The sequence below is a fragment of the Cupressus sempervirens genome, chromosome 8 (genome assembly GCF_028749045.1).
Source record: "Cupressus sempervirens isolate cs-2001-9-10 chromosome 8, ASM2874904v1, whole genome shotgun sequence".
Taxonomy (NCBI): Eukaryota; Viridiplantae; Streptophyta; class Pinopsida; order Cupressales; family Cupressaceae; genus Cupressus; species Cupressus sempervirens.
In genome coordinates this window covers 382,251,682-382,395,860 of record NC_143125.1, presented here as the reverse complement: position 1 = coordinate 382,395,860, position 144,179 = coordinate 382,251,682, and the positions used below count along the sequence as shown (strand labels likewise).

General features: G+C 35.1%; 1 protein-coding gene across 2 annotated transcripts; it reads right to left on the bottom strand.

The window, feature by feature from the left end:
* Positions 1-53,479: 53,479 nt before the first annotated feature.
* Positions 53,480-124,938, bottom strand: LOC149542898 (SH3 domain-containing protein 2-like). Of its 2 annotated transcripts, none has more exons than XM_089797817.1 (10): positions 124,800-124,938; positions 120,406-120,528; positions 120,242-120,311; positions 119,991-120,142; positions 78,212-78,313; positions 77,797-77,994; positions 77,652-77,714; positions 77,348-77,509; positions 77,176-77,250; positions 53,480-53,847 (listed from the first exon to the last, which is right to left on the bottom strand). In XM_089797817.1, the coding sequence occupies exons 1-10, from the start codon at positions 124,857-124,859 to the stop codon at positions 53,815-53,817; spliced, it is 1,038 nt and encodes a 345-aa protein (XP_089653943.1). In that variant the 5' UTR covers positions 124,860-124,938; the 3' UTR covers positions 53,480-53,814. The 2 variants fall into 2 exon arrangements, with proteins under 2 accessions (XP_089653943.1, XP_089653942.1); XM_089797816.1 differs by having other exon boundaries at positions 53,480-53,843.
* Between the last annotated feature and the right edge of the window lie 19,241 nt (positions 124,939-144,179).

The following is a 144,179-nucleotide window of genomic DNA, read 5'->3' as shown; positions in this document are numbered from 1 at the left end:
GATGGTATAATGTTCTTTGGGCTGAAGGATGGTTGAGTGCTCAAGAAGAGCGATGCTATTTGATCCAAATGATAGGGTTCCATTGTTTCTTTCCTCTTCTTGGCTAAGCGAGTGATGGGTGGCATGAAAATGTTCCTAGTGATGAGATGCAACAATGTTGATGGATGCCAAGGGGGAAGGCTTTTCTATGCAAATGATTTCCTAAGTTGAGGCAAAGCTATATGAAAAATTTAAGGAGGATTGGGTTGGGGATTCTAACTTCAAAGATATGTCGCCAAATCATGAAAGGTATGCTTTCCTATATGCAAGCTTGGTGGTGATTGTGTCAACTTAACGATAGACTGATGATCCTTTAGGAAAAATACGAGATTGACCACTTGTGGATCCCAACCTTTAGCTCAAGGTGATGAGGGATAACCTTGGTGAGATTGGTGGATTTGCAAGATGGTAGGAATGGCAGACTTTGGCAAGGTGACAACAATTTTGAAGGCTTGGATGTGAAGTTTAGGCTTTTGGGATGCTAGCTAGGTTTGAGGGGATTGGTTTGGTTCTAAGGCAAAGATTTAAATGAGATGAGTGAGCTAAAACCTTAAGGGGATGACTAAGGGTGGCTAGCTTACCTACAAGGATGACTCTAAAGTGGAGTTTATGCAAGAAGATGTAGAGAAACAAGGGGGCCTAATCATAGAAATCATGCCTAGTTGGTAAGGCATAAGCAGGGTTAACTCCTGGATGCTTGCTAAATTTGATAGTGCGATCTAACTAGGCATCTTGAAGGGCTTCGTCAGCAGCTTTGTCTTCTGCTTTGTGGAGTTTGGCAATTCGAGGGCTTGGTGTTACTTCTTTTTTCTTAGCTGCAATTTCTTGGTATGCCTGAGATGGCTTGAGTTTGGGTTGTTCTGACATAAATTCCTTAATCTACTTGGCTTAGAAAGATTTTGGTTGTTTTGCTTCAACATGTTCAACTTCTGAAATAGGCAGTGACTACGCTAATTATGCCCTAAGCTAGGATTGACCAAGTTTGGCAAACATTCATTCAACAAGTAAAAAATCAAGCAATAGATAGCAACAACCAGATAAAAAAATTTGATTCTCAGAATGTGATACTTGCGCCAAGGAGTGTATATGTTTTACAAATGTTTCAATCAGTCACTTCAAACACATTAACACCCTAGATGGTTGTCTGCAAGGCTGATAGTTGGTTTAGCTAGGGAGTCCTCGATATACCCAAGGTACATGAGGCCCAAATCCATAGATGAAAACAAAAAGATGTCACACAGTCGAGAGGAGCGGTAACCCACTTCTCCTCTTTCACTTCTCAAGGGTATAAAGTTCCTTGAGGCTTAGCCCAAGTGACAAAATCTTGATCCTAAAAGAGGTGTCTTTGGATTCACCTCCCGATCTTTATACTCCACCGAAACGTTGGAGTTGAGATCATCCCAAGGGGTGATGAAATCCCCAAGCAGGCCTCCTAAAATTTAAACAAAATTTTGGATCCTAATCTTATGCACCCAAGATGGCCTCGAAAGATGACAATGGGAGAGAAGACTTGGATGATCTTGGGCTAAAAGACAGAATTCTTTTCCAACTGACACTTAAGTTTTTCGGATCTAGACCTTGCAAACACACATGTTCAATTCCAACTTGAAGCGTTAACAAAAGTAAAATCGATCGAAGAATGAATACACCAAGAAGATTTAGGGTCAACAAAAGTAAACTCGCGCACCCGGAGGCCCTCCACGTCAAGTATCGATTGATTTTTCTTTAAGGCATTCAAGATTGAGCGTGAGTTTGTTTTAAGCCCTAAATAAATATGTGTAAAACTCGGTTTCAAGCGCGTGTGCGGAGGCCCTCCACGTCAAAATTTGTTCAATTTTTATGCCCAAATGAAGTGTTAGCGAGACTAATGTGCATTCAAAAAAAATTTTATCTTAAAAAAACCAATAAAAACTCAAGTGAGTGGAATTTGATTTTTGTGGAGCACTTAACACCTTCTTAGATAGACCCATCCCCATATATGGCGTTCATATTGCAACCAATGGTTAGAATGATGGGTGATTAAAGAGGGTGAGTCCAACAACAAATTCACTCAAAGTGTCTTTATTCGTTTTTATAACTTAGAAAGTTTCTAAAATGTAGAATTTTTTTTATGCCTCAAAAGATGAAGTGTGAGATATTGTAATGATTAATTGACCTTTTGCATTCAAGATTGGATTTTTTGTCTTAATCATGCATTCATAAAATAAAAATAAAAAAATCTTGATTTTAATCCATGGCACTCAAGAGTGATTTTAGCAACATGCATTCAAAGACAAGTGATTAAACATTCAAGTTTTTTCCTTTCAGCAGTCAAGATTGAGATTTTGTGTGTTGTTTTAAGAACTTTGAAGTGCTTTGTTTTAATCTCAGATCATTCAAGATTGTTTTGGACTCGAAAGTGAAAATGACTCTTTGGACTTTGGTTTTCATTCAAGATTTTGTGTTCTAGTTTGCATGTTTTAAGTCCAAAAATGATATTCCTAGATTATTTTGATGCATGAAAAACTTAAGAAACATTCAAAATTTTACAACAAGACATTTGTTTGGAACAAATAACAAAATTTTTAGGACAATTTTGACAACCATTTAGAACTTTTAGTTTTCATGAGATTTTTAAAAAAACTTTAAAATATTTGTAAATGAGGTTCATTTTATCTTTGATTGATGCTTTGAGTTTGATTTAGATTTTAGTGTGCACTTAGTGTTGATTTTGAAGCTTTTGAAATGGAAACTTGAAGTTCTTTTTACATTCCCAAAAATGAAGTGTTCCTAACTTTGCATGAATGCATCTAAAACCTTGATGTTGCAAGGATGCAAATGATTGGATTAATTTAGTTTCACTTGTTAAAAAAATAATTTTTTTTTTGCAAATTTTTAATTTTTAATGGATTTAAGTATGATTTGGGGGTTCATTTTAAGCACTAAAAAGAAGTGTGTATGATTTTGCTTCCTGAAAAAAAATGGCCAAGATCTCCCACAAGAAGAAGTAGTAGATGGAATAAGAAGAATATAGACAAGAAGAGGAATAAGAATTCTAAATGCTTTGTCCACCTATAAGCTTGAAAAATCTGCAAACACTATGAGATAGACTATGAGTTCATTCTTCTTCTTCATGCTCATGTGGACTTACAAAACCAATTTATACAATCCTACCAATCACAAAAATAAGCAAAATTAGCCAAAATTAGCAAATGACATACAAAACTTGACTAAAAAAGCTAATGAAGATGACCCATGCGGGGTCCCACCGGGCGTGCCAAAATGTATATGAGCAATATTAGTATGCTAATAGAAACCAAATTTAAATAAATCTTCTACAAACTAAACAAAATTCATAAACTTCAAGATAGACTAAGATGAGCTCTCAATTGAGAATATGAGTCATTAATGGGCTCTCTCAATGAGAAGCTCTCTTGTTAAGTAGCTTTGTCTAAATAGATAGGATGTATGTTCAAGCTTATGCTTCAAAAAGAGTTTCAAATGGAGTTGGAATTTGGGTGTGAGTGTATGGTTTTGATGTAAAATGGCTTCTTAAAATGACATTATGACTTTACTTCATGGATTGTTTTCTTTTGCAAAGGGTAAAGATCCAATTTATAGGCAAGAGGCTTGAGGGATTGAGGGCTAAGATGCAAGGATGGGCAAAAGCTCATGGAGGGCTCAGATTGCATGAGAGGAGAGCACATGGATTGTGCTTCCTTATAGCCAATCAGAGAGTGACACATGTCACAAGGTGAGAGGATGGAGGAAAGAGGAAGGATGAGTCAACAAAGGAGGCTCAAGGAATAAAATCTTCATAAAGACATCTCATAATGGCTTGTAAGAGCAATGAAAGAGCTTGGAAGAGTCATTTATGGCCTAGTGGGCTTCATAAAGTTTTATGGTTGGAATATTTTGAAGTAGATGAGAGGAATTTCGACTTGGGCTTGATTAGGAAGGTTTTAAGCTTGCTTAGGATTGAGCAAATGATTAGAGGATGGATTATGATGGTTTAGGATTAGCTTAGGGATAGGCAAGTGGATGGCATTTAATGAGGGTGGGTGAAGGAGGAGATATTTGTTAACTTTGGCTTAGGTTAGTAAGTCTTAACGCATGTTTAGGGAATGTGAGAAGGTTAGGAGGGGATTAGGATTAGGTTTAAAGACATCTTCTAAAAGAGTCTAGACTTTGGATGAGGATAAAGACTTTCTAAAATAGTCTAGAACTTCCTAGGATGAGGATGAAGACTTTTTAGAAGACTCTAGAACTTCTTAGGATGAGGATAAATTAGATTTTTAGGAAATAAATAAAGTTTTATTTATTTCAAGGGTTTGAGTTGAGGAGATATTTATTAAAACTTTTTTAATAAACATGAGGATTAATATTTAATCTTAATTAAATATTTTGAGTTGGGATTAGGGGTAGGAAATGATGGGATTAGCCTTTAACCAAAATTAAAAAAAGATTAGAATATTTTGGAAGAGGTTAGTGGTCTTAAGGAAATTGGCCAAGTTTTGGGTAAAAAATAAATTTTTAATTTATTTTGAATTTTTTGGTCAATTTATTAATTAAAATAATTAACAAGGAAATAATGTTTAAATAAGATTTAAACATTTTTTAGAGAGATTCCTTAATTAAATATTTTTAATTAAGATAAAAAGATTTAATGGCATAAAAATAAATTACTTAATTAAATAATTAATTAATTAATTAATGATGATGTCATCAGAATTTTTTTCAGAAAATAAAAATGTTTTATTTTCCAAAGGATTTAGGTGTCTACAGTCATAAGTATCTTTTTAAATATATTTGTTGAACATATCTGAAAAGATACTTATCATGATATCTTGTCATAAGTATCATTCTAGATATATCCAAGTCGATCCTACCAAGATTGAATTCATTAGTACCTTTCTTATGCTAGAGAAGCAAAAGGATGTATGAAGTTTCCTAGAACATATTAGATATTATATAAGATTCATTAAGAATACCAGTCAACTTGTAACACCCCTTTATAACTTATTAAAAAAGGATTCTAAATTTTCTTGGGACTTTGCATATGCTACACCTTTCCTCCAACTTAAAGGACACTACAACACAAGTTTTAAGAGGACCTAATTAGGGACTACCTTTCCACATCCATACATATGCCTTAGACTATGTTATAGGTGCAATGTTAGGCCAAAATGTAGAATCAGTTGAACATGCCATTTATTTCATTGATAAAAATTTGCAAGGTGCATAATTTAACTACATAGTTACTAAAAAAGAGTTACTTGCAATTATTTATGCATTAAATAAATTCAGACACTACATTACTGGATATGAAATATTTGTTCACAACGATCACTCTTCTATACAGTATCTGATGAATAAGCCTACAATATTAGGAAGATTAGCTCGCTAGTTGTTAATTATGTAGGAATTTGATATCACCATAATAGATAAACCTGGCAAGGCCAATGTGGTAGGTAAATTTATCTCTTAGTTGCATGTCCCTGATGATGTTGCAACCATTTCTAGATGAACACCTTTTCTTGTTATCAACACAAAATCCGTGGTATGTAGATATTGCAAATTACCTCACCACAAGCAAGATGCCTACTCACTTTTCTACCAAAGAAAGGAAGTTACTCTCTAAAAAGAGTTTTAATTATTCTTGGATTACTAGATTTATGTTTTATATTGGCCCTAGTCAAGTAATGTGTCAGCACATTAGAGAAGATAAAGCACATGATATCTTGAAAGCATGTCATGATGAACCTTGTAGAAGTCACTTTGCAGCCAAAAGGACAACCTTTAAAATATTGACAATTGAATACTATTGGCCAAGTTTATATAAGGATGCAGCTAGATACACCAAGAAATGTGATAAGTGTCAACATATGGGAAGACTCACTAAATCTAATGAAATGCCCCTACAACTGCAAGTAGTTGTTACACCCTTTGATAAATGGAGGATTGACTTTGTAGGCCCTATTGAACCCTCTTCACAAGGTAAATCCTATAGCTTAGTTTGCATTGATTATGTAACTAAGTGGATAGAGGCAAAACCCATGAAACACCCATGAAAAACCCATAAAAATGTTGCAAAATTCTTGTATGAATCCATCTTTACACGTTTGGAGTTTCCAAGGAGTTGACATCCAACCAAGGAGCTCAATATACATCCAATTTGATAGCTTCTCTCATGGAAGAATATACTATTTGGCATGGTAAATCATCACCTTACCACCCACAAGTTAATGGCCAAGTAGAAGTTACCAACCGAGAGTTGGAAGTTATTCTCACCAAAATAGTAGCACTTCATAGGAAGGAGTGGGCTACATACCTTCCTAAAGATATTTTGGCTTATAGAACCACCTAGAAATCTACCATAGGTTTTACTCCTTTTGAGCTCATCTATGCATAGTAGGTCAGCTATATTGCTTGTTATTTTTGAATTTTTTGGTCAGCTATAATGCTTGTTACTTTGGAACTTGATATGTAACTCATTATTGCATAACAAGACTGAATCTTGAGTTTAAATGGTCTTGATGAATGACACAAATCTGCATTAAACAACACCAAACTCATCCAACATTAAAGGAAACAATGGCATAATAAGTTTATCAAAGATAAAATGTTTTCTATAGGAGATTGGGCACTTCTTTATGATTCCCAGTATGAGCACAATCCAAGAATGTTTCAAACTTGCTGGTTAGGACCATATGAAATTGTTGTTGTATTTCTAAATGGAGCAGTCCAGTTGTCCACTATTGATCCTATTTGATTCAAGTTACTTGTCAATGGGCATTGCCTCAAGTTCTAAAACAAACTAGTAAGTCGTAAGGAGTTCTTGTAACAATTTTAGCATACCAGAGATATCCTTGTTCCTACAACTGAACAGTTTGGGTCTTCTACCCTAACTGCTGCCCAATCTTGAATTCTTTTAAGATTTTTATAATAAACACTTTCTTCATCTTGAATTTCATCTCACCTTCTCTTTTTTTCATCCCTTCAGCCCATTCTATCACTCCATCATTCCTGATGATCTTTTTTAGAAATCTTTCCTATAACACCTACTAGGTACATGTCACATACTCTTGCATATATTTTATTTTACTTACTTTTTATTTATAAATTCATGTTGTCTAAATTTAAACCTCTTACATTTTTGGGCCTAGTAGGACCCATGCCTAAACTTAGTTGAGGGGGGGAGTATTTATTTTTTTCAAAATTTCAAATCGCATGTAAACTTTAAAAGCAATAGTCTTATGTAATGTTTGTTGTCACACATTGATAATCTATCCTTCTGAAATTGTGTCATTAAGGAAGTTAAGAACATTTAAGATGAGCTTAACCTTTAATGATAATTGGCAATGTGTTCAGGATGATAGACCTGTACATGAGTGAAAATCATGAGACTAGATGTAAGGAAGGATATCATGAGATTGTGTGCATTAAAAACCTTTATGAAGCACAAAGTGAGAGTACGCCATTTTCTCTATTTGGTGCCATAATATTGCAAATTCTATTAACTTGCCATTGTTGAACTCTGGAAAATGCCATGATCTTGTCAAAATTCTTCTATGAGTAACAATGGCTGGAGGTCTCTAGAGGTATGAACCAATTGATCATAGATTTTTGTTGGGTGACATGGCCAGTTGCAAAATGCTCTGGAGAAGGGGATGGTTAGATTATTGCCTTAGTCTTAAAGGATTTGATGAGGAGGTTGCCCTTCAATTTTTTAGCACCTTACAAGATGATTTTGTAAGGTTATGGTCCTTAGAATTGAATTTATAGAAGAAGTGGTAGCTGAAGTCACTAGGTTACCCCAAGAAGGAGAAAATTGGGCAAAAGATTTTGATCTATGAATGGCTAGGGCATAGTTCAATATGTATTTTGACCCTCTATTGAATATTGACATAACGTAGGGTACCTCCAGACTATCATTTCCATGAGATTATCCAGCCAGTGACATTCATCATTGAATACTTCACTTGTGAAGGTCGTTACAAATACTTGCATGCCTTACATTTCAAGATTCTAGCTCATCTGTGACACGATTATCAATAGGTAAATCTTCCCAATTCCCCATTTAACATTGTAAAGAAGCAAGCTTCTTTAGTAAAATTAGGTTAGGATTAATCTATTTCCCATCATTGCTAGATAAAATTAGTTGTGGAAAGAGAATTGAACAAGAAATTAATTGGGACATGCGAAGAGTTTTTGCAGTTAAAAGAGGTAGAGCCTAGGTTGGTCAGCCCTAGAGACCAAGGGGTTGGGTGAAGGGAACAGACATATACTAGTTTTTATAAATTCATTCCCATGACTACAAATGTTCCTTAAGCCTCCCCCTCTAGTTCTACACCAGCTAAGAAGAGAATTTATAAAGTTGATGCCTCTATCTCTAGCAAAAAGTAAAGCAAAAATAAGGAAACTACCAGTGCCCCCAAGACACCATCATTTGTTAAGACTAGGTCTATTGTTAAGGAAGGTAAAGGTAAATCTATGGAACATGAGCAAGAAAAATTAGAACAACCTGATGATAAAAGTAATGATAATAAAATCATACACTCACAAGAAGAGGAAGTTTCAGAAAAACTTCCTGAAGCACCTCTGATTGAAATATTTGCAGGCAAGAGAAAATGAAAAATCCTCCATGCTTGTCTACACAACCTATGAGGAGAATTGCAAGGCTTTTGAGGGAAATAAGGTTACTAAAGCCTCTATTCTACTGGTTAACTTAGAATCTTTTGAGGTTGAGAAGAAGTCATCTTTAGACAAAAAATTGCAGCAAAACATAGCTACTAATAATAAACAAAGTCCACGACCTAAAATTGACCTTAGTGTTAACTATGTGATTGTTGATAGTTATAAGGAGTCTTATGAAACTGAAGCATTTGAGGAATTTGTAGAAAACCTTGTTATGTTGGATATTGGTGATAATCTAGAAGACCTTCCTTTTGAGGACTATTTAGAATTTAGGCAAGAAATTGTTGATGAAGTAATGGAAAAGCTCAATCAAGATGGGTTAGATATACTGGCCATAATAGCAGTTGAATCTAGTAAGAAAGAGAATGTGGTGACAACAATTGTCATAAGAGAAGGAGAATTCTCCACACCATAAGTGTCAGCAAAACTTGTCATTTGACATTTGAATGGATAGACATTTTAACCAAGAACCATTCCCACCACCCAGTTTGTCCACACCTTTGTCTGTAGGAATCAATTTGTTTCAACAATTATTATGGGAAAGAGCTCAGTGGAAGTTGGAAAAAGAAAAATTGAAACATGTTATTAATGAACAGAGCTATCAATTGAAACAAAGCTCACACCAGAATGAAGTTTTAAAAAGGAGAATTGAACAAGTTACATGATTGATTCTTGAACTGATGGAATGCATTGTAATTTTAAGTTGACTAGAATTGCGGAAGGGCTTAAACCCTTTATTGCAACTCCACATGAGTTTTATGATGTATTCCAATCTATTCCAATGCCTTTAAAGAATCTATTGTGTGAATTATATCTCCAAAATTTAGTAGTACCTAATGACATAGAGTGGAACTCACTCTTATATATAGGGGATGTGTAGTTGAGAGCAATGATGTTTTAGATGTAGAATGAGATAAGTAGGGAAAATCAAGTTATGCCTTACAGGAATAGTGAAATGATAGTACCCCTGCTCATGAGACTAGAAGTTCAACACTCTAGATGAACATTTTTGGATTAGAATTCTATTCTAGGCAACCCTATTGGAGCAAGTAAAGTATGCTCAGTCAAAGAACAAGCCTTTGTAGATTGGGAACAACACTCTTGTTGAGATGTTGAGACAACTATTGTTGCTTGAAGACAAAGGTGGCGACAAATACCACATGACCTAAAGATAACAGAACCCAACTCTCCTCAAAATTTAACTCTTGCTACTATTAGGATTGCATGATATTTGATTTGGGAAGGAATCAGAGCAAATATTGGCTTTCATTATTATCAGCCCCCTATCCTCCTACAACTACTACTAGTAGTAAATGACAATGTAGAGGATCATGATTGTAAAATAGAAGTCTACTGGCCTTATCTTGATTGTCTTTTCTGTTCACTCATCCAAGGGGGCCCACTTGGTGAGTGAACTATTCTGTTAGAATAGATTTCATTTCCTTGTTCATTTCCTTGCAAGATATAATTGTGTTGCTCCTCCAATCATTGATAATAGAATCAATGAATTATTCCTACAACATAGGTGAATAGATAGGTTTACTATTGCAACATCACTTTCAAGCTTTAAGTTAAGTTGTTGTAGTTTCTAGCATAGATTTCCTTAAGCATTTCCTTCATATTAGTTGTAATGGCTTGAAGGAGAATTAGAGCATAGACTTTTCAATCATCCTCTCAAGTTCACACCCCTGCTGGGTTGACAAATTAAATAAAGTGTACTATTTTAAGTAAACACATGATGTTGTTTGACCATGAAATCACTATGAAAGGATGTCCAATCCTTTGTTATTAAAGTAATAAGCTGACGAGACAAACACAAAAACCAAAAACCCTAAAAAACAACTCAAATCCCCCTTAAAAGATTTGGAAAGCAATTTAGCACACCTTGCACACCTTGATTGATGTGTTAGGTGCTTTTAATGGCCTTTTATTGGTCATTTTGTATGTAGTTGCACATCTACATAGGTGCACACCCTAATGGAGTGCACACATGCACATGCACACTACTGTGCACATTGTTGAAGGCATGTGCAATTGGGGAATTTTAAGTTAGTTTTCAAAATGCTAAGGGTGCACACATGAGAGTTTTGAAAATGCTAAGGGTGCACACATGAGCACCTTGATGGGTGCACATGTGCACACCCTTCGTCTTTGGTGCTAAGGGTAGAAAATGGTTCTTATTTGTAGATTCAACCACACCATTTCCTTGTGGATAGTAATTTGAAGAGAACTTAATTATAACCTAGTTATCTAGTTCCTACTGAATAAGGAATATTGACGCAAAGGTTGATCCATTATCACAAACTAGGAAGAACAACATCCTAAGTCTAGTAACAATGTGTTCTTCCAAGAAATGTGTAGCCATCTTCGCCATACAATTTCTAAAAGTTTTAGCTTCTGTCTAGCGTGTACAATAGTCTATAGCTATGAGAACTAAAGTAGGTCCTGTCGATGATGGTGGGATTACTAGACCAATAAAATCCAGCCCCTACTTTGCAAAAAGGTGTACCTCAAACACTGGTTGTAATGGCATTGTCAGATGTCTCTCTTTGTTAGCACTAGTCTAACAAATGTGGCAAGTACACATGCTCAAAAGTATCCATAAAGATTGTATGCCAAAAATAACCTGATCTTAAAATCATATGGGCCATAGCCTCTACTGATCCATGCCCCATGCCATATTTATCATGAAATTTTTCCAAAACCTCTTTTACTTCTTCTCGCCCCAAACACTTTAGGTAGATTCCTTCATAGTTCCTTTTCTACAGTTTCCTATTTTGTAGCATGTAATATTCACACTTCATCTTGAAACCTCTGTGCTAGGAAGTATTCATCCAATTGGGGTATTGATTTTTTAAAAGATAGTAAACAATATTCTAATACCAAACATCCATTATCATACCTTGATCAATATAAATTTGAGATACTATAATCTTCTTTTGTTGATCTTTTGTGTTGATTTTTTCATCGAATATGAATTTATTCTCATTTTTTATCTCATTGTCGACTATCATCTTTGTTAATCCTTGTCCTCTCACCAACTTCATTGGTTGAATCTCTAAATCAAATTCTTACAATATCGCCATCCATTTTCCTCATCTTTTGCTCAATTCATTTTGTATCAGTAATGAATTAACTACAAGATTATGCACAATTGCATACACCTTGCTCCTTAGTCTATAATGGAAGAATTTTCTAACCACCTTTATCAAAGAAAAAGACTATTTGTAGATATTAGAATAATTCAACTCAACATTATTTAGAGGACAACTCATGAAAGCAATGGGTCTTTCATCCTCTTTGTCTTTCTTCAGCGTAAGAATCCCAACACATGAATGTTCTAAAGAAAAAGTGTATATTTTAAATGGCAGCTCATAATCCAGACTGACAAGTATTGGAGCTATAGAAATAGCCATCTTGATGTCCTCGAATGATTTCTTGATTTTTGAAACCCATTCTGTTTTTGCTCCTTTCTTGAGAAAAACATTAAGGGGGTGAACTATCTTTGCAAATCCACTTATGATTTTTTGCAAAAATTTATCTTCCTGAAGAAATACTTGAGTTATTTATGACTGTGGAGGTGACAACTTTAGAATGACTTCAATTCTATCATGATCAATGGAGATTATGGCCTCAGAAATAATGTGATCTAGGAGCTTTCCTTTAGTGACCCCAAATGAACACTTCTTGGGATTAAGTTGCATGCTATATTTTTGACATCTATTGAACACCTATGTTAAATTAGTAATATGAGTTCTTAAATCCTTTGAAAATATAGTTAGGTCATCTATGTAGATGACTATACATTTGTTTATTAGCCTTTTAAAAGCTTCATCCATGGCTCATTGGAATGTATCCCTTGCATTGATTAACCCAAAGGGAATTCTTCTATAGGAAAAAGTCCTTCATTTTGTCATGAAAGTAGTCTTCATCCTATCTTCTTCATCAACCATCACTTGGTTGTATCCAAAATATCCATATAAGAAAGACATCATCTTGGATCGGTTGATAATTTGTAATACTTCATCAAGTGAAGGAAAAGGGTAGTTATCATTTTGAGATGCTATGCTCAAATTGTGAATATCCACACAAACACAAATCTATCTAGTATTTTTCCTCATTGGGACCAAGTTAGCCACCTATGTAGAATAGTGAATGGGGAAGATGATCTTAGCATTGAGCAACTTCTTGACTTCCTTCATTATCAATGGTTTAATAATTGGATTAATAGGTCTTTGAATTTGTTGAAAAGATTTGGCATCTAGTTTCAACGGAATGTCATGTGTGATGATATTAGGATCATACATTTTGAGTTCTTCATAACTCCAAGCAATGATATCTTTATACTCCCTAAGCAATTGGAGCATATCTTCCCTTTCCTAAGTGTTGCACACCTTTCCAACCCTACAATTTAAGGATATTCATTCATACCCAGATTATATGAATTGCATTCCTCGATCCATTTTTCTTTGACTGTTCTCTTGCTAAGTGTTGATTCATCACGATCAAAGATTGACTCCACCTTGACCATTGCCTTAGGGATAGTGTTGGTTTTCAAATTGAGAATCTCATCTTCATATTCAAGTTCTTCATCCTTAGGTTTTTCATCAAGAGTGTCATCAATCTCTTGTCCCTTAAAATGATTGTTGCAAATGATAAACTCAAGTATGTGTTGGTCATCTTGGAAAAATTGTAAGTTCATAATGTTATCTAGGATAGACGGGGTGACAACCAATTCTAATGAAAATCTCTTCAATTTAGTTCTATTGAAGGGTTGTAATGCACTATCTAAAATTGCTAGGGCATCTAATGCCACGTTTCTCCTTCTTGGAATAGACTTTATGTTCAAAACTTTGAAGTCATCCATTAGATCCAATACTTTGATAAGTGAGTAATCTCCTATCATTGAAAGAGTAAATTGACTTCACTTGTCTAATCACTAATTAGGAGTCTCCTTTGATTATGAGAGCTTTGATTCCCTTCTCTAATATGAAGAGAAGTTCACAAATCAAGGCTTCATACTTTATAACATTGTTAGTACATCTAAATTATAATTGATATTCTGCATAAAAAGACCTACCTTTTGGGTTGATTAATTCAATACCCACACTAGCTCCTAATTTGCATTTAGAGCCATCGAACCTAAGTGTCCAGATTGGATCTTCTTTGGGCTTCATGGACATATGCTTGTTTTTCTGTAGCTTTTCTTTTAATTGAACCTTAAAGGATTATATCTTTGGAATCCATTGTAATCTCTTACGTGGTGGACTTGATTATTTTTCATTGTTTATCTTTGATATGGGAAGTGTATGTTTATCTAGTTGGTCTTAAATTTCCCCAATCAATTATGTAATTTTGTCAACTTTAGGATTAGGATGAATGACTACTAAACCCCAACCTTGGCCTTTTATGAAACGTCCATTCTTTGGATCTTAATTATTCCTGGTGGAGGAGAAGACAAACCCCTACCATCTAAAGAGGTATCACTATATGATGCATTAAGATCTTCCACCGCTTCTTCATATTTCCCCATGGCTTTAGATATGTATGTGGAACTTGTATTTTTTGTGGGTACTTCTTTTGGAACATGGTCTCCCTTTATTTCCATTATTTAAGTTAGAACCCGAGAAACTGCTTCTTGGAAATGTGAACATTCAAACTTTCAATGACTAACTTTGTGCAATCTACAAAATTTGGGAAGGAGCAAAACACTTGGGTCTGCTTCTTCACCTAGGCATTGTAAGTTTGCCACCATACTATCTATGAACTATGTTACAATCTCTTCTTTTGGGATTGGAATGATGAATCATTAAATTATATCATTTGATGCTTTGGTTGAAGTTGTATCAAAAGCCATCACTTTGTAAGAGCCTAAATTTAACTGTAAGAATGCTACCTCATTTGGTGTATTCTATTCTATAATGATCATTTTCAATTTTGGCTCAGCATCAATCTTGATTTGATTATTCAACCCTTTCCAAGGCAACCATAGTTGGGTAAAATCAGTTGAAAACCATCCTCTTAAGCATTTTTTTCACTCTCTACTTCATAGCAATCCATATGTTTTAGGAATTTCAAACACATGTATAATATCTACGATGTCTTGAATTTGGAGGTCAACTATTAGTTATATCCAAACATCTTTCAACACACCAATAACTTTTACTTTCATTTTGTCAAGTTGTATCACTATTTGATTAGAGGGCTGAGGAGTGAGTCCCAACCTTTGTGCTATCAAAAGTGGCATGACATTACAAGAAGCTCCTGAATCGATCAGGCAATTGTGAAGATTATTACCATAGATTCTGATGTTAAGCAAAAAAGGAGGCACCTCAATCTTGTCTTTAAACATAGTTGGCATGGCCTCCAAAGCATTGACCTATTGCGATACTATGTTTGAAAAACAATATTCACATTAGGGGTCACCTTTGTATGGTCAAGAGTTTTCATTAGTGCTTCTCGTTGATTAGGATAGTTTTGTAGCATGTTGAACATGGATATGTTGGCCTTCGTTTGCTTCAAATCTTCCACTGCATTATACTTTTTAGTAGACCATGCATGATTCTTCATGATTGTAGGTACATTTCCTTGATTCTAATTGTGTTGTCCTCCATACAAGGGTCTGATATGTACTAGAATGATACCTACTCTTGAATCTAGAGAAGTTGGTTGTAATGTACGAGGAATACCATCAGTCATGGGTTCCTTCTCACTTCACAAACTATAAGTATTTTGATTATCATTCGAGAAAGAAAACAATTCTCTTGGTTGATTATCTAGTTCTTAACTAAATAGAAAAGAAAATTCTTCGTTGACTTGTTGTTCTATTCCTATATTCTATGAAGAACCATAGGATTCTAGTAGCATACCATTAAATTGCATGAGGGGCTCATTACTATTGCCTTTTGAATTATGATTAACTTCTTGATTTCCATAGTAATATGAGCCATCATCTTTAGGCACATGCTACTTATTGTTATATTGATTGATGTCCACATACTGGGCATTGTTGTTGTTATTATCTGCAAGAATGCTTCCATTGTTTAGATGAGTTTTCCATTGTCAATTGTCTTTAGATGCCATTTTTTTTATCATGAGAATTGGAGTTGCTTCCTCCATTGTTGTTTCCCGCATTGTTATTTCCATTAAATTCCTATTGTAGTTTTGACAATAATTGTTGTTGTTGTTGTAAGGACCAACATTTTTTCTCTGAAAGTTGTTATTTTTCCCTTGTGACAACCTCAAATAGGTTAGCTCATTGGTAATTTGAGAAATGTTCTTCTTCATTTGATCAAGCTTAGGTGCAACATTATTCTCTATTTCCACAGATGTTGTTGCCTTTTGCTCAAAGAAAGCAACATTTGGAGGTTCAATATCTTGGGTATGTTAAAGATAGAGCTTGTGGAGTTAGTGTCTATTGTAGTCGAGTTGGATTTATTGCTATGAATTGGCTAGGAATCACTAGTGCTCCAACAGGATATGTTGGTATTGTGGTAATAGCTTGAGTTGGCTTGTTTGACAAAGGTGATTGCTTTTGAGAAGATTTTTTCCAATGTGTCAATATTTGCAATAGGAAGTCTTCTTAGGAAAATAGCTTTAAGATGTTCCATAGAATTCAAATAAATTTGAATCTCGACTTCAACTGGTATAGTATATGGCATTTTCAACTTGTGGTATACCAGATGAAAGCAATGCTTAAAGCATGAAACTATTTCAGCTAGGCCCCTTTTGATTGATATAAACTAAATATGTATCACAACTGGTTTATGAAAGTTTTGAATTGTTCCAAGAACAATTTTTTGAAAGTGTCTCATTCTCTAATGCATCCTTGTAGTAAATTGGCATACCAAGTAAAGGCGACTTCTCCCAATGAGTATGGGAATAAGAGAAGAACCACATTCTCATTAGCAATTTTCTTTCAGTTGTAAATTTCTTTGAAAACCTTGATGTGATCCTCAGTTGTTCTTGTCTCTCCATTGATGAACTTTAGGAAAAAATTCTCAAGATTGTTAGGAAGGTCGTTAAGTACACCTGTCAAGTTGATTGGTGAGGTTTACAACATTTGCAAAGAAGGCTATCAGTGGAGGATTTGGTGGAATGACGGGTGGTTGGTTTGGAGGCAAAATTGAGGAAGATGAAATGGTGAATGGAAGTGAGAGAATTATAGGAAATCCTTTGTCACCGTGAGGCTTACAAAAATAACTGAGCTCTAAGACCTTGGATAACTAACTCAACCCCCTCTTAGTTATTCTAAAGAATTTCAACAATTGGTATCAAAGCCATCTGCTAAAGAGGACTAGTTTGAAGGTATTAGAAACAAAAAGACCAAGATGTCAAAAAGAGAGGTACCTAGACTTAATAGAGATAACATTCTTGAATGGAAAAGTTTGATAAAGCTACATCTAGGAGGTCCTTGAGATCATGCACAATCTACCATTGTTGTTGAGCATGTTGATCCTACTAGAGTCTTAACTATTGAAGATTTGAAAAAGAAGAAGAGCACAACCAGGAAATGTTGGAGATTGCCTTTGCCCTAAGCTATGCCAAATTTGATGATATCAAGGGTTGTGACAATACAAAAAAAATATGGGATGCTCTACACACTATCTATGGAGGTGACAAGAATGTTCTAAGAGCCAAAGTTAAAAGTCTTAGGGGTAAGTTCTATGATATGAGAATGCAAGAAGGTGAGAATATTGTTCAAGGATAAAAGATGTTGTTAATGCAATAAGAGGAGCTACTAGTAAAATAGATGATGATACTATACTAAGAATTTTTCTGAAAACATTACTACCTATTTATGCTATTAAAGTTTCTACAATACAAGAACTGAGATGTATGCTTGGGAATGATCTAACTTTTGAAGGTTTGGTAGGTAGGCTCACTACTTTTGAGCTATCTAATTTTGATAATTACAAACCTGAAAATGTTGAATCTACTTTCAAAGCTAAGCTATCATTGAAAGAACCTAATGAGAAGAAGAAGAAAAAGGAAAAATATGTGTCTAGTGATAGTGATACAGATGAGAAAGATGTAGATCAACTTAAATTACTACTAGCAAGGAGATTTCACAGAGGCAAAAGAAAGTTACCTATCATGTGTTTCAATTGCAATGAGGTTGGTCATATTGTTACTAGATGTCAAAATAAGAAGAATTATAGAGGTGGTGACAAGTACAAAAGAGAAGAGATGAAGACAACAAAGATCACAAAGACAAAGGTAAGAAGTCTTGCTACATTGCTAAAGCAGAAACAAAAGATGGATTTGATGATCAAGATGATGAAGTGGTGTATGTTGCAATGAAGGTTGAATATGATGAGAATGAGGCAACTACACTTGTGTCTTGTGTGAACAAGAATGATAGATGGTCTGATGGATCATTGACAGTGGGTGTTAACATCACATGATTGAAGACAAAAGTAAGTTCATTACCTTGAATTATTATGATGGAAATAGTGTAAGGTTTGATAATGATGCACCCTGTCTAATAAAAGGAAAAGCTTCTATCAAACTCACTAGAAATATTATATCTTATAATTCTTACTATGTTGAAGGACTTAACTAGATTTCGTTGAGTCTGTCACAATTGAATAATTCAAGTTGTGAGGTTGTATTTGAAAATAAGACTGCTAAGATATATGATACTAGTGGAAAACTAATTAGAAAATGTGATCAAACTAGAGGTAATATATTCTACCTTGACATAGAGGATACTACTTGTTTAATTATAGAATTTGATGATGTGTGGCTATGGCACAAGAGGTTATGTCATGTTAATTTTGATAACTTGGTTAGTATCAATAACATGAGAAGAGTCAGAGGTTTTCCTAAGTTGAAGAAACCTAACAAAATAATTTGCAAACAATGTCAATTAGACAAGATGACAAAGTCAAGTCTTAAGAATAAAACTCATACCTCTAAAGAAATACTACAGATTGTTCATACTAACTTGTGTGGACCAATTGAAGTGAAAAGCTACAAAGGAGATACGTACATTATGCTACTTCTTGATGATTATTCTAAAATGATGACACTTATGTTTCTTAAACATAAATCTGATGCTTTCCAAATGTTCAAATGGTATTTAGTAAGAGTTGAGAAAGAAATAGGTAAAAGTCTAAAATGTTTAAGATTTGATAGAGGAGGAGAATTTACATCAAATGAGTTTGAGGTGTTTTGTAATGACAAAGGAATCAAAAGATAGATATCTGCTCCTAGGACCCCTCCACAAAATGGAACATGTCCCCTTTTAATTAAATAAAAGATCTCATTCTTCTAACCCACTTAAAGTGCACACATAAAGTCCTTTTTCTATTTTGCATTTAAAAGAAAAGACTTTGTGACTTTTGTCTTATATGACAAGTCAACTTATATTCTATTGATTGACTTGTGTGTGCACATGGATCACTCATCTTTTTAAATTCCACCGTTGATCATCCACCATCTTCATCTTGATCTATACCGTCAATACATCTTTAAAAGGGAGAGAGTTTTCCCCCTCAATCAATCCTCATTTTGAATATTGTTATGTTGCAGGTTTTCTAACATGTTTCTTTGGAGCTTTGTGGAGAACTTCTATTTCTTGTCTACATTCTCTCATCCATGGCATCATGGCATTCTAGCTTAGCTTAGTTTTCATTTTTACATGTAGCTTAATCTCACATAGCTTAAAATTTGGATTGTAACACTCTCATCTATGCTTAGAATAGCTGCACTTTTCATATTTATTCTAGTTTAATCTTTAGTTGCATTGCATTCTTTAGGAACTCCTTGAAGATATTTGCACTCTTTCTCTTGTCTCAAAGAACCTCTCGTTGCATGGTTTACTAGCAAGAAGAGTATCTCTAAGGCTCATCTAAGAGTCTTCTTATTCTTGAAATATACTCTTTTGCACTCCATGGATAGGGAGCTCTAAGCCGGCATTCAAACATTCCAAACTCATGGAATCGTTTGGATAGAATGGTTTAGAGTGTGACACTTTCGAGTGTACAGTTCCTAGACCAAAAAACAAGAATGTGGTTGGTACCAAGTGGATGTATATATAGAAACAAGTTAGATGAAAATGGTGAAGTCACAAGGAACAAGGCAAGATTAGTTTGTAAAGGATATGCACAAGAAGAAGGGATATACTATGGAGAAACATTTGCCCCTATTGCAAGACTAGGAGAAAGAACTCTGCTTTCTTACTCTACATACAAAGGTTTCAAATTTTATCAAATGGATATTAATTCTACATTTTTGAAAGGTATATTAGAGAAAAAGGTTTATATATAACAACTAAAAGGATTTGTTGATGCTAACAATAAAAACATGGTATATAGACTACACAAAGTTTTATATAGTTTGAAGCAAGCACCAAGAGCATGGTATGAAAGGCTTCATACTTATCTTGTGAAGAAAGAATTTGAGATGTCTATGTTTGGAGAGATCAAGTTCTTTGTGGGTTTGCAAGCACATCAAATGAAATATGCTATATACATCACTCAATCAAAGTATGTTAAGGAATATTAGAAACTTTTAGATTAGAGAATTCCAAGCCTATACGCACACCTATAGTGATAGGACATAAATTGTCAAAGAATGATGATTCAACTGAGGTGAATCAAACATTATAAAGGTCTATGATTAAAAAATTACAAATGTAATACACAACAGACTTGATATTGCATTATCTATAGGGATAGTAGCAAGATTCTTTGCTAATCCTAGGGAGAATCTTTTGATGGCAGTTAAAAAAATAATGAGATATTTGAAAAGAATACAAGACTATAGTCTATACTATAAGAAAATGAGAAATGTGAATTGAGAGCCTACACTAATGCTAATTGGGTTGGAAATATTGATGTCAGAAGGTGCACTAGTGGAGGGGCATTTTTCTTAGGCAAAAGGCTAGTTACATGAAATAGCAAGAGACAAAACTGCATTTCTAAATCTACTGTTGAAGTTGAATATGTTGTTGTTGCAATAAGTTGTACAAATATTGCATGGATCAAATAACTACTCAAAGGTATAAAGGAAGAAATCACTAAACCTATGATACTTTATTGTGATAATATAAGTACCATAAATATATCAAAGAATCATGTGATGCATACAAAGACTAAACACATTACAATCAAATATCATTACTTGAGGTAATTATTTCAAGATAAAGAGGTCAAGATGGAATATGTTAACACAAAAGAGAAAATAGATGATATCTTCATAGAAACAATACCTAAGGATGCTCATAAGTATCTAAGAGGTAAAGGCTATCTAAGAAGCATATAAAGTGTCTTGCATCAAACAAGTTGATTGACATATGTTACATATTGATGCAGTGGATCGTACTTTAGGAGCTACCTAAAGTTATCAAAGAACTAGAGTTGCAAATCAGTCAGAAGCTAGGTGACCAAGGGAGAAACTAAAAAATTTCATACTTGCATATGAAGATGACAAGTCTTTATAATTGTTTTCAAAGAGGGAGAAAGACAAGCTAAATGACAGAATCCTGCAGAGGGAGAAAGAAAAAGAAAGAGGGAGAAAGACAAAGAAATTTGGAGAAATCCAAGGGAGAGAGAGAAATCCTAACTATTGAGGGGGATGAAAGAAGAAATAGAAAAAAAACATGAATGCCTAGTAAGAGGGAGTTAATGTCACAGGAGAAATAAAAAGTGATCAAGAGGGAGTCATAATGATGAATTGATTGATTGTCTATTGATTAGAACAAAATTTTGTAACCTATTCAGAAGATAAAAGTTGTTGATAGAGGGAGAGATCAATACAAGGAATTATTTTCTTTTTGGTATTTTTTTATTATACTAATTTAGTTTAGTCAATTTAGTTTGCCATCAATTTCAAAGAGGGCGATTGTTGAAAATAGATTGATACAAGTATGATAAATGTGTTTCATTCATTATTTTATCACTAATGTCAAACCTGATACTTGTTGGTAAGATAATTGCTTATATGATTTGAGTACTATCATTTTTTTGATTGATGAAGAGGATTTGATAAAATGAGGTAAAAATAGCACCTAAAGGAAAGATTGAGTTACGCTATGGAAAATAAGTATCAATTAAGATAGTGATATTATAGTGCATTGATAATCTACTTAGGGTTGCAAAGGATGGATATATTGATTAAGTTTGAAAGAATTGAGTTAAACATAGTTTTTCTACCAAGCTTAACATTTTTCACAGTAGGTACTAAGCAAAGTTAGTATAAGCTGATCAAAAAATTAGTTGGAGTTGAGCAAAGTTAATTTCAGTGTAAGCCGAGTGATACAATATAAGCCAAGTAAATTTTAGTTGATACCGAGCACTAGAGAACTTTAGTTCATGTCGAGTGATTTGATAGAGGATACCAAGAAATGTAGTATGTGTCGAGCATTAGAAGTCAGTTAATGTCGAGTGTCAACATTGTGAGAAAGATTGAGAATTCAATGAATTTGAGCTAACAAGTTTGATTTCTTGAATTGTGTGAACCATGTGGAAGATAAGCTTGATGAGTTGGTGGCACAAAATTCATGGTGAACCATTTTGAGGCAAATTGTAAGGGGATTGAAGGAGAAGTTTCTAGAAGGGAATGAAATGAAATGATGGTAGATTCATTGAATCCCACCTAATCTATCCTAACACTAAAATGGACAATGGAGGATGAACAAAAAAATCTTAATTATCTATTTATAGAGATGGTTGGTCAGAAGAAAAGGTTGTCATGTGCGAGAACCTAAAGAAGAAAAGGAGTCTAGGGTATTACTTCATTTAGTAACCTAAGACGAGAGACTGCATTGGCAAGTAAAGAAAAAAGGCTTAAGGGCATGGATGCTTCAAGAGTGAACAAGCTATCAAAGCTAAAGTGTGTTAAAGCCAAGTAGAATAGAAGATTGAAATAGAGATCTATAATATGTAAATGTGTTGTAAGTTGTTATCTAATCAAGCCTTACTATTACTTTCTAATCATTGTACCAATCTAGAGAAAATCCTTTGGATTAGGGTTGACCTAATAGCCATGTGTAAATCCGTTAACTAGGTGGCATTCTAAGTTAATGATTTAAACTCCTCTAACAAGGCTCACTCCTAACAGGATGATTGAAATTTTTTAACCAGGTCAAATTTAACAATGTGTACTATAACCTTTAATAGGGTCGGTCTTTCACAGGACATCACTCCAAAAGAATGAGAATAATTAGCATGTTACTAGTGGTTTTTTCCAAATTGAGTTTCCATATTAAATCATTGTGTTAAATGTGTTATTGAATCTATTGTGTTTCATATTTACATTTCTGTAAAGTTGATTTGATAGTAACCTACAAGTCTAAGTGATTGCATGATCTAATGGATGCATGCATGATTAAAAAAATTTATGGATATGGGATCACTAAGCTATGAAAAGTTTTAATTGTACATCTGAACCTTAGATAACTGATTCACCCCATCTCAGTTATTCTAAAGAATTTCAACAATTTACGTATATATGTATGTATGTATATACATACATAAATATATATGTATATACATACATAAATATATATGTATATATTCTAAATGATTATTAATTTATAAACTATAGACACACACACCCATACATTAGAGTTTGTCTAATTAATGATCAAATAATAACCAATATATTGTTGGAAACTACAATTGAACAATTTTTATGTTGTCATTGATATCAAACCTATTGTTGAGATAGTTTTCTATCCGATCTAATGTCATATCTATTTTGATTGATGAAGAAGATTTGAGCAGTTGTTTATAACAAAATAATCTAGATGATAGGTTGAGTTATGAAGAGGAAACTATATATGTACATTTGATTAGTTGGATTTTGACAAGAAAAAGTGATTGTTTAAATCATGTTACACATAGAGAAGACAATAATGTTCAATGCTTGACTGAGCAATATAATAGAAGACTGAAGAATTTTGATGTACATATCGAGTGATGCTAGTGCCAACCGAGCCATAGTAAGTGCTAAGAAAAGTTAGTGTTGACCGAGCATCAATATCAACTGAGTGACAATGGAAGAAGTTTAATAATGACTAACCTAGTGATGACCAAGTGTTAGAACATAGTGTTGGCCGAGGAACAACATTTTAACTATTTATGAAGAATCATAATTTCTAGCTGACTATGTTGATTTCTTGGAATATGGAAAGCATGTTGAAAGATAAGGATTGATGAGTTGAATCATTTAATACTAGGAGAGGATTACGTAAGCAACCTAAGAGATAGATTTTGAAAGAACTTTCTAAGAAAGAAGAGATAAACAATATGGCAACTAGATACATTGTATTTGGTGGATCTAATCATAAACCCTAAGATCTACAGTGTTGATTCAGAGGAAAAAGATCAAAATTACCTATTTAATGATGTAAGAGCATCTTGGATGTAAGAACAATCTTGCATCACCCAAAAATATTTTTATTTTAGTCTTTTATATTTTAATAAGGACTAGTAGACAGGGTGGTTACTATTTATGAGAACTTGCTATTTTTAGTAAGTTTATCATACGAGCTTAGAATGTTCTCATTTTTTACATGAATGTTCATTTTGGAATTATAAGCCTACTATAAACATCTCATTGCTCTAGCTTAAGTATCAGAAAAGTTATTGCAGATTTTTTGTAAAAAAATTTGCAAAAAAAATCTTTAGGCACATCGTTGGAGGTCTTAGAGTGCTTGGATGAGGTCTCAAAACTTGACAAAAGGGCACTTGAGCGATTTCAATCCTATAGATCAGGAGTTGGCATTTCTAAAAAGTGGTTATAATAGCCAATCGAAGCAACCATTCAAGAGTTATGGCCTTTCAAATTAGGAATACTAAAATATCTAAAATAATTTGTCAAAGATGTATTTAGTCGACTCTATATGTATTTTTAAGGTCTGTCAGCCCTAAGTATTAAGTTTTAGCATCTAGAACCCTCCCGGACAGCATAAATTTTCCTATTTAAGAAAGTTCCAAACATTGTCTAGGATAGCTCGAGGTGGTAGTTTATAGCTTAGTCTTGTGGATTACTACAATGAAGGCGCCTATGTGGGTTACCATATTATACTTGTGAAATCTGTAATTTCACATTTGCAGCACAAATAAGAAGTCCATATTTTGTTCTTGCATTTTTATTTTTTTTCTTTGTTTCTATTATGAATTTATGGTATTAAGGGGAAAACCCTTCATTAAGTGGTATCAAAACTAGAATTCTTGAGTGTGTGGACAAATCGCCGACTATGAGGTAGTTCACACCAGGACTATAGTTTGGGCTGAGCGTGTAGATAGATCACTGATTATAAGGTAGTTTTCCCTAGGGTTTTAGCAAAGTGAAAAAAAATGCCTCCACAAAGAGAGCATGGCAGAAGATCTATAAGTGTTACACCTTAGGGTTTCGGAGCCCTCCAAAGAAAAATGTGAGCATTGGAAGAACAAATGCACAAAGGAATAAATCTTCCTGTAAAAGATGAAAGTGAGGATGACGAGGAAGTAGAAGAAAATTTCAAAGTAAAGGTAGTTCTAAACCTAGAGGAAGAGAGACTTTTTAGGGCCATCTCCAAGATTGAAAAAAGACCTAAGTTTGAGGTTCCCACATTTTTAGAAAATTGGAGCTAATCCATTGGATCAATGAACTAGAGGAGTGCTTTGAGTATGAAGATATTGATGATTCTGATAGTGTGAAGAACCTCCTTATAGCAATATCGTGAGAATGCTCGAAATAACAGAATACAAAGTGATAGCAGAACTCAGAATGAATCTACTGATCGCAGGCCACTTCGAGGGGGTAACCTCCTTTGAGCAAGCTCAATACAATAAATTCGTCCGTGCCCATCAAGGGCCTCAACCTATTCTTATATACTGAGTACGATCTAGAAAAGTAATACTACCTATGCATGTGGGATAATAAAATATACTCACGGGACGACTTACAAAGCATATGCGTCCAACAACACTACTCTAACAAAATAAACAGAAGGAACACACAGGTTCCTAACATCCCCTCTCCCTTAGAAAAAAGCTTTGTCTTCAAAGCTTAAGGTGTGGAAATTGTTGTTGAATCTGAAGAAGGGGTTCCCAGGTAGCATCCTCTGGTTGCATGCCATGCCACTGAATCAAGACCTCAGAGATGGAGCGAGAGCGAAGCTGGCGAGTGCGCTGGTCAATGATTGCCACCGGCTCCAGGATAATGGATCCTTCCGTATCCATTTCAGGGAGAGTAGTTTGTGCTCTGACAGTGGTACCCAGAACTTTCTTTAGACAAGAAACATGAAAGACTGGATGAATGCGGGAAGAAGGAGGAAGTTCCAGTTTATAAGCAACTGAACCAATCTTCTGCAGAACCTTATAAGGCCCATAAAATTTTGGGGCCAGCTTATGACGCCCTTTCAGCTTTAGGGAGGATTGTTTGTATGGCTGTAGACGAAGAAAAACCATATCCCCAACTTGAAATGAGCGCTCAGAACGGTGTTGATCTGCTTGCTGTTTCATCCGATTACAGGCCATGTGAAGATTATCCTGTAAGGTACGAAGAATCTGATCCCTGCTGCGGAGAACTATGTCAACTGCCTGGACTGGTGAGCTGTTGGGAGTGTAGGGAAGGAGCACTGGAGGTGCCTGACCATAGACTGCTTCATATGGAGTCATTTTAGAGGCAGTGTGGTAAGAGGTATTGTACCACCATTCAGCTAAAGGGAGCCACTTGGCCCACTGATGTTGCTGTTCGGAAGTGAAGCAACGAAGATAAGTTTCCAAGCATTTATTGACAATTTCAGTTTGACCATCAGTTTGTGGGTGATAGCCCGAACTCATCTTCAGTTTGGTGCCAGTTTTCTGAAACAGTTCAGTCCAAAAATGACTGGTAAAAGTTGCATCACGATCAGAGACAATGGAAGAAGGGAGTCCATGAAGACGAAATATCTGGTCCATGAAGATTTGTGCAACAGAGGAGGCAGTATAGGGGTGGCTGAGGGCACAAAAATGACTATATTTCGAGAGACGATCAACCACAACCAAGATCATTGTCTTGCCACCGGATTTAGGAAGCCCTTCAATGAAATCCATAGAAATATCAGTCCAAATCCGTGTAGGGATGGGCAATGGTTCGAGCAAGCCAGGAAGGAGGGTCGTTTCACCCTTGTGGCGTTGGCAAGTATCACATTCAGCCACCATCTGTTGAATCGTCTGTTTCATCCCTTTCCAAAAGAAGTTTCTCCTTGCTCGCTCATAAGTTTTGAGGAAGCCTGAGTGCCCTGCTGAAGGAGAAGCATGGAGTTCATAAAAAATAGCCTGATGTAGAGCTGGGTTCTGAGGAAGCACTAGCCGACCCTTGTATCGAAGAGAAGCACCATCCCAAGAGTAATGTGGTATAGCAGAAGGATTATTGGCTAGCTGGTGAATGAGTTGAGATAAAGAAGAGTCACTATCATAGCCCTGCTGAACAGACGCTAACCAATTGGGAATGGGCATAGAAATAGCAGAAAGGGAAGCTTGATTATCAAATGTGCGAGAAAGAGCATCTGCCACAATATTCTCCTTACCCTTCTTGTAGGTGATCTCATAATCATACCCCATGAGTTTGCTGACCCATTTCTGTTGTGTAGGAGAGGATACCCGTTGTTCCAGGAAGTATTTCAGACTTTGGTGATCGGTTCTGATGCAAAAATGACTCCCTAAGAGGTATGGCCGCCACTTCTGTACAGCATGCAAAATAGCCATCATTTCTTTTTCATAAGTAGAGAGGGCTAGATTCTTACCAGAGAGGGCTTTGCTAGTGAACGCAATAGGATGGTCATCTTGCAGGAGAACAGCACCCAATCCATTGCCGCAAGCATCACTCTCAATAGTGAAGGGTTTGGAAAAATTTGGCATCGCGAGAACAGGTGTACTGCACATAGCCTGTTTCAGTTGTTCAAATGCAGTCTCAGCAACAGGGGTCCAGGAGAAGGCATCCTTTTTTAACAGAGCTGTCAATGGTGCTGCAATTTTCCCGTAATCTTTGACAAACTGGCGGTAGTAGCCAGTCAACCCCAAAAAACCCCGAAGGCTCTTGAGAGTTTTAGGATGCGGCCAAGTTTTCATGGCATCTATTTTTGTAGGATCCACCCGCACTCCATGGTGTGCAACAATATGCCCGAGATACTCCACTTCCTCCTGGCCAAACACACATTTAGATAGTTTTGCACAGAGTTGATGATCAGAGAGAAGTTGCAAGACAAGCTCCAGATGATGGAGATGCTCAGCCCAAGTTTTGCTATATATGAGGATATCATCAAAGAAGACCAGAATGAATTTCCGGAGGTATGGTCGAAATATGTTATTCATCACTGCCTGAAATGTTGAAGGAGCATTCGTGAGGCCAAAGGGCATGACTAAAAATTCATAGTGACCATCATGTGTGCGGAAGGCAGTTTTAGGTATATCCTCCTCATTAACCCGAATTTGATGATACCCAGAACGAAGATCTAACTTGGAGAAAAAATGAGCCCCATGAAGTTCATCAAGAAGTTCATCAACAACTGGAATGGGAAACTTGTCCTTTATAGTGAGATGATTAAGTGCTCGGAAATCAATGCAGAGTCGCCATGACCCATCTTTTTTGCGAACAAGCAGAACTGGAGAAGAAAAGGAACTGGTACTAGGGCGAATAATACCTTGCTTCAGTAAGTCACGGACAAGTATCTCGATTTCGGTCTTCTGATGAAATGGGTAGCGGTAGGGCCTGATGTTGGGCGGAACACTGCCAGGAAGGAGCTGAATACGGTGGTCCTCTGGACGAGAAGGAGGTAATCCCACAGGTTCAGCAAATACACCAGAATACTTGTCCAAAATGTGTTGGAGATCGGCAGGAGTGCTAGAGACTGCTGATGGCTGCATCTGAATGGAATGGAGCTGAGCGATGACACCATGTGAATTCTTCTTAAGAAGTTTTTCCATACGGTGTGAACTGATGATGCTGAGAGACCCTGGTTGTAAGCCTTTCAAAGTGTGTTGGTGCCTCTCGGCTGAAAACTGCATCCAAAGTTCAGCAAAATCCTAGAGAATGGGGCCAAGAGTGCGTAACCATTGGGCACCCAAAACCACATCACAGCCACCTAAGGGTAAGGCAAACATGTCAGAGCGCATGTTATAATCTCCAATAGAGAGACGCACATTGCGACATTTCCCTTTACAAGGTAAAGTGCCCCCATTGGCAATCATGACTTCAAAGCTAGAGCAGGGATGGATAAAGCAATCAGCCTGTTTGGCTATTCGTGGATCAATGAAGTTATGAGTGCTACCAGAATCAATGAGTATAGTAAGAGGGATCTTCTTGAAGAAACCCTGGACCCGCATGGTTTGTGGAGTAGTGACTCCTGCCAAAGCATGGACAGATATCTCTGGTGGAGCTTCTGGTGAAGGAGGTTCAGGCTGGTGAGGCTCAACCTCATCATCCACTGTTTCCTGAGCATCTACATATTCTTCCAGTTCCGGTGGAGAATCCACATCCAAGAGATAGAGCTTTTGCTGAACACATCTATGGCCCCGAGACCATTTCTCATCACAATTATAACAAAGCCCTTTGTCTCGCCTGACTCGCATCTCTGTTTCAGACAAGTGCTTGATCGGAGTAGTTCTGGGAGCTGGTATGACTGGAGGGTTGTGAGAACCTGTATTTCTGAATGGAACAAAATTAGATCTGGAGCGTTGTAGAGCACTAATCTTGTCTTCCGCTAACTTAGCCAATCCAAGGGCTTCCATCATTGTAGTAGGTCGAAACATTTTGACTTCTGAGCGAAGTGCATCCTTCAGACCACTGACAAAACAACTACGGAAGAATTCATCAGACAAGCCCTCTGTGTGATTAGCTAATTTTTCAAACTCTGTCTGGTATTCTCTTACAATGCCTGTTTGACGCAGTTTAGTGAGTGCTCTTGTGAAATCATCAAAGGAACTAGGGCCAAAGCGCTCCAAAATGAGGGTGCACAATTCTCTCCACGTTGGGTCTACATTAGCCTTGATGTACCAACGGAACCATTGAAGAGCTTCATGTTCCAAATGAAAAGATGCAAGGGGGACTTTGTGGTTATCCAAAGTATTATGCAAGCTGAAATACTGCTCTGCCCTATAGATCCATCCAGTCGGATCAGAACCATCGAAGCGTGGAAAATCAAGCTTTGGTCCACGGAAATTGCCAGAAGAGGACCCAGTATCTCCTGAATGGTTTCGGCTCATGGCTGACTGCTGAAAGTTAAGACCCAGAATTTTGTCATCCAGATCTTGAAGTTTGGTTTTGAGGGATGCAATTTCCTCTTCCATGATTTTTGCTCCTGTACGCGTAACAACCATAAAACAAGGTTTTTTTTTTTTTTTTTTTTTTTTTTGGAATGGGTAGAAGATGAGAAACAAAAACTTTTTTAGTTACGGCAAACTTGGATTTGGGTAAAACTCATATAGGAAATGGGTGTTCGACGGGTGGTGGGAGACTATCTCGGGACAAGGGAAAAAGAAAAATGAGGGTTTCAAGGGTAGGGAGGCGAAATGAGGCGAACAGTCCAAGAGGGATAAGGGAGCAAAATGAGGAATTGAATCTTGTAGCTCAGTTTGGTGGCGATTGGATGAGAGGTGAAAAAAATAGGGCAAACCCTAAAATTAGATAAATGATGGATTTAGGGCTTTGATATGTAAAATTTGGGGTTGGGTCGCCAAGGAAGGAAGTATGCGAAATGATATTGCAGACGTTCTGCGGAAGTATGAGTAGAAACAGAAAGCAAACAAGGAAGCTACGACTAAAAAACAGAAAAAATTTTACTCTTTTTTTTTTTTTTTTTCGAACAGTCGACTTAGAAAAATTCACTCACAAACAGAACAACTGAAAAGAGTTATTGCAATAACAAGAGATATTAGAAGTGAGAGGAACTTGAAGGCCACGACAGAAAAAAATTTGATGTAATTTCCACCCAGCGAGCCCAAGAGAGTGCTCTGATACCAGATGTGAAGAACCTCCTTATAGCAATATCGTGAGAATGCTCGAAATAACAGAATACAAAGTGATAGCAGAACTCAGAATGAATCTACTGATCGCAGGCCACTTCGAGGGGGTAACCTCCTTTGAGCAAGCTCAATACAATAAATTCGTCCGTGCCCATCAAGGGCCTCAACCTATTCTTATATACTGAGTACGATCTAGAAAAGTAATACTACCTATGCATGTGGGATAATAAAATATACTCACGGGACGACTTACAAAGCATATGCGTCCAACAACACTACTCTAACAAAATAAACAGAAGGAACACACAGGTTCCTAATAGATAGGGTCAATTTTGTGAAGGAGAAACTGAAGGGACATGCAAAGATCTAGTGATAGGAGGTTCAGTTGGAGTGAAATAGAAAGAGAAAGGAAAAAATCACCAAATAGAATTAGATGATAGCTAAACTAAAGTGACAATTCATTTCTATGGATTATGAGTTTGATTTTTTGAAGAAAATGCAAGGGATAAAGCAAGCGGGAAAATCTATTCAAGAGTATGCCAAAGAGTTCTACCGAGTTGTCATTAGAACTAGCCATGTAGAAGTTGATAAGGAGAAAGTGGCACATTATCTTAATAGGTTAAGGCCAAGTATTCAGGATGAGCTGAGTTTGGTTCGAATAAATAGTATTAAGAAGGCATACTACTTTTCCTTAAGAGTTGAGGAAAAAATTAGCAAGAAGTTTGACAACAAGAATAGTGAAACATGTCATTGTGGCAAATCTAGTAGATGATCTTATGGTGGCCGTAATGATGATTAGAAGAACAAGGACAAGGTTGGGAGTAGAAATTAGAACTAAAGGAGAAACAATTCTAATCATTTCCATGATCAGAACAATAGAGATCAGAGAGGAAGAGGCAAAGGATAAGGATCTAGAAAAGGAAGCTTCTGTGGGAAATGTTTTCATTGTGGAGAAGAAGGGCATAGATCATTTGAATGTATCTAGCACAAAGGAAAGATAGATCAAAGAACATAAGGCTAGACTAGAGTTGTACATCTTGATAAAGATGTTAGGTTATCACATTCTAAAGATGCTAAAAGAGGAGAAGTCCTAGTTAATAGAAGAGCCCTATTGAGTGGTGAGAATGAACTTGATCAAAGAATGAGCTTGTTTCACACAAGGTGCAGATATAAAGATAAGTGATGTGATGTGATCATTGAAGGTGGATGTACTAATAATCTAGTGTCAGAAATGATGGTCACAAAGTTGAAGCTGAAAAGAAAAAGATGCCTGCGTCCATACCATATATCTTGGGTGCAAGATGACCACAAAGTTATGGTCAATGAGCAGTACTTAGTGAAGTTTAAAATTAGAAGCAACCACGATGAGGTACTATGAGATATCATACCTATGGATATATGTCATATGTTTTTGGGTAGGCCATGGCAATTTAACGAGTGTGTTGTACATGATGGGCAAGAAAATACCTACATTCTAACCAAGGATGGAGTGAAACATAAAATTATTGAAGGAGAAAGAAGAAAAAGGTATCTAGTGATACCAGAATATGTTTTGTTGATGGAAAAGAGTTTTTCAAAGGTATGAAGCATGAGCATATGTGTTTTACTATAATTCCAAAAGATAGTAAAGATGAAGTAGAGGAGGTACCTACAGAAGTTGCAAAATTTTTTGGAGAGTTTTTTGATATTCTATCAAATAATATACCTAATAGATTGCCCCCAATGAGGAAGATCAATCACTAAATGGATTTGGTTTTAAGAGCCAGTTTTCCAAACAAGGCAATACATAGAATGACACCAATAGAAAGTGAAGAGTTGAATAGGCAAGTTTATGAGTTGTTGCAAAAGGAGTTGATTCAAGAGAGTCTAAGTCCATTTGTTGTACCACTTGTATTAGCACCAAAGAAGAATGGAGGATGTGCATAGATTCTTGCACTATGAACAAGATCACAATCAAGTATAGATTTCCATTACAAAGGATGGATGATATTATGGACTATTTTAGTGGAGCTGAGTATTTCACAAAGATAGATCTGAAGAGGTACCATTAGATTCATATTAGAGAAGGTGATGAGTGGAAGACTACTTTCAAGACAAAAGAAGTATTGTACGAGTGGTTAGTCATGCCTTTTGGGCTAACCAATGCACCAAGCACTTTCATGAGGCTCATTAATGAGGTATTGAAGGAGTTTCTAAATAAGTTTATCATTGGTTACCTAGATGATATTTTGATCTTTAGTAAGACATTGGTCCAACATTTGATTCATATTCACAAGGTATTTGATAAGTTGAGGGAAGAAAATTTCCTAATAAACCTGAAGAAGTGTAGTTTTGTAAAGGAGTTGGTGTACCTAGGATTTGTAGTCTTATCAAAAGGTCTAAAAATGGACCCAAAGAAAGTGAAGGTTATCCTTGAATGGCCTATTCCAAGGAGTGCGATAGAGGTATGATCTTTTCATGGAGTAGCTAGTTTTTATAGAAAGTTTATCAGATGTTTTAGCAGTATTTGTGGACCCTTGACTGAAACAATAATAGGGGATAGGAAAGAATTGAACTGCACTGTAGGAGCAGATAATATTTTTAATCTATTGAAATAGAAAGTTATTGAGCAGCCTGTTTTAGCACTTCCTAATTTTAACAATATGTTTCAAGTAGATTGTGGTGTTGGTGGTACTACAATAGGAGCTATTATGAGCCAAGAAGGTAGACCTGTTGCTTATTTTAGTGAGAAGTTGAATGATGCAAAAAAAAAAATATTATGTTTATGATTAGAAAATTTATGCTATAGTTCAAGAATTGAAGAAGTGGAGACACTATCTTCTTCCTAAGGAGTTTTTTTTTTGTATATTAATCGTCAAGCTTTACAATATTTGAATAGTCACGAAAAATTGAACCAAAGGTATTTAAAGTGGGTTGAGTTTTTATAGAGTTATATATTTGTTTTGAAACACGGGAGTGGGAAGTTTAACAAAGTTATAGATGCTCTTAGTAGAAGATAACTTTTGCTAACAAAAATGTAGATAGAGATGGTTGGGTTCAAGGAACTTAGTACTTTGTATCCAGATGATCCTGATTTTGGTGAAGTGTGGAAGGCTTGTACAGAACTTGTTACACTTGATAAGATAAAGTGGTTAGATTTTATGATCTAGGATAGTATGTTGTTTAAAGGAAATCAGTTGTGCATTCCTAGAAGTTCAATGAGAGAGAATCTCATCAAGGAGAAACATAGTGGAGGATTGGTTGGACATTTTGGCAGAGATAAAATCATAGTTTTAGTTGCTGAGAATTATTACTAGCCACACTTCTAGCAAGATGTGAAGAATTTTGTATAGAGTTGAAGAGTATGTCAAACGACGAAAGGAGTAAAGTAGAATATAGGGTTGTATCAGCCATTACCTATAGTCGAGAAGTCATGGGAGGATGTCAATATGGATTTTATTACTCAGCATGGACATGATTCTATTTTTGTGGTGCTTGATAGGTTTTCAAAGATAACACATTTTATTACTTGCAAGAAGACTAGTGATGTTGTTCACGTACCAGAGTTATTTTTCAGAGAAGTGGTGAGACTACATGGTCTGCCAAAGAGTATAGTTTTAGATCAAGATACCAAATTTGTTGGGTATTTCTAGCGTACAATATGGAAGCAGTTGAAGACAAATTTGAAGTTTAGTTCATCACATCATCCACAGACTGATGGACAGACAAAAGTTGTGAATCCTAGTTTGGGAAACTTGTTGAGATGTTTGGTTGGAGATAAACCAAAAGGATGGGATATGATTTTTACCACGGGCAGAATTTTCATATAATAATTCTATCAACAAGAGTACTGGAAAATCACCATTCTAGATTGTATATGGGAGTAGTCTTAGAAATTCTTTTGATTTATGACAGTTGGATAAAGGAGAGATAAGTAGCATTGAAGTAGAAGAATTTGTTGAATATCTGAAGAACATCCATGAGAAGGTGAGGACACACATCATAAAGATGAATACACAATACAAGGCTAAGGAAGACGCAGAAATGAGGTATAAGGAATTTCATATTGGAGATGAAGTCATGGTTCATTTGAGAAAAGCCTATTTTCTAGTGGGTACATATAATAAGCTAAAGATGAAGAAGTTTGGACCATGCAAGATAGTGAAAAGACATGATTCTAGAAATGCTTATGAAGTGGAGTTGCCTACTGTATTGAATATTTCACCAGTATTTAATATTTTAGATTTGACAAAGTATTATAAAGGAGGTGATGAAGATGGAGTTGATTGAGATGCAGATCAATGATTGGAGGTTTGTAGTATTTGACTCACACAAGACCGTATATAAAAAATGTAGTTGGGATAGTGGCTAGATTTCAAGTTGATCCTAAAGAATGTTATTTTGCAATAGTAAAGAGAATATTAAGATATCTAAAAGGGGCATTTGACTATGGAATTTGGTATGAAAAACCAAATGATTTCACCTTATGCACATATATTGATGTTGATTGGGCAAGCAAGCATTATGGATGACAGAAAGAGCACCAATGGTGGAGCATTCTTTTTTAGAGGAAAATTGGTTTGTTAAGCAAGAAGCAAGATTGTATTTCACAGAGTACTATTGAGGCAGAGTATGTTGCAGTAGAAAACAACTATAATCAAGTTATGTGGATGAAGCAAATGTTGAAGGATATCAGAATTGAGATTGAAGAACTTGTTATCATTTACTATAATAACACAAGTACAGTGAGTATGTCTAAGAATCTTGTATTGCATTCTAAAGCAAAAGCAAATATCTATTAAGTATCATGTGATGAGAGAGAAAGTAATAGAAAAGGAGATCAAATCGAAGTATGTAAGTACCAAAGATTAGATTGCATATATCTTTATGAAGCCTTTGCCTAAAGATACTTTTCTGTACTTGAGAGGTATGCTTGGGGTTATGCCCTTGCCTACTTCTGAGTAGGAGATGCAGATAGTACATTAGTCTAGTGTTATAGAGCACTATTATTTCACTGGATTGAATGTTGATGCTTCTTGAATAGGGGAGTATCTGGTATGTACTGAGTCATAGAGGACTCTTGGTATTTGATATATGGTATTGGATAGTGTAATTGGACACTTCAGCTAGTTTATGATTGAGCAATTAATTAGCAATTGCTATTTTGATTGACACCTTTGACATTGATTTCAATGGGGGAGAGATAGGGATGAAAAACATCTCCTAAGGTATAGAAGAGAGTGTACATGAGAAGTACTCCTAAGAAATGGGGGAGAGATATATTTTTAGAGATATTTAGAAAGATTCATGTAAAGATAGACCTATTGTATTGTGAACTGTTTAGTGTGAAGCAAACAATTGATGTCTAAAGAAGAAGAAGAAGATGAACAAAGTAGTGTTCAAGAGGATTTCAGATTTGATTGATAAAGAGGATTTGAGAAGATGAGAACAACAAGAAGCAACAAGAGTTTTCTTGGTATTCTTGGAACTTAGATATTTTTCATCTATGTTGCCATCATGATGATGTTACTACATTGAGGGAGTATCCTAAGCATTGGAGAGCATTGATATGTTGCATTCATGACTGTGTTTCTCATTGATGTCAACAGTCATGTTTCTATTAGAGACTGGAAGAATAAAAGTTAGAGATCTTACATTGTGTAGTAATTAAGTAAGGGATAAGTGATGCATAGTTAAGGACATGTTCCTAAGAGTGTCCAGATGACATGGTTATAAGGACAAGACAGAATTGAAGATGTACGACAATTGTTTTTATTTCTTGTGAGCAGCGCAAAAACATAGATTCTATTTGGCAATTTCTAATGTTTGCATTATATATTTTAGCCAATATATAAAGTGGGGATGCACAGTTAACCAGTGAGAAAGGAAAGTCAAGTAATAATTGTACACTCAATTTGTGTCACACTCTAAACCCTTCTATTCAAGGTATTCTATGAGTTTGGAATGGTTGAATGTCGGCTTAGAGCTCCCTATCCACAAAGTGCAAGAGAGTATATTTCAAGAATAAAAACGCTCTCAAATGATCCTTAGAGATACTCTTCTTGCTAGTAAACCATGCAATGGGAGGTTCTCTTAGAGACGACATACAACAGTGCAAATGTCTACAAAGGATGCCTCAATAATGCAGTGCAAATGTAGACTAAACTAGTATGAATATGAAAAATGCAGCTACCACCAACCTAGTTAAAATATGTGAGATAAATCATTGCAAAAGAGAAACTAAACTAACATGCAACATGATATTAAGCTAGAATGTGATAAAATAGGAGAATGAAGACAAGAAAATGGAAGTTCTCCTCAAAGCTCCAAACAAATCTGTTCGAAAACCTGCAACATAACAATATTCAAAAGGTGGATGGATCCTTAGATGAGAAGAGAGCTCTCTCTTTTAAAGGAAAATAGGTAGTTGAGATTAAGAGGAAAAAGAGGCATAATCAAGGGAGGAGAATGCATCTTGAGTGATCCATGTCCATAAGAATCTCACCTAATTAAGATCAATGGTTGACTTTAAGCGCCAAAAATGTGTGTAGAAAATATGGACACACTTCTATAAACAATTATTATTAAGAATACCCATAAAAGAGGTCATCTCAAGAGGCGGATTATAACTCTCTATCTATGACCTACAAAGGCTATGAGATGGTGGCTCTTAAATGAACCACTAATTTACCCCTCCCCTCTCAGTAACTTATCCTATAACATATAGTTCCAACAATTGGTATCAAAGATTTGTGGTTCTCAGGAAAGAAGTTTAATAACTTGAGCAAAGATCAGAGGCTATGGAGTTATTCAAACTTGACAAGGCTATTGACAATAAAAAGCTATATTTGAAATTGGCTATTGGACAATTCAAGAAAGCAAAGGGGAAACTCTCTCAATCTTTGAAAAGAAGAAAAGATTTTGTAGTATAGATGAATGACCAACTCTACATTGAAGAAAGAATTGATGATATTCATTCAGAAAGCAATTCAGATGAAGCTAATGAAGCAATCAAAAAACTAATATACAAGAATAGTACCCTTCAAAAAGTAAGAAAGCTGAGAAGAGAGCGAGAAATCCAGTCAATAAGATTATGTGAAGTCATGAAATCCAATCAGTAAGACTATGTGAAGTCATAGAAGAGAAAAATGAGACAAAAGAAGAGATAGAAGGAAAGAACAATGAAATTCAACACCTATCCCTTCAGCAAGCAGACTTCATTGATCAGCTCACTAATGCAAATGAAGAAATCATGAATCTAAGATCAGAAAATGAAAGATTGTAGAATGATATAAACACTGGAAAGAAAACCAATGAGAGGATGATGAAATCTCAAGCAGACATGGATCAGCTAAATGAGCAAATCCAATACAAACAAAAAAGGAAAAGCAAGAATTGGATATACAGAAGAAGGTGAATCATCCAAGCAAGGAGTTCAAAAAAATCAAAGACCTACTTGCAGTCACTGTGGTAAGATAGGTCATACATCAAACAAATGTTGGAGCAATGGGAAAGCTAAATTCAATAGAAAATGCTACGATTGCAATCAGCATGGTCACAGAGCTAGTGAATGCAAAGAGAAACCTAAGTTTGAAGGAAAATGTCACAAATGTAAGAAGCATGGACACAAATCTTCAAAGTGCAAAACCAAGATATTGAACCCAACGAATAGATTGTAAAAGCTATATTTGGTTGGGACTATAACACTTGGTGTAGATGTCATTACTATAGAGAATTTAGACACATTGGAATGAATTGTGTAAAACATCCCATGATGACAAGAGACACCACTAGAAGATGTTTTATTTGTACAAAACTTGGTCATCTTGTCAAGAACTGTATGAATACTATAAGAATTGAAGATTAAAAGAAAGAAAAAGTTGATAACATTAGAAAGAAGATGAGATAGAAATGGATTCCAAAATCTTCTAAGAATGCAAGTCTGAGCGATGAAGCAATTGTCACTCAAGATTTGGGTGACTCAAGCAATTCCACTTGATCTCTCACAAGGAGAACTGGAACTAGGATTTTGAAGAAGACATCTCACATTAGTTCTAGTCAGAACAATGAAAGATCCATATCAGCATTCAAGATACAAAGGGATCTTCGAGCATTCAAGAAGATGCCAGTCATTACCGAGTGAGGTCAAGTTGTAGACCTTACCGAGCGAGGTCAGGTTGCAAGACCCTACCAAGCAAGGTCGGGAGTAACTCGTTATTGTGTGGAAACCGAGTCATGGATGTTCCTCTCAAGCATTCAATGTAGGCCAAGTGGAAGATAGTCTGACATTTGAGCAAATGATCGTTCCAGGCATTTATGGCGATCAAAAGGCAAATTTTGATAAATAGGAAAAATCAAATTCATTTGTCACCGCAAATTTTAAAGAGTTATTTGTGCAGAGCCATTTTAGTTCATCTAAGAGATCTAAGCAAATCACTATTGGAGAGTTTTGTGTCTTTGAAAACCCTACCAAGAAAATGGCATCCTCTAGCAGTAAGACTAAGAAAGGGTCAAAGATGTTAGTTTGAGACATGGAATGGAAGGCCCGAAACTTTAAGCTAATCCTGATTGTCACAAAAACCCTAGATCTAATTGGAGCTCAATCACAAATTCCATCCAACGTATTATTGATTAATGAAGCTCGATCACATTTTCAATGTGTTATTCAAGATATTAGAACCCTAGAAATGGATGAAACCTTGGAGAAGCTATGTGTGAATGGCATACTAAAACTAGAACATCAACACCTTGAAACTAAGGGTTTGACTCACATTCCGCACATGCCAAGAGATTTTTAGATTAAATGGATAAGATTTATCCTCAGCCATGTGCATAATGGCCAGTTGTGGTTGGAGCAACCTATTATGATAACAAAGAAAATGATCCATTAGATCATAGGACTTTCAATGCTAACCAAGGCAAAGATGACCAAAACCCTAAGTCAAGTGGAGCTAGAAAAGAAAACCCTAGTTGAGTGGGATGGAAGGAGAATGAAGATCACCTGTGTTACAAATATAGAATTGAAGTTTGGGATACATATCATTGCAAATAAGGTATACAACTTAAGCAAACTCAACAATGTATCATGCAAAGCTATGGATCTTGCATACAAATTGGTCAAGAATAATATGTTAGTTGACCTTGTCGAGTTCATGTTGAATCAATTCAACAAAAATATGGAGAGCATAAGAACTTCAAAGAACAATCCTTGTAAGTTTGGTTCACTCTTAACTTGTCTATTTTTCTATGAGTAAATTTTTTTTCCCATCAAAAGGTACAATGGTATGGAGGAAGGATATACCTATTCTTTACCAAATTAATGAGTATATAGTTGAAATGGGAGAAAACTATGTTAGTATAATAGATAACTACTTTGATGCATTCTAGGACAAGATGAATGATAGATTCAAGATACCAAAGAAACTTGTTGGTGACTACAAAGATGATATTTGTTTCATGGTTGATAGTGATAAAGTATATATACAAGCAGTAAGACCGAGAATTGTATGGGTCAAGCCTTCAGGTTATGAGGTCAACATTGATGAAACCGAGGACATTATTGAAGCACTATTAAATGAGCCTATTGACCCAAAATTTGCATACTTTGGCACTTATGATGAAGTAAAGGCAAGAATAGAACTTGAAATAAAACTCCCTCAAGCAGTCAACAAAGGAAAGAAGAGGATTGCAAAATTGAAAACTAGCTCCACTCTTCTGTTGACTGAAGGCAAAGGTGATGACATTGAGGAAGATGATGCAGAAGATGAAAAGAAGTCAAAGGAAGAAGAGCCAATAAAGAAGAAAGTTAAGGTTATAATAACCAAGCCTGCAAAACCATCTACTACAGTGTTCACATGGAGGGCTTCCAAGAAGAAACGAGGATATGTAATCTTCAAAAAGCCACCACCCTCATTCCAAGAAGGTTGAAGGAAATTGACACTGGAGCCAGTATGGAAATTTTCAAATCACTAAGGTATGAAATAAGAACTACAGAGGAGTAGAAGAAAATTGAAGACATGGTTATGTCTAAGATGGGCAAATGAAAATATTCTCTAGACCACCTTGTTCAACAAATTCTGAGTGAATTGATGGAGAAAGTTAAGCCAAGATGGGAACAAGCCAAGAAAACTACTAAAGTCATATATGAGCAGACCCTGAGGCAACTCATGTTGAGCTTAAGTAATAAAGATTTTAATGAGTTCATCACTTGTCTTGAAGTTTAACAATTGTCAAATATTAATCAATGACATTGAACATTTAGTGAAGAATGCTACCAACACATGGAAGAACATGTATAATATTCATAAGACGAGTGATTTTGTTGTTAATGTCAGTGACAAGGATGATGATGATGATGAAAAGGAAGAAGAAGAAAATAATGATGAAGAGGAAACAAATAATGACAATATAGATGATGAGGAATAGGAACAAGAAGCTATCAAGGAAGATCTACCTAAAGTTCAAAACATTGAGGAGACTGACCTAGATAAAATTGCTACAACGATCATAGCCTTGCTTCCTCATTCTCCGAGCAAAGCATTGAAAACATCAAGCTCAAAGAAAGCTACTGCAAAATTGGTTGTGTCAAACATTGCAAGTACAAGCACTCAATCAATCTTTGCACCTGTTCAACTCAGTATTTCATTGACGAAAGTGACAAGCACTTCATCTACCAAGCAGACAACACTTCCTCCTCCATTAGTTTTGGTTACACAAGGTATTCCTTCAATAAGTGCAGTATTTACTTTATCTACCAGTCCTACTATTTCTACCATTATTTCCATTCCGAGCATGCAATTAATAAGTGCAAGGATAGTTGAGACCGAGCCTCAACCGAGTACAAATTTCTTGAGTAAAGGAAAAGATAAGGAAGAAGAAATTGATCTTGATGAGGAATTTGTTATTCCAAATTGGGATATCTCCAATCTTAGTCCTAACCAGATGCATATATTTGGAGAGCTACTTCATAAGAAAGCTAAGAAGCAGAGGCTTAGAGAAGAAAAGAATAAAGAATTTCAAGTGATTGAAGATGCAAAGAATATTCTAGTAGAAGCACTCATCACAGAGGTTGACACTTCTCAACCAATTCTGGCTCAATTAGCAGAGGTAGTCTAGAAATTCAACGAAGATTTGAATGGACAAGAGAAATTGTTGCAAAGAGCAAAGAAGAAATTTAAGAATAAAGTTTTCGAGTTTATTGCTCAAAAGATTGCAATTCATCAAGTAGATCTATGTACTATTCTAGGCTCATTGGAGACCTCTTACAACAATGTGATTTCCTTATTCAGTAAACTCTGTGATACTTCAAATTTCACCAAAGAAATTAAAGAAAAACTTTCTAAAATTGATGAAGATCTAAAGGAAAGTGCATAACAGTTGCAACTTGACCTGAGTTATAGCTCTGTCCACTATACAAATATCAGATTCTTAACTGATATGCAAGCAAAATTACTAAGAGAAGAAGCTAGCAAGAGCTATACTAGTAGACATACAGGGCATGATTCTCCTGAACATGGATGCATTGCAAAAACATATTGCACATGCTAAAACACTCATCCATGACAACAACTTCTCTATTGCAGACCACATGATAGAACTTTCAATAGAAGATCAACTTGCATTGCACACATGCTAGGTGTTGAAAAAAAATTGGGACAAGATAATGGCGCTGATTCTAAAGGTATATTCAAATTTCTTGTTACATTTTGGTATTATTGTATAGTATATAGCATACATCTTTGGCATTACTGTCAAAAAGGGGGAGATGTATATTGTAAAGGATAGAAGGTATAATATAAGATGTAGCATACATAAAAGGGGAGAAAATGTATATATCATATGTAAAAATGAAAAGATGTGAAAAGATGTAAAGTATATTGTATATATGTGTATGGGGGAGAAGCATCACATTATATACATGTACAAATATTCAGAGAAACATCTCTTATAAAAGCAATTTTGAAAAATCTCAAAAACAAAATACTCTACTGAGTTAGAGACACAATATGGAGAATAGAATTTTTTGAGAATTCAGTTTTGATTGGTATGTGTTTTGATTTTGTCACTAATGCCAACGAGAGAAATTGTTGACATTGTAGTCAAGTTTGTTATTAGTGACACACACTTATCCAAACAGTATCTACCAAGTTTATTGAACAATTAACAGTGTTAACCAAGCATTTTAGGCTTTATCGAGTTCTACAATTGCTACCAAGTTCAAGGAATAATATTCAATTTGCGTCGAGCAGATGGTACCCTAATGGTGATCAGTAGTGTAAACCGAACTTCGTAAGGTTTACCGACTTCCTCAGTGCAAACCGAGTTGTGTAGTGCTTACCAAGTTTGCAATTACAATGATGTGAATCTAGTGTTGACCGAGCCAATCAGTGTCAACCAAGTGGTTCAATTTATACCAAGCTCGTTGTGATACCATTGACCAAGCTATGCAGTGTAAATCAAGTGATTCAGTTTATATGTTGAGTTTCATAGTATTCACTGAGTCACCAGTGCAGACCAAGTTCAGACTACTTGGAAGTAATCAGTATGAACCAAGCTTCTATGTCTACTAAATGCATGATGATGTCAAGCATTGACAGTCGATGTCAAGTATTAGAACCTCACCAAGCTAGTTTTCAAAACTTGAGTTCCTGCAGTTGGGTTGACTTCGTGTATTTTGTGTACATTTGTATTTTAGCCGACTTTGTTGAAATATAAATTGGATCGGTATATATGTAATGTATTGTCTCACATCCAAGAAGAAGAATATATGGAATGTAACTAGAAGAAAAGAGAAGCGTGAAATAAAAAGGATACAACAGTATAAGGAGCAACAAAGATTTATCTATCATAGCAAGGTGATCATTACACTTAAAGGCATCTCATTCAGCGAACCAAGTTGCAGATCAGAGATCACTTACTGTTTCATCCTAACATGTGGATTAGTTAAATCCTTTCACAAGGTAGACTTAACAGTCTTTTGTAAATCTCTTTACTGAGTGCATACTTTATTGTATATTCATAAATCTTTTTGCAAGGTGCAACTACTAGTCCTTATTGCTCCTAATAGGGCAAATAATCAAAAGTGATCATGGTAAGCCTTAACAAGCCAACTTTATACTGCAATACTAAAGCTTGTGGGTATCATCCCCACCTTAGTTTTACTTTCTATTTGGAAGGTTTCTGGGTCACCATATTGTGTGTCAAAGTGTTATAAATGTTTTAATGCTTTCAGTTTCTTATGCATGGAATTAGATCAGAATTCACATGAAGGATTAATTGGTAAATAAAGATTAAGTTTTATTAGTTACTGATTCACCCCTCCTCTCTTAGTAACTTAGCCTATAACATATGTTTCCAACAGGATGGGTGTGCACTTGTTGTGTATCCTATTTCAGCTATTGATACGTATAATTACCCTTGGATCAGGTGTTTGTGCTTGGCATTTTAGTTGGTACATGATTTTATGATTCTTATGTGACAATTTGGGTGGCTTTCTCTTTGGATGGCTTTTGTATATGTTTGATGGCAATGCCTATAGGATGTGGTCATTCATATTCGAGGTGCTAGATACTTTGATTTTGCTACAATTACCTAGATGCAGCACATGGTGTACTTTGATCCATGATAGTGGATGTTCTATGAAGGATTATTTTCTTGTTCATTTATGTGGTCATAGATTGACAGGTGGGAGCTTGTTGAGATTATGTCTATTGCACACATTACATAATATTGTTTATATTATTTTATTTTATTGTATTGTATATGTGGCACCTAAATGGGCATGCAACATTTAAAGTTTCACATGCAATACTCTTGATGAGTTATATTCACACATTATGATAATATTTGATGTAATTACTTAATATTGGGGAAAAACAAATTATATGCCCAATATTAAATGTGGGTTGATAGGAGTTTGGTAGCACTTGGTTTATGTAATACCCCTTCGTGGTTTTATCGGATCTTGCTTCTATAAAATCAACCACAAGGGAAGTTGTAGATGCAAGACAGGGCGGGACAAGTTAGCCAAAGGGAGCATTTGTGAAGGTTGAAAGAATGGCATGGGATGTGTGGATTCGTACTTGTTCACATGGATTGTTTGGTTGTAGCTATGGCTTTAAGGCTTTAATAGTTGTATTGCAATCGTGTTTCCTAAATAATACATGGTTATGGATGTTTTTGGAGGTTGTGCTTTTTCCCTTAATGAGGGTTCCCCAAGATATATCTTGTGTCACATATTTTGGGTATGTTGTCTATTCTCTTGCATATAGATTCTTAGTGCTTATTTATTTAAGATCTTTTATGGTTTATGTGAAAATGGTTATATTTTTTGTTGCAAGTTTCTTATAGTCCCTGCCAAGGACCCATTTTGAGGTCTCTTCCTTGACTCTTGTATCAGGTTAATTTGGGGGATTAATTGCAAATACAATCCACCAGTGGGAGGAAGTTTATTATGATCCCTTATAAACCTGTCCATTTGCCTCATTTTTATCATCCAAAAAATCCATTACATTCCATTCATCACTCATGGGCACAAGCACTCAAGTATTCTTCAATCATTCAAGGCATCCAAGCAAGTTTACCATAGAAGATCAAGGAATCAAGCATATAAGAAATTGGAGTTAAAAAATATCCATCATAATATTTTCAGCATTCCATATCTCCCTTCATACATTCAATATCCTTTATTGCTTTGTCTATTTTAAAGTTTGATGGTGTTACTGTTATAATTATGTCAAATAAATCATATATATATATATAGATATAAAATATTGTTTATGGTAAATATTATATATATACAATAATTAACTTGTGTTAAGAGTGTGTGTGTGTGTGTGTGTGTGTGTGTGTGTGTGTGTTCCACACACACACACACATGTATACGTATGCATATATGTACACATATGTGTATATATGTACATATGTATGTGTATATATGTATGATTGTTATATAACCATTATAATACATTGAGAAAATATTATTTGTGATATAACAATAATTAATGTGAGCTAATTTATTAACAAGAGACAAGTCTCTACGAGAGATGTGCCTCTTTATATCACATATATATTCATTAGAATAGTAAATTGAAACACACATAAAATCTACAAGTGTTATTACAAGTTACAAAAAAGATAAAGCGATCCTAATTTAAACAAATGGAAATTAAGTAGTAATATATGCATATACTTTATAGAACAATAATTAAACTATAGAAATATAAACGAAAAGGGATTTTCAAAACACATTAGTTGAAAACAAAAATATAGCATCATATAAATTAATTTAGGTGCAAGAACATCATTTTGTGACATACAAACTCTAATAGAAGAGATAATAATGATTTGTTCTTGTTCCTTGAATAGACAATACTATGTTCACCTTCTAGCATTCCATGTTTTGAGTTTGAAACTCTATTCCTATATGCCCTCTATTAAAATATATGTTCTAAGACCATTCTTTGAAGTTATCAAAATAAACAAATCTAATATATTCAACAAATCTACAAGCACATCCCTAGCCACATTTACTTGACTCTTTGTAATACTCAAGCAACCTTCCGATTGCATTTATCTTCTATCAAGATTATGAAAACTTATGAAGTAATGTTCAACCTTGATGCCTAAGATTGGAAAAGAAGACAGTTGTAACAAATCCTTGCCTTATATAATATGATAGTTGAACCATAATTAAAGCATGCCTTTGATTTCCTCATTATCCTTGTAATGTCCCATTTTGTCCAAGTGATGACCTAGAGGGGATTAGTCAAATCTGGAACCATTTAAGGTTATATATTTATTTATTATTTATTTATTAAATATTAAATAGTCCTATGGGATTATTTAAATTTATCGACATTTTATTTTATAAAGTGGCTTTATAATAATATCAATGATAAATTATAATGCACACTCACTTTTGAGGGGAATAAGTAAATTAAAAGACAAATAACCAAAAAAAGTGTAAATTTTTAAAAGGAAAAGTATTGTCATTTGGGGAAAAGATGAAATAAGGATTCATTCTTAACTTGTTATTTTTAAATAACTTTCCCTTCAAACGTTCAACTTGTATGTTCAATTAATCCCAAGATAAAAGCACTGGAAGTTTTAACTTTTAGATGAAAACTCAAATCAACCCACATGTTGGGTTCTTCTCAAGATTCACAATGGCACATCATTGATCATTTTTTTCAAGATTCATTGATCTATCTTGCAAAACTTCAAAGGGTTTATTATCTTATGTCTGTAGGCAATTTGGACATGTGTTACATGATGGAGTTGTGTATTTTCTAATTTGTAATACCAACATGCATTTGTAAATGATGATACATTTCTATATTACAAGAATACCTATTGGCTAACTTTGATTCTATGTATTTCATTAAATTAATTTCCTCAAAAATCTACATCCTTTATTTTGCATGTTTTCATGTTGCAATATTACATTATGATGAAGCGAAACATGAGAAATAATCAAAATCAAAATGAGTCATTATTAGAGTCGAGGATATTTCAATAATATTGGTTCACTTGTGATCTTGTCAACATGTTAGGATTTCTATGGTGCATGTTAGATTTTGCAGTTGCATATGTGTTAAATCTTATTGCATGACAATTTGGTCAATACCAAATGGTTGCATGTGAGTTTAGGAGCACTCTTTGCATGTTATTTTTTAGCGGTTTTTCTTAGTGGACTTGTGTTGAGTGACAATTTGGTGGATACCTAGATGGTTGCATGTTTTTTATTAAGGAAAACAGGTTTTAATGGGGCCCTCAAACCCTTACAACGTCTAAAAGTAAAACATAAACGAAGCGCTTAAAATATCAAACAAACTAAAAGAAACATACTGAAATAGCCCCCCACAGGGGAAACAAGATATAAACCAGACAAAAATAGGGGAGCAGAACAATAAACCAGGAGAGGCCCAAAAGCCAAGAAGGTTGCTCAGGTTATTTCTCTGAGTATTTCCGCAACTTGAATTTCCAGCTCTGACATTCTTCCAGACACCTCTTTCATATCAGACAGATCTCTTCCTCAAGCCATCCTCAAGAGACCTACCTTTGGTGATGTTAGGAGAATGATTGTCCTCTTTGTTGACCACCTCATGTTCTTCAATTTTGTTGATGAGCAGTTTTATGTTCTCATTAGCCTCTTTGAGGATGTTATAGCTTTGGTCAGCAATATTTTACATTGAGCCCTCCATGGTTTGAACCCTACTCTTCACTTCCTCCACTCTGTTATTCGTGTCCTTTTCCTCCTCTGTTTTCTTGTTCTACAAACTGTGAGTCTCCCTCTCAAAACTACTCACTCTCTATTTGAGCTCTTCAATTTTGTGGAAAATCCATTTAGTGATTGATAGCTATCCACTGCACTATTTTTTGTGTTATTAAGCACATCCATTTGAGGGTTTTCCTTTCTGATATCACTTAAAATCATAAGGGTCAGGTCGCTCAACTCCTCCATTTGAATTTTTCCCTCTTTATTCTCCTTGACCATTGTTCTAATTATTTCTCTATTGATCCCCATCCTCTTTCATATCAAACAAATCTTTATCAAGTTCCTGAATATCCTTCTTCTTTGTGTAGGCTCTAGTTCTCTTCCTCGAGACATCCTTAGGAGACCTATCTTTGGCGTTGTTAGGAGAATGATCATCGTCTTTCTTGACCCTGTATTCTTCAATTTTGTTGATGAGCACCTTTATGTTCTCATTATAGCCTCTTTGAGGATGTTGTAGCTTTGCTCAGCAATATTTTGCATTGAGCCCTCCATGGTTTGAACCCTACTCTTCACTTCCTCTACTCTATTATACATGTCATTTTCCTCTTTTGTTTTCCTATTCTGCAAACTGTAATTCTCCCTCTCCAAACTACTCACTATGTATTTGAGCTCCTGAATTTCGTGGAAAATCCATTTAGTGGTTTGATAGCTATCCACTGCATTATTTTTGGTGTTGTTAAGCACATCCATTTGAGAGTTTTCCTTTGTGATATCACTTAAAATCATAAAGGTCGGGTCAATCAACGCCTCCATTTGAATTTTGCCCTCTTTATTCTCCTTGACCATTGTTCTAATCATTTCTCTATTGATCCCCTTCCTTGCAGAAACAATATCAAAATTCCTCTACACCATATTCCTATCTTTGCCCGTAATCATGCATTTGTAATGGTTGGATCCCAATTCCTCATAATCCTACCTGTGCTCTTCCCCACACCCCTGCATCTTATCATCCTCATCACTATTCTTCCCCACCTCCTAATTTTCCTCATTGGATTCAAAATCTCTCCCTCTTTTCCCACCCTTGAAAGTCTTGTCCTCATAATCCTCCTCTCTATTGGCAAGCATTTTTATGGTAATGTTGCATGTTACTTCTAATTTATTTTTTTGAAGTTGGTGTCTTTTACATTTCATTTTCAAGCATTACAATGTTTTGGATTTGATTGCATGTCAATTTTGATTAGCTTTAGAAGTTGCATTAACTTTGTATGTAAGTGTTTTGTCTCATGTTTGATAGTGAATGAACTTGGAAGTATATCTCTAGGAATAGAGGAAATACATTTAGTGTTCATTCCAAACATCTACGACAGGGGTATAGACTACATCAATGGCTAAAAATAAATATGGGAGATTATTACCTAGTTTCCTTCTTGCCTCGCCTACTAAAGAAATGGATAGAAAAAATATTGGAAGTCTATAGAGAAACAATTTGCCAACAATCTTTTTTTGCCAGTAGATGAAGGGCATGAATTGTACTCTACCATTGAAGATTTCAAAGGCATTGGAAGAAAAGGTATATACAATCAACCCTAAATCTTTGATTAAGGATAAACATGATATTTGAGATAATGCATTCTATGAGAGGACTGAATTTGTAAACTTTGGGATAATAACATTAAATTAATCCCATAGAATGAAAGGGAGTTGCCTGGTGAAGGTAATGAATGCCAACTTGATGATTCACATGACTCCGTGGATGATGAGAAGCAAGAGCTCTCTAACATCCAAAATTCTAATTGTTCATTTGATGCTAACAATTTCGTTGAGGTAAATCATGATTTTATGAGTGATACATTCAGTAGATCAACCACTTGTGGTTTGACTTTGGGTATTGACAGAAACAACTAAAATATAACTAAGGATTTGTCACGTAGATCAGCCACTTGTGGTTTGACTTTGGGCATTGATAGAAACTACTAAAATATAACTAAGGATTTGTCACTTAGTTCATATGTTTATGAAACTATTTATCATATGGGTTGTAGCATAATTTTCATGGTTGACTTTTGGTTGTCTCACATAGTTATACATTGCATTTTTAAATTTATCTAGGTCTATATCCATTTTTGGGTTATATTTGAGTGTGTGGAGACACAATCACTTGATAGGTAGGAAATAGGAAATGGGTTTCTTTCTTACGCATGGATATACAACATCATCAACTTCCATTTAGTTGTTGGTCTTATATATAACATTATCCTTGAGGTGGGAAGTCTGACAACTCATGAGAGAAGTTTTCCATTTGTCATACACTTCAATATAGCAACCTATGATAGCATCCCCGAAGGAAAACTTGGCAGGTACAAAATAAAGGTGGGTGTCATGTTGATGATTAGCCATCTTTAAGTAATTTCATTAATCTTGTTGTTATGACAGAACATGTGATGATAATTGAAGAACCATATTACATGCAAGGTTTGACATAATGCCTTCATTTCCTAACAATATCATATTCCTTGATCATACTTGGGAAGCATATTTTTTAAATGAAAAAGACATCATCAATTGTATTTCATGTTCAAACCTTTTGGGTCTGAGTTACATCACAAGGATAGAGGATTGTTCTACACTTATAAGAATGGAGTTTTCAGACATAGTTCAATTGGTTAGAGTTCTCATATTGTTGATAGATGGTTGTTTCACACTATTGATCATAAGAGCTTCATCTTAGCCTTTAGGACAACATCTTATTGGAGGATTTAGAAAGATTGGAATCAATCCTTCTTTGGTGGAGGTTAGTACAAAGATGAAATTTCATCATCCTTTGTCATTGAAGGTACTTGTTGCATCACTTTGAGTTGGATTTCTAGCAACATATTGGTCGATTGACATGATTGGTTGTGCACTTGTAATGATCATTTTTTCATGTCCATGGGAGCTCTTCCAAATTTAGGACATATGGCATTGGTGGCATGATAGAAGACATTCATCCTTCCACTTTTTGTTGGTATGGAAGTGTGATGATATGATATTTTGGCATTGGCATGTCTAGTGTACTACTTTATTTGGATCATGATGAATTAATTTACAACCTTTTGAGTATAATGATGTTCAAATTAGAGTGGAGCAATAGAAGTTCGAAGGCAATACACATAGGATGACATATCGAGGTCTACATAATGATCCAAGTATTGATTGGAAGTTTTGAGCTTGACACATATGATACATGTGATATCTTAAGCAATCTGAGGTGGGAGGATTGTAACATCTCATTTTGTCTAGGTGATCACCTAAAGGAGATTATTAACCTCAAGCTAATTGAATTTGTTTAAGACAATAAATTAATTGATTAAATGTTAAATACTCCTAAGTCCTATGCAATTATTTAAATTCAATTAATTAACAATTTTAGTTTATAAATTGACTAAACTGAAGTAGACATCATAAAGTGAAGTTACTTTTGAGTGAAAAAAGTATAAGTTAATTAAAAGATAATTTAAGTCTTACTTTTGAAAAAGAAATGCACAATAAGAAAAAGTGAAATGGGAATTCATACTTGACTTATCATTTTCAATTTTGAAATAAGCTTTTTCTTGAGAGTTTGATAGCTCCAATTTGCAAATTCAGTAAAGCCTAGGAAATATCCCATAGAGGTTTTGTTTTTTTGACGAGAACTCAAATCAGCCCACTTGCATTCATCCCAAGATCCACGGTTCCACATCATTGATCAGTTGTCATGGAAATTTGCTGATCTATCTTGCAAAACTTTAGAGGGTTTATTATGTATGTGGCATTCTGAGTATGTGTTACATGATGGTATTGTGCATTTCTTGATTTGCAACATCAGGTGTTTGTAAACAGCGGTATATTTTTGTAACACAAGAATACCCATAGGCTAACTTTGACTTTTGCATTTCATCAAGTTAATTCCATTTAAAATATCATTTATTTTGTGTGCTCAATTTGCATGTTTTCATTTAGCAATATTACATTATGACGAAGCAAAATGTGAGTAAAAACTAAAATCTAAATAAGATTTGAAGCATTCCCAAATCCTAGGATACATTAATTCTTGAATGAATAGTCCATATTGGTGGGTCTTTCGTATGTGAAAATATTGTGGATATTTATCACAATTCACACTAACCATGTGACAAAGATCCATTTTTTACTATTTTTAAGATACCTCTATTAAAATATAATCGAGTTTAACTAATAATAACAATTGGCAATACACAATCTAATTTGTTTGTAAGCGACTACTTATATTATATATTTTTTAAACAATACCACTCATTGTATGTGCAATTATTTGGAACCCTAAAATAAAAACGTACTTAATAACTATTAATTAATGATAAACATTCTGACTCCAAGAGAGAAAAGGAAAATGAAGAGAGAGAAAAAAAAGTGAAAACTCTATTGATAACACCCAAGTGTCTGCTAATAATGCCAAACCACTGAGACTATTCACGTGTCGGCTAGTTTGACCTTGCAACCTATTACCTTCTGTGAGGACAACAATAAAGTGGATACCTCCCCGGCAAAGGAAAAAACCAATGTTTTTACTAACCCCTAGGTTTTGCAGGATGAGAACCAGAATTGACAAAGACTTAAGGAGGCACATAAGAATGTTAAAAAAGGGAAAAAGGAGAAAGAGGAGGAACAGAACAAGAAGAATGCACAGATGGAAAAAAGGGTCAAATCCTTAGAGGATGGGTTTTGCTCGAAATTTGCCTTGAAGGTTACCCATGCTGCCGCTACTACCCTCTAATTATTAGTGTGGGAGAAAGACAAGACGAGGTTGGACATGGAGGACAACAAACTCCTATATAAATTTCTTGCTAAGGATTGGGCTAGGGTGCTTCTAGCTGGGAAAGGAAAAGATAAGGATGAGAAATAATGTGGTGGTCTCTGTGTTTTTAGCCCTAGTTGTTTATTTGTTTTTGCAACTACCTTGTTTGCTAGTTTACAGCTTATTCTCAGACTTGGGTTGGCTTGTTTATGCCAATAGTTTTATATTATGAACTTTCATAGTATGTTTAGGACTATAGTCTTTAGAATTAGTATAGATAATACTCTAGTAGTTGTAAATGATCAGGTGTTGTTTTTGGGCTGGGTTGGTTTGTTTGTGCCAACAATTTATGTTTTGAACAATCATAGTACATTTAGTACTATAGTTTTAGAATTAGTATAGATGATGCTCTGTTAGTTGTGTTTAATCGAGAGGTGTTTTTTGGTTACTAGTTGTTGTTCTCTATAACAGTGGCTGCCATCTACTTGTTTCTACGGGTAGTGTGTTGGTTGTCAGCTTTCTGCTTGTAAGGGCTGACCCCCTTGTTTTGGTCGCTTTTTATTTCAAAAACTATTAATAAATGAACAATGATATTATATTCAAAATTTTAATAAGAATTGAAAACTGTAAATTAAAAGTTTATAATGGTAAGATTCCAGCAACCTCCACAATAGCCTCTAATAGCCTCTAAGCTTACGTTAACAATACAAATTATGCCCATAAGATTTTGAGAAATAAAGAAAAGCAATGAAAATAATATATTAGCTTAGAACAAAACATTTTCACTAATAAAGTTTCATAAACCATACATATACAATCATTTTAGGCAAAAAATTAAGTAGAATAAATTAACCCAATCAGGTCAAATTTAATGGAAAAATGAAATTAAACATGGCATAGTACTTGCATTCCAAAACCCAAATAGAATTTTCAAGATCTGATATGTTGTGTACAACCAACTCGAGCTTAATAAATGATAGTTTATGATGTAGTCCTTGTCACAACCTTGAGCTCCATGATTAAATAAACATATATCAGACCCATATGACAAGATATAGAAATAAAATAGCAAAGACAGCCCTCAAAAAACTTCAGCAACTTTGCTTGCTTGAACACGTTGACGCCTCTCTACATAAGCTGAAGGGAACCAGCCTGCTTTTCCCTTACATTCACCTTCTGACCAACCTGACGATGAAACCTAGCTAAAGGAAGATAGATTAGAATCAGGTTAAATGTGCATTATCATTATGCTAGGGCCATTTATAGATTGTGCGCAGTTTGCTAAAGCAGATTCTAAGTATATAATAGTGTTTATGGTAGAACTTTATTATCTTAAAAAACCTAGCAGATTCCAGGTCAAGACGCTCCTATGGTAATTATAGAATACTTGCATGGTAAGTTGTAACATGCATTCCTTTAAACCACATAAATTCAGACGGATAGTTATATGCAATATTTAGCAATCGAAACAAGTTAGAATTTCAAAATCTTAATGTTAGTGTGTTGAAAATGAATGTGGACTTGGCTACGTGTTTGAATTTGACACTATTTTAGATGGTTCAAATGATTAATGGACAATTGCAAAACAATTTGGCTTTGCTACAAGATTTCGTTGGAAAACAAAATGTAAAACAAATTTTCCTCACTATTCTCAACCAATCTCAAAACTTGAATGCTTGACATAAATGGCTGTGAGAATACTAATTCATTAGTAATTGATCCCAAGGCTCAAGGACTTACTTCCTTTCCTTGCGTATGCAGAAGATATGGCTCCTAAAAGGAAATATCTTCCTAGTAGCCCCAGTGTTTATTTCATGCAACTTTATGATCAAATCTGGCATACATGTGTAGTTCTTTGAAGTAATATATGACGCATTTCTTTAAAAACAAATTCACCTACCATGGAACCATGGCAATTGTTAACAACTTAGATGCATTATTCTTGACTTTGTCATGCAACTTGAAGCAATAAACACATATCTAGCTACATATGGGCAGGTCTACAAGATTTTCCTGCGTGCACTCATCCCCTGGGAATTTCAAATATAACCGTCAGGTTGTTCCTGCTGTGTCAAGCAAAAGTTTCCTTGGAATGGACCAAGGATGTAGGAAACATCTTAAAGATGAGTAGACATCCCCAACATCACTGGAAAAAAAATGTAAAATTTAATATGAAGGGAAGAGATCCCAGCTCATGCAGACAAGCACACCCTTTTTGAAGTCCTAACCTAAGACCGTCCATTTTCATTTGCAAATTGCATCTGTTAAGGAAAGAAATCAGGAAAAATGAAGAAATGGGAGAACAGGTGCATCAACATTTTTCATTAGAGGCAAACTATTGGAGCATCTCAATACAATTTTTTTTACCTGGTTTCTCCTTATTTGTGTTCAACATTTTGTGAAGTTCTTGTGGCAGCTTTTTCTGTTGTATTTTTTATCATAAATTAAAAAATGAAGCATTTTGGTATTTGCTAGACATGAGCATTAAAGCTGTGAGCATCAGAGGCGTTGAGGCCTTCTAAGTCTAAGAGTTGAATGAAGTGGAACAAAAATTGTAAAATCCTCTCTTTCAACATTTGGAAAAAAATTATACAAAGTGCCCATCTAAAGATGCAAAATACCTCAATTACAATGTGTCATATAATGGTGATTTCAAAGAGCTTTAAACTATGGTTTGACACCATTTACAATGTGTACTTAAAAAGTGAGTTGGCTGCCAAAAATAACTTCACCAGAGAAGTTTAAAATAGGTGGGTCACTTATGAAACTTGAGACAAGAGATAAAGCTGTATACCAAGAGGATTAAATGAAAACAGGTGTAAATGAAAACAGGTGGTCATAGGTAATAAGAGAGGTTGTGACCAATTCCACCCATGGTTGTAAATTCATTGGTATGATGGTGGAGAGGTGTTTATGGACATACCTTTTGGATTCCTTTATTGTGTTCATGTGCTAAACACCTTGAACAGACATTGGAAATATGCAATAAGTGAATGAAAAGGAGGCAAAAGATAGAGATAAAACAAAATGTTTCTAAATTAAATCAAAATATTGATGCTGAAATATTCATATCGGGAGACTTACATTTTGTGCACAGTAAATATTTTCAGTTTTTTCGCAGACAATTTGTTAATGTCACACAGATTATTATTATTCAAATTGCAACATTAATGTTTTCCAGAATAATTTATGATGTGGGCTCGTCTTGTTTTATCATTAAATAATATACCTGTGCCTGGACATAATAATTTATGATGATAGGCCTTGAAATAATATCACTGTGCCTGGAAGTTAATTCTGCAATATTTGGGCACCATAGGATTATATGTGTTGTTTCAATATTCAATATCTGGATAGTTTGAATGCATGGGCCCATTATGATCTGGTGAATAGGTTTAACTCTCCTGACTTACTGGTCCATATTCCTAAATACCGTGAAAGCATGATTATGGTTTTATATTGGTGTTTATTAACTTGGTCCTGGAAAACATTATAGGTCACAGATAAATATTTGATAGACCAATATTTCTGAGGCAATAATTTATGTGAGCTCAAATATTTGCTAATATTTGGTTGAGAAACATTCAGCACTTATATGTAAAGAGTGTTGCATCACCCAAATGGCAGTAAAGTCGCAGGGAAGCTTATCAAATCTGTAAAGGTTGCAGGCGACCATTTGAAGGCTCCTGAAGACATTACAACATATTTGCCTCCCTGTGATAGGTGTGCAGTAGTATGTTAACCCAAGTTGGAATGATTCTTTTAAGGCTCATTAATAACGTAGAAGAGAAGAAGTGTCACATCACTATATTGACAGAGTCTCATATTGTGGTCATTAGCCACCATATTTCATATGTGTTGCTCAGTTCGAAGTTCTGCAGAAGCTACATTACTTTGAAGTACCAGCTCCCCATCGAGGACTTGGATGTACTTATTTATGTTACACTAGAGGAGGATTTGTATAATATGATGGAGGAATACGATCAGCTCATGGTGAAAATTTTGTCTTCGTCTTCATTGAGGCTGAGGCTATTTTTCTTTCTAACAAAGTTGGAGAATGCTACGAGCTTGGAGTCTCTGCTTGAGGGTTTGAAGGAGCACTGGTTCATCGATGCACTTAATGATGTGCTGATTCTGTCATGCAGAAGGGTTGAGTTTCCATTCCTGTCACTACATGTGCTGGATTATTATTATTTTGGGTTGGATAATCTCAAGGCCTGTGGAGACAAATCAAAAGAGCCATCTGAATTTAAACAGCAGTCACCCAACGTGAACTCTGCAATGGGGTCTCCCATGCCAAAATAGTCTCCTTAAGGTTCTCATTCCTTCGCACCTCCTTGTATTGATTTTAGAATCATCAATTTTTCCATCAATGAAGCTCAAAGGTTTCCAAATTTTTCGAGTTCTAAGCTGGGTCCCATTGGTTAATTCCTGCATACTGGTGAACCAAGGATCTGGAAATATGATGGCAAAAGGATTGTTAAGTTAGAAGTGTGCAAGGACATCTTTCAAGCGCAATTTTTTGGCTGATTTGTTATTTCAAGGACTAACTGCTACAATTAAGGTTGTGTTACGTTACACGTAGGCATCACTCTTTATGCATATTCGGCAAGAGGAGACAATTAATCACATCTTTCAGATCCCATTTCATAATTGATCACACCTATGTGGCAGTTGAAACTAAAGCCTTTGGAGTCATTGGAGACAATTCAATCCTGCATGCATCCATGGAGAAAAATATCTTGCATGATTAGGACCATGCGAGAAGAGTATACTTGTGTTCAAAGAAGCAGCTAGAGGATCTGCTTCAATAAACAGCTGAGCATCTTGGTCATACTTGGTTAAGAGGTAGTAGACCATGTTGAGATGGTTTCTCTAGAGATCAAGAACTAGAGCAGTCAGAGGACTATCATTCATAGGATAAAACTGATACTTGGTGAGCTCAGGATTCACCAAGAGTGATGCAGACTCCAACCTTGTATTTATGACAGGTCAAAGCATGTGGAGATCAAATGCTATTCAGTTGAGGTACACTAGCACAGGTGATCAGATGGCCAATATTCTCACCAATCCTCTTGCGATAGTGGAGTTTGTGCATTTTTTAGACAAGCTTGGAGTTGTAGAGAATGAAGCACCTTGCTGAGAGGTGGTCTCAGCATCAGCGATTCCTGGGGATGTACTCTAATTCACTCTTCTTATTTGTGATAGTTTGAGGTGCAAGCCCTTGTAGCATTTTTCTCTGAGATGGAAAGATTTGAGGTGTCGACTCTTGTAGCATCTCTGAGATGAAGAAATTTGAGGTATCAACCCTTGTAATATTTTTCTCTAAGATGGAGAAATTTGAGGTGTCATCCCTTGTTAATGCATTCTTATCTATGAGAATTCAGTTTGAGGTGAAAGCCCTTGTTCCACCCTCTGGGAGTAGCCATGGTGGATGTCATGGGAGATAACCCATGACTTGGCACTTGTGTTTATTCACCCTCTAGGAGTAGTTGCAGTGAACATCTTGATGAGATGATAACAACAAGTTAAGTGATTCCATGATGGGAAATTCAACTCATATATGGGAGCAGCCACGATGGACCCACCGTTTGGGAGTAGCCATGTGGAGGTCATGTGAGTAATTTTGTGACTAAACACTTGCGTTGATATAGGTCAAAGCATGTGGAGACAAATGCTATTCAGCTGAGGTACATTAACAGTGACAATCAGATGGCCCATATTCTCACCAAGCCTCTTGTCAAAGTGAAGTTTGTGCATTTTTGAGACAAGCTTAGAGTTGTGGAGAATGAAGCCCCTTGCTGAGTGCAGATCACACCATCAGCGATTCCTGGGGATGTACTCTACTTCATTCTTCTTCCTTGTGAGAGAAGTTTGAGGTGTGAGCTCTTGTAGCATTTTTCTTTTAGCCAGAAAGATTTGAGGTATCGGCACTTATAGCAACTCTGAGACGGAGAAATTTGAGGTATCAGCCCTTGCCAATGTATTCTTCTCTGTGAGAATTTAGTTTGAGGTGAAAGCCCTTGTTCCGGGAGTAGCCATGGTGGATGACATGGGAGATAATCCATGACCTAGCACTTGTGATTATTCACCCTTTGTGAGTAGCTATGGTGAACATCGTGATGAGATGATGACACTAGGTTAAGCGGTTCCATGATGGGCAATTCGACTCATTAGTCACAATGGACCCACTCTTTGGGAGTAGCCATGTGGAGTTCATGTAAGTAAATCCATGACTACACACTTGTGTTGGTACACCCTTTAGGAGTAGCCATGGTGGAGGTCATGTGGTTAACTCCATGACTAAACACTTGTGTTGATTCACTCTCTGGGAGTAGCCATGGTGAACGTCATAATGAGATGACAACATCACATGAGTGATTCGTTAATGAGCACTTGTGTCTTCGTGATGGAGACACCGTCTAGGAGCAGTCATGGCTGACATTATACCTTACAAATCTGAAAAGATCCTCCCTAGCCAAGAGGGAGTGTTGATGTTAGCACTGGCAGATGAACCAAAGTTATCAAGAAGGATTCCTCTCTAACTTGGAAGAGTGGTGTCCCTTGGTGATGGGGCACTACAAAAGGTGAACTCCATGACTAAACACTTGTGTTGATTCAGTCTGTGGGAGTAGCCATGGTGAACATCATAATGAGATGACAACATCACATGAGTGATTCGTTAATGAGCACTTGTGTCTTCGTGATGGAGACACCCTCTAGGAGCAGTCATGGCTGACATTATACCTTACAAATCTGAAAAGATCCTCCCTAGCCAAGAGGGAGTGTTGATGTTAGCACTGGCAGATGAACCAAAGTTATCAAGAAGGATTTCTCTCTAACTTGGAAGAGTGGTGTCCCTTGGTGATGGGGCACTACAAAAGGTATAAAGGAAGATTAATCTTCCTCTCATGAATATAATAGATATCACACATAATCTGCCTTATTGAGATCACCAGTTCATGGGAGAGACAATTGTGGTGGATTGTCTATTGCTGGGACAGCGAATCAGTGCCCATGGTTAAACAAGCACAAGAAAACAACATGGTATCAAAGCTGGTTTTCCTGCCAGCCTGTGACATTTTATCAAAGATGAATTTAGAGAAAGTTTTTATCAGACATGGTGAAAGTTCATGAATGATAGAAGACTTTGAATGCCGGGTAATCTAAGAGCCTTCATAAAATTACTCCACACAAAGTATTATATTTTTCTAAATCAAAATATTGGTGCTGAAATATTCATATCAGGAGACTTACGTTTTGTGCACAGAAAATATTTTTAGTTTTTTAGTTTTTTTGCAGACTGCTAATGTTGCACATTGATTATTATTATTCAAATTGCAACATTAAGGTTTTCCAGAATAAATTATGATGTGGGCCAGTCTTGTTTTTCCATTAAATAATATCCCTGTGCCTGAACATAATAATTTATGATGATGGGAGCTGGAAATAATATCCCTGTGCTTGGAAGTTAATTCTGGAATATTTGGGCACCAAAGGAATCGCAACATTAAGGTTTTCCAGAATAAATTTATGATGTGGGCCAGTCTTGTTTTTTCATTAAATAATATCCCTGTGCCTGAACATAATAATTTATGATGACGGGAGTTGGAAATAATATCCCTGTGCTAGGAAATTAATTCTGGAATATTTGGGCACCATAGGATTATATGTGGTGTTTTAATATTCAATATCTGAATATTTTGAATGTGTGGGCCCAATATGATTTGGTTGAATAGAATTAACTCTCCTGACTTACTGGTCCATATTCCTAAATATCATGAAAGCATGATTATGGTTTTATATTGTTGTTTATTATCTTGGTCCTGGAAAACATTATAGTTCAAAGATAAATATTTGATACACCAATATTTCTGAGGCAATTGTTTATGCGAGCTCAAATATTTTGAGGAACATTCAGCACTTACATGTAAAAAGTGTTACATTACCCAAATGTTGGTAATGTTTACTGCCACAAGGAAGCTTACGGAATTGGCAAAGGTTGCAGGCAACCATTTGAAGGCTCCTGAAGAGATTACAACATACTTGCCTCCCTGTGATAGGTGTGCAGTAGTATGTTAACCCAAGTTGGAATGATTCTTTTAAGACTCGTTAATAACACACCAGAGAAGAGGTGCCACATCGCTATATTGGCAAAGAGGCTCATATTGTGATTGTTAGTCACCATATTTCATGTGTTGCTCTGTTCGAAGTTCTGTAGAAGCATCATTACTTTGACGTACCAGCTCCCCAATGATGAGAGGATTTGGATAAAATAATGGAGGAACATGATCAGCTCATGGTGAAAATTTGTCTTCATCTTAATTGACGCTGAGGCTATTTTTCTTTCTAACCAAGTTGGAGAATGCTACAAGCTTGGAATCTCTACTTGAGGGTTCGAAGAAGGAGCACTAATTCATTGATGCACTTAATAATGTGGCAATTCTATCATGTGGAAGGTTTGAGGTTCCACTCCTGGCATTAGGTATGCTGGATTATTATTATTTTGGGCTGGATAGTCTCAAGGCCTGCACAGACAAATCAAAAGAGCCATCTGAATTTAAACATAAGTCACCCAATGTGCACTCTGCAATGGGGTCTGCCATGCCAAAATCGTCTCCTGACAGTCCTACTTCCTCTATGCCTCCTTGTATTGATTTTGGAATCGTCAATTTTTCCATCAATGAAGCTCAAAGGTATCCAAATTTTTCAAGTTCTAAGCTGGGTTCCACTGGTTAATTTCTGCATACCGGTGAACCAAGGATCTGGAAATGTGATGGCAAAAGGATTGTTAAGTTATTAAGACTGCAGGGACATCTTTCAAGCAATTTTTTTTGGGTGATATGTTATTTGTCAAGGACTAACTGCTACAATTAAGGTTGGGTTACATTACACGTAGGCATCACTCCCTATGCATATTGGACAAGAGGAGACAATTAATCACATCTTTCGGATCCCATTTCATAATTGATCACACCTATGCGACAGTTGATACTAAAGCCTTTGGAGTCATTGGAGACAATTCAATCCTGCGTGCATCCTTGGAGCAAAATATCTTGCATGAATAGTACCATGTGAAAAGAGTATGCTTTTGTGTCAGAGGAAGCAGATAGAGGATCTGCTTCAATAAACAGCTAACCATCTTGGTCATACTGGTTTAGAGGGAGTAAATCATGTTGAGATGGTTTCTCTAGAGATCAAGAACTAGAGCAGTCAGAGGACTATGATTCATGGGATGAAATGGATACTTGTTGAACTTGGGATTCACCAAGAGTGATGCAAACTCCAACCTTGTGTTTATGACAAGTCAAATCATGCGAAGATCAAATGCTATTCAGTTAAGATACATTAGCATTGGTGATCAGATGGCCGATATTCTCACCAATCCTCTTGCCATAGTGAAGTTTGTGTATTTTTTAGACAAGCTCGGAGTTGTGGAGAATGAAGCACCTTGCTGAGAGGGGGTCTCAGCATTAGCAATAACTAGGGATGTACTCTAATTCATTCTTCTTTGTGAGAGAAGTTTGAGGTGCGAGTCCTTGCAGCATTTTTCTTTCAGACAGAAAGATTTGAGGTATCAGTCCTTGTAGCATCTCTGAGACAAAGAAATTTGAGGTATCAGCCCTTGAAGTATTTTTCTCTAAGATGGAAAATTTGAGGTGTCATTCTTCTCTATGAGAATTTAGTTTGAGGTGAAAGCCCTTGTTCCACCCTCTGGGAGTAGCCATGGTGGATGTCATGTAAGATAATCCATGACTTGGCACTTATGTTTATGCACCCTCTAGGAGTAGTTGTGGTGAACATCATGATGAGTTGATAACATCAAGTTAAGTGATTCCATGATGGGCAATTCAACTCATTTATGGGACTAGCCACGATGGTCCCGCCCTTTGGGAGTAGCCATGTGGAGGTCATGAGAGTAACTTTGTGACTAAACACTCGTGTTGATACAGGTCAAAGCATGTGGAGATCAAATGCTATTCAGTTGAGGCACATTAGCACTGATGATCAGATGGTTGATATTCTCACCAAGCTTCTTGCCAACATGTTGAGGTAGATTAACAGTGACGATCAGATGGCCCATATTCTCACCAAGCCTCTTGTCAAAGTGAAGTTTGAGCATTTTTGAGACAAGCTTAGAGTTGTGGAGAATGAAGCCCCTTGCTGAGTGTGGATCACAGCATCAGCAATTCATGGGCATGTACTCTACTTCATTCTTCTTCCTTGTGAGAGAAGCTTGAGGTGCGAGCCCTTGCACCATTTATCTTTGAGACGGAGAGATTTGAGGTGTCGGCCCTTAAAGCATCTCTGAGAAAGAGAAATTTGAGGTATCAGCCCTCATAAAAATTTTCTTTAAAATGGAGAAACTTGAGGTGTCATCCCTCGTCAATGCGTTCTTCTCTATGACAATTAAGTTTGAGGTGAAAGCCATTGTTCCTCCCTTTGGGAGTAGCCATGGTGGATGTCATGGGAGATAATCCATGACTTAGCACTTGTTTTTATTCACCCTGTGGGAGTAGCTATGGTGAACATTGATGGAGCCCGAAATTTTAGGCTCCATTTATGCAAGATTTGAAATTTGGGTGCAACATTAATGGCATAGATAAAATAGATCGTGAAATGTCAGCATGCTTAAGGTGTTTAGTTGAAAACAAAAGCTAGCAGTCATTATACTGATAATGACAGGGTATAAGCATTCTGTAGTATTTTTCAAAAGTAGTGCACCATGATGCTATTGGCCATATTTGAAATCCAATGTACCAAAATCAATGGAAATCACGCACTCCTATCTGCAATACACTTGCTAATGTCGGATATAACTAAGTGACTACTGTGAGTCATCCTATGCAGATATACAGAAGTTTGATGATCAGAATAAGCACATGGACAATTTGAAGAACATCAGCATCTCAGCCTGTGGCATTTTGTCAAGTATATGAAGTTATTTGGCAAAATGATCAAATGATTCAGTCACAGAATTACCATGTTTTTGTCCTCAGGTCTGGAGAAAAACAAGCAACCTGTTCTGGGGTGTCCTGAAGTGTATCATCATCGTGAGAAATGCCATTCTGAAAAGAATTCACAATATTGAAGGCTTTATCACTTATCATCTCACAGGGCTTCACGAGTGAAAAATATATATTGCTAATCATTCTTGTATAATCTAATGAAGTTTCTTTTTGTGTCTCTTACAGGTATGAAGGTCCATGCTGGAAAAAAGTTATATGGGCTTGATGGCAACTTCACAGCACCTAGCGTTTATTGAAACCAAAGGAAGAAATGAGGGCCCGTGGTTGATCTCAGTAAGGAATATGTGCAGTTATGAAAAGGGAAAAAGTTATATGGGCTTGATGGCAACTTCACAGCACCTAGTGTTTGTTGAAACCAAATGAAGAAATGAGGGCCCGTGGTTGATCTCAGTAAGGAATATGTGCAGTTATGAAAAAACCACATCATCACACAGCATCAATTATACCTGGAAACCATGCTTCTGTCATTCGCAATTTTTTTGGAGTTACCGAGAATGTGAGGATATTATCCATCATCTCGCATTGGTAATGAAGATGATTGGAGGCTATGCACAAATGGTGTCTGTGCCATCAAAATCCGCAGTGACAGTTTTGTTTTAACGGCAATCGCATTTACAAGCCCAAATCCTCATAATCTTTGAAGAAGTTGTATCACGACTTAGCATGGACTCGGATTTTCCTTTGTGCCATCGGAGTGCAGAGGTAAGGATGAATTACCATTTGCAGATGATTCAAAACGATAGAGACTCCCTCCAAATGTCAGAAGAAGTATATCAAGGAATTTGGCAATAGTTCTGGAATGATTTAAGTCACCCGATAATCCCAAAAGTTATTGTTTTAAAACAAATACAAAAATTTAAATAATAATAACTAGTGCAGTTATAGTTATTAAGCTGGGATTAGGTTTTCTGAGGGGATGCGATGGCCGAGGGAATTGCTCTTCATCCTCTAAAAATATATGATGTAAAACTAAGTAAAGCTACCTTCAGATATACAAAAAACTCTCTGCACTCTTGAATCATATGTGCTATTTAAAACTCCTTCCCTGAAAAAGATTGAGGTTTGAACCAAGCGCTCAAATAGTGAATTGTTGGGCATTACTTTCAATATTGTTTGAGATCAAATTGTGTTGAGTGGAGCATCAACATTTGAGTGTCTTCAATACGATTTTTTCTACAATATAATCAGTAAGATTTTTATTTGCTTTAGAGTTTAATTACTATACAATTCGTCCTTTGTGATCCTTTTTATTTTCTATTAATAATCTGTTATTAGAATAAGTGGATCAAATTGTTTGTTGCTATTTAAACCAGATAAATACAAATATCGTGAAATATTATGATTGTTTCCTTATTTGTATCTATTTTGTCTCTATAAGGGTTAAAACATCATAGACTGGTTCAAATAAGCATAAATTAGAAGTGATTTGATGCATCCTGATAATTGAATTGTTTGTAGATTAATATACGTAATATCATAGAGTTGTATGTGAAAACGTATAGTTTTGACTCTATCGACCTTTTAAATTTCAGCACTGATCATTAACTCGCTCATAATTCTCAATCTATATGTTGGCAATATTCTAATCTTTTTCTTTTAAGGGTTTGATATCTATTTGTTTTAATAATTCACTTTTAATCTTATTTCAGCATTCACAAGTTTATTAAAGTAATCGTATTTTCGAAGATTAATACTCACTATTAGCAATCCAGAAGTTTCCTTAACCCCTTGCCATTTCGGGAAACTGTCTTTGCATTAAAATCTTTCTACTATAAACATCTTGGATTCAAGTTTGTTATCCAAGATCAGGTGCAACGGCCTTGGTTCTGCAGAACCAAAAGCGCAGAGGATCCAAATCAAATTGATTGATCCTGTCAAGCTGGCCACAACCGATTAGATATCCCAACATCGAGCAGGCAAGGCTCGTAGGATTCTAATTTACAGTTTTGGGAACCAACAAACATCATGATGAGATGATGACATCAGATTAAATGATTCCATGATGGGCAATTCAACTCATTTATGTAAGTTGTCACAATGGACCCACTCTTTGGGAGTAGCCATGTGGAGCTCATGTAACTCCATGACTAAACACTTGTGTTGATACACCCTCTAGGAGTAGCCAAGGTGGAGTTCATGTGATTAACTCCATGACTAAACACTTGTGTTGATTCACTCTCTAGGAGTAGCCATGGTGAACGTCATAATGAGATGACGACATCACGCGAGTGATTTGCTAACGAGCACTTGTGTCTTCTTGCATTTTTCATTCATAGAAGCAATCATGGTGGGGCCACCTTCTAGGAGTAGTCATGCTAGACATTATAACTTAGAAATCTGAGAAGATCCTCCCTATGTAAGAGGAAGTGTTGATGTTAGCATCGGCAAATAAACCAAAAGGGGCACTAACTTGGAAGAGTGGTGTCCTTTAGTGAAGGGGCACTACAAAAGGTATAAAGGAAGATTAATCTTCCTCTCTTGAATATAATAGATATCACACATAATATGCCTTATTGACATAACTAGTTCTTGGGAGAGACAATTGTGAATTGTCTATAGTTGGGATAGCAAATCAGTGCTTGTGATTAAACGAGCACAGAAAAACAACAACCTTAACTGCAAGAACCTCAACAATCCATGGTTGTTTGTCGTGAGTGGAGGCCAAAATAGAGGAAGTAAATGAGGTAAAGTGCAAGGTCCCTTAATGATGCTTGGTTGCCCAATTGTAGATTTAAAAAGTACTACTAACATTATTTTCTTTCATTTTTATATTTTCAAGATTAAATGTTTAGATTATTATTTTTATTTTTATTTAAAGAAATTCCACACACTAAAGTTTTCTAATTTTGATTACATATATATTGTACCTATTGTGCAGATGATTTGATATATCAATACAAACTCTCCAAGAAATTTATATGATACTTGATAGCAAAAGGTCTTTAATGATGCTTGATGGACCACTGTACAATTAAAACCTACCAACATGGTTTTTCGTTTCCATATTTTCAAGTTTAGAAGTTCAAGTTGTTTTTTTCTTTTTTCTTTTTATTTTGAAAAATAATTGCACTCTTAAGTTTTAATTTTTTTTATTGCGATTAAATTGTAACTATTGTGTTGATGATTATACAAACTCTCCAAGAAATTTATGTGATACTTCATAGAAATGCTAAGACAAATGAATCAAGCCATTCATGATACAGACCTTAGTTTGGAAATTTATCAAGATCACAAAAGACCTATATTGACACAAATATGTGATATTATGAATAATTGCCTAGGTATGGCAGCAAATGCTCAAATTCTCAATTACCGCACATCTAGGCATTCATAGAAAACCCATCAAGACTCATGTACACTTGTGAATCAAAATTCCAATCATACAATTTGTGCCTATGAAATCCTAAAGCTTGCAAGTTATTTTTCCCTAAAAACTTAGTCATTTTTTGAGCTTGAACTTGAAAGTTTCTAGATAGAATAACATAATTATTGGCTTTAAAATATCATTTTCCATTTTCTCACTCATTTAAATGACTACTCATCATTTTGTCTTTAGCTTGTGCATCTCAATGTCTTGTATTCATTGTTGAACAATTGGAACAAATATTTGGAAGGATTTGAGATAGTGATGACTCATTAAAAGAGATCAAATTATGAAAAATGGTATGTTAGTGAGGGGCTAATCTGGGACTAATGGTAAGAGTTTGTGCCTTAACCACACCCTATGGAATAACTCTGCTTGGCTATAGCTCTAACAAATACTGATATTTCTGACTTTTGACATTACTTGATAAGTAGGAGATAATTTCCACAGCTAGTCAAATTGTGATATGAATATCAGGATTTAACTGTGTGATTTTGAGTCAAACTCGATGACCCATATTTAAGGTTTGGGTTTAACTAAGGAGGAAACTCCGTAGTTAAGCGCGCTCAGGCTGGAGTAGTACTGGGATGGGTGACCTCCCGGGAAGTCCCGGTGCTTCACCCCTGTGAGCATCACCTAGATCCAATGAGTGCTAAGTGTTCCATTTATTCTCATGAGAGATGGATTCATGTTGAATCACTACTCATGAAATATGGGTCATCGAGTTTGACTCAAAATCACACAGTTAAATCCTGATATTCATATCACAATTTTGACATTACGTCAAAACATTTAACATACACTGCCAATACTACTAATAGGAACGCCAAGGCTGACTAAATCACATTCACCAAGATTAGGCAATTTTTAACAACACTGATGATGACCAAGCTCAATTCAATGGCAATGATAGATTTGTATTTGATTTACTATGCCATGTAACTTTTTAAAAAAAAACTGAGCTACTTCATATTTATCTCTGAATTCAATCAAATTACATCTCAGAATTTCACACACTTTCTTCCAAGCAACAGTAATTATAGAAATGGAATATGCAAACCTTAAGAGATTGATCCACAATACCTCAGCTGCTGGATCAGTGCTCAATTCTAAAACTCCAAACCCTTAGCCAGATGCTTCAATAAGTATATAATAATCAAGATTGTTGTCCTTAGCTACAACAAATATAGTAGGAGATGTTGGCCAGTTGTATACATCAGCACAATTGCCAAGCACTTCTCAGACTCAACCCTTATACTTCAACAAGGACCACAAAATATTAGAACTCAAAAAAAAAGCCACAAAGGCAACATTAACCCCCAAGCAGGTTGTTACCGCAAGGAGAACTTGCGAAGTACCAGGCTCGATCATGAAGAGCTATTGGTCAAGCCCTACTATTCTAAAGGGATGCCCCTATAGGCCAAAATAGCTGCCCCACACTAGCTTTGGGTGCAGAGCCTATTCTCATATTATTCCCCCACTACCATTCTCTAGGTAGTCGGCCTATAGATAGTAAGGCATAATGTACCTTTTTCTTCCTCCTGCCATAGCCCTTACCTTAAAATAGTAGGGGTATACATGTGAAAGCAAATAAAATATCCAAGCATGCTTTTCCCAATGAAATGAGCTCCTATTTATAATCCTTTGTTGGCCAAAGTTTCCTAAAAAACTCCACTTCAAAAATTGTGGAAGTTTCCCAAAAGAACTCTACACTTGAAACTTTTGAACACACTTTTTAGAAATATCTCATTATGTCATTATTATAATAATATAAATATTATTATAATAATGCAACTTAATAATTAATGAATAAATAAAAGCTCGTACAATTATTAACCTAATTTACAGCAGGTGACAACCAACTGCCAAAGCCACCCACTGCACTGCCAAAAACAGACTTATTAAAATAGTAAGTCCACAACTGGGACCCCCAAAACACCTTGTCAGCTCACGAGGGTCACTGTGATGAGCTATCTCCATCAACTGCAAAGACTCGCCAAAAACGGGGACATTGCACCCCATTCTACAATAACACTTGTGAGAGTGTTGCCCCTTAACACTATTGGGTGTCGATGCCCCCAAAATCCCACAATGTGCCCCAAAATCCAACAAAGGGTGTTGTGCTTTGACCCCGCTAGGTGCCATCTCCTCTAAAACCCCACAAGGGGCACTGCCCCTTGATTTTATTTGGGGCTGCCATATGCAACCTACTTCAATTTTCCAAAGTAAAACGTATAAATTGCTTTGGACTGAACAAGATGGATCAGCATTGTTTTCCTTTATTTGGCTTTTAGTAAATATAACAACATTTTTTAATTTTTCCCTAACTTTATGATTTTGACTTGTCAAGTCATCCTAGATTCCAAGCGATGCTTCTAGGATCAGCATAGACTAATGTGTTATCTGCATTCAATCTTTGTGCTTCTCATACATTAATTTATAACTAAGGCCAGGAAAATGGCTCCTAGTCGTGATAAGCAAAACAAAGTCCATATTGAAGATGGTCAACATCAAAGCAATCAATTGCATTTGTATATCTTCACGGTCTAGCATTCAATAAAAAGAAAGTAAGAGAAGGCTACACTTTCTCAAAAGGATCCTATTGGTGTCATCAAGTTGTGACCTTATTGAGGATGCTTGCCACTCACCTTGTTACATTATTACAACATCATGTTACTTGTCAAGAGGAATAGGCTTTACTTTAGATGAATGAAAGAGTATGTTATTATTCTAGTGCTCTACAATTTCCCAATAACTATCCATACAACTATCAAAAAAATCTGCACACATGTTGGGACAATTAATCAAAAATTGCTTGAAAATTTAAAGTGGAGGTGCAAGCAAGATTTGTATTATGGATGGCTTAGAATCAAATGCCAATTTTCAAAGAAATGTAACAAGGCACAATTGTAGGTGGCTCAAGTACTATAAATTTGTCTCTCTCTGTTAAGCCTTTTATTGGTAGCAGTTGTTTGAGCTTGTGACATTATAAATGTGGATGTATCATTCTCTATGGGTAGAAGTTGTTTGACCTTGTGACATTATGAATGTCAATGTATTATTCTCTATGTCTGAGATACTATGTCCCCCTTGTCTATGTTTAGGTTGTGGCGCAAAAGAAGATGTACATTTTTTAGCACCAACATAGTCAAAGGATGTCAATTGACATCTTAAATAATTTGTTGGCCACAAAATAATGGAAAACAATAGCAACACCATTATTGAATAATAATATATATATAATATTGAGAGATCCTTCCTGAGACCCATATTTTCATTAATTTCAAAGGTGGAATAGGCACTTCAAAAAGGGATGTAAAACTAACATTGCAAGATGTAAGTGCATACGTGATAAGGGATTCATCTTTGGTTATTGGAACATATTAAGACTTTCGATGCACTTACTAAATGTTTTCCTGCATCTGTTTGATTGAGGTCTAGTAGGTTGTCTCTAACAGCCATTAGGGCATGGCAATTAAAGCCTTGTTCCAATTGTTGTTCTATTATAAGATCTTTGGAAAATAAATCATTCTCTATACCCGAGATAACTTGTTCCCCTTGTCTCTCTTTAGGATGTGGTGTAAGAGAAGATGGTATGCATTTTTTAGCACTAGCATACTCTAAGAATCTCCTTAGACATCTTGAATAATTTGTAGGCCACTGATAATGAAAAACTATCACAATACCATGGACTTCCATTGAAAGTTGGATTATTTTAAAGATATGGAATGGAGTACAAGCTATTTAAGCTTGATAATTGATGTACTTCATCCTTTCATTTTGTATAAATAGGGGGTAGTATAGTCAAAAAGTGACTCTCTCCTGTCTCCTCTATTTATTTGAATATAAAAGACCCCTATTTCCCCAATATCTAATTGATGTTTGCAATAAGCATCTTCATTGTAATGAGCCCTACTGGCTCACTCCTAACTATGTTGTAGACGTAATACTATTTTCCTTGCTTTTTCGAAGTTTGTCACTTTTTTGTATTTTTTGGGTCATATGCTTTTCATATTTTGAGAAGAAATAAAAACAATGAATTGCAGCACTATGAAATGCACATTTATTAAATATTTGAAATGCAAGGAACCTAGTAAGAGAAGGTACCAATCCAAAATAAACCCCAATATTGGTGTGGACCTCTAGGAATATAATTACAGACGTGCAAAGGTGTGATGTTGGCCAAACCTACACTAGCAATGTTTCAAAAACAGATCACAGCCATGGAAATCTGAACGCTGCTCCTCTATGTATAAACATAGCATCAACCTGTTCCCGTGCAACCCACATCTGATCCCTCAAATTGTGGCACTACCAAATGTCTATCACTATCAGTGGTATGAGATGAAGTAACAGATTTGCTTCCCACAAAAAGAAACAAATCCCCATGGCAACTCATTTCCAAATCAAATAATACCCTGCCCCCAAGTCCTATGAAGAAGAGGGAGCAAAGTCTGGAATTGGCACACAACTCCCTGAAGAATCCACTACTATCACATCAAGACTCTCAATGACGTGTTTCACATCATCTGTTAGTGTGCTAACTATAGAGGAACCTGGCACAATAGGAAGCTTTCTGCAATCCTCCATTGATGCACTCATATCAAGGATGGATGTAACTGCATCCTCATCGCATCCATCATCCCTATCTGTGGAAATCAACTCACCACAACCTACCACAATGTGTAGCTGAGCTAGATCTAGAGTTGGCGTAGATTGTACACGCTCTGACTCCACAGCTGCCTCTCAACTATGGCTAAGCCAGATAGCATCATAATGCTCAAAAGCTGAAAAATATCACTATCGCTCACTTTTTGTTGTTTGGTCACATGATGTCTCTGCATACCCTGGCTCCTATGTAAGCTCTCTAACTCACTAACCGCACTGTGATAGGAAATTGTATCCTCAATGCTCATCACATGATCATTAACATCGTGTGCACTAACAAACTCGCACATGTGCATCAACGAAGTAGTGCTACTAGGTATCTCTACAAACAACTCATATGAAGTGGAAGTCGTTGCTATGTCCAACTCCTTGCAAATCTCTGCTTCTCAACTCTAAGTCCCTGTAAAACATGATCCTAGGACCTATCATCATCCCATGACAACTTTGAGTCATCACTCAATGTCTGACATGATAATCCAGATTCGTTGCAGCATGAAACATCCTCATACAAATCATCGGAGGTGCCCATAATACTAGTATCCACGTCGTCTAATTAAGATCCCTCTGCTATAACCTGTTGTTACATACATGACTCAATTTTTCAACATGTAGATCAACATCACTATGGCATTAATCAGCATCATGTAACTCCTCCACGACACTCAAATCATGAGTGCAATCACCAAGTGACTCCATGCCCTCAAATTCTACACATGAGAAAACTGTTGTCCCCTGCACTGACCCAACACTATGACTTCTTCCATAAAAATCAGAACTATTAATGCTCATATCCTCCTCATTATCGTCACAAACAACGCTCTCATTAGGAAAGTTTAGACTAGCAATGGTATCAACTGCATCTTCTACACTAGCACTATGCATAGCATCATCAACATATTCACATAAGGGACTTTTTTCTTGAAAATCAGACCCTATATTACCTATATCCCCAATACTACAACTTATGTAAGACTGCCATCAAAGGTAGTTGGCATGTCCTCACCATTTTCCGAATCACTAACTCTAGAATCCTCAAATTGTTTGAACTCAATGATGTTGTCCTCTAATGAAACGAACACATCCACATGTCCCTATGTAGAATCTCCAACATCATAACTACAAATAGGTCTAGTGGTCACCCCATTAAGCATAAGATCATCTTCGTTATGATCACTAGTTGTTGAAAGCTCATTGCTAAGACATCTTGATGTATCCTCCATGAAAATCTCTAAATTTCTTTTCTTGCATTCTCCATAAAGAGGACTTATTGAAAAAGGAAACCATAAACCTCACTGCCATGTCCACAATAGCCGGATATTGAAGTCTTGCTTTAACCTTTCCTGTGTTTGCCTTAATTTCTCCACTTCATTTACCATGACACCAATTTGTTTCTTGAAATGTGATACGCTGCTCAATTGTTTTCCATATTTACTAGATTTCTTGTATTCGTCCATGATTAAAATAACTTGTGAGTGTTAATCTCTCACAAATCAAGCGTGGGAACTCAAAATTTTCAACCCCACAAGATGGCAAGAAACCGCTTTGATACCACTGTAATGAGCCCGATTGGCTCACTCCTAACTATGTCATAGAAGTAATACTATTTTCCTTTCTTTTAAAAGTTTGTGATTTTTCTATACTCTTTTTTGGACAATATGCTTTTCAGAGTTTGAAAAGAAATAAAAACAATGCATTAGAAATAAATTGCAATCCCCACTCTAATTTATAATTTTGCAAATGTACACAATGAATTGCAGCTGTACGAAAAGTACACTTATTAAATATATGAAATGCAAGGAACTTGGTATGCACGTTGAGTCTCATTAATATTGGTGCACACCTCTAGGAATGTAATCACAGACCTTGAAAGGTGTGGCATTGGCTGGCCAAACTTGCACTACCAATGTCTCAAGAAAATATCATAGCCATCGAAATCTAAGCGCTGCTCCTCTATGCCAATCACTTGTATTGCTCCAGCGAACGCTCTTTCTGCCTTTCAATTACCAAAAACACTAGCCATCTCAACCTCCATTGTGTAGAATTGATCTTCAGCACACACTATAGACTCCCAGTCGCAAATTGGAATATTTTCTATGCTCAAGAATTTAACACTAAATACCTAATCGATTCAGTAATGGAATAACCAATCCTGGCATGATTTACCATTATCAAGAATGGCTCAAAGTGCAAGCAAAGACATGGCACAATTCACCATTATCAAGAATGGCCATGAAATTCTTCAAAACCCTCATGACTAACTTCTCCACAAAATGCAAACAAAAGATATCCAAGAATGATTTTATCCACAACAAGCCATAGCTTTTATAATAATAAAATAAATCTTCTGTATCACTCCTATAATTAGCTTCGTGAAGACTCTTTTCACTTAAAAGCCCTTTGCTTTATACTTAGGCACATATTTGAATAATATAATTTATTAACTCCCTTTGGAGCTCCAAAAATGACCTTTTCTCAATATCATGATATTCTGACACACAAGGCCATTGTTTCTTGTGCTCATGATTTAAAACTTTTCAACCTGGTTCCAATGAGCTATGACACTAAGGTGACCAATATGCAATACCAACAAAAATAGAAATCTTAGTGTATTTAATAAATAATCATCATAATTCACTCTTGTAAAAACAACTAAAGAACATATTTACACCGCCTTGGGGGACGGGGGGATGGCAAAACGGGGAGACAAGTTTTCGGGACGGGGGGCCAGAGGAGCCTTAATTTGGGGACATTGGGAGGACTATGGGGGGATGGCAGCGGGGGACAGGAGGTGGGGTGTGTGTGTATATATATATATATATGGTACTTAAAATGTTAGTTATGAAAATATGTATTGCAATATAAGATATAAAAATATAAAAGAGTAAATACTTGAACATTCCATTGAATTAGAACATCGAACATTAAACATACATAGTCAACATCAAGATGTCCCCCATCCTTGGTGGAGGTGGCGAAATCTGGTTGCACCACTAGGGACTGGGGGACAAAGTCCCCAAGTCCCCAATGCGTTGAAGTCTCTGAGACGTAGGGCAATAAGAAGGGGACACATCCCCGTGTTACTATGCTAAAGAAGCATCTGAATCAAAATCTGACAACACATGAGTAATCTTGATGAATAAACACAATGAATGAACCTGATGAGGTGACTTACTAAAAATAGATGCTCCCTCCAAAATTCTTGAAGCCCAAACCACAAGCCAAAAATAAAAACTTAGAGCATCATATAACTCCTATAACTCATCTTAGCTCAATGGAACCATCTATTGACTTACTAAAAATAGTAAGTCCCACCAAACGGAGTCATAACCCTCAACAGGGTCCTCTAATCACCAATATTAGACTACAAGGACTTAGAATTAGGCTAAATCCATCCACTATCATGATGATGTCAATGTCCCCAAATTTAAATGTAATAATTTAATTTAATTAATTAATTAACTAGTCCCAGAATTTATATAATATAACAAAAGGACCTTTAGTTTGTTACTTTAACTAATAAAGATGGGACCCAAGTTAATAATATTTGTATTTGTGATTCCAATTGATTTAGTATATCTCAGACCCATTCTATTTAATTGTTTCTATAGGGAAGTGTTGGCCATCGGCTATCTTTGTACACCCTCGGAAAGGTTTCCCCGACAGGTATTTAGGCACGGCTTGTAGGTAGTGGTAGGTATGCGATTTGGATTATATTTCTCTATATTGCGAATTCCCGTTCGGATTCTCTGTTGTTCGCCATTTCGGAAGTGAAAGACATACCTCATTTGGCTCTTGCAATTTCGGTGGGATTCAACCCTCAACCTATTCCACCGCTTGTAATACTTTGCTCGGATTTGGCAAATCGGAGCACCATAATATTGCAAATTGGAGATATCACTGTGTTTCAATTGATCAATTCTCTTGTATTGGATAATTCAATCTCTTTATTTATCTACATTAAATCTCTCTATTGTCACACCATCTATACACTCCTTTCTCCATTTGTCTACAACCACTGTACACTCCCAGATCCATACATCACCTCGTATGGCCTCTTTCCAGCATCAACTTCCAACTGACTGTACGGCCCACCCTGCACTTTATGGCTTCTAGCAGCAACATAGACACATCGTACGGCCATCTCACCATGCACCATATGGCCTAGTTGGTCTCCTACCGTACGGCTCACTACTCCACCATACAGCCATATAGCCTTGCACCCACGGGTTGTCTCCCTCACCGTACACCATTACCAATACCATACAGTCATACTCCTATACCATACAGCCATTCCTAACGGCATCCCATTGCCACCGTACAACAGGTTCACTGCCACCAGACACTAACGTACAGTCATCTCAATTGGCATCTCTGGCAAACAATTGATAGTTTCCTTGTAGGGTTGTGACAAAAGGGAAACGGAACATTAGAGATGATGCTAAAAAAGGGGACATTACATTCATTGATGTTATTGCATATTTCCATACTCGATATTTGTATTTGCTAATTCCTCATTAATATTTAGCTGAGGTGTTATTATGTTAATCATCTCCCATCTACTGTCTCAGCACCTACCCATCCCATATTTTTGTTCCCTACATGTCTAATCTCTACGTATCCCAACAACTCATGGACCTGCCACAAAACCATGCAAGAATTCTAGACTCAATGGCGTATTATAGACTACTTGGACGTGTCAATCATAAATCTACATTATAAAGAAATTAGGGAGCTTGTGATAGTAAAAATTGATAAGGTTTACTTCCCCAAGGCAAGATAGTATTCATTAACAATAGTACCACTCCCTGCCAACTTATTTTTATATAAACTTGTATCATTTTGCCAGATCCATAACCTAAATAGGCCCATAAATCAACTTAGACAGCATAAATATCATCAATGAAAGGGATACTCAGATATAAATTACACACTGTTTTTGAATGGCATAACATTGATAACCTTGGAAAATCATTGCATAAGCTCCAGAAACTAAAATTCTTTAACACCCTTATTGAGATGGTTTCCAACTCCCAAGATCACCTTCTATCTAGTGGAACCTATATCGACAGACAGGGCAGTGAACAAGGGCCAACCGATAGAAACTAAAATCAATCAAACTTCTTAGCAAAATGAAATATCAGTTCATGCTTGTTAACACTAGCTTTATTCATCAAGGCTTAGAAAGGTTATTTGTTTATGTTCCTATACCTTCAGATCATGTAACTTATTCATTGGACTATCATTTTGTGTTTATTATTGAACTGCCCATCTACAGACCATAAACAGATAAGCTGATATGTATGATTTACATTGCCATTCTACAGTTTTTCTGATATCATGTTCAGCTTTAATACTTCTACAGTTTCTTGAAAAAGCATCTTGGCAAAGATTTGTTCGAGAAACTTAAATATTGTTAAAATAGCCTAATCTGCTACAAAAAAAATCTTTAAATGGGTACAAGTGAGAACCTGTCGAACAACAACATAATCACCAACTGCTAGACTTAGCTCTCCCTCTGACTCAGCTTCAAATGCATGCATTGCCTGCAAGTAGTGGTAGAGTTGAATTTCATAAACACAAAACTATCTAAGTACAGCAGCTTGCTTTCATGAATGCATATATAAGAAATATCCAACTCACCTCAGCTAAGAAATACATAGCGATCTCAACAGATCTATCTAAAGATGAGATCTGAGATGCACGACTCCCATTCACCTTAAATTCTTCATATGTTGGGGAAGGTATATAGTTATCAGATACTATATATGGTGCAGATTCAATTCGTTGCTTCTCTGAAACCATCTATTAAGATGATAACAAACCAGAACGTTGCAGAGGGTAAATCAATTTGCACTTCAAATAACATTTAGTATAATTAAAACAAACAAGTAACATATTAAAAAAACACATAATATCTATGATATCCTAGAGACTAGGATAGTACCTCTGCTTGACATTCATCTAGGATTTGTGCAATTCTATGGTGGAACATCCTTTCTGTTTCAACCTAGACAGTAAATTGACTTAATCAAAACAGTAATGAGAAATGAAGAATTATGCCACTAACTGGACAATAGATAAATGTATACCAGAGCAATTAGACGTTGAAGTGTCAGCCTTTGTTGCTGTGACTCAATAGCAGCCATTGCCGCTGCAGCCTCCTTTCCTAAAACTGCCATATTGGCCTTAAGTTCTTGCATCTTTGCTTCAGCTGCTTGCAACTTCATTCTATCTTGGTTGTCTGGAACCTCTCTTACTCTTGCTTTTCGTTTCAAAACTTCAGTTGCCTGTATATATTCAGCATGCAAGCCACAATCATGAACCATAGATAAGAAAGCTTTTATTTAACTACAATTCCTCTCAAAAGTCTTATTATACTATAATTCCTTGCAAAAGTCCTACTCTTCCTTACATCGCAAACTATAAAAAATTGAAATAAAATCACAGCAAACACTAACCACATCACATTTCACATGTAGCATACTTCTCAGAACAAAAAGACACCTGTAGCTCAGCTTCTTGTCGCATTTGGTCATAACGTTGAGCAAGGTGGCGAGCATCTTCCAAAGGAGCTCCCGTGATCATCGCTCTTAAAGGTTCAGCTATCTGACAATTTTCATTACTGAATCTTCAGTAATATAGCATATTCTTCAGAAAGCATGACAATCAAATCTTTATTAATAACTCATTAATCTCAGGAGGATGAGAAGACTAGCGACCCGTTATATAGAATATTACTAAAATCAAAGCACAATATAGAATTGATAGAAAATAAATATTATAGAATTTCAAATAAAAAAGAAATTTAATAGCTCAACTTAAAAGCTGAGAGAATCATTTATCCATGTTCATTGAGACAGAAATATCTAGTTCCACATTTGTCTATTTGTTGTAAGCCACAACATTTCTATCAAGATAAATGCAGTATAGATGAATACACTCAGAAAGGTCATTAACAATGTCATCATGAAGAATCCAAGACAGATTACACTTAAATAGTAATACAATTTCATCAAGGATTCTGACTCCACAATTATTTTTCTACTAAAAAACTGCTTTTATGCCCATGCATCATGGGAACTTCAACCTTGGCCCAAAAATCAAACAGCATATTTAAGTATCATTTGATTGAGACAAAACTGGAAAGTAAACTATATTTTTAAGTTTTGGTCATAAATTGTAATGAAATATGTATGAACAAAGATTTATTAATTTTTTCTGGCCTATCAATACTTCATGCTAAATTAGAATTTTTTTATTTCATGTAAGTTCACTATCAAGCATTAAGACCAAAAGTATTTCTTTTCCCTAACAAGTCACTTCCATTTTAATAAAGGATCATGAAGCGTGGCTCAAAACTCAAACAAAAAGTAGTCGTAATTCAAGTACTTCTGAGCTATGCTCCACGGAGCTTCCAGGATGAGGACGTTTTAGGGGATAGGAATGTATTTCCGGTACCAGTACAATGCAAAGCCAAATTTTAGGGGTCAGCAAGGGATGGCTATAATAAAACTAGGGAATATTATGTAGATAATTAGATCGAGAGAGAGAGAGAGAGAGAGAGAGAATTCAAATATGCATATCATAACATTGATAAACCATTCACCATAGATATTTTAGAAGTTCAATACAATGAATACATAACAAATTAACAAAATTCAAATACTTTCATTGTAAAAATATGACAGAAAAAATTAGGGTAAAATTTTTTGCTAACTTAAGACAAATGATTCACATATACAATCTACTTTATTATTAATATTTTTTTTTGGTAAGTCTATTACTTTAATTTCACTACTGATTTCTAAGACTTACTAATTTTTTTCACAGGGTGACATGGATGCACCATCTCAGACACCTTCAGCAGAGGTAAACATTAATTATTGTAATTTTTAATGTTAATATAAAAAGAAATGTCGTATTATTATATTCTTTTCTTTATGGCTTTGGAGTTCTTTTGATGAAATTTTACTGATATTTGATGTCACAAATGATAGGAAAAAGCTAGAATGACCGCTGATCAAATGCGATCTGAAATACGGGCGTCATTTCTAAACAAAGATACACTAATGAAATTGTTAACATTATCATCGAGGGTGACACAAGCGAGGAGAAAGAGGCACTAAGAAAAGAATTAGACCGTAGAATCCAATCTTTGAAGGTAAGTAGTAATTCGACTAAAGCAATAATAGAAGTTCAATAAATAGTATCTTATGTATCATGATCTCTAATTTTATGTGTTCTTGTATAGAAATATGTGACAATTGTGACATCACAATGACTCTCCTACATGAGCTCAAAATGACATAAAGAGAAGTCCAACTAAAATACGAAACACTTAACAGTAAACAATAAATAAAAGTTCAACTTCATAATCATGTAGCCATAATAGAGTTCACCTTTGGTAATTTTTAATTGAGACTAATACCCGCGTGAGGCCCACCCATCATTACAAAAAAACCTTACAAAATCACCTTTTTTAAATGGCAGACATTTTTACCAGCTGGAAAATAGGGGATAGATTTGGTGCCAAAGACATTCAGGGGAGGTACCCAAACCCATCTGCATGTTTCCACCGATGCCCAAGGCACCATTTCAGAAACATCCCTAAATTTTGACATAAAAGGGATGTGTGGACATTGAAATCCTGTACCTGTTTCATACATGGGACAGGAGTGGGGGTTCCAGGGCAGGGGATGCATCCCTGTGGAACATAGCTTCAGAGTCATTCAATTGAGACAAAGGATGGTGTTCCCCAGAACACATCCCTAAGGTAAAGCCACTATTTCAGGGAGCAAAGACATCCCATTGGTACAGAACATATCCATCCTGGGTTCAGCCATCCATCCCTGGATGTCAATTACAATTTACAGCTACCTAAAAACTTAAAAATTGTAAGATTTCAAAGAAAATTAATATGGATTCTCCGGCATAGAATCTTGATAAATATTTTTTTAAGTGAAATGTTCTGAAATAAATGTGTAATCAATTTAGGGGTACTATGCAGTGTACTATAGTTAAACCAGTTTATAAATAATGGATCAATTAAATATTGACCGTCATTGAAGTTGTGTCCACAGATGAGCTGGAAATTGTTATTTCTGTCATAGAATTACCAACTTTATTAAAAACATGCTCATCAAAGAATTGTGGCCTGATATTGGAATACATCGTTTTTCAGAAGTTCAGCATATTGTACTTCAGCCTTTTGGCCCTTTATCATTTATTATGTGTGTACACATTGACAAAGAAAACAATGAAATGTGTGAATTCTCAATTCACCAATGATGTTATTTAAATGGCTATCTAATGAATATAGTGAATGCCTCGTCATATGAATAATTAGAATTTCCTATTAAAAATATTGTCACATTTTTTTAATAAGTATTTAAGTGTCATTTGATGGGACAAATGCAAGAAAAGCTAAAAGCTTATTTTCAAGGTTAACATAAATCATTACAAAGAACCATTCCGTGCTATTGCCATGGTTGTGGAAGCGGGGGATGGGAATACGTTTGATTTGCCCAATAAGGACTAGCATATTGTTAATATTTAAACATATATCTTGGTACAGAGGCCTTTGCTGCCATAGCCTCCTGCAGGAAATGAAGTAGATTAGGTCCTTGCACTCATTTGCAAGAACTACTTGTGTGGGAAATGAAGTAGATTTGCTCCTTGCACTCATTTGCCTCCTTGATGCTATAAGTATAAACTTCCACATGAATGTTAGACATCATCCTCCTCGGAATCACCATGGTTGTGGAGGAGGGAGGATGCGGATACATTTGATTAGCCCACTAAGGACTAACATATTGTTGATCATTAAATGTCCCTTGCTATTGAGACCTTCGCTATTATGGCCTCCTTTGGGAAATCAAGCAAATTTAGAAGAACTGCTTGTGGGCAGTCGCTCCTTTCTTAACCTCCTAAATATTGTAAATCTTTGAATTTCCAAGAAACAAATGGCCATCAAGATGCTCTTTCTACATATGGGGCAAAAGATACCAAAAGCTTCCTCAACATCCTTTTGCTTCTTTGCTTGGAGTGCATCCATTTAAGTAGCCATGGTGTTGATGATGTGCATCTTCCTATGGACCAACAAGTATCCAATCTGAGCATTTGTTATTCCTCCAGTAGCCTTTTTCCATCAAGAGGTGGACACTTGTCATCCATTGTAATTCCTTGCCACCAACCTTTGAATAATTTTTACATTATTCAGAAATATCATTATATCTAATTTGTTAAAGAACTACTCTTACGATGAGGTATAAGGCTTCCAAGCAATCTATGTGAGTACCCTCAAGAATAGGAGCTCGACACTTCCTCCAACTTCTTTTGGTCATATCTCTGAAGATTGAATTGGAACCCACACAAACCTCTAATGACTCATCCTCTTGTTACATTGTTTGGAAAATGTCTTTTCTAATATCTCTCCCTGTGCAGTATCCTAGGTTTCTAAGAAAATGAGATTGTGGAAAGAGGTAATAAAAAATAGGCTTTATTCAAAGCACTTCTCATCGCTTTGTTAAAGGAGAAAAAGGTATTTCACTTGATCCAGTGATAAACTAAAAGCTTACCATTCCCTTGCAGCCAAATGCTAAGCCTTTTAGGCAAAAGTGAAGAGCATAAAATCCTGCTTTAGCTCCCCAAATGCAAAAAGTACTAGCTAAATTCATAGATGGTGGAATCATTAAACCAATAAGGCATTCCTCTTAGGTATCTAATTCAGAGCCAGACATAAACAAAAATGGAGTATCAGGTTGTTCATGGAGTTTAGAATCTTGAAACATTTTCATTAAAGAATGATTATCCTCTTACTAACATTGAAAGCCTACTAAAAAAGTTACAGGTTACAACCAAACTGTAGTGAAAAATTATAGATTACAACCAAACAATAGTGAAAAGTTACAGGATTTTATAAATTTGTTAGTTAAACCAAATAGTAGTAGAAGGGCTGGAACAATAGAAAATAGCATTCACCACTCCTTGGGGAATGTAGGCTTATATTAGGCTTCCTTTTGGGGTTGCTAACAATGACACCACATTTAAATCGGACATGGATGTTACATACTTTGGTCAGATTGATAAAATTATAGTCTTGTATCAAGATGATCTTACTTACTCACACTGTTTAGATGTAAGAATTGTGAGCATTTAGTACAGATCTTCAGAAGATATTCAGAATATGGTATATCACTTAACCATAAGAAGTCTGTCTTTTAAGTTTGAGGAAGGAAAGTTATTGGGTTATGCTATGTCCAAAAATGGTGTTAAAACTGATCCTGAAAGGGTAGAAGAAAAACCTAAATGTGGAAAATCGGCATTGCCTGTCAAGCCAGTTTTATGTGAAAATTATCCATTCAGAGCTGCCTTTGAAATGGGAAATGTTTTTTAAGTATATCATAGACTAGATATATATTCTACTATGAACTTATAATTTTTGATGGTCTGTCCAGAACTTTCCTTTCATATGATATAGTCTTTCCAAAATTTCAACTAAATTTCAGCAGCACAAGGAACTCGTAAAGACGCTGCAGGAGTTCTATATGTCATTTCATTGTGTAACGGTTTCTTTGTTCTTTGCAAAAGCTCAACCCTTCATTGTCGAGACAATGAAGAGTCTGACACTTCATGCCCAAGGAAAGCTCTTACATCAAAGTTTCAAACAGAAAATGATTTTTCATATACAATATCCTTGACAGTGATTTCATTTAGAGTATTTGTTGGTGTCTGTAGATTTTACAGGAGTTATTATTATTGCTTCAAAGATATAGATAGTAAGAGAGATTGTTATAGCCTTTGTATGAACATTGAGAGAGGTGTTATTATATTTTTTTTCAGTTTGGCCTAGTTTGTGTAAATTGTAATTTAGACTTCTACTTATTCATTATTAAAGCAATATTTTTGTGGCTGAGTTTTTCTCCCTCAAGTTGGAGGGTAATTTCCAGGTTATATATTTTAGTTCTTGCTGCTTGTCTTCATTTCTGGTATGAAAATCAATATGGTAACAGAGCGGGTTAAAGCAAAATCAAGATAGGATTCATTCAAGCAGAAAAATTTCTCCTCTTCTTATCATCTGAACAAATCCTAAGCATCAAGATGGTGAATGGACTCAAGGTTGAAGATAGGCTTGATAGTGCATTGAATTTCACCTCTTGGAAATTCAGAGTTCTTATTCATGGAGAATAATGTGCCTGAGCCATGCGATGAGGCTGAGAAAGTTCAACGGAAGGAGAATGGCATTAAGGCTAGGAAGTTTCTGATGTATTGTGTGAAGGATCATCTTGTGCCAATCATATCTAAGATGAAGTCAGCCAGAGTCATGTTCAAGACTCTTCAAGACCTGTATGAGATCAACAATACCAGCAGCACTCTTCTTTAAGATAAGAGCTCCACGAAATGGCTTAAGGGGAGTCAGTCATATCCTTCTTCATTAAGAATACTGAGTTAAAAGATCAGCTTTATGCCATTGGAGATATAGTTGAAGACGGAGATCTGGTTATGTTAGCAATGAATGGTCTTCCTTAATCTTGGAAGTCTTTTTATCCAAGGCATTTGTAGAAGATCTAGAGTTCCCAAGTTTGATCAACTTAGAGCTGATTGCATTCAAGAGGAATCCAGGTTGGCAGCAACAGGAAATGGACAAAGCTCTCATAATGAAGAAAATCATGATCTTGGTGTTCAACCATCCAGAAGGAAAGGAAAACAAAAGAGATAAGGGAATTTCAGGAGGAATAGAGATAGAAATCTGATTCAGCTCCTGATCCAAAGAAGAAGTACCTCTCTCACGTTCAATGTTTCAAATGTGACAAGTATAGTCACTATGCTTGAGATTGTGCAACAAGAACTAAGCATAATGTTGTTATTGCAAATGTTGATGAGGTGTCACCTAAAAAGGAATCTAGTGACAAATCAAGGGGGTTTCTATTCATCTTGGCTCTTTAAAAGAATGTTTCAACCAATAGCAGCACTCGGTTGCGATGGAGCCTAAAATTTGTGTCTCCATTTGTGAAACAATGTTGAGGTTTTTTGTCATTGGTAATTTTTGCAAGATATAAATATTAGAAGTACCAACGGATAGAGCAATTTTGAAGTAAATATATGAAAACCTTGTGGACAAATTTATAAAGAGATTATAATCACTATTGTAGCATGGCTGATGTTATGGTTACAACTGATTATATAGGCAGATTTATAGTGCTAGAGGATTGAAGTAGAACTATGCAAGCAACTACAGCAGAGATAATTTTTAACTATTTCATCATTATGCCAAATTTAATGAGGAATGAGTGATCAGTGTATTCGGTGTTTGAAGGATGCTCCTACTACACATGTAGCTATTCAAATTCTGTTATTAATCAGAATATGTGTTGAACCTTGAAGACAGGACTCATGTATTACTCAGAATTCTGGTTTTTGGTAAAGCATATTAAGTCTGGAAGTGACTAATGTATTACTATTTTCTCGTATATTTATGAAAAAAAACATCAGACTATTTGTTCTGCTTGGCATTGATTGGGCATCAGACCATGCATAATTTTCATTTGTTGTATGAAGCCATGTACGAGATGAAGCATTTAAAATACATGGAACAAATGTGAGTTCCTTCTTATGTGAATTACGTAGCATTCAAAATAATTTGAACATGAGAGATATATTTCCAGAATTGGAAGGTGTTATATTCTTTTTACTTTTAATTCTTCAAATGAAAATTACAGGGGTATTCCATGCTACAGAGCGGTAGAACTGAAAGTTTACATCATTAATTGTATCCATGGGAAGTGGCTTTAATGAGCACAGAGATAATCATTTCATAGATTTGGGAGACTCGTCAAATTCTGGAAGTATCTGAAGCATATTCTGGGAATTCTAAGCAGCAGTCAATATATTTGCATATTGATATATTGAAAAGACACAGCTATCTTCAACAGAGATGTAGAAGATGTATTCATTAAATTCTGCAATAAGATAAATTAGTGTGATGTTTTCAATAGACATGGAGGAAATGGTTTGCTGAATAACATCACACAAAGTGACATATATCAAACACAACACCTTAGATTTGTAGCAAATAAAGGAGTCTTCAGATATTATGAGTATAATAACACCAAAGTGCAATAGAGCAAAGTTATTATCCAAGACCAAGTCCGATAGAGTTTTCTTTGATTCCTTAGAGGCCTGAACTGAAAGTTATGTTTCTGTGGTTTTCGTATTATTTCTAATACTTCTTTAAATTTGTTGCATGTAGGTATGAATGAACACGTGCAGATGAGGAGTGGAAGATTTTTTAGAGACCCTCGAATATAGAGTTGAATGATGGAAACATAATGAACACAAGGTTTTGACTATGAACTGAGAGCAGCGATGTTAAAGTCCAACTGTTGAAGCCTGAAGACAACACCCATTCCATGAATGAAGGTTCGAATAAGAAGAATATAGAAAGCTCCACGCTGTCCAGAAAGACATGCCAGTGAAAGGAAACAAATATTGAAGCCCAAGTGTCTGATTCTCACCAACACCATCTGCAAATAAATCGAAAGAGAAAATAGTGAAGACAATGGGAGAAGCGAATGTTTTGTAATTGTCGTGGATTATTGACTACGGAAAAGATAAAGATAGACGGAGGCAAACTTATATATGATACAAGTGCCTCATTGCCCATGTGGTTTCAATATCAAAGGATAAATTGAGCACACCCGACTCTCCTAACAGGTGAAAATGCCGTTAATGTAAACAAGATAATTATCCAAGGAAGCAAGCATATATTTAATTAAATTTATTAAGGTTTACAAAGCTGATTTGTTTCTCATTGTGAAATGACGTGACTTTTGGGATGTAACTATAAGTCACTCATTTACATATAAATATTGGACTCAAGTTGAGAAATAGCAACAATTCATATTCATATTAAAATTTTACATATCCTATGCACACTTTTATATATTATATTCTTTCATTGGTAAAGGATTGAGTGATTGAACAAAGTTCGTGGATTTTGGATCACTATGAAAATGTATATGTGATCCTGGAATTGAAATGCATTGGATGGATCATCCGTAAGGAGTCTCTATGTGCAATTTTTATTTCCGGCACAATCTGTAAGCATATCTCTTTCATTTATTTGCATTAAAGTATAAAATTATTATTAAGTTGTGTCTTTTATAAATATTTTTATTAATTTCTATAAACATTTTAATATTTGGATAAGTGGACTGGGTCATTATTGCATTTTAAACTTGATAAACATAAATATTGTGTAATATTTTAATTGTTTCCGTATTTATGTCTAGTTTGCCTCCATGTCACATGAGTTAAAGTGCATCCTAGACTAGTTTAAAATTGCGTTCATATAATTGACCCGTTGCATCTGAATTGTTGAAATTGTTTATAGTTGAAGTACATTGAACTTTATAAAGTTGTACCTTTCAACTTATAATATTGACTCTAATTGCCCATTTAATTAAGCACTGGTCTTTTATATTACTCTTGATTCATAATCCATATGCTAGCAACTGTTTCATTTCTTTCCATTGAGGAATTAATATATTCATTTGTTGTGTTCATTCTTTATTTAAAACATTATCACATTTATTTATTAATTCATAATTTTCAAGTTTAAAGTTTTTCTATAATTCTTGTCATTAGGAAAACTTTCAATACATTCGCGTTCTAATCAATTTTCTATAAGCGTCTTGGATCTAAGTGTTTTGTCAAGGATCAGGTACACCCGCCTTGGTTTTGAAGAGCTAGAAGCACAGGGGATTTGGATTGCATCTATCAATCCCGTCAAGTTGGCCTTAACCAGTTGGATATTCGATATCGAGCAAGCAAGGCTCGTACAATTCCAATCTGTGGTCTTGGGAATCAACAAGTTGATTGATATAGGTGCTTCTCATTACATTACGGGATATCGAGAGCATCTTTCTAACTTGGACAAAAGAGAAACCAACTTAAAAGTGATAATCGGGAGACAATGACTGTTATTTAGTGAAAGGTGTTGGGGCCACTTCTCTTTGTCTAAATTCTGGAATCCCTCTTCATTTGAGTGATGTCTTGTTTGTTCTTGGAATGAAAAGAAATCTCGTCTCACTTTCAGCATTGGAGGACAAAGGGGTTGCATTCTATGAAGGGAAAGTTCTTACTTGGCCACAAAACTCTAGCAACAAATTTACTCGTGTGATTGGTATTCGTCAAGACAAACTATACAAACTTTCTATTCGTACGGATGTATCCTTTGAAGAGGAAGTAGTCTTCAAAAGATCAAAAAGGTCTTCCATTGAACAAATAGCAAAGAACAAGAGACACATTAGGATATGGTCATTTATCTTGATCATTCTCCTAAGATTTAGAGGGAGTCTACTACACCAAAAGAGATTTTTGGTCTAGCTGATCCATAGAACCAATGGATGAACCAAGTAATATTACTAGTAAAAGGGAACTTTATGGGCTAGACAAACTATGCAAGAAGTAGAAAAATATACAGCTCCTCGTGGTACTTTTAAAGAAAGCAAGAGATCGCAACAATTTTCAAAATATGTGGCATTACTGAGTCACATCAATGAGTTTGAGCCTTCTACCTTTGAGGAGGCATTCAATCAACAAGTATGGAGAGATGTTATTGTTGGAGCTACAATTGTTGAGAGCCTAATTGGAACAAATGTTATATTGTCATTCATGTCAGACCTATTGATAAAACAAGTACCAAACCTACCGGAGAGACATTCACTAACAGTGTAGAATGCCATATCTATTGATTGATGAAGAGGATTTGAAAAGAAGAGATCATGAGTTGACCTAGTGAAAGGTTGAGTTGAGATTTGTAAGTGAGATGGAATTACAATGGGCAATTGATAAGTTAGTACTTGAAAAGAAAAATTATTGTTTAATCAATACATGAAGTGAAGGACACAGCTGAATGAAGCTAAGAGTTGAAACAAGTCATAATGATAAACTTGACCAAGTATTAGTGTTGCACGGTCAATGAAGGAGTTGAAGTAGAAGAATAAGGAACTTAAGCATTGTCGAGTAGAACAATGTTGGTCAAGTATTTGTATTGGCCGAGTTATAATGATTGTCGAGTGATAGTATCGACTGAGTTATACAATGATGACCGAGCAAGGCAATTTAATAATGACCGAGTGATCCAGCGAAGACCGAGCAAAAAGGGATAGTGATGACCAAATGACAGCAAAATAACTGTTTGAGAAAGAATAAAGACAGTTGAAATCTTGAATAAGCAAAACTTTTTGACAATAAGGATTGATGAGTTGTTTTATTTAATGCAAAGAAAGGATTAGTTGACTGATCAAGGGCTAAGATTTGAGAAGATGTTTCTAGAAGTGTTCAGAAAAGAAGAAGAATGGGCAGATTCATTGAATGTTTTGGATCTGATCGTAAAACCTAAGATCTATGATTGTGATTAAGTGGCAAAATATCAAAGCTACCTATTTAAGGAGGTATCTGATATATTTTTGTGTTGTTGTTGGACTGGAAATATGCAAGGACAAGCGGAAGTCAAACTTGCAAGGAGTGTGAAGTTTGTGAGGTGAAGGATTGCTTGAATTATTGCCAAGCAGATCTAAGATGATGAGAATGATGGAGTCTAGTCAATGAACCAAAGTTGAGCAAAATAAATATTTGAGTTTGCAAAGTGAGTGGTATGTTATCAGATCAAAGTTTCACTGTTACTTTCTAACCATTGTGGCAGTTGTGAAATTCTTTTGATGATAAGGTTGACCTAACAGTCATTTGTAAACCCTTTAATCAAGGTGAAATTCTAATGGAGTGTTCCTAAGTCCTCTAACAAGGCCACTCCTAATAGGGTGATTAAATCTTTTAACAAAGTCACAACTAATAGTGCGCTTTATAACCTTTAACAAGGTTGGCTCCTAATAAAGCTCACTTCAGAAGAGTGAAAAAGTGGTAGCATGTTGCTAATGGTTTTTCCCAAATTAGATTTCCACGTTAAATCATGATGTCGAAGTATTATTTACTTGTGTGAATGTTATGTTATGCATGTTATTCTTACAATTGTTTATTTTATTGTTCGTCAGCACACATGTACAAAACAGAGAGTCAAAGAATGTTAAATACTAGTGTCAAACATATTGTGCCAAATCCTCGTTAAATACTGGTGTGATACATTGTGTGGATGTTTGTTGTGTGTTTATGCTACTTATTGTTTTTAAGTTTTAATTTACTGTTAATTGTGATAAGTTTCTGCAAGTTGGCACATATAGAATAGAGAGCTATAATGGAATGAATAAGTTGGGATTATTGTGAATAGTTTTATTCAGTGAGTTATTGGGTTAAGTTTCAAGCATTTGATTAATGCATCTGGACCTAGGGATGATTGATTCACCCCCCACCCCTTTCCCCCACCCTCCTCAATTATTCCAAATATTCTAATAGTTTTGACAAAGGAATATAAGTCCATCATCCAAAATGATATTAGGGATGTTGTACCAAGGACTAAAGAAAAATCAGATGTGTCTTCTAAGTGCCTTTTCAAGATCAAGCATGTAGTTGATGGAAATATTGAGAAGTACAAAGCAAGATTTGTGGCAAGCAGCTTCTCTCAAAACGAGGGATTAGATTATGAGATGTTTGCTCCCTTTGCTCTTTACACATCTATCAGGACTAATATTTTTATTACATCGGCCAAAGGGCCAAAGGCTGGAACCTACTCAAATGGATGTAAAGACTGCATTTCATAATAGTATAAATGAAGAAGTGTCCATCGAACAGCTAGATGGTTTTGTGATTCACGGAAAAAAGTCTCATGTATGCAGATTGAAGAAGACCTTGTAGGGCCTTAAGCAAGTGACTCATATGTGGTATGAAAGGATTGATCAATACTAGATGAGCTTGACATTCTCCAATAATGATGCAGATTCCAATCTTTACTTCAAGACAGTTGATGGTAATGCCTTAATATTAGTTCTTTATGTTGATGATCTATTTCTTACTGGAGGAGATAATCTCATTCTCAGATGCAAGAAAGAATTATCCTTCGAGATTGAGATAAAGGATCTCAGTCTTATGCATTACTTTCTAGGACTGGAAGTGTGGCAAAGACCCGATGAGATTATTCTAAGTCAAAAAAATACACCATAGATATCTTGAAAAAGTTTAGGATGATGGACAGCAAGTTCATGTCTACACCCATGGAAACAAATTTGAGGAATTTGAGTGAGTCTGCAGCTAGCTCAGATTTAGTAAATCCAACCATATACAAAGAGTTGATTATTATCTTTGATGTATCTAGTGAATACAATACCCGATATTTGTTAAGTGGTTAGTGCTCTCAATCAGTTCATTTGTGAGCCAAGACAAAATTAATCTAGTTGCAGCCAAGTATATCTTGAGATACTTGCGTGCCATAATGAAATAATGCTTGAAATATACTTCTTATGGGGATCTGAAGTTACAAGGTCATTTTGATTTTGATTGGGCTGCCAGTGTAACTGAAAGGAAAAGCACCTCCAGATGTTACTTCAGTTTGGGGTCTCCTATGGTTTCTTGGTGTAGCAGGAAGCAGACCTCTGTGGTACAAAGCACTGCAGAAGTTGAGTAAATCACAACATGTGTAGCAGCTTGAGAAGAAGTGAGGTTTTGAAAGCTTCATGCAAGATTGTTCAGTCAAACATTGAAGCCAACTATGATTCATTGTTATAATCGAAGTTGTGTGATGCTCTTTGTCATCGTGATAGAACAAAACATGTGGAGATCAAATATCATTACATTAGAGATATGGTGTTGAGAAAAAAAATTCAACTCGAGTATATTTGCAATTATGAACAGACAGGTGATATTCTCACCAAGCCCCTCTATAGGCTGAAATTTGCACATTTTCAAGACAAGTTTGGTGTTGTGAAGAATGATGTTTTTTTCTGAGGGAATCTCGGCATCAGTGATACTTTCTAAGAGCTAAAATGCATATTTGAAATCCCTCTGAGAAATGTTGCTCTTTCCACTCATGGGAATAGCCATGGTGAACATAATGTTCAAAGACTGATGAAAACATCACATTGAGGTGACTCTATAATGAGCACTTGTGTGTATGCTTCTTTCCATACATTGGTGTAGCCATAGTGGATGTCATGGAGAGTGACTTCATGACATTATCACGATTAGAGATTTTGTGATAAACTCTTCTTCAAAAATGGTAGTAATTGTGGGTGTCATGTACGAAGAATCCATGGCATGGATATTATCGTATTTTGTTCCAGCAGCTATTCATATCATTGTCACTTTCTTTGTATCCCTCAATGACTAGAGGAACTCATAAAGATGTGGCAGGTGATGGAACTCTAAAAAATTTCTGCATTTTTCTTTAAGTATATTCGCAGTTGGCATTGACTGTTTGTGGGTAATATTTGATGCTTCTTTTGGGGTCCCTCATTTGGAGAGACTTGCCCTCACTATTGAGTCGGTGTCAAAACTGACAAAGGAGTAAATAATTTGCATCTGTGTTTCAGTATTGATCAGAAAGTTGGTTTCCCTTGTGACAAACAAATATAAGGTTGGGAGCTATATATTGGCTTCAGTTTGTCGTGCACTTGGAAGGATGAATTGATTATGTGAAGTCATGCATTTGGCTTCCCACTTTTCCATGTTGGAAGCATTATTTGCAAATCAGAAATAGATACAACCCCTGTGTATGCATTTTACAAGATGTGTTAAAATCTATGTTACCCCAAGTTTCCGAGACGAGGGGACAAGGGGACAGGGAAACGAGTTTCCGTGGCAGGGGACGGCTATAATATATATATATCTGAATTTTCAAATATATTCATCAATTCTACATTCATCATAGCAACATAGTTTAAAATTATCAATTTCATTCATCAAATAGTGATTCATCAATGATCATAGAGCATAGCAATCAGCATCTAATCGAATCATCGTAGAAAATTCTAAATAGCATCATTTTCAATCATCATTTAAGTACTTAAGATACCATTAGCACATAATGAAATGAGTCAAATAAGAGAATGAAAAACATCAACTCTCAATAAAATGGAAACATTGAATAGATAAAGACTCAAACTTTAAAGTTTTAAACTTTTGAAGTATCAACTACAGTGTATCAATGATCATATAAATAATAATATTATAATGTCAAGACAAAACACTCCAAATCTGAAACATCAAAGTCAAAATGAAAACAAAAGATACTAAGGCAGCTGCCCCTAATCATCCATATCAAAGTCACTATCACTATCATCCTGAGCTTCAGTATGAAAACAAAGATGGTATGATAGTTGCCCCTAATCATTCATTTTATAATATATTTTATAAAAAAATTGACTTCTACATGTTCGGGCCTGCAGATGACTGGAAAATCATTTTTTTAATGGTTTTTTTGAGTTTAATAAAATTTTAATAGGAAACCTTTTATGCAGTCGCCGGGACGTTAGGAAACGAAAAAACAATCCCCAAAACGGTCAACGTGGTTCGGAAACTCGTTGACCATTTCCGAAGTTTCGAGGACGGGTTTCCTGTTTTCTTCTCCAAGTGGGGACGTCTGGGAAACATCCCCTGCCGTCCCCCCGTCCCCGAAACCATCCCCGTTTTCGAAACTTCAGGTTTAGGGGTGGAAACGCGTCCCCGGGTAACATAGGTTAAAATATGGAGATCATTTCCAAGATATAAGGGCAGAGCTCAGATTGATTAGAGTCCCACACTGAATGCAAAGGGTTGAAGCATGGATAAAATCATTTAATCAAAAGTGAAGCCAAGTTGTATGCGTATACAGAAAGGAGTTGATGTCAAATCAAGAAGTTAGTCTTGACCAAAGCTATGTCGCACTTGGATATTTTCCATCATACAAAGCACCTCAGTAACAATTAATATTATTATCCAGCAGCAATTATCAAAAGGAAAAGGGCATTCAATAAATTACAGATAGCATCTCGTTGTATGCAAGGAAATTGAAAGTAACATGTAGCAAAGCATGTATCTACAGAGGTAGAGATTGGACAGAAATTAAGAAACAATAAGGGGTAATGATGTCTACACGGCAACTGTTAGAGATATAAGATATAGCCATCAAATGAGCAGGAACTACGAAGCCCACCTAGCAATCATAAATAATAAATGAGTTCCTTTCCAATTCAGAAGAAATTGACTCTGAAGATTGCATAGCTCCATTTATGAATGATTTATTAACAGGTGAAAAGGATGGCTCGTAGTTGGATACTCAGGAAAATTCTGGAAATTGTGCATACCAGCATGCAGTTGTGTTGCTGAGACAATAAAGAAGCAGAGTTTCAGTCACAGCATCAATTTATCCCTTCCAATATACAATGTTGTCAGACATCATAACATTTATAGAGATAAAGTGCAAATGGCAGTAAGAAGATACAATAACAATGGCGATGTTTCTGGGAGTTTTCACTAATAAAACGGCATATGGAAGTCTCAACTTATGCAATTCCGTGAATCGAGTTTGCTCCTCTTTGCGTCAACAGGGACCACAAGATCTTTTGATAAATATTTCCCATAAGGTTTTTTCATACTTACAACGTTTTGTATGTGTTTTGGTAGGTATTGTGCATTGGAGAATATGCGCGGAAGAAAACAAAGACGGATGTCAACACCCGCATAGACACGACCATGAGGACAAAGCAAACGCTGGATGTTTATTAGCATGGACGGGATTCCATCACATAGACAATCTATGAGGAAGACTCGACAAAGCAATGGTCCAGAAATACACGTTGGAAGGAGGAGCCCTCGCAAGTACAGAGCCTGATGAACTTACACGTAGAGGATGAAGGAATCCGCCTGTGCGTGAATAGAGAGGTGGAGCCTGTGCAAACCACACTGAAGGTTATTGTTATTCAAGGCGTCAAAAATCCAGTGCCCAATGCGAGATCTATCTACATAATACTCTGCCCAAACAAGGATGATATAATTACATAAATAAAGGGATTCAAGTTGAGCCACTGTAAGCCTGATTGGAGAGTCTGGAATGATGGAACACAGTTGTAGTGCGGGTCTTCGAAGCGGAAATTCAAAATAAAGCATTGATTAAATTACCTGATTTATGTTTGGGAAAGAGTTTTATTGGCATCGATACTTCATCATTATACAAAGTTTGTATTTAGAATAAACTTCCCAAATATTCAAAGGGATTATAGTTAGTTTGTAGTTATGAAGGGTTGCATCTTAAATGCCGAATGGGTGTGTCTATTCACCCCAACACTCTTTCATCATTTATAAATACAAGAATGTAATACCAAGCATGGAGATATTGATACTTTAACTTTTCTCCTTGCTTATGCTTTATGATGTATTATATTTTTCACTGTCGGAGAAATGGAATTTTGAACTAAGCCCGTGGATTTGAGTTAGTAAGTGGATTTTGTGCGATCCGGATATGTTCGCAATAGATGGATCTTCTGTAAGGAATGTCTCTATTGTGATTTTATTTTTGGCATTATTATTTATTTGCATTAGAGTTTTAAATTTTTATTAAGTTGTGTCCTTTATAAACGTTTTTTATTATTTTCTATAAATATTTTAATATTTGGATAAGTGGACTGGATTGTTATTGCATTTTAAATTTGATAAACGTAAATATTGTGAAATATTTCATTGTTTCCATATTTATGTCTAATTTGTCTCCACAGGAGTTAAAGTGCATTTTAGACTAATTTAAATTGCTTTTATATAATTGATTCGTCGCATCCGAATTATTAAATTTGTTTATAGTTAAAATATATTAAACTTTATAAAGTTGTACATTTCAACTAATAATATTGACTCTATTGCCCATCTTATTAGGCACTGGTCTTTTATTCTTAAATCATAATCCATAAGCTGGCAAATGTTTCATTTCTTGCCTTTGCGGAATTAATATATTCATATGTTGCATTAATCTATATTTGTTTTTATCTAAACATTATTTCAATCATTTACTTTTGTTCTCAGTTCAGAAATTGCAAGTTTAAAGTTTTCCTATAGTTCTTGCCATTTGGGAAACTTTTATTGTATTTGTGTTCTAATCGATTTGTTTTAAGCATCTTGGATCTAAACATTTTGTCCAAGATTAGGTACACCCACCTCGGTTTTGCAGAGCCGGAAGTGCACGGAAATTGGACTGTGTTGTTCAATTCCGTCAAGTTGGCCTTAACCGGTTGGATATCCCAGCATCGAGCAGGCAAGGCTCATAGGATTCCAATCTGCGGTTTTGGGAACCAACAGCAGGAGTTCTATATGATGTTTCATTATGTAATGGTTTCTTCTTAATTTGCAAAAGGTTGACTCTTTATTATCGCGACATTGATGTTTCATTGCGAAACGGTTTCTTCTTTCTTTGCAAAAGGTTGACTTTTCATTATCATGACAATGAAGAGTTTAACTCTTCATATCCAAGAAAAGCTCTTACATCAAACAGAAAATGATTTTTCATATCCGCAATTCCTGATGGCCATTGCATTTAGAGGAATACTTGTTAGCGTCTGTAGATTTTACAGAAGTTATTATTATTGCCTCATAGATATCAATATTCAGAAAGATTGTTATGGTTTGAGTATGAATATTGAGAGAGGAGTTATTTTTGTTTCAGTTTCGCCTAGTTTGTGCGAATTGCAATTTACACTTCTGCTTATTCATTAATAAAACAATACTTTTGTGCCTGGGTTTTTCTCCCTCAACTAGAAGATTTTCCTAGGGAACTTGTTGTGCCTTGTGATCAATATTTGTGTTCTTGATGCTTGTCTTCATTTCTAGTATGAAAATCAACAAAAACAGCCATCACTTACGCCGTAGATAGAAACAATTGAAAGAATTCCCCAACCCCAAACAGTAAAATCTACCCAAATATGTTTTGAGCGGATTAACTTTCTTAGAGGATTCATTAAAAACTTTGTAGAGGATGCAAAGGCCATCTCAAGAATAATTAAAAGCTTCCAGAATTGTTGCGAACGTTCGAATTTGTAGCCCTCATCAAATATTGAAAAATATTACTTTTGAAGAGGCCTTCTCAAGTGTCAAACCTGAGTTTAGCCATTTAAGAATTTTTGGTTGTTCTTTTCATATTCATGTGCCTAAAGATAAATCTAAATTCCATCAGGCAAGAAAGGAATATTTGTGGGTTACAGTGACTCTGCAAAGACCTATAGATTTTACATTCCAGGGCAGAAACAAATTGAGATCAGCAGAGATGTATCTTCTGAAGAGAAGTAGCCTTCAAAAGATCAAAAAGGTCTTCAATGGAGACAGACAACAAAGAACAAGAGCCACCTCAGGGTATGGGTATTTATCCTGATCAATCTCCTAAGAATTAGAGGGAGTCTAATGAACCAAAAGAGATTATTGATCCAGTTGATCCCATAGTACTAACTGATGAACCAAGTAATATTACTATAGGTACAAAGAGAACTCTATGTGCTAGACAACCTATGCAAGAGGTAGAAAAATATGCAGCTCATCATGGCACATTTAGAGAAAGCAAGAGACTACAGCAATTTTCATAATATGCGGTGTTAATGAGTCACATCAATGAGTCTAAAGCCTTCTACCTTTAAGGAGGCATTCAATCAGTAAGTGTGATGAGATGCTATGCTAGAGGAATATCAGTTCATCATCAAGAATTATACGTAGGATGTTGCACCAAGGCCTAAAGAAAAATCAGTTGTGTCTTCCATGTGGCTTTTCAAGATCAAGCATGTAGCCGACGGAAGTATTAAGAAGTACAAAGCAAGATTTGTGGCAAGAGGATTCTCCTAAAAGAAGTGAATAGATTATGAGGAGATGTTTGCTCCCATTACTCTTTATACATCTACCAAAGGGCCAAAGGCTGGAGCCTACATCAAATGGATGTAAAAATTGCATTGGAAACAGTGTAATTGATGAAGGAGTGTTCATCCAACAGCCAGATGGTTTTGAGATTCATGGAAATAAGTCTCACGTATGCATATTGAAGAAAGCGTTCTAGGGCATTATAAAGCACCTCATGCATGGGATGAAAGGATTGATTAATACTTGATGAATGAGTTCGGGATTCTCCAAGAATGATGCAGATTTCAATCTTTACTTCAAGATAGTTGATGATAAGGCCTTAATATTAGTTATTTATGATGATGATTTGTTTCTTACTGGAACAGATAATCTAATTCTCAAATACAAGAAAGAAATAGCCTCTAAGTTTGAGATGAAGAATCTTGATCTTAAGCATTACTTTCTAGGACTGGAAGTGTGGCAAAGATAAAGTGAAATTATTCATAGTCAAGGAAAATACACCATAGATATCTTGAAGAAGTTTAAGATGATGGATTGCACATTCATCTCCACACCCATGGAAACAAATTTGAAGAAGCTTTGTGAGTCTACAACTAGCTCAGATTTGGTAAATCCCACCATGTACAAAGAGCCAATTGGATATTTAATGTATCTAGCAAATACAATACCAAATATTTGTTATGCAATAATCTTTTCCCCTTTGATAATAGTCTCTCATTGTGATGATCACTCCCCCTGGGATAATCTCTCAATCTGGAATATAAATTACTGCAAAAAACTTTGAACCAAAAAGGTATATCAAGTGCAACCAAAAACAAAAGCAAAAACTGATTCAAAAAGAGCTCTCAAACTTAGTTATGCACAAAGCAACTACTGCCCCTACGGAGGAACACCAAGCATCAAGTCCAAGTGTATGAATATACTTTGATTATGTATGGATTGGCTGCCATGGCTAGAACTAATCTGATAGTGCTCATCTTTGCTCAGTTATGCACAACCAAACTGTGCTACCATGGCTAGAACTAATCTGATTGTGCTCATCTTTGTTGCAAGAGCAAAGGTCTCCTCGTAATCAATCCTTTACGCTAAGAAAAGCCCTTTGCAACTAAACAAGCTTTATACTTATCCAAAGTACCACTAGGCTTGTATTTTATTTTGTAAACCCATTTGCAGCTAATTGGCTTCTTCCCTAGTAGAAGATCAGAATGGACCCGAGTGTTATTCTTCAACAAGTTCTGGTGTTTGGACTTCATGGCCTTTTCAGACTCTGGAATTCCCTTAGCCTCGGAGTAGGTTTAAGGTTCAAAAACACTATGAATGTTGGTCATAAGAGAAAAATTAAATAACTCTTTACGTTCACTCTTTTTTCCAAGCAATTCTTCCATCGATGAGCTCATCATCTTGAAGATCAACATGTGTCTTAGCCCACCACTTACACTAGAAAGGAGAAGGACCGACATTAGCATCAGGAGATGCTTTGTGATCATGTTCCTCATCAAAAGATTTGGATCAAACTTAGTCGAAGCATCTACAAATTTGGATGATCTTGCAAGAGAAGTCAGAGTTGTCTATATAAGAATCACGAGTACGACTGGAGCTGCAGGAGCCCTCCCATTACGTGGACCTCATGGAAGCTGAACTCCCAAATCATGAGCCTTCATAGGCTGATATGTTGAATCAAGAATAGGAGAAATAGGCATGAATGGTCCTTGCTACTCATCAAAGACAACATCACTATTGTACAGGAGATGAGATGTCTCAATGTCGATCAAGCAATAAGCTTTGTGAAGACTGTTATATCCAACAAACATGAGTTTTTGACTCTTGGCATCCAACTTGGTGTGTGACGCATCAGGTATCCAAACATAAGCAAGGGAGCCAAAAACCTTCAAGTGACTGATTCAAGGCTTGTGACCTGACCAGGCCTCTTCCAAAATCTTACCTTTGGCTACCACAATAGGTGACCGGTTCAAAAGGTAAACAACAATGTTAACTACTTCAGCCCAAAACTTCTTCAGAACATGGTTGTGTTTGAGTATGGATGGAGCCATTTTAGTGATTGTTTTTGTTAATGTTGTATGGATCATTTTCTTCAAATGTACTAACATTGTCATTATAATTGGTGTATTCCAAATGCAAATTTGAAGACTCATAAATATGAGAGGAGACATGTCTCATGAAAAGACAAGTCTCTAAGGTTAATCAACATTAGTTAATGTATTAATTATATAAATAACCATATGTATAATATATATATTGTTATTATTATTATATATATAATATAATATATGTAATATATATATTATATATAATATAATATATATATATAGGAATATTTATCTAATGATGATTTGCCATCAACAATGTATCACCATTAGTTAATGTATTAATTATATAACCATATGTATAATATATTTATTTTTATTATTATTATATATATATATATAATATACATAATATATATATATATATTATATATTATAATATATATAAGAATATTTCTCTAATGATAATTTACCATCAATAATCTATCATCATTAGTTTATTTATTAATTATATAAATAACCATATGTATAATATATATATTGTTATTATTATTATATATAATATTATATATATATTATATTATAATACATATATATATAAGAATATTTATTTAATGATGATTTACCATCAACAATGTATCTCATGATCGAATCAATCCAATGGCAACTACAAACTTAACACTCCCTCTTAGTTAGGGAGGATTATTATAGAACACATTATGCTCTTGAGTATATGAAGTGATATCATCTCAGTATGACATTCTTGGAATAGCATATTTAAGGATATCAACATATATTCCACCAACTTGAATGTTATCTTTCAATATAATCTAAAGTATGATTCAACAAGAAATATCAATCATATGATATTTATCATACTTATATTCTTTGGGTGCTTATATTCTTTGGGTACGTACACTAGCATCAAAAAAATCCTTGATACCTACCAAAAGAATATGTCATATCCTAGTAGGATATGAGTTATCTGATTTCCGGCACTCTGGGACAACAACTTAATGTAGTCTATCAGATAACAAGAAATCACAATGTCATGGTCTCTATCATGACAAATATCTTGGTCTTCGGCACTCCAGGACAACAAATGAAGTCTAATCGTGATACATTTGTTATCATGACTACCGACAAGCTGAGACGGCAACTTAATGTAGTTTGTCAGGATAACAGATCAAGTTATTGATAAGATCATCACCTTACAATAGCAATCCTTTGAAAATACATCAACGAAAGATCGTCACTTTCATGACATAGTCCACATATGCAAAATAGTAACCACCATGAACTAAGTCAAAGGGTGGAACAAGAGCTTTCACCTCAACTTCTATCTCACAAAGAAGAATGCATTACAAAGAATGTCACTTAAAATTTCTCCCTCATAGAGAAGATATCATTCACAAAGGATTGCACTGCAAAATTCTCCCTCCAAACAATAATCTTGGGAAGCCAAGGCCAATGGTTACTCCCTTAAGGCTCTCTTCACCCAAGGATGCCTGTCAAACTCCCTCTAAATCAGATATCAATCTTCCATCTTTTTGGTGATAAGTCATTATTTCCTCATGATGTATATAGTAGTAAGCCCATCACAATCATGCAGTCATACACATGTATGTTAGACTTTGTCTTAGTATCAATCTTTTGAGCTCCTTGTATAAGGTTGCCCATGATGATGTATAGAACTCCCTCTTGATATGAAAGGATACTCATAATCTCAATCGTCAAAGCTATTCGCTTCTTGAGCTTCAATTTAATCAGCCAAATCATCAGATGACTAATAGATTCTAGATCATAACTTCTTTAGAGCTGCTGCCATAACATTGAGTCTACACTATATTTGGTAAAGTACCAACCTTCTTTTCCTGCAAGAACATCCTCAAACACAAAAGAAAAAGATCAAGACAAATAACTCTTATAGTATGTGTAGAATTATAAATCATAAGCAATTAAAAAAAATACTCAAGGATAATGAATACGTATCTACACAACTTTGATACAAATGGCTTCAATAAAGGTCCATTTACATCACTTTGTAAAACATTTTCTCAGATTGTTCGAGAGACATCTCCCCTTTGAATCATCTCCCAACTAAGAATGGTTCAAATTGGAAATTTGATAGTGTCTATTCTCTAATATCTCCCCTCTAAGGATGGTTTAAGTGGGAATGAAACATTGGTTATAATTTCCCCCACAATGTAAAATTCTCTCTTATATTGTTGAACAATTCTGTATTATATCAAATATTTTCTTCTTCTTTTTCTTATTCCTTCTTATACAATCTCAATTATACTAGGTTAGTCAATTTGTCTTCAAGGAGTCATTTCTTTCTAGACTAACATCAACACCCTTTTGATCTTGTTTTCAAAACTTTAAAGACCTTAAATAAATATTAAAAGGAATATTTGGAGTTTGGAGTCATCGATCCTTGTTGCTTCAACAAGTTTCTTGATATTAGTAAGATCTATAATTTTTGTACTAGTGTAAAATTCTCACTCTTATGTCATTGAACAATTTTGTATTATATCAAATATGTAAAACTTACTTTTGTTCTTCTTTTTCTTATTTCTTCTTATACGATCTCAACTATACTAGGTTAGTCAATTTGTCTTCAAGGAGTCACATTTCTTTCTAGACTAACATCAACACCCTTTTGATCTTGTTTTCAAAACATTAAAGATCTTAAAGAAATATTAAAAGAATATTTGTAGTTTGGAGTCATCAATCCTTGTTGCTTCAACAAGTTTCTTGATATTAGTAAGATCTATAACTTTTGTACAAGTGTAATCTTCAGAAGTAATGTTGAACAATGATTCATAGATGTGATGCCATAGTCAAATTGAAGATTCACTCATAATACCATTCTTGACACCAATTTTAAATATTGACTTAGCTGAATGTTAAGTGGCATCCTATGTATATTGCTAGGTGATGAATTCACACCTCTAACATGAATGATTGTTATTTCCTCCCAGCACATGAAAGAGTGAGCTAACAATATGTCTTCTCCCTATTTCCTCCCAGCACATGAAGGAGTAAGATCACAATATGTCTTCTCCCAAACTTCACACCAATAGAAGTATATAAGTCAGCAATATATAGATACTATACATCCATTTGATACCGAATATATTTCAACTCAATGTTTGTTGTTAATAATATTAGATTACCATATGCATTTTAGGAGACATTTTTCTTCTCTTCCCATGTTTTTGTCGAGGTCTCCTATGAGTGCTTTTGCATACTCCTAAATCTTTGGGTAGACTTAATACCTCCACAATTTGAACAAGATATTCTTGCCATTATGATGTTGATTAGCTTGTGTTCCTCTGTAATATGGTATCCACTGATAAAGAATTGGTCCCCATCAAATTTCCCTTGCCATGGAAAATAGTCTTCAATGTACACCTTCATATGACAATTATCATTGCTGAAGTCCTCAAATATTATCACCACTATGTTTAGCGGTTCCTAATTTTTCAATTATGTTGAATACTTTTGAATTTCCTCTTCAATGGTCACATGCTCCTAAAACATGAATTGTTTTCCCATGATATTTCCACTGGCTATGTATTAAAAAACATGTTGCTTATACCCCTATGTAGCTCCTGTTAAAATCGCTTATCAATACAAATACCTTTGATCGTGTAAGCACAAGCTATACACAAGACACAAATGGTGGGGCCAATCAATACGTTGATGACAAGAGCTCGACTAAAAGACTTTGGTGATGCAGTTCTTCAAACTAGTGTTGATTGAATCTTTTGTATTGTGTCGAATGAATGAGAGAGAAAATGTAATGCTTTGACAAGGATAATTAATTCACATTTCTTCAGAGGTGATATTGGCTTTGATACCTAATCTTGCGCAACACCAATTACTTCAAATTATAATTTCTCAGTGTGTATGAAGTCCAAAGAATACCTGACCATGATATGATACTAGGTGTAATGGCCTTGCCTCTTGTGAATTATTATTGTCTTGTCATGAACAATAAAATTGCAGTCAATTTAGACAGGTGATTTGCCTCAGATAAATTTCCTTCGCAAGCTACTCCCTTCCTTTTATAAGAAAAGATGTGGGTAACAAGTTTACCCTTTTAATATACTCAACATTCTCAATATAGTCAATATGTCTTATAAGGGCCTCTGTAAAAAGCAATTAAGTTTCGACTTTGTACATATGGGGGGTATTTAGAATATTGATGAATGCTCTTAGATGTATGGAAACATAATTGTGTCTACACTAGGAAGGCTTTAGAGTACATGTATGCATAGGGGATTATGTTTTTGTGCAGAGTGTGCAACGTTTGACCAAATGCCAAATGGTACAAGCAATTTTTAAGCAATAAGAACAAAGGTATTATTAGTAAGGTAAATGGGCAGTCCTTTCATGATCGATGTGTCCCACTATGCATATGTTCCTCACCTGCTTCATTCCCTACATTAGTTTACAACCAATTACCTCTGAGTTGTATGTCTTTATTGATTGTGCATCTCAAGCACTAATTGTGATGTTGGTCTGCTGACTATTGACATTTTGAATATAATCAAAGTCTGTGTCTTGATCCATTTCATACTAACCCATGTTCCCCCGATGATGAAAGATATATATTTATTCCTCATAATCTCCCTTACGCTCTATTTATTAATATATATACATGGAACTAATCATGAGATGAAAAGTTTTTCGCAAGGCTAGGATTGTTTAAAATAGATAATCGTATATATCTCCATCTATATTAATCCTCATTTCTCTTGGATGGTATGATGATGAATTCCTTTGAGAAAGGAATTTTAAAATTTCAAGGTGACCATCTCATTTCATTCAATTCATCTACAGTCTGGCTCTAATACCATGTTAATGTTGTATGAATCATTTTCTGCAAATGTACTAACATTGTCATTGTAATTGGTGTATTCCAAATGCAGATTTGAAGACTCATAAATATAAGGGGAGACATGTCTCTATGGTTAATCGTCATTAGTTAATATATTAATAATATAAATAACCATATGTATGTAATATATGTAATATATGTAATATATATATATATATATATATATATATATATATATATATATCTAATGATAATTTACCATCAACAATGTATCTTATGATCGAATCAACTAGACTGCAACTACAAATTTAACAATTTTGTTTAAACGTTCAACTATATTGTTCTGCTATGGTGTGTGGTATGGTTAACTAGCGCTTGAAGCCATGAGTATCACAGAAGCTAGAGAATTCAATAGAACAAAATTCCCCCCCATTATTTGTCCTAAGAGCAATAAAAGATTTCCCATACTCTTTTTCAACTAGAGGATTAAACTTCTGAAATACAATAAACACTTTTGATTTCTTTTTAAGAAAATAGACCCACATTTTTCTACTAAAATCATCAACAAACAACAAAAATACTTGGACCCAAGAACAAAAGTAGCCCCCATAGGGCCACAAATATTGGCACGAACAAGCTGAAGTACCTAAGAAGCGTCAGGAATTGCCAACAAGAAAAGGTGTGCGATGTTGCTTCCCAAACTAACATGTATCACAAACTCCAAGCTAAGTTTGCGTCTCTCATAAATCGAAGACACCAAGGGGCGCCCAGAGGTAAGGTGCTAGTCCTCAATGGTGCAATGGGCTCACCCGTCTAATGAGTTGAACCGATCTCTTGAGTCAAGAGTGGAACTGGCTCCTTTAGTTAGGGCTCAACCTATTCTTCTCAAACGAGTGCCTAAATCAATAATTCCCCCTATATATTCTAGATAGGGCTACGTTTAATTGTAAATATAGAGATATGGCTCCTGAGCAAGCTGAGAGAGATAATCACATTTAAGTGCCCATATCGTTGATGTCAAAGTGAGCGAACAGAAGATCAGAGAGCAGCCATAGCTAGGTCCTAGGAATCACCAGAATCAACAAGTCTGAAAAGACCATGGTCCTCAAGGCCAACTGCAACAACAAACTGAGTTTGATAGTGATAGTGCACTAATGTGAACTAAAGGTGATATCCAACCGTGGAGAGCGTTGCAACATCTAATTGACTGAGAGTAGATTGAGTTCCATCCCTGGAACATAGTACACATCAAGGAATATGAGATTCCGCCCAATGGACCGTATCTAAATGTTGTCTTTGCTAACAACAGTATACTCTTCTCCGCCACCAAAAATAAATGAATCTGAAATAGGCTAGTAATTAGTGAACCAATCTCTACAATGGGTGAAATGATGAGAGGCACTTGAATCAATGTACCAGGCAGACGACTTGACATGATCTATAGTTCTTTTAGCTATGAAGGCGTAAAAGGTAGATTTTGTCTAGACAGTGTGCTCTACACTATTCGCTTTGGGTTGTGAACAAGATTGCTTAGCTTGGGCAGCTAAGCATTTCTAACATTCAACCTTCGTGTGACCATACTTGTGGCAATAGATGCATTGAATGTTCTTTTTCTTGAAGCCTTTTGATGCTAACGCAGAGGACTTCTATTGAGAAGATTGTTGTGAATGAGACTTGCCCTTATCCTCCAAAAAGGACTTAGCACCAAAGGCTTGCTTTGTGGACGTGGAGCTGAACTGCTCCCAAATTGTTGTTTCCACTGATCTTGTTGAAGCAAAAGTGTACAAAGATCTATGAACTTCAAATCAACACAAATAGAAGTGATATTGAGAGTCTTAATAAAATGTTCATAGGACTTGGGTAAACTTTTGAGGGTTATTACCACAATGTACTCTTCCTCCACTTGCGTCCAATGGCAAACAACTTATCATAGATATTCTAAATCCTATTCAAGTGTTCTTGGAGCAATTTTAGCTCATCCATGACAATAGAAAACAAAGTGTTCTTGAGAAAGAAGGCCCTGCTTTTATCAAAAGTCTCATGAAATTTCTTGAGATACGCCCATATCTCGACAGTTTTCTTGTTGGATGGAATCTAAGGGAGTTGATCATCAACTACAAATAATTTGTGAAGCATCATCACCTTCCAAATATTCTGATCCAATGTATCCTAATCAAGACCACCTACAGTCGAACGCTGTGTAACACCTAGATCAATCTGATCAGTATTCCGATATTCCAAAATTGTTAGCATCTACTGCTTCCATGTACCATAATTCTGATCATTAAATTTTTGATTTCCCTCAAGCAAAATATTAGTCAAAGATGCCATAGCACATTTTTTAGTGAAAAGTGTACAATTTGTGAAGGTGTGCGTACTTTGAGGCAAAATTTCAAAAGGCCCAAGAAAAATGAAGAGTTACCCAAAAGAGAGCTCAAAAAGGAATATTATGTTTGATTCTAAATCTGTTGGTTCAAAAATTGTGGCACAAAAATCGAGGAACCCAAAAAAAATGAACAACCCAACTGAGCTCTTGAATAACTCACCAAGAATCATTAAAAAAAATTGATCCAGTGCAAAAAATTAGGGTTTCAAAAAATACGGCCTGGGCTAAAAAAAGTTTCAAAAAAGGCAAAATTTGCAGGAAAATATTGCAATTGTGTGTGAATTAGTAGTAGAGGTTGCTAAAAAACCCTTGACATGTGTAATAGAGCAAAAAACGACCATGAAGAGGGTCGGAAATTTTTTAAAACAGCTACATTTTTTTTAAAACTAGTATAGCACATAGGCATCCAAAAAGTTATAGATCGTGGCCCAGGAATGTTGTCAACATAGACACAAGTTGGTAGAGGAGAGGCCATGAAAGTGCAGGAGCAAAATGCTGCATGTTGGAACCAGGCATAAGACACATGAACCAAATAGGAAAAAATGACGCCCAATAATGAAGAGAATGACACCAAGAAAAAACCTTGTTTGGGTTTTTCAAATCACACCCCCAAAAAGGATGCACGGAAAAAAAAACATTTTTCAAAAAAAGAGGAAAATGTTCATTTGAAATTTTCCAAAAAAATTTAAGTATTTGCTTTGATACCATATTACAAAGTAATTGGTAAAATACTTGCTTGTTATTAACAACGATCAATGGATCAAAATATACAAATGAATGAACGATGTGTCTCTAGGAAACGATCATAAAGAATCGGAACTTTCTATTCTAGCTAACAACTAATAAATATTAGAAACATTCTAATATTTACAATAGATTACAAAATAGATAACCATTAAATAATAATAGACAATAATAGAAGCTATTTATTATCGTAATAGTCCTAAGAGTCGATGCCTGCCTAAATATAGCATGCTCTTCGCAATAAGCAATCAATCTATATGATGTGAACTCTCCACCTTTGTCTGACCCTAAGCATTTAAGCTTCAAACCTGATTCATTCTCTATATTTGCTTTATAAATCATGAACTTATCAGAAGCTTCAGATTTCTTCGTTAGAAATGCAACCCACATATTCCTAGAATAATCATCAAAAAAACAAAATAGAGTATCTCTTACCATGGTATGATCTAATCTGTATAGGACCACAGACTTGTAAGCACCAAATCCAACTTTACCTTAGCAGAATGTGTAACAGTTGGGTTTTCTACTAACTAATTTCATCATTAAACTAACTGATTTATAAATCATATTCACATGACATAGAATTCTAAAACGATTTAAAAACTAAATTTAAGTCTACATTGCTTTTCTATTCCTACAAGATTTTCATTAACTAATAATTGATATATTCAGCTGAAAATAAATCCAAACTATTTATAGCTTACTAAAATGAAAATGCAGTTTAATATGCTCATGAACAACTAAATAATTCTGAAGATAATATCTATCTTTTCAGTAAATGTAATTTACAACTTGAAAAGAAAATACTAAGCTTATAGGTTAAATAGAACATATTGTTTCTAGTTGAGAGACTTTCTAATTGGTTGTCCAAGCTCTAACTTTGGTGAGAGGAAAAGCATTATCATAGGCTTAACCTCCCAACCGCGGACCTTTTTACTAACCCCATAGGCTCTAAATTAATAGATCGGCCCGCCCTACCCTGAGGTCGGGCATAAGACGTTCATTGATCCAGTTATCGGAGTAATCAGGTAGGTTGAGGTCCCAATAGCTATTCGGAAGAATAACTCAAGCATCAAGACAACACGATCAATTGTTGTGGCAAGTTTGCCTATTACCACCCTCGTCAAGGATTTCGAAATGTGGATTTATAACCCGATCTCCACCACTCACCTTGACAACTAATTTCGAAAGTGGAATTTGCATGAACTAAATGCATTTGATTTATTTGTAAAGTAATGGTTACTGATTCTTGTATTTCTTTTTACAGGTTCATCTACACCTCATCACTATATTTCGAGCCAATAGGCCAGTGATTCCCTGGTGCCTAAATAGTTATCCTTATTTTGTATAGCTTGCACCCTCATCACCTCATTCTGGCATTAGTCAGGTGATATCCTTGGTGCTTTCATTACTGTAATCACATATTATGACATATTTTCAAAAGTAAAGTTATAAATGAAGAACTTCATGGATTTATTCAAAGGATTGGCAATCTTGGATTTATTCTATCCTTTCCAGACATTTGACTAAACTGAAAATATTACTTGGACATACATTAATATCCAACTAAGTTTATGCTTGCAGAATATATGTGGACATAAATACAGACTTATGATGATTACTTATGTTCCATACCATGTGGAAGACAACTTGTTTTAATGTTGATTGGAAACATGGATAAAGACTTAAAACCGACTCAGCTTAAACAAGTTTAAGAAAGAAATAAGGTAGAAAAGACAAAACATCTCCTCACGTGACTCACTGCCCTGTAGATGAATTACTTTTACTGGACTCAATGCTTCCTTCAAATTCCACGAATAGCAATTGTTTATGGATGCAACGACGTATTTATTCTGGATGCAAAGGCGTATAAATTCTGAATGCAAAGACGTATAAACTCTGATGCTATTGGCTCTGTAACAGAGTAGAGGTAATAAAGAAAAGGCTGGATATCTCTGTGTGTATCTGAATACGACAAGGCCAACATATATATAACTTTGGAAGACTTTACGGCTTCCTGCTGTTACAAGATTCATAATCGATTTCTTATTCAATCGGTGTGAAAAAGAGGAAAAGAGGAGGGAAATTTTGAAAAGAAAAAAGAAAGATGAAAAGTTTATTTATTAATATTATTTAATATTATATTATCATCTTGGTTAAGTTTATAAATACGTATTTGCAAGGTGGCATTATTGGATTAATAATTCTAATGTAATGGTGCCACTTTGTATTTATTTATTTATGATCTTAATCGAGAGAGTAAAATAATATTAAGTGATATTATTATTTGATAAATTTAATAAAGGTAAGGACTTTGTTTATTTTTAATATTTATATTGTTTTTAATTTTTACTTTTAGCTCATGCAATTTTCCACCAAGAAATTTATTGTCAAGTCCTAATAACCTTGCCAGCGTGACTTTTAGGTCAAACCTGTCATTCCTGATGACTGAATCTTATGACCATCCCATTCCGATAACCTCGTTTCGTAATGCTTCCCCTCTCTCTCCGGTCTTCATCCTGTAAACATTTTTAAACAACATTCTCGCCAAAACATCAATTCAAGATTCATAATTTGTTAAACAAAATCATCAAGTGGTCGTTAGGAAATTTCATTGTACAACGGCTAAAATTAACTAATTCCATTTCACATGAACACAATGACTAGATTTAACTGACTAGTTTCATTTCATAATCAAATCAATGCAACGGCTATAATTAACTGTTTCAATTTCACATGAACATGATGAAATAAATAACAACTATAACTAACATGATATAACAACGGCTATAATGAATTAACTCGATTTCACATGAACATGAAAAATTAATTTGGTTCAACGGCTATAAATAGCTTAAAAATTTTAGGGCAAAACTTGCGATGTAACAAAATGTGTCTTGCTCTGAAAGTTATTCCTTGTTTGTTTACCCATCACACATTCTTTGCACATGTTAGTAGGCTTCACAATCTTAGGAAAATCTCTAACTGCATTTGAATTCCCAATTCTTACCATATTATCAAAATTCACATCACAAAATCTCTTAAGCCACAACAAAATGCCATCAACTTTTGCAACAAAACAACTCCCTCTAGAAGGATTTAATTGAAATACATTCCCTCTTGTCTTTATACTAGATGCACTCAAATTCCTTGACTGGTCTTTGACTGTACAATTTCATCTTTAAACAAAAAATGGTGACCCTTATCCACAAGTTGACCAACATTCAACAAGTTATGCTTCAATCCATCAACAACCAAGACATTATCAGTGTTAGTTTTCCCATCAAGAGTGTCAGTTTTCCCATCAAGAGTAACAAATTCTTTTACTTTAATCAAACAAGGGGCGTCATCACCATATCTAACAACTCTACAACTATATTTCTTCAATTCCACAAATTTATCACCTGCCATATGATGTAAGCATCCACTATCTATGATCCATTCAGATTTCTTTTCAACATGTGAAACTAATACTTTTTCTTCATTTACAGGACTTTCTTCTTTTATAGGACCGAACCCAATTTCATCATCATCATCATTATCATCTAATTCATTATCTGATTCTCCCTCACCAGCATAAAGCATTCTTTATAATATCTAGGCTTGTGAGGCTTAGGCTTATACTTAGGCACTCTAGTAGGACATCTAGATGCAAAATGATTGATCTTATTACATGAAAAAAAATATCAATGGTAATGTGCCTTCATATTTCCCTTTACCTCTATGTTCTCTCTTAGCAACCAATGCTTCAAGCTCTTCCAGCTTTCTTTCTTCCTCCTCTCTCCTCCCATTCCTTGGCATATTCTCCAAGGTCTCCACAAACCCTACTAGTACTTGCATACTTTGTTAGCATCCACTTATCTTTATGAACAGTATAGCCTTAAAAGAAATTTCTACTTTAGGTAAAGCATCTTTTAATCTAGAAGTTTCAAAAGCTTGCAACTTACTAATCAAATTTTCATCCCATGATGAGAGGCATCACTTCCTCAATAGCCACAATTTTTGTATCATAAGCTGGTGTCAAAGATCTCAGAATCTTTTGCACAATCTATTCTTTAGTTATATTTCCACCAATATTCCTTATCCATGTTACAATCTATTCTTTAAACATAAAATCTAATAGGTCTATCCTACTACATTCTTGCATTTTCCAGCTTTACTTTCCAATTGTGCAACTTTGCTTGCTTTGTATACTTGTCTCCTTCATATAATGTCTCCAACTTTCTCCAAATTGCACGTGCTAAATCCAATTCCTCGACCTGTATGAAAGTTGTCTAATTGTTGCAGTTCAATCTAGGAAGGTTGCAACTGTCAAACCAACTCTCAAAGAGTATACAAATCATGTATTGGTCATGCTTGCAGCGTGGTGATCAGGTTAGAGGAAAGGATTTAGAGGTTGCATCATTTGTACCTCTGACTGTCACCCATACTGCAGGTTAATGGTGACAGTCATGAAGGTTTTTGCAACCAAACTGAGATGTATCTTCACGAACTGACAAAAGAAGGTGAAGGAACACCATCAAATCAAATTTTGTACTGTATTTTATTGAGAAGTAAATAAAGAGTTTGATGTTTAAATGCAATAAGTTGCCAGTAGATTCACAGGTCATTAAAATGAACTTGGTTTGGTGTCATTTGGTTTGGTGTCGTTTGGTTTGGTATATTGTCAGTCAATTGATGCCCTAGCAGGCAGAACACATATCTCTTGTTTTGACAGTATTTCTTATTGAACTGATATGTAACAAGGTTCCTAATGGCAAATTAAGGTTAGATTATAGTAAGAAAGCGTATTTAGACTCTATAGCAGGCACTGCAGGTTGGAATTTGAGAAGGTAAAGGTCTGATTGTAAACACAATTAACTGTCATCAATAGGACAGTTGGGAAATCCGTTAACTGTAATACTTTGTTAGTGGGAGGAGAACAAAGATATAGCTCTATTCATGAAAATATGCTATAGATGTTGTTGTTTGTCATGAAGTAACAAGACCGCCCTAAGTTGCAGGTTTGGTATCAAGTAAGGTTGGCTATGAACCCAACGGGGGAGTCTGAACAGTGGGTAACTTGTATATGGAAATTCTTTGGTGAATGTCATCAGGTCATGAGGAATTTGTTAACATGGGACAAAAGATTTTCAAGGCCAATTTTTGACCAAGCAAAAAGAAAGCAATATTTTCCTTTTATAAATCCCTTCTTTTCATTTTGGTGGAAATGAAAGGCTCACTTTATCCCATACACAGACATATTATTGCGATAATAGATAGTTCCTATTATTATATTATTTACTATTTAATGGTTATCTATTGTAATCTCCTATAAATATTAGAATGTTTCTAATACTTAGTTTCCTCTATCTAGAATAGAATGTTATATTCTTTACAATTGTTTGCCAAAGAAACTTCATTCATTCTTTTGTATATATTGATCTCTTGATCATTGTTAATAGCGAGCAAATATTTTTCAATTACTTCGTAATATGGTATCAGAGCCAATATTTAATTTTTTTCAAAAATAATAATAATTTCTTGTTCGAAATTATCAGACCCTTATTTTCGGATATTATTTTCTGTAAAATTTACTTCAAATAAGGTCTTTTTTTGTCTGCAACTTACGGTCATTTGATGATACTACATGCAGGAAACTAGTAGGCAGCCTCATCTACCTCTCTACTGCTAGACCTAATATCACTTTTGCAATCAGCTACATCTCACATTTTAAGACGGCTCCTAAGGTTGATCAATGGATGGCAGCAAAGTGTGTGCTTCGTAATGTGAAGGGTACTCCTGATTACGGACTTGTTTACTCTCTAAGTTCTAATTCTAAAATTAGTGAGTTCACAAATTCAGACTGGGCAAGTTTTGTTGATGATAAAATGGTCAACTTCTAGTTATGTGTTCAATTTGGATTCCGGTGTCATCACATGGACTAGTAAGAAGCAGAAGCAAATAGTTTCTCTCTCCTCTACAAAGGTTGAGTACAGAGGGACAGTCAAGGTAGGTTGTGAAGTTGTTTGGCTTCATCGAATGCTTGGGGATATACAAATGTCACAAGCAGGATCAAACAATTTTGTGTGTTGATAACGAAAGTGTTATCAAGTTAGCTCGAAATCCAGTCTTCCATGAACGAACTAAGCATTTCGATGTACTTTGTCACTCCATACGGCAGATGGTTGAAGACAAGACAATTGACTTGCAGTGGATTCCTACAGTGGATCAGACTGCAAACATTCTCACCAAGTCTCTTGGTCCAGATAAGTTTGTCCAATTCAAAGGACAACTTGATGTTGTTGATAGATTAACCATAAGGGAGGGTATTACGATAATAGATAATTTCTATATTATTATTTATTATTTAATGGTTATCTATTGTAATCTCCTGTACATATTAGAATGTTTCTAATATTTAGTTTCCTGTATCTAGAATAGAATGTTTATATTCTTTACGATTGTTTCCTAAGGAAACATCATTCATTCTTTTGCATATATTGATCTCTTGATCATTGTTAATATCAAGCAAATATTTATTAATTACTTCGTAATACATATTAGTCAGTAGGTGTAATGTCCCCGTTTTTGGCAAGTCTACGTAGTTGATGGAGTTAGCTCATCATAGTGACCCTCATGAGCTGACAGAGTGTTTTAGGGGTCCCAACTCTAGATTTACTATTTTTAGTAGGTCTATTTTTGGCAGTGCAGTGGGTGGCTTTGGCAATTGGTCGTCACCTACAGTAAATAAAGTTAACAATTGCTTAAGCTCTTATTTATTCATTAATTATTAAGTTGCATTATTATAATAATGTTTGTATTATTATAATAATGACATTAAGTGATATTTTTAAAAAGTGTGTTAGAAAGTTTCTAGTGTTGAGTTTTTTTTGGGAAACTTTCACAATTTCTGAAGTGGAAATTTTTAGGAAACTTTGGCCAACAAAGGATTATAAATGAGAGCTCATTTCATTGGGAAAAGCACGCTTGAAAAATATTTTTTTCTTTTTTGTGCCTTTGTGGCTTTTTTTGATTTCCGACTTGTGAGCCCTTGCTGAAGTATAAGGGACTCGTCTAAGAAGTTCTTGGCAATTGTGCTGAAGTATACAACTCGTCAACATTCTCCTACTATATTTTTTGTAGCTAAGGAGAACAACCTTGAAATATATATATATATATATATAATCATTCGAATTTTTGGTTGAAAGGTTCTGTGAAGTTTCTAAGCATTATTCTGAGTATTTCTTGTAATTTGTTGTTGTGGTATAACAAATTGCTCATTCTCCTACTGTTGCATACTGTATCTTGGAGAATCGATCGATTGAGGTAGCTGGTTTGGGAATTGAATTCAGTCGCGTCTTACAACCTGGAGACTACAGACGGCAAAGTAATTTGGTTGGGGAAAATTGTCATTTAACTTCCAGCAGGAGATGTTGAGCATTTAAATTGTCTTTGGCAATCATTATAGAGCTGGACGGCTATTCCTTAGTACACTGCAATTATTTCCTGGGAGGATCGCAGGGTTATATTGGTATTGCATTGGAGGATTTTGGGGAGGCCATGGCTAGTCTGGACACCTGAGATCTACTACTGGGTGAATTCTGGTCTGTTATTGTGCCTGCTGGAACTGCATTGAATGCTTGACTTTAAGGTTTTTGGGTGTGGTTTCCTTTCCACATTTGGAGTGAGCTGCATACTGAATTTTGGGCATCATTACTGGCAAATCCACTCACTGTTGTAACTATCAATATTTAATCAGGCATATGTCAAAAACAGCCATTGTTAAGGCATGGTGATCTGGGCACTTACAATTCATATATGTATCTCGGCGTGGGTATTTGGGAGCTCTTGTGAAGTCACACTGAAAGGTTTAGGAATCAGCATTATGACAGTAGCATAATAGTCTGGTTTTTCATTTATAAATAATACATAACAATGTTTTGCTGATGTTGTAAGTATGCTAATTGCTAAGCCTTGAAGTCCCATTTCAGTTTATTGCATTGGTTAGAGTATGATGAAAGAATACCCTTACATGGTTATAGGTGTTAATGTTATAAGCTTACATCCTGAAATACAAAGAAAATCACAAGTTAATACAAGTAAGATCAATTCAAGTAAGAGCTAGTTGGAATATTACGATAGGATCAATAGTTTGTTGGCAAAGTGTTTGGCGTAATGTCAAAATATTGGATTGTGCAAGAAAATTGATGTTTGATTTAGCTATAACTAGACAGGGGTTTTACAATGGTATTAGAGCGGTTTCTTGCCAACCTGTAGGAATTGGGCTCAATTATTATCGGTGCTAACTTTGAATATTTTCAAATTGATTTTGTGATTTGGTTACCGGCATTATATGGTGATAGAAGATTCATTCCAAGTAGATATTATACACGCAGAGGGCATACTTCTTCGCCTATGGATGCAGTGGTGATAGGGGTAAGTGTGTGCCATGATATATCTACAACTACTTCTGTGATAAATGAGCCCTCTAGTGAGGCACTTAGCAGTAGTACTTTAGATGTTCAGGTGTGTGTTGTTGATAGTACACATGTTATTGATTTTGAGGTTGACAATGATCACTTGCCTAAGTGGAGTTGGGCTTAATTTACACCATCTACAGATACAATTCAATTTCATATAGTGGCACTTGGTGGTGTTTCTATGTTTGCCGATTCTGATGAGGACGTGGGTATTGTGGATACAATGGAGGTGAGTGCATTTGTTGAGAGCAACAGAGAACTAAATACTACACCTTGTTCTCCTATGGCTTCATCTTTTACAAGGGTTACTAGAGATGATCAAGATTCTAATGAGGAATGTAGTGAGGTATATTTCATGGGGAATACGTACTACTTCAGATTTGTGCAGGAGTCGTATGTTGTACAGAGTTTGTTCGTACCTAAGTCTGATGATTGGTGAAATGATTGGGTTAGTGCAAAGGACATACTAGGACCTTCTATGGATCTGACTACAGGTGACACTTGGGCACAAGTGTTCAATGTTATATTGCAAGTCATGTTATTGAATCTGTTGATGGTATTGGCATTTTGTTGGTTTAGTGAGGACATGGACATCACTTGCTTCTTATGGGATCCCCGATGGAGGTTTTTGTATGATGTCGGATTGCTTGAGGACAAGCAATCTTGGGGAGGGACGACTATAATGTCACAGTTTTTGGCAAGTCTGTGCAATTGATGGAGTTAGCTCATCATAGCAACCCTCGTCAGCTAATAGGGTGTTTTGGGGGGGTTCCAACTGTAGATTTACTATTTTTAATAGCTCTATTTTTGGCAGTGCAGTGGGTGGCTTCGGCAATTGGTCGTTACCTACAGTAAATAAAGTTAATAATTGTTTGAGCTCTTATTTATTCATTAATTCTTAAGTTGCATTATTATAATAATTTTTATATTATTATAATAATGACATTAAGTGATATTTCTAAAAAGTATGTTGGAAAGTTTCTAATGTTTAGTTCTTTTAGGAAACTTTCACAATTTATGAAGTGCAGTTTTTTAAGAAACTTTGGCCAACAAAGGATTATAAATGAGAGCTCATTTCATTGAGAAAGCACGCTTGAAAAAGATATTTGTTTTTTTATGCCTTTGTGGTTTTTTTCTGATTTCCAATTTGTGCGCCCTTGCTTAAGTATAAGGGACTCATCTAAGAAGTTCTTCGCAATTGTGTTGAAGTATAAAATTGGCTAACATTCTCCTACTGTATTTTCTATAGCTAAAGAGAACAACCTTGAAATATAGATATATATTATCATTCAAATTTTTGGCTGAAGGGTTCTGTGAAGTTTCTGAGCACTGTTCTGAGCATTTCTTGTAATTTGTTGCTGTGGTATAAAAAATTACTCATTCTGCTACTGTTGCATACTGTATCTTGGAGAATTGATCGAGATTGAGGCAGCTGAATTGGGAATTGAATTCAGTGGCATCTTACAACCTGGAGACTGCAGACTGCAAAGTAATTTGGTTGGGATAAATTGTCGTTGACTTCCAGCAGGAGATGTTGGGCATTTAAATTGTCTTTGGCAATCATTATAAGAGGATCACAGGGTTACATTGGTATTGCATTGGAGGATTTTGGGGAGGCTATGGCTAGTCTGGACACCAGAAATCTACAGCTGGGTGAATTCTGGTCTGTTATTTGTGCCTACTGGAACTGCATTGAATGCTTGACTTTAAGGTTTTTGGGTGTGGTTTCCTTTCCACATTTGGGGTGAGCCACATACTGAATTTTGGACGTCATTACTGACAAGTCCACTCACTGCTGTAACTATCAATATTTAATCAGGCATATGTAAAAAGCAGCCATTGCTAAGGCATGGTGATCTGGGCGCTTACAACTCATATATGTATCTCAGCATGGGTATTTGGGAGCTCTTGTGAAGTCACGTTGAAAGGTTTGGGCATCAGCATAATGACAGTAGCATAATAGTCATGCTTTTGATTTATAATTAATATGTAACAATGTTTTGCAGATATTGTACGTATGCTAATTGCAAAGCCTTGAGTCCCGTTTCAGTTTATTGCATTGGTTAGAGTATGATGAGAGAATACCCATACATTGTTATGGGCATTAATGTTATAAGCTTACATTTTGAAATACAAAGAAAATCACAAGTTAATACGAGATCAATTCAATTAAGAGCTAGTTGGAATAGTAGGATCAAAAGTTTGCTGGCAAAGTGTTTGGCATAATGTCAAAATATTGGATTGTGCAAGAAAATGATGCTTGATTTAGCTATAACCAGACAGGGTTTTTACAGTAGGATATCCCAGACCAGTGCACAGCACTACCAAAGTCAGACCCATTTTACACACAGTTCAGAAACTCAAACATTTATGTAAAAAGTGTACAAAGGTTTAACTGTGATTTTTTTTAAATAGCTTTTTTGGTTCATAACTATTTTTTCATTTAACTTTTATATTTATGTACCATGGTGCCTCCTGGAACATGCCTGTGTACATACAGCCAGGCCAAACCCAGAATGATTTGGTCAGAGTACACCCAGGCATGCAGGCATACCCAACAAATAGCTAAAGCCTGATATTCTTTGACTTAACATTCTTAAGAAAAAAGACTACACTGCCTTTTTATTGATCTGAAAATTTCAAATTATGTTAATATATCAATAAGCAGCCAGTTGACATCTGCCTTAATTTCTTGAGGGCCACCCCAAGCTGGCTGTTTAAATCCTTCAACAATCAAAATATTCCTTTATGGCATCCTTTAATTCATAACATTTTTATATGTCGTATTTTCTGAGCATATAGATCGCTTCCTTGCAGTCCAATTGAAGTCATGAGCAACCATGCACTCTTAAAAGAAATTTTAATTAGGCACCCCATAAAGTTATGATTTAATTAGTATTCTAAGTTTCAGCAAACCTAAAAGCTTGTGGTGCTAGTGGAGAATATGTCTGAGGGAAGAATAATGATATAGATGATTGACATGAGTACAGTATATTAGAAAGGCAATAATATTTGGTACTACTGAAGCATTCCTATGTTAATATTCCAGCAAGAAGCAAATGCACAAATTAATGCCATACAATGGCAGCTTTTATACAAAGCATTTTGCTTCAAAACCTCAATTCTGAATATACATTTACCAAAAAGATAACTCTGCCCCAAATATCATTTTGATCAACAATTCTGTGCCTCAACATTGGCAATTGTGAGTTCACTCAAGTTACAAGAAAGCTTTGTTCTTCTCCAAGCCATCTTATAGCATCCCAGCAAAACTGGCTTGTTATGTGCTCATGACTCAGGAAATCAATATATATAAGAATAACTTTCATAATAGTTTTCATTTTGGAATGTTGCTTGAATATAGAATATCCCAAACACAAGAGGCTTCAAGTATGTGTTCAAGGCTTCAAGTATGTGTTCAAAAGTGAAGGAGCTCCAAAATTATAAGAAAACATTAAACACATTGTAGTAGGCACAAAACTTTCAAAACTCAGAGTACAAATCTCTTTATACAAATGCATCCAAATCTTCAAAATAGTTTCCCTTTGTCTTAGCATGCGTTGAGGATTTTATGTATCTTTTGACTCCGCGTATAAAAATATAAAGATCATTCTAAATCTAAATAGAAATCATAGTTTTTCATTTTGGAATAATGTTTGAACAGAAATATACCCCAAACATAGTGGCTTTGAGTATTGGCTCCCATGTGAACTCCAAAATTCTTTGCAATAAATATCGCATAGAGTGTACAGAGGACAACAGGCATAAAACTTCCAAAAATTAAGAGTATATTTTCTTTACAAAAATGCATCAAAATATCCCAAATAATTTCCCATTGCTTTAGAACCGTAGAACGTGATGAGAATTTTATGTACCTTTCAATGGCATATATGAAAATGTAATGATCATTCTAAAACTAATAAAAATCAATTAGCATGTCATGTACATAAAATTGAGAATAAAGCTCAAAGACTAATTTAAGCAATATAAGGCTCTGATTTCATGTGACAAATAGGATCTGTATTAATTTCAAAAATTTCCATACCTGAGAAGCGAGTGATTTATTTAAGTTATCTCGTTCCTTCTCCATATGAGCATGGGCCATGCCATAAATATATGCAGATTTTGCTAAAAGACCACCATTGTAACTGGGATTTGCATCTCCATACTTACGACAATCCTCAGATAATTTTGTTCCTTGAAAATGATAAACAGAGAACTTCAAAAATGTATTTCTAGGTAAGCATTCCAACATCCATAACAGAAACAGTGTTTCTCTTCCATTGTACAGCATACCTATTTCAATCTGTCTAGAACCAGAGGATACAAGCCCTTCAACACCTCGAACAATGTCTCTTTGAAAATGCTGAACCATGCAACAAATTAAGAAGGTTTAAACGAGACATTATCAAAAAGAAAAATGATTACAACATTATATATGACCTGCTTTGATAGCATACTTTTCCTGTTCGAGTAGAGACAAAAAGCTTCTCAAGCAGTTGGTGTCGTTGCAACTCTGCCTCATCTATGACTATTGTATCGGAACTTCCATAACCACTTGAATTGAACTGTTTAAGAACTGCCTGCAGTCCATGGTGTAGACCAATAGAATTAAAAATCCAACCACATAATAAAAGAATGTGAATGTAAAAGAACATCCAGTATACTTCCTAACTGATGGATAACCCCATGAAATTTTCTCAAAACTTTCATTGCACTTCCGAATAAGTACTAGGAAAAAATGCAAAACTATAAATCAACCAATGCCAATGAGAAATACAATTTATTTTGGAATGGTTAAGGGGAAAAATCCAGCCAAGTTCCAACTCACATTAAAGCAGATACACATGCATTTATCCCAAGCATGTATAATACCAAGTGTCCATTTATTTCTGTGAACGTAATTTACCAGATACAGGATTTTTTTTTGTATGACACACAAGGGAATAAAGAATTCCATTCAGTGATGAGTATTAAATCCATGCAGATACAAGGTACGCAGATTCTACACTAGAAATTAAACCCTAGGAGACTTAAACTTGATAACTTCTACCAGAGCTGCTGATGATTCAGTGATGAGTGTTTAATCCATGCAGATACATGGTACGCAGATTCTACACTAGAAATTAAACCCTAAACACTCGGAGACTTAAACTTGATAACTTCTACCAGAACTGCTGATGCTTAATACAAGAATCTAAAAGTACATCACACTAAAAAGCAAACTAAATACACATTTTGAACTCCGAAACCTACAACTATCCTCTCACTGAAACTGAAATGAAATTGATAGCACTATCTCAAAACTGGAATGAATTTCAGTCACACCTATCTAACCAGAAAAGGCCAAAACCTACAAAACTGGAAGTTTTAAGGCTGAGGTTCCATGGAAGGAGGTTTCCTATAAAATAGACCTTTAAGGCTGAGGTTCCATGGAAGGAGGTTTCCTATAAAATAGACCTAAAGCCACTTGCTATTTTTTAGGGAAAATTTTAAAGCTAGGGGTCTCATGAATTATGTAGTTTAGTTCAACCTAAAAATTTCAGCTCTGAAATTTAAGGAAACTGATGATCTCATGAGAACAATAACTTTGTCTTCTAAACTTTGTGCTTAAAAAATTAAGTAAAAAGTCAACTTCCCTTCAAAAATATTTTTAACAAAATATCTGAAATTAAAATGTTTGATAGGTGGAAAGCATTCCTAAGCTGGTGGGGCAATTTCTAGCCCCACCCACTTTTCACTGGCTTGCTCAAAATTAGGAACTCATATTTTTTAGGAGGATATTCCAAATAATCCCATAGCAAAATAAAATTTTGTTCATGAGACCACTATCTTCCTGAAAAATAGAGCTTCAGCAACCCTCATAGGACCCCTGCCTAACTTAAGCACTTTAGCTGAAAATAGAACAGTAATTAAAGATGCCATCTAGCTAAATCTGTAAAATCAAGCTTCCTAATATACGTCAATGGGTATAGTAGAAAAAATTTAGGAGCTTTTATATATGTGGAATCCTGTGGATTTATTTAACAATGGGCAAGCTTATTCCAGAAAACCCAGTGATCTTGTGGTCTCTTTTTAGCAACAAGCTGAATCCAAAATATTAAGGTAAGGTTTTAAAATATTATAGACGAATGGAATGAGGCAGCAAAATTGTAGGAAGTGGGTGGGAAATTTTAATCTCCACCTTAAAGAAATTTGTTTAAATCCTCATATTTTGAGGCACAAGATTCTATTTTATCCTGTAGCATAATTTTCTTTCTCTAATGGCACCCCCTGTGATGTCCCCAACTCAAATTGTGAGTCTAATGAAGCATTAACTGTCATTTCCTTGCATTCCGCAAGAGCAAGAGTGTGTACAGCATTATTGAGTAAGTGTGGAGTCTTTGGCTAGTATTATGTTCAGTCTTATTATTGGCATATCTTTTTATTCAAATGAAGTAACTGCTAGATTAAAGACTAAAGTAGTCCCCCTTTTTTAGTTTAATGACTTAAGTGACATGTACTTTTAAAGTTTCTAATAAGTGTGTGGCGAAAATGCCAAGGAGCATGGAATTTCAAGGAGCCTATTAATTCATCTTTGGGGGTTTTATAAGGAGCATTGGATTAATTTAGTAGTGGATCAAGGGCTGAGGTTAAGTCATCCTTTTGAAAAATAATTATATAACATTCTAGAGGTCTTTTATAGCTCATTATGTTATCAATCTTTTCTATTTTGCTCTGCAATCTTTGGCTTAAGGTTTCAAACCCTTGAGTATCCCTAGTTTCAGATAGACAGATGGGCTCCCCCTAGTTAAAAGGATGAGTTTCGCTGAAAGGGCTTTATTATGTGATGCCCTAGCACATCATTTTCAGAGCTACATTCCCATATCAGGTTTGGAGGCCATTTTCTGAAGGCGAAATCCAAGTAGATCAACTTCAGATTTGTGTGTTATCTACAGCAAGCTGTCTTCATGTTTCTGAGTGTCCTTGACATAGCAACATAAATGACAAGTGGGACAAACCTAGCACTAAATCTGCATTATAATCATCTTCATCTCAAAAAAGATAAAAGAAATTCAATGTAAATCATTTCTGAAATTCTGAGCAGAATTAGAGTGTCTTTTTCTATTATTTTCCTATACTCAGGATACTCAAAAACTTATTTGTATTAGCAGAAAAATCAGATCAATAATCTAAATATAAATCTGAGTTTTGTTGAACAAAAATTGTATGTAAAAAAAAAAATCAGAATTTTATGCGCCCTATATTTGGAGATATTGTTGTCTTTCTATCATCCCTATTTGAGGATATTGCACCCCCTGATCCACAAAAATAGTTCCTGTAGCAACTCCATGGGACCCCTTCCTTATTCTCCAAGAGGATGAGGGTTGCATACAGCATGTGCCCTTTCCTACATAACTTTGACTTCAAACTCCGGAGCAGCGGTGAAACTCGCTGCTTAAAATAGAACCTTCTCGTGCAAGAGCTGCTCTAAACTAAAAGCATGGTAAAACAAACTGAAAGACGCCTGAAGCTGGCACGTGTGCCTAGAAAAGTATGCGTCCTCTATTTTAGCCTAGGTAACTACTGCGCCTGCCCCTACTCGCACTGTTGCTGCCCATAAAACTGTACTCTCTCCATATTGTCATGCCCAAGACAGAGGTTGCTGTGATGCTGCTCTCGATCTCCCGAAGTAAGTCTTTGCTGAGCAGAACAGAGTCCAAGCAACTAGGCAAAAACTCTAACAATGAATTACAGGTCTGAATAAGTTGAACCAATGAAGGCAAAAATTTAAAAAACTGTGCGAGAATAATCAGTGAAATCAAATACAGTCTCAAAGCGACACTTATGTTTAGGCGTGAATTTAAAGAAATGTTGACTAACTAACCATAGTATAATTTTGCCTCATAAAATGCTGCAATATATCAAGTCAAACAAGCTTCATCATACACAATGGCTCGACAGAATTCAATAAACACAGTGAGACTTTATCAGCATCATATTATAATACAAAGTTAATAATATGTAAATCCTTTATCATTATAACATTTTTTCTTCATCACAGAGCGTGATCAAAAGGACAATGATAAAAACTGATATATAGTTACATCCAGAAATATACTTCCAATCAATAATTAGTGGATCAGATATGTCATTCAGAAACTTCACCATACATAACTATTGTTAGAAGTAGCTAAATAATAAAGCTATCAGATCAGTAACGGGTGAATATGACCATAAATGTCACGGGTGAATATGTCAAATCTTTCCATTAAAATTCACAAAAAATCAAAAGTGGCGTAATTTCGTATTTTACAAGCATTTATCGATGGCAATGAATTCAAATAAAATTAAAAACGGCCCAATATGTGGGTTCACAATTTAATAAAAAGAAACTTTCCTGCTGAAAATCATAATTGAAGGTTTGAATGGAGGTTAACTTCTAAATATACGGGTGGGTGGGCATCAAATCCAATTCTGGTGAAATAAGAACGCAGTGTCGTAATTCCTACCTGATGAAGAGTACCAAAGAATAAATTTATTTTCTTTACAAGAGATGTAAATAGTTTGTTAGTCAATCTGGTGAGACATACAGGAAAAAAAACAGCCAAGGAAAGCATTCTTCTGTCCAAAAATTATTTCAAATGGTGCATTTCCCTAAGATACAGTGTCCCCAACAATATAGTAGATATAATAGATCCTATAATAGGATCGCAGAGTGGGTTCCCAAGCATTGATCCACTGCCACGACAACTACTACTACCGCTGCCAATACTCCAAAGCGGAAGTAAGCGTTAATCCACAACTACCAGCACTGCCATAACTAGCAATGCTCCAATGAGGATCAAGACAAGTGATTGATGCATCTGCTTACCTGCTGCTGCTTAGCAACCTGCTCCCTCAACTTGTTCGCTTGTTTTCTGAGTGCATCCATTGCTTGAGGGGAATTGAAGCCACCAGATCCAAAATGCAACCAGGTCAAACTGGATATCCCACCGCTTGCCACTTCCCTTCAAGCAACGAACGGGTAATTAACCTATTTATCTCCAGCCGATTTTAGGTAAAGACAAAAGGAATCTATTTTTGTGTAAATGAAAATGAACTTTACCGAGGTCTAATCACTATTTATACAGATAAGCACACATCTTATTCAGACTAATAAATTTCGTATTTGTATTTTGAAATATAAAATGTGGAATATGAGAAGTAAATGTAATTAATTAATAATTAATAATAATTTTGTGATTGATCAATAAGAATTATTTAAAAATAATATTTGAAATTTTTGAAATTTTGGTTTACATGATTGAAATGAGAATAGTTTTTTATTTATTTTGGAGTGTAATAGTTTTAATTTGTTTTATGTGAGCTAAGTTTAAGAGTTGGATCAAGTTTATGTTTATAAAAAATTTAATGCTTGTAAATTTAATTTAAAATTCTTAATAGCACTCTTTTTTGTTCTTCTAATTTGTCAATTTTTTTAATTTTCTTTGTTATCAAAGGACTTGCAATATTTAATATACTTTGGATGTATCACAAAGGCATATATTCTCCTAACCTATATAAGTGTGTACATGGCTAAAATTAATATTCTCCACATGACACGTATATATGTGCTCCTTAAATGCTTGTGATGTGAATCATCTATATTTTTTTTATTTCACTTATTGTATGTTGTAATGCAAATGATATATGCTCAGAAGATGTGAGTTGGAAATTATAATTGGAATAGTTATGGTGTTGATAAGTAGGAGATAATTTTCATAGCAAGTCAAATTGTGATATTACTATATTCATAAGGCACAACACTTGGTCAAGGGTTTGCAAATGGGGTTGCAAGCTTTGGGTGTAACCATGGAGAAAACTTTGTAGTTAAGCGCACTCAGGCTAGAGTAGTATTGGGATGGGTGACCTCCCAGGAAGTCTCGGTGCTTCACCCCTATGAGCATCACCTAGATCCAATGATTGCTAAGTATTCCAGTTATTCTCATAAGAGATGGATTCATGTTGAATCGCTACTCATGAAACATGGGTCAATGAGTTTGACTCAAAATCAGACAGTTAAAAACTAATAGCAATATCACAATTTGACTTGCTATGGAAATTATCTCCTACTTATCAATTGATGAGCTTAAGGGGCTTTCTAATGAATGGTTCATAAGGCACAACACTTGCTAAAGGTTTTGCATATGGGGTTGCAAGCTTTGGGTTTAACCATGGAGGAAACTACGTATTTAAGCACACTCAGGCTGGAGTAGTACTAGGATGGGTGACCTCCCAGGAAGTCCTGGTGCTTCACCCCTGTGAGCATCACCTAGATCCAATGAGTGCTAAGTGTTCCATTTATTCTCGTGAGAGATGGGTTCATTTTGAATCACTACTCATGAAACATGGATCAATGAGTTTGACTCAAAATCACACAATTAAATCCTAATAGCAATATCACAATTTGACTTGCTGTGGAAATTATCTCCTACTTATTAATTGATGAGCTTCAGGGGCTTTCTAATGAATGGTCCATAAGGACAACACTTGGTGTGGGTTTTGCAAATGCGCTTGCAAGCTTTGGGTTTAACCATGGAGGAAACACCGTAGTTAAGCGGGCTCAGGCTAGAGTAGTACTAGGATGGGTGAACTCTTAGGAAGTCTCAATGCTTCACCCCTCTAAGCATCACCTAGATCCAATGAGTGCTAAGTGTTCCATTTATTCTCATGAGGGATGGATTCATGTTGAATCACTACTCATGAAACATGGGTTAATGAGTTTGACTCAAAATGACACAATTAAATCTTGATAGCAATATCACAATTTGACTTGTTGTGGAAATTATCTTAAGGGGCTTTCTAATGAATAGTGCATAAGGCACAACATTTGATGAAGGTTTTTCAAATGGGGTTGCAAGCTTTGGGTTTAACCATGGAGGAAACTATGTAGTTAAGCGTGCTCATTCTGGAATAGTACTGGGATGGGTGACTTCCTATGAAGTCTCGGTGCTTCACCCCTATGAGCATCACCTAGATCCAATGAGTGCTAAGTGTTCCATTTATTCTCATGAGAGATGGATTCATGTTGAATCGGTACTCATGAAACATGGGTCAATGAGTTTGACTCAAAATCACATAGTTAAATCCTAATAGCAATATCACAATTGTTATGTTGTCATTGATGTCAAACCTATTCGTGAGACATTGTCAAACATTCTAGAGAGACATTTAGTAACAATGTAGAGTGTCATATTATTTGATTAATGAAGAGGATTTGAAAAGAGGTGAGCTAATCAAGTTATTGAGAAGAGAAGTTAAGTGTCATGGAATTTCAATGGGCACTTGATAAGTTGGTCGTTAACAAGATAATGTTTTGTTTAATCATTACATGAAGTAAGGAAGATAAGTGAATTGATGTATGAGTGAAATGATACTTGATCGAGTATTAGTGTTGGTAGATCAATGAAGGAACTGAAATAGAAGATTAAGGAATTAAAGAAGAAGTTGAGCAAACAATATAAGTCGAGTGATAGTTATGGCCAAACAAGTCATTGAAGCATGTTGAAGTATTGATCAAGTGTCAGTAACGACCAAGCGAGCTAGTAGAAGCTGAGCCAGATGGAACATTTTATGTTGAGCTATATAGTGATGATCGAGCAAAAGAACTTAGCGATTGTCGAGTGACAACAAAATTTGCAATTTATAAAAGAATCGAGATTGAGGTTGACACCTTGATCGAGTATTAGTGTTGGTAGATCAATGAAGGAACTAAAATAGAAGATTAAGGAATTAAAGAAGAAGTTGAGCAAACAATATAAGTCGAGTGATAGTTATGGCCAAACAAGTCATTGAAGCATGTTGAAGTATTGATCAAGTGTCAGTAACGACCAAGCGAGCTAGTAGAAGCTGAGCCAGATGGAACATTTTATGTTGAGCTATATAGTGATGATCGAGCAAAAGAACTTAGCGATTGTCGAGTGACAACAAACTTTGCAATTTATAAAAGAATCGAGCTTGAGGTTGACACAATTGAATTTTTGAGGTGATCAAAATGTGTGGATGATAAGAAATGATGAGTTGGCATATAAAATGCATAATGAGAGTTTGTTATGCGATTAAAGGAAAGGATTTGATCAAAAGTTTCTAAAAGTTTCAAGAAAGGATGAGAATAAAATGATGGAAGGATTCGGTAAAAATGACCTAACCCTAAGATCTACAATGATGTTTAAGCGGTAAAAGATCAACATTACTTATTTAAGGAGGCATGATAGATGTTTTATAAAGTTGGTTCATTGTTGATTGGCAATCTTAAGGAGAACCTATAAAGAATAAAGTAGCAGAGAAGTGAAGAGAGTAGTGAAGTGTGATTGCTTGAAGGGATGCCAAGCATATCAATGATGAAGATGATAATGGAGGCCAGTCAATGAACCAACAAATGAGTGAATGGAGATATGAATTTTCAAAGTGAGTTGTGTTTTACAGATCAAACATGTTGGTACTTTCTAACCATTGTGACAATCAAAATATTTTAATCAGGGTTGACCTAACAGTCATTTTGTAAATCCTTTAATGAAGGTGACATTCTAATAGACTGATCCAAAGTCCTCTAACTAGGTCACTCCTAACAGGGTGACTAAATCCTTTAACATGGTCACATTTAACAGTGTGTTTTGTAACCTTTAACAGGGTTGGCTCTTAACCGAGCTCACTTCAGAAGAGTGAAAAATGGTAGCATGTCACTTGGTGGTTTTTTCACAAATTGGGTTTCCACATTAGATCTCAGTGTGCAAATGTTATTTACTTATGTGAATGTTATGTTATGCATGTTATTTTTACAATTGTTTATTTTATTATTAGTTGACACACATGTACAAAATAGAAAGTTAAAGATTGTTAAGTTGATGATATATTGCTATATAGACCAAATTGTTTAATGAGATTGTTTGAAGCTGTTAAAAGTGGAATTTGGTACATCTAGACTCGAGGATAGTTGATTCACCCCCCACCCTCCCTTCTCAGTTATTCTAATCATTCTAACAATTGGTATCATAACTTTGGTGCTTGTAAGGAAAGTTTGAAGGGATTCAAGTCAAAGATCAATATGTACAAGAGAGAGATACCCAAGTTGAACAAGGAGAACTTCCCTACATGACAATGATTGATGAGATTGAACTTATCTGGTAATAGAGATTTTACATCACACTACCTAGACAATGAATACATTAAAGTACCAAGACTTATGATAATTGAACAAATGAAAGAGAAGCAGGAGCACAACCAAATGATGGTTGAACTAGTAATAGCCCTAAGTTATGTTGAATTTGATGATATAAAGGAATGCACTATTGCAAAGAATATGTGGGATAAGTTGACTCAAATCCATGGAGGAGACAAAAATGTGTTGATGGATAAGGCAAAAAGCTTGAGACATAAATTTGATGATATAAGGATGAAAGAAGGTGAAACTATTGCACAAAACTTTGGTTGAATCAAGAAGGCAATGGATGTTATTAGAGGAGCTAGAGGCATCATATCTAATGAGACTATGATAAGTAAGGTATTGAGGACTTTACTCCCTATCTATGCAATTAGAGTGTCTACAATTCAAGAACTAAGATGTACACCTGACAATGATCTGATATTGGATAGTCTAATTAGTAGACTCACTGCATTTGAATTGTCAAATTTTGATCATTTTTCCCCTACCAGTGTTCAATTTGCTTTTAAAGCTCAAGTAACCCTTGATGGATCTAAGAGAAAGAAGATGAGAAAGTGTGTAGAAAGTGACAATGAATCCGATGATGATCTTGATGAACTTGAAGCACTATTGGCCAGAAGGTTACCAAGAGGAAAAGGCAAATACAAAGGTAAACTCCCTATAATTTTTTTTACACGTAACAAAGTTGGGCATATTATTTGCAAGGAGTCTTGACATAAATGACAATGATGAAAGGGAAAACTTCAAGTATAGAGGAAGGAGAGACAATAGAGACAACTGAGGTAACAAAGACTACAAAGATAAAGGTATGAAATCTTGCTACATTGCTAAAGAAGATGGTTCTGATAGTGATTCTGATGATCATGATAAAGAAGTTGTTTATGTTGTAAGGAAAGATGATTCTGATGAAGATGAGAAAACTGTGTTGATTTCACATGTGAGTAAGAATGATAGACGGATAATTGATAGTGGTTTCTCACATCATATGATTGGTGATAGAAGTAAGTTTGAAAAGTTAGAATATTATAATGGAAGTAGTGTTAACTTTGGAAATGATGCACCATGTTATGTGAAAGGTAAAGGATCAATTAAGTTGAATGATAAGATAAGATGTGACAATGCATATTGGGTTGATGGACTAAAGTACAATTTATTGAGTGTGCCACATTAGTTCAAGCTACTAAGTTGAATTTTAGAATAAGAATGCAAAAATCTATGATGCTACTAGTGAACTAATTGGAAGTGGAGAGAAAACAAGAGGTAACTTATTCTATCTAGACCTATTTGAAGATACTTGTCTATTTGCACAATTTGAGGATATTGAGTTTTGTCATAATAGGCTATGCCATGTGAACTTTGATAATTTGGTAAGAATTAGTAAGATGAAAAGAGTTAGAGGATTACCAAGATTAAGAAAACCTAACAAAGTGATGTGCAAACAATGTCAAATGGGCAAAATGCAAAAGTCTAGTTTCAAGAGAAATACCTTTTCTTCTTATGATATTTTGGAGTTGATTCATACTGACTTATGTAGTCCTATTGGAGTGCAAAGCTTAATATTGTGACAAATATTTCATACTATTTATTGATGACTTTTCTAGAATAATGATTGTGATGTTCATTGAAGAAAAATCTGATGTATTTCAAATGTTTAAGTGCTATTTGGCTAGAGTTGAAAAGGAAACAAAAAAGAATCTGAAGTGCTTGAGATCAAATAGAGGAGGTGAATTCATATCAGATGATTTCAACATATTCTACAATGGCAAAGGAATCGAGAGACAAATGAGTGCACCAAGGACTCCACCACAAAATGGTACAGTTGAGAGAAGGAATAGATCAATCATGGATTGTGCAAGGATGTTGATGATGGAAAATAATGTTTTATAGAAGTACTGGAGAGAAGTTGTAAGTACTGCAGTTTATACTCTAGACCAATTTCAAGTGAAGAAAGGTACAGACAACACATTTTGAACTTTCGTGTGGCTATGCACCTAATGTCAATTATTTCAAAGTTTTTGGAAGTAAATGTTACATGTTAAAAGATGAAAGAAAAGGAAAACTTGGTGCAAAAAGAGATGAAGGTATATTTATAGGATATTCCACTAAAAGCAAAGCTTATAAGTATTTGAATTCTAACACTAACAAAATTGTGGAAAGTACAAATGTTAGAGTTGATGAATTTGAATAAAATAATGAAGAAGAATGAAAGAAAGAACCTAAACACTACATATATTTTGTCTACGTGTATGAAGGTGAACTTAGCACCTTACCTAAATCAAAAAGGTGTTTGTCAAGCATCAATAGCTAGGAACTATCAAGGTTCTGTAGAAGAGTTTTGTCGAGCATTAGGCTATAGGAGTTGAATTATAGATAAAGATTGTTAATCATCAAACAGAGGAAACCAAGTTGCAATTAGAAATACTAGAGTAAGAAGAACAAGCATAACCAAGTGAACCACTACAGGAAGAAAGAAGACTTGAACCTGTTTTGGCAAAGTATGTGAGAAGACATCATACACCAGATCAAATCATTGGAGACAAAGATTTACGAGTCATGACAAGAAGAAGACTAAATAATGACACATGTTTATTGTGTGATTTTGAATCCAAATCAGTTAAAGATGCTTTGGAGAATGAAGATTGGATAGGAGCAATGAATGAAGAAATAGAGAAAATAGAGAAAAATAAAACTTGGACATTGGTACCTAGACGAAAGGATAAAAATGTGATTGGTACTAAGTGAGTTTTTAGAAACAAGTTGAATAAGAAAGGCGAAGTCACAAGGAACAAGGAAAGACTAGTTTGTAAGGGATATGCACAAGAAGAAGTTGACTATGGTGAGACGTTTTCCCAATTGCAAAGTTGGAAGGACTAAGAACTTTTTTTACATATGTTGCTTACAAAGGATTCAAAGTGTACCAAATAGATGTCAAATTTGCATTTTTGAATAGAATCTTGAAGGAAGAAGACTGCATTGGACAACCTAAAGGATTTGTTGATCCAAGCAAGAGGAATATAACAAGTTACACAAAGCTTTATATGGTTTAAAGCAAGCCCCTAGAGCATGGTATGAAAGGTTACACAATTATTTGGTAAAATTTGGTTTTGAACGAACTAACAACAATAGCAATCTATATTTGAAAAGTGAATATGAAAGTAAGATCCTAGCTGAATTTTTTGTCGATGATATCATATTTGGAGGAAAATATTCAATGTGTAAGTCATTTGCTAATGAAATCAAGAAGGAATTTCAAATGTCAATGTTTGGAGATATTGAAGACTTTTCGAATGGAAGACTGAAGACCAGTTGGAACACATATGATGACTTGACATAAATTATAAAACAATGATGATTCTGTTGAGGCAAGTAAAACATTGTACAAGTCAATGATTAGTAAATTATAATATGTTGTACATAATAGACCTGACATTGCATTAGTAGATGGTATTGTTTCTAGATTTTCTACTAATCCTATAGAAAATTATACGATGGCAGTGAAAAGGATATTGAGATATCTAAGAGGAATAGAAGACTATGGATTATGGTACAAGAAAAGTGATTAGTTTGAATTGAAGGTTTTCACCAATAGAGATTGGGCTAGAAATGTTGATGATAAAAAGAGTGCAAGTGGAGGTGCTCTCTTTCTAAATAAGAGACTAATTCCATGGACAAGTAAGAAGCAAAATTGTATTTCTCAATCCATAACAGAAGTTGAGTATGTTGTTGCAACAATCAATTGTTCTAATATAGTGTGGATTAAGCAATTGTTGAAAGGTATGAAGGAAGAAAACACTAAACCTATTGTGCTTTAGTAAGATAACACAAGTGTTATAAACATTTCAAAGAACCATATGATGTGCACACAAAGACTAGACATATCGAGATCAAGTATCATTGCTTGAGAGAGTTAGTACAAGACAAAGAAGTGAGATTGAAATATGTAAACACAAAAGAACATATAGTTGACATATTCACAAAGTAATATAGAAGCATCCTGGGGAAGTTGGTAATCCTACATGTTGGAGTGGTTTTGACATTAGAGTTGGAGAAATCAGTCGAAGAATAGGTGATGCTTGGTCATTATCGGATAGTTCCTGGATGCAATATTGATCAAGGAGCTCATCATTGAAAGGAGCTCAATCACTGAAGGTGCATAGTAGCTGAAGGAGCTCAACTTAGTCTGCATTACTCAACTTGTGTTACATTTCTCAACATGTCTTTTTTTTCGATGATGCTTGGAGTTTTGCTTGATAGACTAGCACATCAAATGATGTTCTTATAGATTGGATAAGCTTACTTGGTGCATTTAATGCATGTAACATATGATTTTAATGTGGATCAATTATGGGGTTGTGGGTGGACCTATTTGGGTCTTGTTTATTTATCCTATGTGTATTTAATAATTGATGTAATTTGACTTGTGGCATATTGGTTTTATTGGGTTTCTAAATGCTTTTATTTGTAATAGTTCAACTTGCGGCTATAAGAGTATTTAAGGAGGGCTTGGGTAGAGTTGTAGGTATTCAATCCAAGAGCTAGAAGAGCAAAGGTTCAAGTTTAGGAATATGGGGTTGCAAATTTGTGAGCACAGCTAGTAGTTGTGGCTTGTGAAACCAGGAGATTTCTTGGTGGCTTGCGAGCACAAGTTTAAATCTAACTAAAGGTTTCTACTAGATCGTGGTTGTGCTACAAATCTAGACTAGTTAGTGTTTGGATTAGATCTTGATAGATCTTGTTGAACTATTATTTTCTTTGTATTTGGCTATAATTGCAAAGGCCTTACAGCTCGACACATTGCATGTAATCAGTTGTTTTATGAATAAAGAGTGGAGTTTGGTATTAGCTCTTGTATCTTGCATTATTTTTTTGTTATGTGATTAATTGTTGGGGGCTAGGATATCTAATTGGGGATTCTCTTTCCTTGCACTATATCAGGTGGTATCAAAGAAAAGGTTGGATCTAGTTGAGCATGTGGATTTGTTGCTTTCAGTTTGTGAAGATATTGGAAGGTGCCTCTAAGAAGATTGGACCCTAGGGAGATTGGTGATCCCTATGATGTTGTAGAGACCAAGATTTCAGAGAAGGTTGGATCATATTTTAAATTTGAGATGGAGTTGATGAAGAATGAGATCATGAGAGCTATAGCTGGTGTACTTAGGAATGTGGGTACCGAAGATGATCATGAAGAACCTATTGAAGAATTTGAACTTGTTGGATCTGGTGGTGAAGATAGAACTAATTGAATGGAGAGACCTATGGAAGATAGGGTTAGTCAGTTAGATAGATCTGGAGTTCACTTAAAGCTGAAGTATAAGATGGATGTTTCTAATTTCTCAGGTACTTTGAATCCTAAAGACTTGATTGATTGGATTGTTGAATTGGAAGACTACTTTGAGTTAGAGGATATTGGAGATCTACTCAGAGTGAGGTTGGCACAAATAAGCTAAAAAGACATGCTTCACTATGGTGGAAAGAATTGCAGCAAGATAGAGAAGAGGAAGGTGAAATGAAGATCACTATATGGAGGTTGAGAGTGACTTAGTTGAAGGTTGTTCCTGTTGATTATGAACTTGATTTGTTTAAGAGATTGCATAATCTAAAATAGAAGGATATGTATATGAAAGATTATACTGAGGAATTCTACAAGTTGAGAGTTCGGTCTGGGCATAGAGAACTATCTAAGGAGAAAGTGGCTCAATACATTAATGGTTTGAGTTTCAATATTCAAGATGAGGTCGTTATGCTAAAGATTAATTTAGCTGAGGATGCTTATCAATATGCTTTGACGACAAAAGATAAGTTGAAGAGGAGAAATCAAGGTAGTTCCAATGAAAAGGAGAAGCAAGAACACTTGGCAAAGGGTAAACCAAATGCAAAAAGGTGAACCAAAACCTATTGAGTCAAAGAGAAGGAATGGTAGAGGTGAATTTAAATGTACTTGTTTTTGTTGTGAAAAATAAGGTAACAAAGCTTATGAATGTTCTCAAAAGTATAGCGATAGAAAAGATGTTGTAAATGAGGCTGAAGACTCGGTCAATGAACCTGAGAGGGAAAGAGAGAATATGTTGAGTACTATTTGGTAAAAGGGTATTGGAACCTTGTCAAAGGAGTAATATGTTCAGGACTCATTGTAAGTTTATAGGTAAAATCTGCAATGTGATTTTGGATGGTGATAGTACTGATAACCTTATTGTTGAGGAGATGGCTTAGAAGCTTGGTTTGAAAAGAGTGAGACATCCTTGTCCTTATAGAATTGGTTGGTTACAAGATGAACATGATTTGGAAGTGAGGGAGCAATGTCTTGTTGATTTTCAAATTGGGCAGTATAAGGATCAAGTTTTGTGTGATATTGTGGACATGAGTAGCTATCACATATTGCTTGGTAGACCTTGGTAGTATGATTGTAGGGCTAAGCATGATTGTGTCAAGAATGTATTTATAGTTGAGCAGGGTGGCTGGAAGCTTCACTAATTCCTTTGAAGAATGAAGAACTCGGTAAGAGGAACCTGAGCTTTGGGAGTTAAGTTGAGCTAAAAGATTCTGAGAGAGTTAGAGATCAACATGGAAAATAAGCCAGTGCTACACTGAAGAAGCAGAGTAAATAATTATCTATTGCCAGAAAGGATTGACATAAGTGAAATAAAGAGAAGAGTGTGCAAGTTGATAACTTGGAGGATATGTATGAGAAGAACCAATTTGGGATTTATGTGTTGAACCCTACAAGATGTTCTTCTAGCTAATTAAGAACATCTTTTCACACCTGGTATGTCTGATGTAGGATCATCCTGGGGAAGTTGGCAATCCTGCATATTGGAGTGGTTTTGACCTTGGATTTGGAGAACTTGGTCGAAGAAGAGGTGATGCTCGGTCATTATTGGGTAGTTCCTAGATCCAGTATTGAATAAGAGCTTGGTTACGAAGGTGCTTGGCTTATTCTGTATTACTCGACATGTAATGTTGCTCGATGATGCTTAGAGTTTTTCTCGATAGTTTGGTGCATCAAATGGTGTTCCTGTAGATTTGATTGACTGACTTGGTGCATTAAATGCATCTACCATATGATTGTGATGTGGATTGATTGTGGGGCTATGTGTGGACCTATTTGGGTTTATCCTATGTTAATTTAATAATTTATGTGAGCCAACTTGTGGCATATTGGGTTTATTGGGTTTCTAGATGCTTCTATTTGCAACAGGCTGACTTGTATTTGTGTGAGAATTTAACGAGGACTTTGGTAGAGTTGTAGTCATTTAGTCTAAGAGTTGGAAGAGCAGAGATTCAAGCTTTGGAATCCGGGGTTGTGAATTTGTGAGCAAAGCTAGTAGCTACAACTTGTGAAACAAGTAGATTTATTGGTGGCTTGCAAGAAAAACTTTAGATCTTGCTGACAATTTCTACCAAATCATAGTTGTGCTACAGATTTGGACTAGCTAGGGTTTGGGTTGGATCTTGAGGGATCTAGCATAACTATTATTTGCTTTGTATTTGGTCGTAACTAAGAATTCCTTATAGCTTGACGCATTCCATGTAATTAGTTATTTTATGAATAAAGAGTTGAGTTTGGTATCAAATCTTGCATCTTGTCTTGTGTTTTTGATGTGTGGTTAATTGCTCAGGGCTAGGACATATCCTTTAGGGATTCTCCTGCCTTGCACTGTATCACAAAGCTACAACCTAAGGATTCTTTTGAGTATCTAAAAGGTAGGTTAGGGATCATTCCCCTACCTAAAGAAAACTAAGAATAGATGCACTATTTCATAAATTGTTATGATTAGAATGTCTTATAGATTGATGCAGGAGGTCACAGATTAAGATTTGCCTAAATATTGTGAAAAGATAAATTAAAGCATGGAGAAGATGAGATTGTAAGGAGTCAAGGAAAAAAAATGAAAGTGATATTTCTATATTAGTCAAAGCAGTTACATGAAGCTAATATGTATACCTGGAGCAAAGAAAATAGATGTATGTGAATGGTTGATGTCTTTAGCATTTTGTCAAAGAGGGAGATATGTTTAGTTACCATCCATATAATGAGGGAGAAGTTATACAGTTACCATGAGTTGAGGGATAATCTAAATGAAGTGATTGATGTCAAAAGAGGGAGACGTGTTGCTAGAGATGTTGTCATCCATAAATTAGAGGGAGAAGTTGAATTACAAGAAGAGACATACAATTGATGATAGAGGGAGCATCTAGAGATTACATGAATGAGAATAAGAATAAAACTAAGAAAGAGAGAACACATAGATGGAGCTGATAGTACACGTTCAAAGAAGACATAATGAAGATTTTTGGATTACATGGTAACTCGAGGTGTTGCCATCAATGCCAAAAGAGGGATATTGTTAGAAATTACAATTGGAATAATTGTTATGTTGTCATTGATATCAAACCTATTGGTGAGACATTGTCAAACCTATCAGAGAGACATATACTAACAATGTAGAATGTCATATTACTTGATTGATGTAGAGGATTTGAAAAGAGGAGAGAGCAAGGTGAGCTAGTCAAGTTGTTGAGAAGAGAAGTTAAGTATCATCGAAGTATAATGGGCACATGATAAGTTAGTCACTGACAAGATAATATGTTGTATAATCATTACATGAAGTAAGAAAGACAAGTAAGTTGATGTATGAGTGAAATGATAAGAAGTTTAGTATAACTCTAAGCTTGATTGAGTATTAGTGTTGGTTGGTCAATGAAGGAGCTGAAACAAAAGATTAAGGAACTTAAGGAGAAGTCAAACAAATAATATGAGTTGAGTGATAGTTATGGCTGAGCAAGTCATTGAAGCATGTTGAAGTATTGACAGAGCATCAATAATGGTTGAGCAAGTTAGTCGAAGTTGAGTGAGACAGAATAGTGTTTGTCGAGCTACACAGTGATGATCAAGCATAAGAACTTAGTGATTGTTGAGTGGCAACAAACTTCACAGTTTGTAAAGGAATCGAGCTTGAGGCCGACATAATTAAATATTTGAGATTATCAAAATGTGTGGATGATAAGGATTGATGAGATGGCATATTTAATGCATGATGAGAATTTGTTATGTGATCAAAGGCAAGGATTTGATCAAAATTTTCTAGAAGTTTCAAGAAAGGAGAAGGGAAATAAAATAATGGAAGGATTCGATGAATCTAACCTAACCCTAAGATCTACGGTAATGTTTAAGTGGTAAAAGTTCAAAATTGCCTATTTAAGGAGGCATAAGAGATGTTTTCTAAGGTTGGTTTGTTGTTGATTGGCGATCTTAAGGAGAACTTTTAAAAAGTGAAGAGAATAGTGAAGTGTGATTGCTTGAAGAGATTCCAAGAAGATTAGTATGAAGCTGATAATGGAGGCCATTCAATGAACCAATAGATGAGTGAATGGAGATTTGAATTTGCAAAGTGAGTTGTGTTTTACAGATCAAACTTGTTGTTACTTTCTAACCATTGTGATAGGCAAAATCCTTTAATCGAGGTTGACCTAACAATCATTTTGTAAATCCTTTAATCAAGGTGACATTCTAATGGACTGATCCAAAGTCCTCTAACGAGGCCACTCCTAATGGGTGACTAAATCCATTAACATGGTCACATTTAATAGTTTGTTTTGTAACCTTTAATAGGGTTGGCTCTTAACCAAGCTCACTTCAGAAGAGTGAAAAAGTGGTAGCATGTTACTTGATGGTTTTTCCCAAATTGGGTTTCCACATTAAATCTTGGTGTCAACGTATTATTTACTTATGCGAATGTTATGTTATGCATGTTATTTTTACAATTGTTTATTTTATTATTAGTTGGCACACATATACAAAACATAGAGTTAAAGAATGTTAAGTCTATATGAATGTATTTAAGGAAACAATATATGTAGCATAGAAAAAAAACAAATCAACTTTACAAGAAATGTGATATTTTTATATATATGTTAGTGTATCTTCAAGTACCTAAATTTAAGATGCATCTGCAATGTAATTTGAAAATAATTTAATAGCCTAGATTGAGACCTTACATGGCATAAAAATTAACAATTTCATATTTCAACTCAATTACTCCATGGTGAAATTATTGTGTCATCCTCTCGAGGTCTCCTAGACATATTTCATCCAATTAGCCTATACAATTAACAAGCTTTCACTCTCGCCCTTTTGCATAGCCAATACAATTCATTTACATCATTATGGCCAAATTGTAGTGTATTTCTCTTTCACCATTAGACGATACTCCACAAGTTGAACAAAGCAAAAGATATTGAACAACAAGCTTTTTAAGGACAATGTCAACAACCTAATTTTCCCAAATCCATAGATGTGTCTATCCAAGTAAAAATTTCTATTTGTTTGAGTTATCTTTATTATATATTAAAAGAGATGTATATTTTTTTTAGGAGTAGTTTGTAGTTTTTATTAAAGATCTTTAAATTTTTAATATAAGATTAAATTTTTTTGAAATCATTAATTAAAAAATTTCAATATCATTTCTTTTAATCATCTTATAAACTCACTTGTAAATTTATTATAATGCTACAATTTTCTATTAAGGAACAAGTCAATTTTTTTCATTTCTGGCATATTTTACATTATGTTTTGAGATTGCTTTGATCTTTGTAACTCCCAATACAATCTTGAGCTTATTTGTCCTTACCTTAACCATTTAAATATACTTGTTGGTAACCAACATATGTCTTTTCATTTGCCTTTATTCTTTTCTATTGTAATTTATGTTATTTTCATATTTGTCTTGTGAAATGCTCATACATTTTCAAAATTTATCACTTTTCTTCCACTAAACATGCATTCCAAAATTTTTTTAATGGATCATAATGGCCATTCAAGTTGTGTAGCTCCTCATATTCCATTTTGGCACTAATCTAAATTATATTTGAATCTTTCAATATCTCAAGCTATCTTTCTTGAATGCTACATTACTTTTGAGTACTCCTATTAGTTAAATATTGTCTTTAAGATTTTTTTATCAACAATAAAGAAAAAGTGTCATGATTTGCATATTTTAAATTTAAGTTTCCATTTTATTTTGTTCATTGTCATGTTTTATTCTTGTCATTGCAATCTTTCAATATTGTGTACAGTTTGTTGGCATGTCGAGGGATTTATTTCTATTCACTTTACCAATCTCACATGTAACATGTATCCATCCCTTTCCCTTTATTATAGATTGGGTTGTCAAACCCTACTAGACCTTTTGTGAACATGTTACTTTCTTAATCATATTTGAAATGTAGTGCTTGAATATATAAAGTGATTAAATTTATCAAGCTAGCAAATAGTCATGATTACTTGTTTACAATGATGATATTTCATATACTTTTGGTTTAAGATTATAGTTATTTTTATGATGATGTTATTTTGTGTGCTTTCAGTTGATTATTGCAGTTATCTTCTTAATGATGGAATTCATATTTTAAGAAATGATGTTATTTATATTTGTAGTTTATTAGTTGTACCTATCACATACTTTTATGGGTATGGTGTGCATGTTTGTTTTACATTTCTATTTGATGTGCCTAATGTGGCTGAAGAAGGGAGTCACAGTCACTTGTGAGTCAGGATCTACATGACACACCTCTTCTCATCATTGCTTGTTTAGTTAGATATATATTAGTACATGCTCATCTTTTATTGATGTAGGAGCATCTTGGGTTGCCTTTCTATTCTACTTATTTTGTTAATTCTGCCAATTAATGTTGAGTTCTAGTGGTTGTCAAGTTGCAGTCATTGCTGAGTTCTCGTATGTGCCAAGTTGTCTAATGTTGGCCGAGCTTTTTTGTATACATTAAGTTATCCCGTGTTGGTTGAGCATTTCTTCGTGCACTAAGTGAACCTAATGTTTGTTGATATTTGATTCCTTTTTTGACTGAGTTTGTCTATGATTGGTTCTTAGTTTGAGCCGACTCATGTATTTTATCTGGATCATGAATTTAATGTAAGGATCTTGTCTTTGGATTTATGCAAACCATTTTGAGTTTGGCCTTCTATTACGCAATAATATAGAATCTTATGTAAGCCATTTTGGCAAGTATAAATAGGGGTGTTTAGGGTAGGATAGGTATGTGTAGAGGTGGGTACAAAGTAGGAGAGCCAAAAGTCTAAATTAAAGACTTGTGTAGGAGGACAAGTATCTGGTTGTCTTTCCATCCAAATTTGTGGCTCTATCCTTGTGCATGTTACTTGATTTTGGATTTGGTCTATTTTTTGTGCTATAATGTGGGTTTTATGGTGTGTTTTATTAAATAAACGATTTAATTATGGTATTCAAATATGTAATGCTCCTCTCAGGAACCCAAGAGAAATTAACCTACTATGTTACAATGTTTGACTGAACATTTTATTTTCTTAAAATTTTATACAACATCAAGATAACAATGTGGAAGCAAAATATAGATACACATCAAGTACACATAAGCAGTTACAAATACAATTTCCATTCATCAAGGGTTTCTTCATATTGAGTCACATTAAGAAAGTTTTATTAATTAGTTTTGATCTTAAGCACAATGTTCATAATCATACATGCATAACAAATACATAATCTCATAAGAAGATACATAAGTACACATGATACATAGTTACATAAGATGATACATAAGTACATAAGGTGCATGATACATAGATCCATCAAATAAATAGAAATATCCAAGATAAGAATAAGAAAGGTAAAGGTACAATTACATCTATGAGCATTCGACATTAGTGCCAATCTAAGGAGGACTCAAATGGTAAGAAGGCACTACCTCCAGAATGTGAGGTCACCTAGTTAGGTTCCCACTCTCACTGTGCTGGGGAGATAATGTACAATCCACATATAGATAATCAAACCACACAATAAACAATACAAATCCTAAGAAAGGATCCTAAATTTTATTTACAACAAGTGGTACTACTTATACAAAAAGACAATCCCAGAGGCAACCTAGAACAAAAAGAAAAACATAAATATAAATATAAATATAAATAGGAAACCTAAGATGCATATGGGGAAGTTTCATCACATAAGTCAACTCTAAGGTTACCTTGGTAGTCTCTTTGGACTCTAACCTCCTAGTGACTCTATACATCATTAATTCATTTTAAAACCCCCCATTTAATGTGTAGTCTTATCACTTAATTAAATTTCTTATAATGAGTTACTTTGGTAGCGACTTAGGGCCTTGGCCCCTATTGCAAGCCACTTCCCCCCTATACACCTAGATAACATGCCCTAATCTTCCATTCAAAATAATCCAAATGATACCAAAAATATTCTCATAAACCATAATCATGAAAGCCACTGAAGTAAATTAATGAAGTATATGAAAGCATATCACATCCACATTAGGATTCATTGTCCATCTCAATATAACATCTCATGGAATTATTCATTCCATAATAGATATCTCATAATCATTGTAACAATCCACAAAGTCTTATAATTACAAGAATAATGATAAACCAATATCAATAACATCTACCTCCATCACATAGTATATCACACATAAAGATAATTATTCAAATTATAGAATAAATCATAAGATAACATAATCTACAATGCAACCATCAAGAACATACATCAACATAAATGATAATGTAAGGTGAGGAGGTAAATTGGACATAACAAAATAATTGTCATCACCCCTTTTGGTTAAAAGACAATGATTAGAACAAGAAGCATTACTTACAGTTATCATCTGAACCGTACACAAACTAATAAAGACATAAAAATGGCTATATCATTTCACAAAGAAAATGAAATCCCATAGCCTCTAGTGTTCAATACTAATTGGCCAACTACATAAACTACAAAACGTCATAAAAGAAAATACAACAAAACCATATATTAAGAAATCACAATAATAATATAGGTTTAGTTTTGCAACAAAATTAATTTATATTCTAAGGTTTGATTTGGCTATAATAGTTTATGTTAAAAAACATGCATGAATTCCTATAATATAAGTGTAGATAAATTCTTCATATATATCAAATCACCATGATTAATCAAAAGTATATTGATATTATTTTCTATAATTTATTGAATTATTTAATATTTAGCTCAAAAATTAACTCTTAATTAAATATCAATATTTTATCAATTCTAACTATTTCAAATTATCATGTTATTATTAATTTAAATGATCTTAGTTTATAAATGACTTAGTTTACAATATATAAAACATTATATTAAATATTAATGTCAATACCATTCTTAGAGTAATACTTTCACTTCCATATAAGTCTAATATTAATATTTAATTTCCATTGAACTCATAGTTCAATTATAAATAACTCAACTTAAACTATAATTATAATTAAATTATAATATAATATAATTATATATAATTCCACCCATCATATTAGCTAACTTCACTATAACTTACTTAATTTAACTATATAATATTTAAGCCAATAGGCTTTTTCACTATGGGACTTTAGCCGATTTTTTTTAATTTTTTGAGTTGTCGGATGCCGCAAAAATGAGAGCCGTTGCCACAGTTAAGAAAGGTATCGCAATCAATTTTTTTTAATTTTTATTGTTTTAATCTTCATAGCAATTCACACTTCCCGATCAGACTCAACTTTGACAAATTGAAGGGTGATGTCATGACCTAAAACAACATTTGTATAGTTACTGTTTAATGTTACGGCCTGTGGATTTTTCTTGGATTGGTATCGGGCTTCTTGACTTTTAATAAATGATGATATAGTTTGCAGGTAGAATTTAGCCAACTTTTTTGCATGCGAAACATTCCTCCAGTTTGATGCTTCTAGTTTTCATATAAATAAACAAATTTACACATGCAAACTTTTCCTGCTACCATGAAAAATGTCAGTTGGAATGTTTAAATATCAGCCACCTATGAAAGGCACAACAAATAGCGTGTTTTGGGATCTGGAGTAATCTACACTAGCCATGCACAACAACATGGGAGTTCATAGGATGCCCGACCACTGCAACATCCAAGTTATAAAGGTACCAACACATAGTCATCTCCATTCATTCCTCCCAAATCTCCTCGATAGCTGTGTTACAATTAGGTAATTTATATGCTCTTCATCTTTCTATTTTTCAT

What these genes read in the sequence shown, in the direction of transcription:
- LOC149542898 (XM_089797816.1), bottom strand. Translation starts at nt 124,859, where the DNA reads ATGGATGCACTCAGAAAACAAGCGAACAAGTTGAGGGAGCAGGTTGCT. An exon ending in TTCTAGACAGATTGAAATAG is followed by an intron (nt 120,143 to 120,241) that starts GTATGCTGTACA and finishes ATCATTTTCAAG; the next exon opens with GAACAAAATTATCTGAGGAT. An exon ending in TAGATGAATGTCAAGCAGAG is followed by an intron (nt 77,510 to 77,651) that starts GTACTATCCTAG and finishes TCATCTTAATAG; the next exon opens with ATGGTTTCAGAGAAGCAACG.